The following is a 124028-nucleotide window of genomic DNA, read 5'->3' on the forward strand; positions in this document are numbered from 1 at the left end:
CTTAACAAAGCCCTGTGATTGATTTGGGTAGTGCAGTCTTAGCAGTGCATGAGATCAGAGAGCCAGCCAAGCAGACACATCGATATAAGATCCCTCACTCCTGTTCTGGTAGACATATTGCACACTGCTACTGCAAACTAATGGTTTTGCACCAGAATAACAAAGAGTTTTATGTATATCAGTGGACTGTTATACAGCACTTTATTTGAACACCCAAAGTGCTTTCTTACTGCACTCATTTACTCAGTCACACAAGCGCTTTTATCAAATTTAGCATTCACACTCCAATAGATGCATCTGGGACAATTTGCATCTTGGCCAAAGATACTTTGATGTGCAAGCCAGGTATCAAATCACCAGACAACCTGCTCTATCTCCTGAACAACAGCCAGCCCAATATCAATAGTTCCAAAGTACATCATAATGGCTTTCACACGTGCACTTTAGCTCTTAACTGTTCTAGGTGCTTAAAAAGGGTATATGAGGGGCACATTTCTGACACATATTCTCAATATTAGCCGATCTTTAACTTGCCAGGTCCCTGGAATAAAGCCTGTCTGATGCCTAACTGTATGAGAACAGAGTCACTCTATAAAGGCAGTTATTCACTGAAACCCCACTGAGGATTTCTGGTACTGTTTTCTGCATCATGCTTAATCTGCAAAAAGACAACTTTTGTCCAATTCCTCTTATTCCAAAATTACAAAAAGGAAAGGGACAGAGCACCGATGCTAGTGATAGTAATAGAAGTAATAGAAGTCTCCTTAAACCTAGAAAGTTATTGGTTCGAACTCACCAGCTACCTGGGGCCTTTATGTATTTTGCAATATGAATGGTAGTTAGTAAGTGCATAGAAGATAGTGAATGTGGCGTGTTGTGTAGAGTACTCCAGGAGAGTAGAACATTGCTATATAACAATCAGTCCATTTACCATGTAATTTTGATAGCTGACACTGGCTAGTCATTGTGTATAATTAACCTACTTTAGATGGCCTTGATATGCATCACTTTTTAAAAGACAAAGTAGTTTATTTGGAACTTTTGGTAGGAAATACTGACAATACTGATCAAGTCTGACATAAATATAAATAAATTATAAATATTATAATCTAATGCATCTTAGATTATAAGATGCATTAGATTATAAACAAAAAATCAGAGAAACACAGTGTAAACAAGACAAAGGGCCTGTTTGAGCTGCATTTTCTGATGACCCTCCTATGTTAGCCAGTTGCCTAGGACCATAGGACCATAAAAACAGAGACGAGATTGGAAGCATTAGCCTTTTATCTGTGTGTCTCTTTGTTTACTGTTGAAATTGAAACCCATGCCACTCTATTGCAGAATAATGGGGATGTTAATTTTCTATAGGACTGGAATGAGGAGTTGGCTACACTTGCAAAGGAGAGAGCCACATTGTGTCACAAAGAGCCTTTCCTTCAACACTCCTCGTCTTTCAGCCATATTGGCTGGAACACACATCTTTCTGTTGTTGGTGCTGCTTCATTTTCTGACATCATTGACTTCTGGTTCGAGGAAGGAAAAGATTTTCTCTACTCCAGCGGCCGATGTAAGGAAAATGCCACCTGTCAACACTATACCCAGGTATTCACCAGCATATACAAACCTTACACATGTTTATATGAAGTCCCACAGCTGCATACAGTTTCTGTTGCCTATAAAAATGCTGTTTTGTGTGTCCAAATCCTCTCTTGTCTTGTAGCTGGTCTGGGCTACTTCAAGCCAGGTGGGCTGTGCCAACCAACAGTGCTGGAGAAATGGAGAACTCTGGGAGATATTTGTCTGTGCATACTATCCTGGGTAACAGTTTGCTTTCCCAAAAAGCTAAATATTAAAAGTATTATTAGAAAACACAATTTTTTTGCTGCATATATTTTCATGTTTCAGGGGTAACTGGGAGGTAAATGGTCAACTGGTGATGCCGTATAAATCAGGGCTGTACTGCTCTCTCTGCACCTCCTCAATGTCTGGCTGTTTGAGACTGTGGGACCATGTAGGCGGACTATGTGGTAAGACAAACACACACACAAAATGTATTTATAGTTGTATTTTTTCAGTGACAGCAAACTTTCTTTAATATTTAATATGATCAGTTCCCAGTTGTTCATTTTGCGGCCTACATGTTTTTGTGTTTCTAATCAGAGATTCCAAAGAACCCATGTCGTATGAACTGTGGCGAACACGGCCATCTTAATATCTCCTCTTGCAAATGCAAGTGTGACCTCGGGTTCACTGGACGCTTCTGCCAGGGTACCAATTATCAACAGCTGATGTCATAAATATCATTCTCAGTGTGCTGTCCTTGTTTATCTTAATGTACAAAGAGAAAGCAAAGGCAAAAATGCTGCTGTTTTATTGTGTGTTTTTCAGTTCGGTGCAATGTGCAATGTGTGCACGGACATTTCAAAGAAGAGGGATGCTCTTGCTTGTGTGCTGTTGGCTATGGGGGTGCTGAGTGTGCAGGTAAGTGAAGTGTGCTTTAGTATGCAACAGTCTGCCACAAGAGTAAGGCCTCCTGCTTGATATTGTGCAGGTCTCAGTTGAACTGACTGATAATCTCTAAGCTGTCAAGTGATGGATTTCACTGGATGTCAGATGCTGACTTGTGGTATCAGTCAGCAAGATGTTAGCAACACATCTTTTAAGTCTTGTGAATTGTGAGTTGTGGTCTCCGTAGTTAAAATTAGTTTGTCCAGCTCACATGTGCCTGATCAAAATGAGATCTGGAGAATTTGGGGATCGAGTCTACACCTCAGATTCCTGTAAAGTTTCTCCATCTGTTCCTGAACATGTTTGTTACAGTGTTGCAAGGTTACTGTACTAAAAGTGATCGCTGGCACAAAGGGCTGTCTAAGGTGTGATAAAAAATATATATATATATAGGAACAGCACCATAAAAATAAAACAAAGGCAAAACTAATAATAATAACAACAATAATAATAATAATAATGATAATGAAAATTAAATTTGATCTACTAGTTTAATTTCCTCTTCTTGGATCTTTTTAAGACAGCTTCCAAAGATGCTGCTATTCTTTGATCACTTCCTGGAAGTCCCATTCTGAGCATGTGCACTGTCCACTTTGCAGTTTCATCACAGACCTCAGACTTGTAAAGTCAGCAAAAATTAGCTTCTGTTTACGACTGATTTCATTTTATCTGATTTTATGTGGACAATCATTGGTGTTAATGAGAGCTTGATTGGATTTGCAAGGAGTTTTCAGTTTACGAGTCCACATGCAGCATCTCAAGTGATGAGCAAGGTTAGAAACACGTTAGTGGGTTAAAGGCTAATAGCGTTGGTAGGTTTAATAGGTTGTGCACCATGAATTTGTCCCCCAGGGTGAGACTGTCGTCACGGAGTTCCACTTTATTGTTGTGAGGTGTCTGACAGAGTACACTCAGTTAAGACCTGAAGTACAGAGTGTGCTTTATGGCCACACAAACACAGTATGCCCTCAGTGCCCTCCCTAGTTACAAGATTTGGTTCCTTGCACTTCCTGACAAGGAAAGGATAACCTATCTGACACATCAGATGAGTTAGAGCACAAAGACCCGTGTTAAAGGAGGCTTTCACTGAGAGATCTCATAATAGCAACTACACTGAAAGCAGCCGAGAGAAAAGTCGACCAAACCACAGGGTTTTTTTTAATCACACCTCGACATAATGTGCAACAAAGTTTAGGCTGGTTGTATGTGTTAATGAACATCCAGAGGACAATTAATGCCTGCAGTACACACACACACACACACACACACACACACACACACACACACACACACACACACACTGTTCACTGATATAAATGAAAGTGCAATTAATCATTTTTATCAAAAGCAACAGCTTTTTTAAAAATGTGACTTACATTTACATTTTAGGTGCTTTTAGATGGTGGACAGTCAGCGTGTACTACAGCCTGAAAGCCATGAATGTTTTACCCTTGTCAAAGTTCCTGAGATGCTCAATCTTTTTTCCAATTGTCCTGCTGCATTATAGAGCCAACAATTTGACATTTGCCAGTGGAATCAGACAAGAAAATCTTACTTCACCAGTTAGTGGTTTTAATATTGTCACTGACCAACGGTTCTTTATGTTTTTATATATCTAATCAAGTTTTGCTCTGAAACCAAGAAATGCTTTAATTCGTCCACATAGTCCACACACATAATGAGAAATGCCATCTGCTAATGACATGGTAAAGGATACTATAGTAGTTTATTGATGGTTTCATCATTGACCTTTAGAGGAGATATGAGGGGATTTTCTGTGATCTCATCAGGTAGACCGGTAGACACTTTAATACCTTAGTGTACATCTGTCACGGTCCTGGGTCCCCTGACCCAGCGTTTTTAGTTCTTTGTGATTTTTGTATTATTGTACTTGTGTGTGATTTATTCTATGGCTTCTAGTTTTGATCCCTTGCCCTTCATGTCTCTCTGTGTCCCCTCTGTTCTGTTTAATTGTGTGTCTTTGCATGTTTGAGTTTCTTGTTTTCTGTTACTCTGCATTGTGCATTATGTTCTCATGGTTGGTCTTTTGTTACTCCCAGTCTAGTCTCTTGTGTTCCAAGCTGAGTATTTCCCTCTGTGTATTTTGGTTCTTAGACCTCTGCCTTATGGTTTGTCTCTGTGTTTCTTAGTTGCTGTCTCCACTGTGTCAAGTTCGCGTCTCTGTGTGATACTTCCTGTTTTACTTTGATGGTCCGTGTCTTATGTGAATGCGTCCTGCTTTGCTTGTCTCGTCAGTCCTGATTTCTCCCAGCTGTGCCCTCCTTCTGTGTCTCATTCCCCTCGTTACTTCCCAGTGTATTTAAGCCCTGTGTTTCTCTTTGTCAGTGTCGTAGTCTCCCTCATGGCTGTGTTTCCCTGTGTGTTAGTCATCCATGTTCCAGTTTAGTTTTCCATGCCATTCTGCAATAAAGCAGCTTTTTGAGTTTAATTTCATTGTCGTGAGTTTTGCGTTTGGGTCCTTCTCCTGCCTGTACACAGCCGAAACATGACAACATCACTTTATTTCTGAGAAACTGGAAGCCACTGAGTAAGGCAAGGCAAGGCAAGTTTATTTGTATAGCACAATTCAACAACAAGGTGATTCAAAGTGCTTTACAGAGACATTAGAAACAAGAACAAATAAAAAGCATGATTTAAAATTGATTAAAACAAGCAAACAAACAAACAAACAAAACAGTATATAAAATCAAAACGATAAAATCGAGTAAGGAAATTTGTGCTTGTTCCCAAGCATGTGTAAGCCTGTTCTGTCTGATTTGAAGTTGGTGGTCAGTGTTATTACTCTTCATTTTTAGTTTATGTGCTTGTGTCCCAACAGAGAAAGTGAAATTCCCATTTCAAAGTTGTGATCTCATCATAGATGGAAATTGCTTCATGGTGTCTTCTGATGTTGAGACCTACTATGGGGCTAAAAGTCACTGTCAGGTGTGTGTGCGCCTCACTAAGGAGCCTCATCGAGTTTTCTATAAAACAACATACAGAGACCAAGTTTAAACTTTTTCTTATGTAAACCATCAGGAACAAGGAGGCATTTTGGCTCAAATCCACAATCAGAAGGTTCAGGACATTCTGGCTTTTTATCTTAGTCAGCTGGAGACGAGCAACGAGCTCACCAGGAATGACTTTGAAACTGAAAACTTCTGGATAGGTACTCTTTTGTATTATAAATTAATATAAATGAAATATATCAGTTATATCTTTAACACTGAAAAACACTGACACTTTAACTTGCTGTTTTTTTTTTATTTAGACATGCTATGGGTATGGATGTAGTTGAAATGGTGCATAGATAAAACAGCATGTTTTTACTCCACAGGCCTGACATATAAACCTCCAAAAGACTCATTTCGCTGGGACACAGGAGAGATTCCCAAATACTTCAGCTTTGCCTTTGGGCAGCCTGACAACCAAGGGTAAGAGACCCATTTAGAATGAGACATTAGCTACTGACAGACGGCCGAGGGAAATGGACCAAAACAAACAAAGCAATTCTCCTGAAAGGTGGAAAAATCTGCTTCTCTGTTTTGTTTTTTGGGGGGTGGGTTTGGACGTTTGTTTTCTTTTAATTTAGCCCCTCCCCCCTCTGTTTACTTTAGTTCTTTATTTTTATTTCAAATTAATTAATTAACCCAGTTTTTAACCAATAGAAAAAACAGTGATCTTAGTTGACATGCATCCCTCATTAATGCCACTAGATGTCTCTGTTTCCCTCTGTTTCCTTAACCTTTGTAATTATAATCACTTCTTTTGTCCATGCTCTCAGTAGCAGTGCATAATGCTAACCATTTCTGGTATCTATCACAAACCCTTCACATTAGTCCACTCACAGCTTCTCTTTTTCTTTACAGTTTTGGAAACTGTGTCGAGCTGCAGGCATCGAGTGGTTTCAACTGGAATGACCAGCGCTGTAAAACACTGAACAGATACATTTGCCAGCACGGTATGGATGAAAACCTAGATTAAATTTTTGCACAACTGGCTGCCTAAAAATATTGTAACAGAATTTCAGAAAAAATAAGACTTGACATTTTTTATTCAGAGATAAAGCTTAACCTGAGAGGAACACTTCTTTTTTTCTTAACTATGAAATCTTTGCACATTAATTTTACTCAAAAGCAACTGCTGTTTGTCCACAGATGATTTGCAAATGAGAATGTACTGTCCTCCTATGGCAGTCTTCATTTTGAAAGAGATCTGTGTGTCCTAAAACCTCAGTGCCTATAGTGCTATTATAAAAGGATTCACTACACTGACTACTTTGTAATTTGTACTCTTTTTTTTTTGACATTTTAATACATTTAAGAGAGATTACTGTAATAAGATTAATGCTACGTTGCAGTTCAAGGACAGTGTTTTATCTTCTAAGCCACATGGTATAAGTGATCCTTTGACATAACGAAAAATAAATATTATATTTTAATATTAAAAAAATCTATATAAAGAGAGCTCAATAATAGTTTGTTTGTTTAGGTAGCAGAATGGACATCCCCTCATTTTTCCATTTAAAAATGGCCTCTTCTTTACAATTTTGGTTTCTGCTTCTTGTACATGCTGTGCTGCACTGTGTCGAGGCAATTAGTTTTCCTACTTCACTGCCTCTGTCACTGATGTTCAGTGAAGTGTAAAATATTAATCCAGTGTGTCCAGTAATGATGTGAAAACACAGAAATCTCCATGTGATCCCGCTCACACCTGCCTCTCAGTCTAAATCAATGGCACTCAGTGCTCACCATCAAGAAGCTCTGAGTAATCAATATTCCTCAGCTCCACAAAAGCCTTCAGTGTCTGAAAACACACACACACATGCACTTACATTGATCATGAGAAATGAGATGGTGGCAGATGTTTAGTTTTGCCCACTTGAGTGTGTCTTTGCAAGTGTTTGCTGTGTAATCTATTGATTACTCACAGCTGAATGATGGATCTGCTCTGAATCTGGTCCTCGTTGCAGGGATGTGATTTTTTACAAACCACCTTTCTGTTTTTCCTTTGTGTACAATGTGTAAAACATGATTAGTAAATTGTGATCAAAGGAGAGCTTGCTGCTGAACTGTGTCTGTAGCAGATAGTCCTACATGGTTTTAACAAAGCTAAATTTATGGAAATATTCTTCCTCAATCAATAACGTTGTCACACTTCCTCTCAAAATAAAAGCAAAATTTCACTAAAGCAACAAAGAACTACAAGCATAAATTAAGCTGATTATAAGTGCACAGAGCCCTGCAGCCCATCAGACTAATTTCCAGACATTATTGCTGTGTTGTTTTAATTGGTAATAAAATGATAAGTGGATATCACACAGCCTGGAGCAGACACTAAGTTGTGTGTCTCCACAGTACCGCTTGTACTTGTGTCTATGTGTTTTTTTTATGTATGAAAACGTATCCACAGTTTGAAACTCTTTCATGACTTAAACATTTATGACTTTACAATCATTTCTGAAGAGAACCGAAGGATAACTTGAGAATTATAACACAAATGCGACATTTTTTGTGTGAACAACAAGCAGAATCTCTTTTATATTTCATGTTTTTCTTTTAACAGATGCAGAGCATATTGCTCAGTGGGAGGACAGCAGGTGACCTGGATTTTTCAAAGGGGTGAAATACTGCAGGTGTGATTATTTTAAGATGCTGGGACAATAGCCACCAGTGTTGGTGAATGTTTTGCTTTTGTTGTAGTACTTTACTGTGCAAATCTCTTTAACTACCATTTTTACTGGGAGAGCAGGAAATACGTGTGATGCAGTGACTGTTTGACATATGTGTAAACATGCATGAAAATAGAGTATGTGAGGCAGAATTTGTTAATGAAAGTCAACATTTGCTGTGAACACCTTAATTCTTCAACACAGCCTGAACTCTCTTGGGTAGGCTTCCTTGTAATTTCTTTATGTAGTGTTCAGGAATAGTTCTCCAGGCTCTTAAAGGACATTTAAAGTTCTTTTTTGGACCTTGGCTGCCTTTTGTTCAGTTCTCTGTCAAGATGATCCCACACTGCTTCAATAATGTTGAGGTCCAGGGGAGGTCCTGGAGAGGATAATACATGATCGGACAGGACTGAAAATGACTGAAAAAGGCACCAGTGTTCATGCACTTTCAGACCTTCAAAAAAACAACAAAAACAACAACAACAACAAAAAACAACTGGAGAGCTTATGCTCAAAACCACTGGCTCCTTTGAAGCAAAATAAAAGAAATAAGGGGGTGCTTAAGACTTTTGCACAATACTGTACATGGATTCGGTTAGGTTTAGATGTGCTTTAAATAATTTACAAGTATTTTACAATGAAATGGCTTTATGCCACAGCTGGAATGAAAAGTCTCACATGCATCAGTGCACTTTTTAAAATATCTTCTTCCTCACCTGTCCTGGAAACTCATGTGTTCAGCCAACATTAAAGCAAATTTGAGTTTGAGTTCTGTTCATCTCGCTTACAGAAATCAGGCATATTTATTTAGGTGGTCACTTTGATCCAAGCTACGGCATCTCGGTACGTTTTGGATCTGCATGGATTGTTTTTAAGCAAACATCAATGATTCACTATCTCCCGAGGAAGACCTTCACAGCTTTGGTCATCCCCTAAATTCTAAACATAACCATGAGGTTGACATTTCTTGCCATAGTTTGATTTAATTTAGAGTTTAATTCTTGGTTACTCTTTGTTTCTTTGTTACCTTTGTTGAATTTTGAAAGGATTTCTTTACTTGTTTGTTTTTGTTGCTCTTACCTCTGTTTGCTGTGTCTTAATTCTTCCCACCTGTGATTAATTGGTCGTGTGTGTGTGTGTGTGTGTGGTCTTTTCCCCTGCCTGCTTCTGTGAGTCTCTTCTAATTATTTCTCTGGGTGTGTTTTTTAAATTATTTTTATTCTTCATGTTTTTTTCCTTGTTTTGTTGGATTTTAATGTGACTCCACGCTGTCTGTATCTTGGGCCACTTGGGTGCTAAATGTTAAAAAAGCAAATAATAATTTTAAAATGTTGTCACTTTTAGAAAAAATATATATAGATAGACACAGTTATAATGGTTTCAGATAGTGAATTCAAATGGTCTCTTCTAGAGCACCAACATGGGGTACTTATATCCTCATATACGTGGCCAGCTGTGTATGTAAGCACCTGTCAAACTCATCACCATCAGAATGAAGATGTTTAGGAAATATGAGGACCTTTTCGTCATTCAAATACTTGTTTGAAGTTGAGACTTGCTTTTTACGGTTCAGGTTAAACATGCTCTACCTCAACTTTAGCTTAAAGTACGATGGAAGTTTAGAGACTCGAAGGAAAGACAAAGGTTTGGGAGAAAGATTGCATTTGGGAAATGAACGGCCTCACAGGCATAACCATGCAAATGAGTGTGTGTGATTTAAATGTGGATCGGGTCAGTGAGCTTTTAATGGGGACTCTAAGGTCTGACATCACGATGGCTTTTGAATTAGCAGAGGAAGATACTGCTGGTTGGTAAATAATACACTCAGATGGAAGAATGGGATCAGTGCTGCAATATAACTGGGTCAAATCAGCCTGCAGTGAATTAATGCGAATAAGCACACAGGGTTAAATAGTTACAAATGTCCTTAAGCTTTCAATTTCTACTTTATATATTTTATATATTCTCTCTGCAAGTATGCAGCACATCCAGTTTTACATACACATGATACAGACAATCACAGCCCTAATCCTGCTAGTATACCTGTACCTATAGCTAATGCTCCAACACAGACATTTAAGGGTTAAAGAAGTGTTTAGCTGTAGCGGTTAAAGTTGGTATTTAAAGAGTCATTGTTTCAGGGATGACATGAAAAAAGTCGTTGCCTCTGAAAAGATAACATGAGTGCAGAGAAATATTCAGCCACACTGTGTGCCATCAGTGAGACGTGCTGTCCAATAAACTTTTTTTTTTTTTTTTGCTGATGTGTTGGTTTACATCTCTGACAGTCTTTCTAAGCAGAGTGTGAGTCCTGAATGTGCCTGCGTCTGTCTGAGAGCGTGCTCAGTATGTGTGAATCTTTGCCTCATGCTCGTTGCTCGCGCAGCTTCCTGCTGGTCTCATGGTGCCCCCTGATAAGCTGGTGCTGCAGAGGGTTTCAGAATGGTGCTAGTGGCAGTGGAATTAGCTTCCATTGTTATGATAATGACAGTGATACTCGTGCCCCTTCCAACTCAGACCAGCCATTGTATGGAAACAGGAATGCAATTTCTCCGGCAGCGGCAACCGACAATCCTCTATGAGAGTGAAAGGTCCCTAAATGACTCTCTATTCAGGCGAGGCTAAGGGGCCAGCAGCCAATTAAAGTGGGAGCAGAAGAACAGTGCCATCCCGAAGACCTGAGGCTCTCTAAACACACACATTAAGCAATACTGAGACACACACATTAGATTCTGTATTTTCTTTTTGACAAAGAACATCTAATCCTCATTTTTTCCTCACAAACCTGATTCTTTCTGGGGTACAGACAGTTTGCACTATATAACTCAAGAGGTTTATTGAGCACAGTGTGTACACAGACTCAGGAACACGCGTTACTGATTTGAAAGTGCCTCAATATTGAAGTTGGGAAATTGTGGGACAGAGTTCCAGAGCAAAGTGGAGACACTCTCCCAACACTACCCATCACCGTTAAATTGTTCGGCAGTGCTTACGGTATCAGACAGTCTCCTCTGGCAGCTCAGGCTGAGTCACGATGGAGTACGAAGAGTTTCGAAAGTGTGAGCGGTGAGTTAAGTGCATGTGTGCTGTTGGGATCTATGAGCCTTAAGCTCATCAAAAGCCCGCTGGGCCAGATACATTTCTTTTAATACAATACAACTAATACTGCCCATCACTCCTCTGACAATTACTCAAAGAGTCTCCCAGAGAAAACAATGAACTTGAAAGTTTCATTTATTCTACGGCCACCTTTAGCCCCAAACTGTTTCTCTGCTCATTTGAACTGCCACTGCATAAACATCTTGTCCCCATCTAAAGTTATACGTGTTTAGCCATCTGAAAACTTTTTGTAATAACTGTTAATATGAAATCAATCCTCATATACTGCTTATAGCTACTCCAGCCTTATTAATTATTAGGTTTTAAATGCACAGTGCGGTGTCCATATTTTGCAGTCCATTGCTTTTGTTGTTAGCGGAGCCCCTGCCAACTTAAACCTTGTGTGACTCATATATTGCCAGTTCTCATATAAAACCTGTGTCTGATCAGACTAGTCAGTCCATAAATATAAGCTCAAGTCTAAAATATCAAACAAGCAGCCTTTGTTTTTGTTTTTTTTTGTTTTGTTTTTTGCAGTATCTGACCTCATAACCAGCTTTAGCTTTACCAAGATTAGTTCAAATGATTTTTATTTGCAGCTGAAAATATTAGCCAATGAAAGGCACTTTCACTGTTGGTGTAAAAAGTGAATAATTGCAAAAAGCAGCAAATCCCAGGTGTTCAAGAAAACAGCATTTGTCATACAGGATGAGCTTGTAATATGAACTGAATCAGAATTTAAGTCATAACTATTCTTTGTAATGTGCTGGTTCTCATTTATGTTGAGGTAGAAAACATCATTTCATTCATTCCTGGATGATAATGTATCCTGACTTTATTAGAGTGTCTCGGGGGAGCTGGAGGCCACTAAGATAAAACAACAGTCTTTAGCGGGAACTTTATTAAGATGCAGCAATTTCATGAAATGTTGGCTCTTTTGCAGCAGAGCAGTAGGCATAATCTGCATTTCAAGGTACGTGGTACAAAATGTCTTTCCACCACACAATATTTCAAGACCAGGACTTAGATGAAAGCTCTCATACAGCTGCAATCAGTCTGCAATTATCGCTCTTTACATCTCATTGAGGAAATCCAGCTGCACTTTAGTCGATGATGATACAGGCGGAGGAGTAACCATGTATTTTTTTGTGAAGAGGCTGATGATACTTAGAGAGAGAATTACGAAGGGGGTTTCTAATCATCTGAACAAATCATAAGAGCTGCACTAAACACTCCCTTCTCGTCTTCACCTGATGAGGGTCTCTGTTTACCAGAAGTAGGACAATGTTTTCTTTCCTTTTTTTAATGTCCCTTGCATCAGTTTTTGAATCCTGACATCAGCGTTTCTCATATGATACTAAACTGAGAACAAATGCCACGAGAGCATTCGAATTCTATTTAATTATTTGTGCCAGCCATTTGTTCTTCCCTAACTTCTTTCCTAGCTCTGTAAAAATCAAGTGTTAGGTCTGTTTTTAATATAAACTATCAGAGTTTCAGATATGAACAGAGTTTAATTTTACATCAAACCAATATTCAGTCCACACCGTAAAAAAAAAATCCTACAAAAACAGTAATATTCCGGCAGCTGGGGCGCCAAAATAATACCAGAAAATAACAGAAAATAACTTTCTCATAAAAGTACGGTTATTTTCAGTAGTGACAATACAGTTTGTTGCCCTAATTTTACATGGGATTTTGCCTCTTTCAAGTGCTTTTAAACATTAAATTAGGAACATTTTAATGTGATTAAACAATGAAATGACCTATAAACAAGGTCAATGAATGCGGCAATATGAATAATAATACTTAAATGTACAGAAATATACAGTTAACAGTTGGTTTAAATAATAATAATAATGGATTACATTTATTTAGTGCCTTTCGAGACCTTCAAATCACTGTACAATTCCAATATTCATTCACTCTCACACACTGGTGGAGGCAAGCTACAGTCATAGCCAGAGCTGCCCTGGGACAGACTGACAGAGGAGAGGCTGCCATATCGCACCATCGGCCCCTCTGGCCATCACCAGTAGATTAAGTGTCTTGCCCAAGGACACAACGACCAAGACTGTCCGAGCCAGGGCTCAAACCGGCAACCTTCTGATTACAAGGCGAACTGCCAACTCTTGAGCCACAATCGCCCTAAATAACAATGATAATAATAATTATTTGATGTAAAGAAAGTTTATAAGAACCATTATATATATTTTTCCATAGCATTACATTTGAATTTAACAGTTCAATCTTTCAAATAACGGACAAATATTTGTGAAATTATGATACATTTGTGAATGTATTTTAGCAATCTAAATATGCATATGTACAGACAAATACATTTAAAAAAAACAAGAAAATTATGTTTTATTACATTTACAATGATTTTACGTTAATTTACATTTGAAATGTAAAATCACAGTCTATTTATGTGAATTTAATGATATTTTAGAAAAACAGTACAAAACTGTAAAATACACAGTAAAATACTTTTATATTACAATTTTTTTACTGTGCAGTCAGACGACTGCCATGATTATTCCACCCATCTCCAATCACCATTAAACTATTATTTCTCTGTCCTTTATCTACACACTGCTCTCTCCCTCTCGTTCTCGGCTGCTTGCTTTGTCTTTTTCATTTTCTCCTTTCAGTGCAGTCGGTATTGAGCAGCGCACAGCATTTGGATGCAAGATGAACTTTGATAAGAGTTAATGTGAATACAGCATTGTGCAGGCAAAGAATGGCTCGGGCTGCACTCAAGAGCCTCCTCACTAGGAAATGGACTGCAAAGAGCTGTAGCCACCCACCCCTCCAGTTTGGAAGAGGTGAGGACAAGAAGAACCGAAGGAAGAAGCAGGAAAAAAAAGAATGGAGGAAAACTAAATATATGACCGAGAAGCAGAAATGTAGAACAGCACAAGAAGTCCAGGGTACAAACATAATTACACATAATTGCCACATTTATATAACCAACATAATTGTACTCAGCCCCAAAACTTATTGTTACCTTTTTTTCATTAATCAAAGAAAAAGAAAAGAAAAGCACGGCCTCCATTGGCTGGCACCTGTTCCAGCACTCTATCAGACATGATGTTCTTTTAGGAATGAACAAGCTCTTCTTGCAATTGGCAAAAAATAACCAGTACAAAAGAAAACAATGTTCAACAACTGCAACTTCTGCCTTAAAATTCTGAGCATCCTTGTCTGTGCAGCCTAACCGTCCACAACAGAATTCCTGTATGTATTTGTTTGGGAGCAGTGCTGTGCGTGCACTTTTTTAGTTGTGTGTGAATAGTCCTTTGTTAAAAATGCAATAACTACGGAGTCGTGCACATTTGCATTTCTGTCCATGTAGAGTTCTCCTAATCTGTTATTATAAAGGTCATGTTCTTTAGCTAGTCGAATAAGATAAAAGAATTGTGGTTCATATTTCAGGGAAAATTACAGAATCCACAAAGACAGAAGTCAAGCTTTTTAAAACAAGCTCACACTGTCTGCAAATATCAGTGCTGTGATCAACCACAAAAAATTATGGTCAACAAAGAATCATACCCGTTTTTACCTGCTAGCCTTCTGAGCCTCAGTGAATAATTAATAAATGAGTGTTTGCATTTAGTTAAATAGTCATTTATACACCCATACATTTTCTTCTCCTTATCCAATTCAGGGTCACATGGGGTCCGGAGCCCATCACAGATGTCACAGGACGAGAGCTGGGGTACACCTCTCGTCCTGCCAGCCTGTCACAAAATTTTAAATGATTTAAATTCCTCTATAAAAGAGAGAAACACAGTCATTTACACTTAACTTTCTGACCAGCTGTTTTAACAAAATGCAGTTACACAAGCATCGTCTTTAGCACAGTGTCCCTGGAAATATCTAAGTACAGTGAGTGTTTTTTTAAAGGTAGTTTATTTTTTCCTTAGGCAAAACTAATAATCAGTCCATGGACAAATGGATGAAGTCGCCTCATAAAACATACACGCAAAGACGTTTTGACCAAACTATTGGCGAGTTGACCGGCAGATTATATCACTGTTTGAAATCCAGTCATCTATAACATTCTCTTTTTCAAGATCAAAGAGTCCTGGCTTGAACACACAGTATTTTGTGTTTTCATAATCTTAAACAACAAAGCCATCATCAGAAATCAGAAACATCTCTCACCAACATTTATATTTCATGTGCTAGCTGAATCTTGAAAACTGTAAACTCTATCACAAAAGAATCTGAGGGAATATTTAAAATGCCATCTAAAATTCAGTGGCTGTCTTTCTTCTTTATCTGTGAAACTTGTTCTTGCTGGAAGAGAAAACTCCCTCCTAAAGCTTCAGCTTTTGAGGAAATAGCCTCCGGGTAAAAAATATAAACAACTTTGGTTCAGAATTTACAGGTTTTAGATTAACGCACACTGTGCTCTGTACCCCGACTCTTTTAGCTTTGTCATACATCGAGCCCTGAATCTCACTTAAAGTGTTTTTTTAACACATTAATCTCCTTATAACTGACCCACGTGAGGCGGCGTTATCAACATCCAAGAGATGTGATGCATTATTGTAATTTGTGTTAATTGTGGAAGTTACCAAACACATTTTTTAACATATTTTGTAAAGCAAATAAATGAGATCCATTCACATTTCTTTACTCATTTTAAAGAAGAGGGATGTTGACAGACGAATATAAAATGTGATGCAGTGGAGTAAAAAGACACTTAGACGAGAAGCTTTTCTGTAAGGGACTGAGTAGGAATAGTGATTAAGAATAATGGCCATAGTAGAGTGTAAGATGAGGGTAAAAATAAGACATTAAACAGACATTAAGACATAAGTGGTGGCATGATGAGAGTCCCAAACAGGAAAAGAGGAGGAGAAGAAGAGAAATGAGATCTGGAGTGAAACATCTCCAGGAGGCTCTTGATAAATGAATAAATAAAGGGCTGTGAGACGAGAGGGCTTCTCAAGGATGTCATATCTTAATTGAAAATGACAACTTCAATTAAAATTGTAATCATTCTGTCCGTTTTCTAATTAAAAGCGAAACGACTGATAGTTTTGACTCATTAACTTCAAAGAGTGATGCAGCCTGACAAACTGGGAAAAGTATATTATTTTCTGAATGCTACAGAGGGGAGCCGATGATGAGGAGTGGTGCAAAGGATGAAGGAGACTGATGCATAGGGTAAAGGATAATCTGCTGCAATGACTTTCTATTACAGAGACACGGGTCTTGGTCAAAGAATGAAGGCTTAAATGATAATAACCAGGAAGCATAGAGATGTTATTCTGTCAAAGAGGCAGTTAGTCCTGACAAAAAGTAACAGCAGTAAGTGGCAATTATTCTGTTTTAAAACGAGTAGCTGCTTCCTCATTACTGCTTTTCTGACATGGATACAAAGTTTTTTAATATAACAAGACAAGACGACACACACATGCACACACACCTATTACTGGAATCACATATAGTTCTTGCTCCATGAGTACGCCATTTAAGGTCTTTTGTTGGCCTGGTCGCTGCCTATGAGAATGACTGACATTTGAAGAACAAAATATTCTGACATTGCCACTGGATAAAAACAACAGCGCACCAAATACAACATGGCAGCTTTGACTGCCCGAACCAGTAGTTAGACTCAATAATAGCCAGTGCAAAGTCAACATGAACATTTTGTCACTTTCTCAGTCTGATTAGGCAAATATGAAGCTATGTAGTTACCTACAACACGTTTGGGGCAATAACAGTATTCATTCTGATTGTGTGCTTCTCTATAACTGGCTAAGGAGAGAAGTACAACCATGAATGTCTACAGCCATCAGTAAAACACGGTGGAGGCTCTGTCATAGTTTGGGCTGCAATTTAGCTTTGTCAAAATTGGTTGTATTAAGAATGCCACAAAAGTATTTTGATCTACCATGCGATGCAATTTGGAAAGTGTTAGACTGGCTTCATTTTTCAGCCTGACAAAGATCCTAAACACAGAGCCAATGCAGTAAAAGCATACCTAGATAGAGAAACAGAGGAATCCTGTCAGCTGCCCCAAGTCTCAACTTCAATATTTTTGAAGCAGTGTCGGGTTAAAATCCCAAAATGAATGAATGAAATGAATAAAATATACGCTGACTTTGAATTCGATTCCTGCAACATGTTTCAAAATGTCGGTCAAATGAAATACATGATTGGTTATGTACTGTTTAAAAACCACCTGGCTGAACATTTCACAACTAATGGCCTTAATTAGTAACATGATTACATACAGATTACAAAAGAACATCAGAGACTGAGTCTTTCTGAAGTTAAATAAAGGATTTTACCGCCTTGTGAGAGAGACTACACAGACAGATAGTCCAACTGGACTGTTAGTGTAACGTAACATTTTATCCTAAAATTATGGGGGAAAGAAGAAGTTTCATCATCTAGTGTATATCACTTCATTGAATTATTTAGAGGTCTTAGACAAAAGTCTGTACACAGGGTCAAGGCCAAAAACCAAGAATGAACAGTGCACACTAACCACACTATGGCCCTCTTTAGTGCAACCTAATTTTTAGTTTACTTTTTCAACAAACTGACATGCAAAATTGGATTAGCGCTAGATCATTTAAACTATTTAGACATCAGTACAAATGTTTCTTCACACATGGCTTGGTAACTCTAGTACTGGACAACAAGCTGTTCTATTTGACACCCAGAGGAGAGAAGTTGGCTGAATAAACAATCTTGCAATAATGATAGCATTCTTCTTCACCCAGGTTTTGTGATGATATTTTCTGCAGCACATTGATTCTTATGGAACTATTTTGACAAATCAGACAAAATAAGTCTTAAAATCATGAATAAATGAGTTCTAATATACACAAGCAATATACCAGAGTGCACTGACATAATATTCTCTCCATATGTCTTATTACTCCTTCCTAAGAAGAAAAACTAAAATTCTATAAATAACTATGCATTTACTTGTACAATGTACATACACACACATATATATAAATATATGTTACGATATATGTATGTATACACATATAGCTCTTTGATTAAGTACTTTCAAGAACTTAATCCTTCATTCAGCATCATTCCTTTTTGTTTACATAAAGTTGATACATGGAGTACTATGCTGAACCAGCTCAAAAATAGTTACTGTTACAAAACCCCCACAAACTGTTACAACGGACAAACACAATCAAATTCAACCCAGAGTTTATTTGTAACCACCAAAACAGGAACAGTATATTTACACAGCTATCTTATTTTGTTGTTACATGAGGAAAATGGAAAATAAATATATTTAGAGAAAATTGTATTTCGAGAGCCTTTTGCTAGATAAAAATCAGTAGAAACAAAATATTTAAACAGGTAATTTCTGGCATGTATATAAGTTTAAAGTCAGCTGTTTACCTTCAGTTTTTGTCTCCTTCTCAACCCTAACATGTTATAGCATAATACTGCCCCTCCCTAAGTCTGGTTCTGCTGGAGGTCTTGTCTTGTTAAATGAGTTTTTCCTTCCTACTGTCACAGAGTGCTTGCTCGTTACTCTGATTGTGAAAGGGTTTTTTTTTGTATTATTGTAGGGTATTTACCTTAAAAAAAATAAAGGCAACTGTTGTTGTGATTTGTTGATACATAAATATAAAACTCCATTGAATTGAAAATCTACAGCGCTTGAGTAGATCTGTACTGTGTACTTAAACGAGTTAGTTTATCCTTTATATCTGAAAGGCCTACTAAAGATAAATGAATCCAGAAAAATGCATAAAGTTTGTGCAGTAAACAGGCAACATGTCATATTGGTGAAAAAAAATGATATCCTCACTATGCCACCCTCAAGTTTTTTTTAAAAAAAGTTTTGTCCTCTACAACACAATAATTTGTGTCCAGTTGAAGCAAAGAAGACCAAAACAGAAGGATACTTAGAGAGTACTCTTACATCATAACTACAATACCCAAACTTCATAACTGCTTATTAGAAAAACAATTAATATGACGACATGTACACATGCCCGAGTACTTAAATGCCAAAGGAGCAATATCAAATATCAATTCACTATAATGTTTATTAAACTACTCTGAAATATTCTAGCATTTTAGAACAGCTGGCATGCTGTGCACACCTCCCTTTATAGCAAGAGATCAATGCAAATTGTTTGAGGGGACACCTGGTCACAAGGTGCTGGTCTGATGGAAATATTCAATTCAGTTTCAATTGAAATTTATTTTTAAAGCACCAAATCAGAAAAACAGTTGCCTCAGGGCATTTTACATTGTAAGCTGAAGACCATACAGCAAAACAGAAAAAACATAGAAAACACCAACAATCGTATGAATCCCTTTGAGCAAATATGAAACAAACTTCCAGTACCCTCATATTTATCCAAATCAGCACCAAATTGAATTGGCTCTTTTTTTGCTGGTGCTCAAGCTCTACATAAAAATTCCCTTAATTCTTAAGGTCGTTTTTGCTTGTTTCTTTGTATATGATTATATTTGTTTTTATTAAGTGTGTTTAATAGTTTTAGTCTCTTTCATATTTTCCTTGTTGAGTTGTTTTTGTTTTTCTGTCTTTTCTAATTTCTGTCAGGCTCTCAAGATGACACAGAAGTTTCTGGTTAGTTAAGAAATTTTTTTTTCTTTCGTCACAGCTGGGCAGTCCAAGTGAACAAGACTATCCCTGACAGAAAAAGATAGGGCTCTGGAGGATGATGAATGGGGTTGTTTGAGAATGCGACTCAGTTCAGCCACACTCTCCGCTCTCTCACGGTAGGAGGCAGGGAAGGAGGCAGTAATGCAAAGTTAACTGAGTTTCAGGTTCTCACTATCTCTGAACATAATTGAATCCTCCTACTAATTACTCATCAGAGAATGCCTAATATAGGTTGGCTCATCCTCTGAGGAACCTACTGTGCTCTTTGTCAAGCCAATTTTTCTTTGTTCACTACATCACAAGTCTGGAAACAGCATACAGTTTTGTGTGTGGTCTCTGTCCGAGAGATGCTCCAGGGAGAAACGGCCTCATCCAAAACTGAGATCAAACTGCACAGAGGACACTGTTATCTCACATTCAAGCTCCTCACAATAAAGACAAAGTCCAAATTCAGGTTTTACAACCTCACAACACTGGGCTATATTTTCAGGAAAAGATTACAATCCAAGGTTGTCGATTTTTGTATACCATCTTTTACACTTTAACATCTTAAAGTATAACTCATAATAATTTATAGGTATTCTGGAAGCATTGGTCAGTGTTTGGTCATAAATAAAATGTTTGTACTGCACAAAAGAATATGTTTAGCCCGATCGCTCAAGGTTAGCATTAAAGCTAATTGAATAGTGCCAGTATAAAGCTGTCTTGAAATGCATAGCCATTATCATCAGCCAAATTACACGGCTGCCACAGTTATTAAATGCTTAAAAAAACTGCCCCACCTGAGGACTGTCACAGTGATGGAGCCCTTTTGATTCATTCACCACAGATCACATACAGGTGCATGCACACACACAAAACAGAGATGAATGCATGCGCATCCACACTCAAACAGAAACACAATAGCAGACACACTGGCTCAGACATGAACTATAACTTGCTGTCCAATTGAGTTTGCAGGTCCAGTAGCAAAACATAATGAGGTTTTCACACTGAGACACTCAAGCTGGAGAGAGTGGCAAGGGGAAGGTGGGGGATTCAGTGGGTGTGACATGGAGAAGGAGGGGGTAAGGAAAGAGAAAAGGCACTCAATGATAATGTATGAGCTGTCTGCAGTGCTCCATGGTGGAGGAAAGAGTGCAGTGGTGCATTTAAAAAGAAGATTATCATGTCAAGATACAGTAATACCTCGCTGAACACTGATTTTCATTGGGCATTGGTCGCTGCTGTCTGTCTGGGTGTGAACACAAAAAGAGGCTAATCAGGAGAGGAGAGTGTGTGTAGGACATGCTGCCGAGTCATCCCATAACAGAACAAAGTAAATTAAAATGAGAACATTTTAATTCATCCTGTATTTATTACAGATGGACCAGCTCATATAATCCTCTTTTACAGGCACGTTCAGTCAAATAGAGGTACTTCTATAATCTTTCTAATCTAAAGTTTCAGGACATCATAAAAATAATGTGGTCCATAGTAAGTACTTAAACTTTGTAAAGATGAATATAAATGACAAGAGTGATTATTTAACAAAAATTAAGCCAAAGCGCAGAAGCAGTGTGAAAAAGTAAATAATTGGATAATTCAGTTGCTTGAAGAATCTCACAATAATTTAAAGTAATTTGAAGCATTCGTTTTCTATATGACTTTATTAATCTCTCACATTGTTGTAGAGGAAAGGTGGACCACTATTCTTTACAACGTTGCTTTAATTCATTTGGGCATTTGTTTATGCACAGCTGTCTTAAGGTTCACTTGGGTTAAGTTCTGGACTTTGAGCCATGTGGAACACCTCGACTCTTTTCTTTTTCGATTTCTATATTAGATCTGTTGCTGTGTTTGGGACCACTGTCTTGTTGCATCACACAATTTGTGTCAAGCTTCAGCTTTTGGACAGATGGCCTCACATTTGATATACAAAGGCGTTCATGGTCGACTCTAGGACTGCAAGATATCTAGATCCCAATATGGTCTTATGGCCTAAATCAGCGGTCCCCAACCTTTTTTGCGCCACGGACCGGTTTATGCCCGACAATATTTTCACGGACCGGCCTTTAAATACAACAAAATAAAACTAGTACCGATACCGAAAAAAAGAAGATTTATTCATAACACACGTGAAAAGACCCAGGAAAACAGAGTTAACGATAAAAACGATAACAAAATAACGCTGAAAACCGATAAAAACCTTGAAAAACATACATTTCACACCTGAGCCTCAACTCTCGCGGCCCGGTACCAAACAACTCACGGACCGGTACCGGTCCGAGGCCCGGGGGTTGGGGACCACTGGCCTAAATCATCAACCCTCCACCTCCGTACTTGACAGCTGGTACAAGGTTTTTGTGCTGATACGATATGTCTGATTTTCAATAAACTTGGTGCTGTCCAGCCAAACATTTCCATTTGGTTCTTGTCCTGTCTAAACAGGACAGGGTGGTTTGCTCAGATGCACTTTTTCAAACTTGAGCTCTGCTGCCATTATTTTGTTTTTTACAGAGAAGAGACTTTTTTTCCTGGCAATCCTTCCAAGCGAGACATAGTTGTTCAACCTTTCCAGTGTCATGAACTTTAATATTTAACATGCTAACTGAGGCCTGTGGCTCTTGTATTGTTTTGCAGTTTCTCTGAGTGTTGCACAGTCTGACCTTGCCATTTGTTGCTACTTCCTCTAGGAAGATTGGAAACTCTTGCTTTCCACTTGTCAGTCCACATGTTGGTTCTTTGTAAATGTCCATGTACCTTCCAGTACTGATAGGCAATTGTTGATTCTTTACATTTACCACTGATGTTCTCCTTGACTCTATGCTAACACACATGTGATTCCTCCAAGCCAGCAAACGTCTGCTGTTACAGAGATGCTCACACTTGGTTATGATGAATTAATTAAATGCATTCGATTATCAGCACCTAGCTGCTTCTACGCCTCTTAATTCGTATGGAAGCTAAACTTACTTAGTTTTCACAGGACTGCTTCTGCATTCTGACTTAATTCTTGTTGCATAAATAAACTGATTTGGTGTAAGATGCTATGTTTTTTTATCCAACTGAGGTAAGACTTGCAAAGGACCAGATTATTATTATTGTTCCCATTTTTTAAACAGTGCAAAGTATTTGCTAGTATTGTTGCATGTATATGTTTTCTGAAACAGCTAACAAAGTAGGTTCTATGTATTTTTCTATCCAATAGAAAAAAATGAAGAAAAGGAATGAAGCTTTAGCTGAAATAAATGAAGACCTGTTTCATTTGAAAGCAAGCAGGTGATTGCCAGCTTTAGACTTTGAGACCTTAAGAGGGAGATGGAGAATGCACTATGCGTTCACTTATGCTCTTTTGTTATCCACATCAGCTGTAACGTACTGATATTGAAAGGTTCAATTCTGTTCTTTTAATTGCTTCATAACTGTGCTGGAGTACATGGTATGACTTGTTGATATCCAGGTGTCAGTACAAAAAATAACTCTTTTCATATATTCTTAGGCTCTGCGTTTGAATGCAGAGAATTGAAAGAAAACTGAGACTCCAGCTGTAAATTCATGTTTTAAACACAAAAGAGTTTTGTGTTTTATGTATGTGTCACAGTTTGTGCAAAAGACTCGATGGCAGGACGCAGTGCAATGGTGTTAATGAACACTTTCAGACAGTGACTAAGTACTGACAATAGTTCAAGCAATGAGTTTCAGGGTTTTTTTTGTTTTGTTTTTTGCTGAGTTAAGTCCAATTACAACCAGGCGATTTGGCAGGTAAGAGTGTTTTGTTCACACAGGTTGCCAGTTCAGGATAGTAGTAACTGTCTTTACAAGGAAGGCTTTAGATTAATCTTCTTTGGCATTCAGAGGCATGGATGTAGGATTTTGCAGTTTCTCCACAAGGGTGTGTACAGACAAGTATTCTCAAAATCCACAAATTTGCACTCAGGTAAGTATGCTTTAGTGGACAATAGTTGAACAGGTAGGTTTCTCCAAAAGGCGGATACACCAGCAAAAGATCTGTGATGGCTAAATCAGGTAAGTATGGATTAACAGGTAACCAGGAAACAGAGCATCAAAACTAGGCAGTCTAAGATACACAACCAATCATCTATATCAGATGTGTGAGTATCTACTTCAGATGTAGACGAGAAAGCAGGTCTAAGACCAAGAGGGCAGAGGGACCATGACAGTATGAATGTGAATAAGGATTTAAGAATCTTGAGTCTATTACAAATTTTTCAAGATGCATCACTAACCAACAAAAATACAGTATTTTTAGAAGTTTTCATGTAGGAAAAGTTTATTTTATTTTATTTCTTGACCTCAGTCACTACTTCATGCTAAACCTCAGCATGGGTGCCTGCCTCCTCATGAGAGTTTATCAAGAGTATATAGCCCACAGCATATGCTTTGCTATGTGGTCAATTTTTCAGATGGCTAAGCACAGCTTGAGTATGTCAGCTAAAACAAATTTCTTTCTGCAGGCCTATAGCTGAGTTTCGACTTAACTGTGTAGGTGTATCACCGTAACACTATTATTCACACACTACTTTTTTTAAATTACCACTACACAAATAAAGTTCAACTTCCACCATAAGTACCTTCAACCTGAAAAAAAAAAACCCAGCAGTATCCCATCCCTAACAGGCTTCCTGTATATCATCTCTACCTCTTTTTCCGTATTGTAATTGCGCTGGATTTTGAGTAGTGGTCAGTATTCTGAACTGTACTTGTGATATTGACTCTCACACAAAAGAAAGAGCTGCGAAATGCTAACTAAACCAGGCACATGTAAAAATAAATGCATTTTATAATTATGACAAATCCATGGAGTAGCTCGCTTGGCAGGGCTGAATCACAGTACTGTGTAGTACTTTTTTCTGTATATTTTGGCTGATTTTGTTCTGTTCAACACAACCCCACACTACTTCAAAAATGATGAAATCCTGGCTTTCAGACCAGGTATGCTTTTACTGCATTAGCAGGGTGTTCGGGATCACTGTCATGCTGAAAAAGGAAGGTGTTTCAAGTCAGATGCTTTCCAGATGATGTTACATGATGGATCCAAATTCACCATCATGGTACTACGATCATAATTCCATCAGTTTTGACAAGATCCCAAACACCACTAACTGAACTGGAGACCTAAACCATAACAGAACCTCCACTGTGTTTTACAGACATCTGCTGACACCCACGGTTCCAGCTTTCTCCTGACCTCTTACATATGTATATATGTCAGGATTTGAACCAACACTCATAATCAGTGCCAACAGGTTTTATGGAATGATGATTGTTCCCTTCCTTAAGAATGGCATTGTTAAGGAAGGGAAACGGCATTGACAGCCATCCTTCCACTAAAACCATTTCTGATGAGGCTTCAGTGAACAGTAGCCAGATCAGCTGAAAGGCCAGATTCATCTCAGGTCCAGTGTCAGGTTTTTGCTGGATTTTTTTCCTATTTTTCAGGGACATGATTTTCTCATACTGTTCACCTGTTGTAAATCCCTTTTCTTAGGTTTGCTACTTCTTCTTTTCCACTTTCCATTTTCCTAAACCTTTCAGGTTTTCAAATAAAAGCTCTTTTAGAATCACCCTGTTATGTGTTTTTGTACTGGGCAGCTAATAAAAAAGTGTCTAAAGATACAAGATACACTGTGCTGTTCTACCTTACTGAGTGATAAGTTATAGGGTTTCAGCTCCTTGTCACTTAACAACACAGTTATCCAAGAGTTAACAGTTTAATAAAGCAATTTTGTCTGGGTTAAGTGTAGTGTGAAAAGAGCTAATAATCATTTTAGAGTTGCCTAAGATTAAAGTTTGGCTTGCAGCCAGTCTCACTCTGTGTTGGTAGTTAAAGGAGCTAATTAAACAAACCCCACATGAAAGCCCCCTCCTCGGGAGCTAGAAAGATTAAACGCCCTCAGGTGTATTCGCTCTCTAACTACCGCGCAACAAAAGTGAAACAGCGATTAGACAGCATGCACAGTTTTCACCACGCAAAACAGGATTCTGCTGGGTGTGTTTTGCGATACAGTATTAATTATAATCAAGATCCCAGAGATGGAAATAATGCTGAGAAATGGGACATTACTAGGATTGCAATGAAATCTTCGGTTACTTTCTCAGCTGTTTTACATGTAACTTGCCTCCAGTGCAGTATAGGTTTTGTGTAGAGATAAAGTCACTACTTATATGATCGTTTCCTGTTTTATTTTCTGTTTACTCACATAATGTGTGTGTACTATAAACTGTATATAAAAGATGGGCATGACTGCAGTGATTAAATTTATTGGTTGAGGGAGCCCTGTTTTGAAGCTGTATTAGCATGTTAGCTACAGATGATTTTGTTTTTCTTTAAGACAAAGTGGCAACATTTTAATAAGAGGCTGGCATGCTAAGTTACTCTGGTTAGCAAGCTGCTCCATGGACTTCAAACATATCATATTTGCCAATCACCACACTAATAGCATACAATAAAATACTGGAATTTCACTTTCCTGGAACACTGGACCAGCTTATAATCTCGATGATATTCAAGGCTGCACTTGTCCAACCAGTCTACATGTGTTTTGTGGATTTGATTCAACATTGTTCACGAGTGAAGGGAGAACATTAGATTGACAGATGGACTGGGGCGAGATCCAAAGTGAATCATATTCTTTTTTATTATTATTTTTTACATTTATTTTCCTTTGAAGACTAGCTGGGTTCTCCCTTAGAGATAGAGTGAGGAGCTCGGTCATTTGAGAGGGACTCGGAATAGAGCCGCTGCTCCTCCACATCGAAAGTAGCCAGTTGAGGTGGTACAGGCAACTGACTAGGATGCCTCCTCCTAGGTGAGCTACTCTGGGCATGTCCTTCAGGGAGGAGGCCCTGGGGCAGACCCAGGACTCCATGAAGAGATTACGGATAAGAAGGATGAGCCTGAATAGGTGGCTGTGGTGAAGGAAGTCTGGGATTCTCAACTCAGACTGCTGTCTCCTCGGCCTGAATCTGGATAAGCAGCAGAAAATTAATGGAAAATAAATGGAATTTCACTTGCCAAAACCAGGAGGCCAGACTTCTTGAGTGAGCCAGTAATAGAATTGATGGCAACACAAAGCATATTATTTGACAGATAATTGTATTAAAATGCACCAAAATTGACCTGAAAAACAGTTGAAAGCATGAAAAATCATAAAAGAGGTGAAACCTAGCAGACAGCTGCATGTTAATGACACGGGAAACTATGGGAAATAGGTCACTTTTGTCCTTTGATTGTGGAAAATTTATTTCCCTATTGCATTACTTTTAGTCGTGCTAATTATATACAGTAGAGACTACAGTTCTGTATAGTGCACATGTGAAGTGAAACAAACACACACCTGTGCCTTCAGGCTTCTGCTCTTCTTTGACACATGCATTAAAGTGCAAACACAAACACACACACGCACTACATGCACTATAGCAGCTTCCTTTTCGCCTGGTTTGAATTTGTAAGCCCGAAGCTCCTGCCAAAGCTCCTGTTGCTGTGGGGAGAAGCAGCTGCGCACTCATCCTACCCTCCTTCCAGTTTTCCAGCTAATGGAACATTCCAGTGCTCCCGTACGCCCCTGCCACAATAACAAATTTGGTACATCCCATTGGTGCTTCTCTAGCTGGTTTGTCACTGACTCAGTAGTATCACAGCAATCAGCCAAACAGTATTTTGAGCACACGCTTACCGGCGCGCGTACACGCAAACAACACCGCGCACATAGTCTGAGAGTGAGGACATAAGACGAGAGAGTTATAAAACAGAAGGAAAGAAATCCTCGGCTAGTCCTTCCACTCAACAGTCTTCTGGTTGTTCTGCATCCCTGATATGACCCTGTTCAGTCCAAGATGTGAGTATACCGAAGTGTTTCCTTGTGTATGTGTGATGATGCCTGTTTTAGTGGATGTTTGCATGCACCACGGTGTTTCTGAAAGACAGTATTTGCCATTGTTCCTCTCATTCCTTTTCTCTCCACTGCCATTTTCCCCCTTCATCCTGGAAGCTTTTCAGCTTTTGTGTGCTCATCTGTGCACTTCAGCCTGAAGCTCCGGTTTCTCTACATTTGTACCTCAGAGCTGTTTTTCTCGCTTTTCCCTGTCCGTAAACATTAGTCCAATCAGAAGGTGCTGTGGTAATATAGGAGACACTGGACTTGAGGATGTTAAACACTGTGATGCATTAAGAGGTGTTTCAGGCAAATTTACCTTTAAGCAAAAGCCAAGTGTGTTTCTCATATTGGCAAGGTCAGCACATGGTCTAGTCAGGATACAAAGGCTTTTGCTAGTGAAATGACTTATAGCTTAATTATGTTGTAATACCCATCTCTCCATATGGATTGAGATTTCTTTAGTTTTCTTCTTCATCTGCAAAGTGAACAGTGCATCCATGAACAGTTTCTAATAAGACTACATTACCATGCAGGCACAGTGCCAATATCTTCTCACAACTTCCACACTAGTTTGGAAACCTCAGTCTGTTCTCAAAGCTACTTGTCTGGTGGGGAAGCAGAGGCTTCAGACAAGGTCAGTATAGACTAAAAGACTCCACAGTGAAAGTAAAACGCATCTTAAACTGTTGAATACTTCCACAGTGCAAAAATAAAGTCAAGTCACTGTTGTCGTCTCCCTCACTATAATGCTGCAATCTGCTTCACTGTTGAGACGTGGTTTTTAGCACACTAGCATCTCTCTCAACTTACCATGTATCCATGCCAACAAACAGTATATTTCCTGTTTTTTATTTGTTCCTTAGAGCTGTAAGTAATAATTTATGTTACACAGTTTCGTGTTTTTATCTGTGAGTGGAAACTAAGTGTTCATGGTTGCAGAGACTCGGCATATCGACAAGACCTGCACACGCTGCACTTATACCTAGACATCGTCAACACTACCAGGATGTGAATTAATTAATAAGCTTTATGACAAGTGAGGGGGATTTATGTGATCCTACAGTCACAATGATATCATCAACTGTAAGTCTAAATCAAATTTAGGTTAATAAAATGTTAATTTCTGCTATTCTGGTTGTGCTGCTTGATAGTACTGTATACTGTGCCTTGACAAATTTGTTCTGGTCCAGAATAAGTAGTAGGCTTAAGTAAAGCCAATAACCAGTGATCAAAAGAAAAGGCACTAAGGACAGACAAAGAACAATACAAGAGCAGAAAATATCTTACTGTAGTTTAATCTTTTATCAAGGTTCTTTTGTAATTTAACCAATCTGCTAAATTGAAATCAGCTTTGCAGTCCTGGTTTAAATGATTGTTGCAAAAGCGTTCAGCCATACGCGCTCTCTTTTCTTTTACTTTTAGGATGCAGCGCTTCAGAAAAGCAAAGTGAGTGTGCGAACGGTATTACCAAATATTCCATTTGAATTAAATGCCTCTGAAAATTTCAGTGTCAGTCTGCAGCTCAAGCGTTTGCGTTCTGCTCTGAAGTTAGTTACTCGATTAAGATGTTGAATCAAATTACACTGAAAAATACATCAAACATTTAGGGATGCGGTTCAGCCCAACGCGTGATAAATTGAAGAATTGGGATGAAAATAAAAATGATGATAGAAGACGGCAGATTTAGCTGTTTTTATCTGATCACATTATCCAATCTCCCACACATCCGTGACTTCAAGTGTGTGTGTGTGTGTGTGTGTGTGTGTGTGTGCATTCAGACTGTTTGCTAAAAAAGAATCTGTGAAAATAAAGTAAGTGCTGTGCACAGACTCCCCTTAATGCATGTGTTGCAGACTCTTAAAGCAACTTTCAGTGTTTTCCAATGAGGTGAATACACAGATTCCTATTTCCTAACTTTGATCCAGGTTCAAGGTTTCATTAGAGCAGGGTGGGTGCTGATTGACTGGGATCTTCAGGGGAAATCTAGGCTCCTTCTAGCTTTGAAAACTCAGAATAAGAAAAGCTTTTCCACATTGTGTCTATGTAATTTTGTTTCCAGGTAGTGTGATTAAGCTGGCTCTAACTTTGGCTGGGTATGAAGCGGCACTCTGGCAGTCAGCCTGACATCCGCTGATACAAAGCATAGTGATGGACTGTGGCGGAGGCTGAGGCTTTATAACCCATTACAGCTGATCGCATGTGACCTTGCTGTGTCCTCTGATGCTCTTTGAGCCAGTTTTACGAAATAACTGTCTATCAGATTATACTGCCGTTTGAGTTCTATATCTCCCTGCCAGTTTGCACCTGGAATCTCTCAGGCTGGTCATGGATTTGTAAATGAGTCCTGAATCACTACACAATCTTGTTATGGCTGAAATATTAGTATTCGTTGAAAATAATCCAATTTTGCACGTATTGCAGAATTGCTGTCTGTACGGTTTCTAACCACACGGTGATGATGTAGTAATGTTTCAATTATGTGTTTATATTTAAACCATATATTTTCTTAAATCTGTCATCTAAACTAGAAGCAAAAATAGAAATAAAACTAAAATAATAGTCTACTTGTGATTGCCCTCCAATAAAATGGATGGTATAAATGGATAATAAATGACAGTAGTGAAACATAGTGGTTGTAATCTGCAACATGTTTTCATGATAAAAGCTACAATTTTGACATATGATCCACAATACTATATGTATGTCCTCAAAACTCTTTAGTCTGCATTATATTCATTTAGCAGATGATTTTATCCAAAGGCCTACAATAGTAGTGTCTTTCAAACAAGTTATTATTTTTTTATAGCTCTAATAAATGCACAATGTAGCTGCTTAAAGTGAGACTGTTTGGTATTTGCAAGGGGAAAAAATGCATATTGCATCACAACAACCATGAATCACTTTTTCCTTTGCGTTCACCGTGGTTAGAGCAGGGTGGAGTATTTTATAACACTGTGAGGTCACTTCTTTTTCATGGGCCTCTATGTTTCTGTAGCCAACTATAGGGCAGAATCTGTGTGTGGCTCACCAAAAAAAGTTGTCATTTATGTGAAGTCACTTTAATTCAAAACGCAGTTTGCCTTGTTTTTTGAAACTATACCTCTGAACAGAAAACCCCCAAAACAAAACAAAGTATAATACACATATATATATACGTGCATACATGCATGGGCATAGATGTGAAGTCTGCAAAGGAGGAGCTAACTGTGGTGTATATAGGATTTTGTTTACTCTGATAGCACTCTGATTACCTCCTGAGGTTTTGCTCCTGTTGAGCGACACAACTGTGCTCAGCAGCATCCTCCCCTCTCTTCCTGTGTAATGGCTTCATCACGCAGTCAATCATACAGTCATCCTGTTGCTCAGCAAACTCATTATAAAACTCAGTTTTGTTTTCCTGGCACACAATGCCGAGCCATTATATTTAAAAGATAATGTGTAGGCCTTTTGTCCTTTTAGTGTAAGGAGATGTAGTCACTTTTTCATGAAAATACTATGTCTACTTTGGGAGGTAAAGGCGCATACGTATGTCTAAATTTCTTTTCACACTTTCAAACCCATACTTAATTAATTGTCGCTTCCAGCCATTTGACAATCATGCTGTGCGAGTGTATGTGCAGCTGGCCCAGTCACACTCCATTCACCACCCATCTGTCCATGTCAGACTGGACTTCTCTCCTCTCCCCGTCTCTTTGCTGCTTACCTCCTGCCTGTTTTTGTTTTGTCTTTTACTCACCTTTGGTAAATTGACAAGAGAGCAAGCACAGTGAGAGCAGTGAGCTGCTGGTGTGTCCTGTAATCAAGATGGTTTATGGTTAAATGGCTAACATGTATATAAAAGTGTTTGCAGGAGAGAAAGAGTGAGATCAGAGCTCAGTTGAGCTTTTTAGAGGTTGTGCCAAGTTTCCAATGTATCCTTGCAGACAGGAAATAAAAATGGAGGTTCCTGTGTGTGTGTGTGTGTGTGTGTGTGTGTGTGTGTGTGTGTGTGTGTGTGTGTGTGTGTGTGTGTGTGTGTGTGTGTGTGTGTGTGTGTTGTACTCTCTCTTTGTTGTGTTGCAGTATGTCGCTCTTTACTGTATCAGTACAAAGTTAATTGGTTGCTCTTTCATGCAGACATGAGCATGAGTGGAGAGTTGAAGTCAAGCCGCTCTAGGGCAGCCAGTAAGAGGGCCAGCAACACCACTTATGGGTGAGTATGACACCGCCCACCTCCCCACACCCACAAAGCCCACAAAGCCCACAAAGCTCACACACCCACAAAGCACACACACACACACACACACACACACACACACACACACACACACACACACACACACACACACACACACACACACACACACAGGAACACTCTCCTATCCCCCACACACTCAGAGATAATCATGCGCTCTATTATTTGCTGCAGCCCTTTATCTGTAACTCAATGGTTGCACCTCAGCTTTCCAATCAATGCAGCATTATTTGTTATTAGCTTCATACCAGTGTATGTAAGCTGCTATTGATTTTGGCCAGAGGTGCTGTCTCCATCAGTCAATGTTTGAATCCATCTGTTGATGTAGTGCACACATATGATTGGAGCTGATTACTGTTTATTGCTGACAGTTCAATACTGCGGTGTGCAGCTACACTAACGTAAACTCTGTGCTCAGATGGCTGGGGAAGGGAGTTGGAGGGGTAGTGGAAGAGATGACAGTGTGTGGGCTTGTTTGAATTCGTTCATGGCTTCATTACTCAACTCGAACTCTCTCTTTGAACTGCAGATTTTTCTCTGGCTGCGGCTCTGTAGGCCAAAGCTCCTTTTATTAGCACAAACCACAGAGAGTACTGTCTTTTTGTTAAGTTTGAGTCGATCCTCATTTTGTAGCACTCACTGGTAATGGCTCATTGTATGTACTCTGTAAATCCATGTATGTCCTTCAAAATTAATTTAAAACAAAGGGGAACAAAATAGAAAAGTCCAAGAAATTTAGAAAAAGTCACCAAATTCCCAAATTAAATGATAGTTTCTGAAAGCATACAAAAGTGTTTTTTTAACATTTAAGAAGCTAAGATGAGAAAAACATTAATTTTTAAAATATGTTGCCGGACGTCCACTCTAGGATAAAAAAAATACTGCAAAGTAGGTTAGGAATGCAAACAAGAATAGAAAATGAATATTAACAGATGTACTGATATTGAGGCCAACTTGTTTGTCTCGGTCTCAATCAGAAAATCTCATTAATATTCTATCTTCTGTGCAACAGGGCCTCCACATGTGTTTCCAGCTCCACAATACACACTGATGATTTTCAATTCAAGGCAGCTGTATTGATGTCCTTCTGTTGGTTTCATCATATATTAGAGTGGTGTATAGATGTAAAAATAGTGCAATATGGGTCATTATGTATTATGTAGACAGCATGTCCTTGAAAACAGTTAATCCAGCTCTCTACTTGTGCTCCCTGCTCCAATCCCTCTAACCAGCCCTGCCTAAACCTTGAACCCCCAAACATTATTCAGCCATTCCACCATGCAGTTATTCAACAGCACTGCATGCATTAATGAGGTTAGTCATACAACACACATACTCACGATGACTAACACCCAGTGGAAAACACCTGAGGTAGCAACCCCAATGTAGCCTGATATAGCCTCCGTGATATTTTGCAGAAATGACATAGACTTAAAGCAGAGGACGTTGGATTTCTGTGGTCGTTTGAGGCTTATAGACACATCCAGCAGGCTAAACTAAGCACGGGACACATCCAGCCTGTTAATACATGCAAAAAACATGATTACAGTCATGCGGGTCGCTCTGTGACGCATGTGCAGTGGTGCTTTAAGCCTGATGCTAATCTTCACGTCAGCGTATTTATGGACAATGCTGTTCTAATGATAAGCAGGTATTGTTTTGATAAACAATTTAGATTACTATACTGACATATATCACTTACAGCACAGACTTGTGGATGTAATTATTTTTGCAGAGTTTTGATCATCACTCAAACTAGTGTGGAACTCAAACTATTTTGAGTCTGTTCACATTTAAGGGTACATGAATGCATGATGGTGTACTAACTAACTGTCACAAAACATGAGGATGAAAAACTGCCTTTTTCTCACCCTTAGTGGTCATGTGGTCATTTTTCTAGCCACATAGCACAAACCACCAAACAATTTTCACCCAGCGTGAAGAAGATTAATTGCGTGTAGTGGCTCAGTCACACTAAAGGAAAAATAGGACAGCAGTGTCCTTGCGAGTAGGAAAAATCAGTGGCTGCCCATTACTGCATTTATTTATTTATTTTTCTATTTGTATTTGGCAACTAGTTACAAGTAGTTTTGGTGAGCAACTGGTTTCTTGATGGTTAAATGTCCAACATCCTGAGCGTCTGAGTGACCAGAATGTAAGGAAGTTGCCCTGCAACTCAAACCAAACATCACACGTGTTGTGTCATCTTGGTTTTATTAAACACAACTGTTCTCTTCCCTGGAAATGAATTTAGCATTATGGTCAGACACGCATCAAATTGCTGATGTTCACAAAATGCACTGCATGAGTGCAGCCTGCTAACAGAAGTACCTGAGTTGAGACACGCTGGGATAGTCAGAGGATTACATTATTACAGTTCATCCTGAAAGGGACACAATTTAATAAAACTGACAAATCACAAACTCGTAGTGACACTAGAGGAAGATTCAACAAAGTTTATGCCATGAGGATTTGTGTATATGGACAATTTTCTCCATACATTTTAAAAGGTAATCCATCAACAGTTATCAAGACAAACCAAAATTACCAACCGTTAGACTGATGGCAAAATCAAATGCATGACAGTAAGTTACAAAATAAAAAGGAATAAAATGCTTTCTTTTGGCCTTACTGGAAGGCAGTGTTTACAATTCCTCTGCATAACATATATATTTTGATTTCTAAAGAAAATGTGAGCAGTACAGCTACAGTTACACATGAAAATGTTGTGAGGCAGCTACCAAAAAATCTCTCTGTCCAGGCTCCAGTAATCTTGCTTTGTGCTGCTAGCAGCAGCGTGCCCTGACTACTCCCTCCCACTATTCTCACAGCGCTGGCCAGCAAACGTTCGCCTGTGGCCTAGATTACTTTGCAAACAAACTTTCTAAGTCATGTCTAAGATGCTAAAGCAGTGTAATCTACTCATCCAAAACCATGTAGCCTACCACTCTTTCTAAACTGTTATTATGGCTTGAAAGCTGGATTATGAAGCTCACAATAAAAATTCTATTGATAGTAAAACCCAATAAAGGTTTTCATTTGATGTCTTAATGCACTGCAAGTCATTTCTTGCCTCATGATATCAAGCACGTTTGTTTTTTTTCTTCTGTCTCTTCCTGCTGCCATTCTCTCATGCACTATATCTACCCCCAGGCTATTTCCTCTACAGCGACCCTGGCAACATATGGGTGTTGTCATCATTTATCGTTCATGCTTTCTGACTGTCACAGGTCCTCTCTATTAGTGAGCCACAGCTGTGGAAGCAGTGATGGGGTGTAGCGAGTGGCAAATGTTCCACAACCCAGATGCTGTTGATGCTGCAGCCGTGGCCCTTGTGTGCTCCAGTGCATTACTACAAAGCTCACTGCACTGTACTGTGTGGCCCATATAGGAAGGCTCAGGTGCCATATGAGGGGTCTCAGAGGAGCGTGTGTGCTTGAATGTGTGTGTGCGGTCAATGTATAGTTAACCCATGGCTTGGGATAGAAGACTGGGTTGGGTGATGGAGGGAGGCTTGCTGTTTAGTCTTTGTCTCTCAAAGCACTTGCTGTTATAATTAAGATGGAACAATAACACACAGGCATAGTCATGTTAACTAATATTTTCTTCTCCCCTTGTTATGTGTGATAAGACTTTTGTGGCTGTAGTTGTAATTTTTTTTCTCCCCGAAGTATGTCCAGTCTATCTTAAGGTTACTACAGTATTCATTTTACTAGCTGCTCCATTGGTTTTCTCAGTGGTAAGGGGAAGGAGAGAGGCACAGAGGAGGGGGATAGGAGGGTAGCCTTGAAACCGAGTGGCAATGTGCTGAGCATCTGGTCACTGGTATTTTCGTCTGATTTCTTCTTTAATTATGAGAGGGGCTACTCATAGAGGAGTCGGTGTTAGGATGGAAACAGTGCGAGCCATCTGTTAGATCAGCTCAAAGACGCTGAAGGGGGCAGAAGGGGCAAATATGAACTCTGAAGTGGCCAGAAACAGTAGATGATGAAGTCCTACGTTATACACAGTGAACCAGAACTTAAAAGCTAATTTGACAGCACGGCGATGGATAAGAGAGTGACAGGAAATATTTTAGGTCATATTATTAACTTCATTTAATGTTGCTCTTTTTTTTATTGGTTATGGTAACACTATAAAATCACCAGCCACATCATTAGGTACACTTTTGCCTTCAGAGATCCCTAATTTATCAATACATAAATTCAAGGGTTTTTTTTCATATTGACATGATAGCGTCACACAGTTGCTGCAGATATGTCGACATCAACGGACATCAGTGATGTAAATCTCCCAGTCCACCACATGCCAGAGGTGCTCTGTTGGATTGAGGTGACTGTAGGCTATGAGTACAGTGAACTCATTGTGATGTTCAAGAAACCAGTTTGAGATGACCTGTGCTTTGTGACATGGTGTGCTACCGTGCTGGAAGCAGCCATTAGAAGATGGTACATTTAAACAATATTCATTTGGTACTAAGGAGCCCAAAGTTTTCTTCTTCTTCCTTTGGCTGGTCCCTTTAAACAGGTTTTATGCTTTCCACATCCACAAGTCCACTAGGGACCGCTAGGTACCTGTGACTTAATTTTGGGTCCCTGTCCGTGTACACAACAGAGTATAATAGCTTTAGTGGTCACGTAAGTAGATCATCTGCCTCCATCTCACTTTAACCCTAGCATCCTCTTCTGTCACACCAACCCTCTGGATGTCCTCCTTTACTACATCCATGAATCTTCTCTGTGGACCCTTTTTTTCCTGTTGCCTGGCAGCTCCATATTCAAAATCCTTTCACTGTTTCTCTTTTGCACATGTAAAAACCATCTCAGCCTTTCTTATTCTGTCTACAAATTAAAGGGCCCAAACTGTGTCATAAAATAATATATGTTCTCTTTAGAGAAGACTGTGTAGGAAAATCCCAGTAGATCAGCAATTTCTGAAATACTCAGACCAGCCGTTTTTTGTGTCAACAACTGCCATTTTCAAAGTCACCTAAATCACCTTTAATCCCCATTATGATGCTCAATTTGAACTTCAGCACGCTGTCTTGACCATGTTTACATGCCTAAATGCATTGAGTTGCTGCTATGTAATTGGCTGATTAGATTTTTGAGTTAAGAAGCTGTTGAACAGATGTATCAAAGTGGCTCTTGAGTGTACTCTCCAAGCTTGGCACTGTGAATGGGAATGTGTTGTCACACATGGGGAGAGCTGGCGAGTAACCAAGTACAAATACTTTGTAACTATACACGATTTTCAGGTATCTTTACTTGAGTACTTATTTTTCTTTTTACTGTTACGTCCTACATTTTAACACAAATATCTATATTTCCTACCACTTACATTTTCAAAACAGACGTGTTACCTTTGGTTTAAGACATTTGAGGGGAGTTATTATTTCAAGTCTCTGCACCCTTTAACAGTAACACATAAAAAGCAATCCTAATGGTTATCAATTACAAAGAGATATAAGTTGTATCTGATATAGCACCTCATTTGTTAAACCAGATTTTGGATCTGTATTTGATGTAAAGTTGTGTTGTGAAACATCCTGGAAAACATACTAAGTTATACTAACTGTGTGGTATTTAAAGGTTGCAGTTTAATGTTCTGTGATGGCTGTAAAGCAAAGAACAGTGTGTGACTGGTGCACAGCGGCTTTGGTGTTCATGGTCAGAGTTAGGCTAGATTAAGTGTTGCAGAGATGAATTTGAATTTAAGCTGATGATGCTTAGATTCATTCACTGAACGAAGGACAGTGTAAACATTGTACTGTCAGTGTAGAGGATGGAAATCAGCAAAGACCATTCATGAAACATCTGCTGACATCTTGTTGAATTCAGTTGTGTAGATCCACAAAGAGTAAACAGTAAACCTCAGGTCAGCTGATCACAGCCTGTACATCTAAAATCGAATGGATCTTACAATAGAAGTTATTCTGGGATGTGATTCTTTTCCCTACGTGGAACCACTGCAGTCGATCTTAAGGTTCCTCCACCCACTGAATCCCCCTTTAACCCTGACTGTGCTCATTTCACAGGCAACAGAAAATATATATATTTTTAATTCTCCTTTTCTTCTAGCCTCATGTTCTACATAACTGATTCAAGCTGGGTACATTCATTAGAATTTAAATTTGGACTAAAATAAAGTTTGTCTTCTCATGTGCTTTTAGAATTTTGTGAAATTATTATAGTACGAGGTTCAGATGGCATCGCACAAAAATAGCTTGTAAAAGTGTCCTCAAAAGAGCTTTCTTACTTTGAGTACATTTCAGAGCCTTTTAAATAAGTTGTACTCGATTTGAAGTAAATATAAGTACTTCTAATTGAGTATTTTTTAACAGAAGTATTTGTACTTCTACTTAAATACTGAATGTCTGTACTTTTGTCACCTCTGATGATGGGGAAAGAAGAACCAGCAGACAGGTTTAAACCAAGTTATTTTAAAGAAAACAAACAAAGATGAATATTAAATTCCAAACATTCGGTAGGATATATACACTACACAGCCACATCCTATTACAGCTTTCAATTAAACATACTTGTCTTGACTGTGCATGGCGTGCACTATTAGTTTTACAGCATGAAAGACCAATAAAAACTCTTAAAAAAGACAGATGACATAAAGCTTAAGCTGTCATTCAAGACGGCAGTGTTGGGAATAACCCATAAACCTACATTTGAATCTTAAAAAACAATATCCTCCTCCTCCTCATTTGTTTCCATGCAGCACTTGTTTTGACAGTTTGTATATGAGGGTCTCGCCTTAGGCTCGGTTGGCTGACATCTGTAAATCCACCAGCAGTGCAAAAGCAAAGGGCAAACTGAGGCACTGTCAATGTTCGCCGATTTTAAGAATGACCTCTTTCTGCTGGATACAGTTCTGTGTCTCTCAATTGTCACAACGCAGCTGACTACCAGCTGTTATGATCCCTACCCAGAGCCAAATGTGCGCACAACACATTGTAATCAATTTTTAAAATGACATTTGTAAACATTATTTATAGAGAGAGGAGTGCAGTTTGCACAGAATGAGAAACTAAAAAAAGGCCTCACATTTATTAGAAATGCAAAAAACTGACTTCTGTCACTTCTAACATATAAAGAGAAATAAATATGTAAAATAGATGCAAAACCTGATTACACCGCCTCCTGTGTTCTTCCCAGCGTGGGCTTTGGGTTTAGAATTGACATGATATCATTGTTCCTGATCTATGCCCAAGACTAGTGTGAGCTCATATCTGAGATTGTGTGACTTATGCATGGTAGGAGTAAAATAACATTTATTTCCTTTCATAAACTCGAAGTAGTTGCCCTGTCCTTGCTAACTTTGCAAAAAGTAACTGAGCAAGGGATATGATATTGGATGTTTTTCATCTGCATTCAAAAAGTATCTAACAAATAAAATAGCTCACCTATTGCTTTGGTGTCCATTTGTTTAAAAAGTACTTTGCTGTGTATTCCAGTTTACAGTGATGGATTTCTCGCTATGTAATTTATCCTTACAAATAGGACAAATATTCTGCTTATGTCTGCACCTTGGAAAAATTAAGTTAAATCAAGTGTGGAGGAAGTTCTTTGTCTGTGTGACTAATGCATCCGTGTTTTCTTTGTGAGCAGCGTTGTTGTTGTTCTGCCAGACGATGTGTCTCCATGTTTTGATATCACGGCTCATTCCCAGATCGAGAAGATTTGAGTATTAATTGTGTCAAATCCTGAACACTGCATTATTTAAAGTGTTGAAGACTTGTGTGCAACTCATTTACGCTCGTGTGAAAAAGTGGAAATCTGTTATATTGAAAACATTACACAAAATGCTGACAGAAATGAACCCAGATTAGTCACTTTAGACGTTAGTAGATTTTGAACAAAGCACTTGTTGCATTTTTTCATAACCTCTGACATGTGTCCAGCAGCGACTAACCAGGACAAGTAAAAGTAGCGCGAACTTCTCTGTGAAGCTTTTTATTCTCATCACAACCACGTTTCTTTTAGTGTGTACGACAAAGTGACAAGGGAGGAGAGTCTGACTGTCTGAGAGAGTGAGTGAGAGACCATGGTGGCAGCCTTGACTTGTGCCTCGGCCAAAAACAGCCCACTAACTATTCATCAAAGCCTACTGTTCCCTCCCCTTTCCACGTGAACATCAATTTTACAACATAACTGTCATTTTCATTTTTGTGTCCAGCTTTTCTCTCTGTCCTTTGTCAGCTTGCTCGCCGCATGAATGCACCTGTGTGATGTGCCGTTTTCAGTGCATTCCTGAGAGATGACTAGGGCTGGACTGTGGGTAAAGGTCAGTGCAGTCAGAGGTGGATGTACTGTTGGGGAAAAGGTCGCTTTCCATGGAGACAGAAGGAAAGTGCATCTGCTGGTTTCAGGGCCACTGACAAAGCCTTTGAGAGAGTAGAGAACAACAGAGATGATAGAAGATAGGGTTCGAGCGGTTCGAAGGAAGGAGCAAGGGAGCGGCAGGCTGGCTGCAGACACAATGTTCTTTGGAAATAAGGTCATGAGCCAGCAATGGTGACACCGGTGGCTCAGGGCATAATGGCACGAAGGGCCATATTCACCAGGAAGAAAAATCTATCTCTTTCTGTGTGTGTGTTTCTGTTGGTTTATATCCATATACTGTGTGGCTGTGAGCATTACCAGGCCAGATGAGTTATCTTTCCTGTCCTACAGGCTTATCACTCTACCGTGGCTGGCCCCTTTGCTAATGAAGTCATCTCTATCCCCACAGCATTCTCCACACTGGGAGGAGAATGTAAGGCAAGCAGGTGGAAAAAAGGAGGCATGAATAAAGATTGATGCAGAAACTTGAAAGACAGGCAGGGTGTAATACCGTAACAAGACAAGTGTGAAACAATTGGGAGACGGGTACGTAAGAGAGAAAAATGCAGAGAGAGGAAGAAATAACAGCATTCAGGGAGAGCGAGGGGTGAAGAAAGCAAAGGAGAGAAAGCAAGTGAGCACTGCACTGCGTGTCATTGGCCCCCTGGCATGAACAATCCATCTCAAATTGATCTTCCAGTTCGGCCCAGCAGGGCATTCTGAATCAATCTCAAATTGATCTCTGTGCCAGAGGTCGGGAAAACTAGCAGTGGAGCTTATCAGAAATATAGTGGTGCTGGGAGGATCTGACAGGGAAACTTATCACGCTGCACAACAGGAAATGGGCTCTGAGCCCCCGGGGCAGCGAGAGGACGAGTCGGCTCCCTATACACACGCAAACCACAAGCACAATCACGCACAGATTCAATGTCTCTGCATGTACCCAACACACCCATACACTGACACATGCTCCCCAATGTTCAGCACAGTACAGAAAGGGTATACTGTGCATTCACACGGGCTTATATACCATCACACTCACACAAGCTCTCACACACGTGCGATCCAGGTGTCAGCACACACACCTACAGGCTGCCTCACAAAATACAAAGTTTGTCAGCGCACACTGCGTCAATATATTTTAACCTAGACATGTGAGATTTGAGACCTGGAGCTCTTAATGACTTATAACACATTTAATGTGTCCTCAGCAAGGCTGTGTGAATGGCCCGAGGAAGGACGATCAATACTGGATTGCATTTAGACGGTCAGTCAGCTTAGGGGAGCAAGCTGCCTCTCCAGGCTTGGTAAAAAAGTAAAACGATATAAACAATTGTTCAAAGGTGACTTTCGTCAATATCACTGGGAACACTTAGAAAATCCAGTCCAGGAGCACAGGAGCATGTCCAGCTTCTTAAGAGCACAGAATAATGTTTTTATACTCAACTGCGCGTGTCCAGTGACCAATATCCACATGTCAACATCAATATTAAAACCATTTGCCTAGTGTTTTGTAGGTCCCGCTCATTAACCCTCATGTGGGCTTCTGCACATCCTACAGATATTCCTTCATTTCGGGCCTTGGGTCAGTGCTTGGGCTCTTGGTAGTATCGACCCATTCCTGAGCAGTTTCATGTGGTGGGGCAGGGTGTGGGAGGCTGCTGCTGTCAGAGTGTGGTGTACCGACTGGGTGGGGATCCTTTATCTATAAAGATTGCTAGTTAGGTGGTACATGCCAGGCTACCATCGACATAAACAACAGAATCCAAGATTACCAAGCAGAATATTACGTTGTAATGAGAACATAAGTGTCAGTAGTTTTAATGTTGTGACTGATCAGTGTACATTTCACAGCCCTTGTATTGCTGCGTCTCACTTCCTATTACTTCTTGGATCGCAGGACTGTAGCTACCAGGGACCAGAAGACACAGAAAACTTACTCAAGGTTTATTCTGATGAGAGCTGCAGAATGGCACACAGATAGGGAAAGGTGAGCAATACAAACAATGAGTGGCTCAGGGAGTACAGTGGAAAGGGTGATGATGGGAGGGGTGTGTTTGAGCATGTCAGCGTTTGGGAGGCAGGAGCCCCTTTTCTGTCGCCTGGACCTGAAAAGCTCACTGTCAGCACAGAGAGGTAATGGGGGTTAGCGGGGTGAACAGAGGAGGTGAATAGTGAGTGTGTGTGAGTATATAAACAAGTGTGAGTTTTTACAAAGAGCACTTCGGTATTTTAGTAACCCCACTGACCCCCATGATTGCAGATGAACAACAATGGAAATGTACGTAATGCATACGAAACTGTTTGTCAGTTTGTTGCAGGATTTTGCACAAAATAATTTATTTTCAGTCTGTAAAATGCCGTAAGAGGTGGAAACCGAAAAGCCAGCTTAATCGCATCTTTAAGTGGACATCTTGTTGCTTCCTGTCCTTTGCCAAAATTCCCAAATAACATCCTTTTTTCATGAGAACCAAAAACAGACAAAACCTTTTTTTTGACCTTGGGGTCCCATGAGGAACAAATTCATGCACATGCACACACTTCAAAGTTTCCTCCTTTCAACTTTACACTCCATTTATTCTTGCAATCTCACCTGCAGATGAAAGTCCCTCAAATGTCAGTCTCGTACACCTTCCCCCACATCGATGTTTCCATCAAAAGAGTTTAAAAGGGTCATTCGTCAACTAAATACATTCCTTTATTCATAACACGCACCTAACATCATGGTTATCTGTAGACAGATGAAACACTAAAACTCAAAAGTACCACACTGTGTGCCATGTATGTATTAAGTACAACAGTACAGACAAGTTTCTACATGCGTTTTTGTTCATCTCAGATTCACCATAAGCTCCAGGTGCAAGATTCAAAAGACTAGATCATAGACTGTATATAAGAAATGGGCATAGTTATCATGATTTCACTTTGTGGTTTATTGATTTGGACTTCTGAAGCCTTTTTGTTATGGGGTGGGGGGTGGGGGGGGGATTAGTTACAGAAATGAAAAATGTTTTTTAAAAATAGCCATTTGATGAACTCTAGTTTCTTCTTTGGGATTTTTGAGACCAGTGGGCTACCACACGTTTCTGAACAGACTTCACATGAATTTTCACCTTTAAAATTTACCTTGTGTTTTGTTTGAGTACATTAAAATTTATTGGAATACCCTGTTTAAAAATTCTTGACTGTGCATATGTTAATTTGCATCATAATAACAATATGCTATTAAAATTACTTGATGACTGCACAGTGCAGAAAATAAATTGGAAGGCAAATCCATTTCTTCCATAAGTCAGTCCTGTTCATTATTTTGCAACATTTTCTGCAATGACTCACTGCAAAAACAGATATTAAAGGGAAAGCTAACATGAAAGAAAATGCTATAGAAAATCTCTTATGTCACATAAATTTATTTCCCTTATTTTTTTAAATGTATGTGTAATTGTTTTTCACAAATGCAAAGCCACATAAATCACACAGCATGCAGTAATCATTAGTTGTGCATTAGTTAAAAACTTTCGACAGTGTCTGTTTGACCATTTAGTTCTGCTGCATTACTCTTAGATTTCCTTAAAATTCTGCTAACGACTCGGTTTCCACAGCACCATACTGCGTACTTTGTCTCTGAGCTGTGCAAACACAATGTCTTGAAGTATTACACTTGTCTCCCTCCTTTTAGACACATGTGCCACTTGATTCATCTGCCGCTTTTAGTTTTTGTGTTAGCAAAAGTCAGACAGATACAGGGAGGTTGTTGACAGAGCACTGCTCATGTTAGCCGAGGTTAAAATTTTGTCCAGTGAGGTTCTTGGACTGCAGTCTGAAGTTGACTCAGCAAATGTCAGTCCTGTCGATCACAGTTAAAACTGCAGACGGCTCTCGTGAGGGGCTTTCTGAATGGCAGCTTATCGTTTGCCCTAGATATCCTCTAAATGTTCATGTCCTCTCTTGCTAGGTGATGTGGAAGATGACTGCGTTTTCTCCATGGCTAAATGTGAAAAGTCTGACTAGACACAGCTGCTCACACACGCTGAAAGCCGTTGTATTTTTGTTGCATTTTTATGACAGCGCCTTGTCTTTATTGCTTTTCTTTTGATAGACAGCAAAGATGTTAATTTTAGCTCGGTGTAACCATGCTGCTTTGCCCTTTATGCAGTTGAGCCAAACTGACTTTTAGCTTTTAATTCTTCAGTAATATCAGGACAGCAGCATAGTTCAGAACATGGAAACGATGCAGGGGCTTGACAGAGTTGAAAGGGCTGGAAGGATTAATTACTCCAGGCAGCTTTGGTTAACCTTTTAAGTTAGCACTTTAAGTCAGTTCTGATGGGGGACCTTGTTAGTGGAAGTGTCTTGATATTTCTGTTCCTTTCACCCCTGTGGGTAATGGCTGGATTGGAGGGGTGCCGTGCATGTCACTTGTCACCTTCCCGTGTAATGCTGCTAATTAGCACTAAATAGCCTGATCTCTGAAATTTCCAATTACTGCTCCCAGTGAGACCCTGAGCTTTTGATAAATAACACCATACTAAAGCAGTTGGCCCTCCTGGAGAGAAGCCACACATATAAGTCTTCAAAGAGGTACATGCACCACATTACTTCCAGTCAGATGACATGTTAACAAGGACCTGTCCCCATTTCCTTCACACTCCTTTATGAGCCATTATCCAAAAGCTCCTTTCAGAGTTATTTTTTGTTGTTGTTGTTGTTTTTTTTAAGAAGAAGCTTCATTCTCTTATTTTATTGTATGTCGAGCTGTGTGCAGATGGTCTTAAGTCATGCAGAAGAATTGGACTTATCCCTCTCCCAACACCCTGCCTCCAATAGGATCAGGCCACGCTGTCGACACTGCTGAGGAGAGACTGTTTCTAGCTCTCATACACGTGGAACTAAAGCCACATTTATCTGCATATGCACATATTTATGAAGTGCATACATACCTACACCCACATAAGGTGCATACGCGCTCGCGCTACAGCCACTGTAGAATTCACCCAGTCACAGGGTACGCTGCATGTCTTCTCCTCATTTAAAAAAATGAAGCTTTTGTCTCTGATCTTTTGTTCTTCAACTTGTTTTGTATTTCTGTGTCAAACAGAGGCCAGCCAAATCTAGCACCTGATCAGAGTGAATATGAATATGAAGTGTTTTGTCTGGAAGAACAAAACATGTACAGTATTATTTATTCATGTGCTGTCCTACTACTGAATGCTAAATGAGCAATTAGTATAAAAGCTGTTTGGGCATCTAATCACAATAAACACCTGCACTGTAAAACCATCTGATTTAAAAGGCAGATTATGTTTTTTGTTTTTTGTTTAGGCGTATTCACAGGCCTGCTAGTTCTCTTGTTCCAGTCTACTGTATCCGCTCTATAGTGTTTTATAGCTTTCAGACATTTTAATTTCAGTGTCTTCAACTGTGCGATCAAAGCCTATCTGCAGTTGTGTATGTATATATGCATTTTCCTTTGTGGGAAAACACAAAATGTAAGAATCTGATTGTCAGCTTTCCGTCGCTGTTCACTGGTAATATGTCTAAAGTCCCAAAATGGATGAGAATAACTTCCAGCTCATATTCTGTAGCTGGATGACCGATCAAACAATAACCATACCAGGCCCTACCCCTGCCGTGGCTGATCCTATAAGCCCAGCCAGGAATGTCCACACCCTGACAGCTGTGGGAGAATCGGACTCATTCTGCCCAATGTCCGCATCCTCCTGTCTTTAACAAATGCTCCACTCACCCTTTCTCACTGTCTCTGTATCCTTCATTCTATCCACTCTGGTTTAAGTGCTCTGGAACGGTGGCATTGCTCCGTTCTGTGATGTGAGTGTTAATTTACCGCTGATGATCACTCTTATAAGAGGACATAAGAGATTACTTCTGATGGACATTTGGGCTGGAAGACCAAATAGGGAAAGCGCCTTTCTCCTGTACGACACTCTTCATTGAGTCTCCTCTTCAGTGATGCGTGCCAGTCGTCTATATGAACTGCCTGTTATGCTCCACCTCTGCTCCTGCCTTATTGATACAGCATCACTCCCCAGCTCCTATCTATTAATTTACTACTCTTCTGCACCTCCTTTTGATGGTGATACTGCCAATCAAACCTAAGGAACTGCTAATCATACAGGGCTATTAAAAAGAAGGGCAAGAAGGATGAGTGCAATCTGACACATAACCCTTGCCTGTTTACCTGTACTTCTAAGACTGAATGAAATACACTCAGGCCATAATTTAACCTTGATGCATGCAATTAATCAGTCAATCAGTCAATCAATCAAGGCTTTATTCGCCACGTGCAGGTTGCCGTGCAGTGAAATAGGACCCCCCTGACCTTACACACACACAACACAGACATCACATGGGGATACAGGTCAGAGATCGATAGTGTTACAGAAAAAAACCCACTGAAATATACACTACAATGGGAAAGTACAAGAGGAAAAAAGAGACCTCTACTCATGCTGCGCTCCTGGGAGGACAGCATGAGAACAGGAAACAAAAAAACTCTTCTGCTCAAAAAAGCACATAAATGTCCACAGCACAACATTATGGAACACGTGACAAGCCACAGGGTCGGGTGGGGGTGAGGAATAATCCGAAGCAAACACAGCAGCCATCCTGCTCAGCACTACCATTCCAGCGCGGGCTCAGACCCGCCGTGTTCCCAGAAGGGAACAAGCATCAAAGGCGTTTGGAAAGGGAGGGGGGATGAGTGTGCGCATATCAGTGTATATGTATGTGTGTGCGTGTCCAGAGTTCAGCTGAGACAGTGTCCTTCGCCCTGCTAGGCTAAGTAAAAAGTCTTCCAGCCAACCCAGGTGGTGGGATGTTGTCATTCTTTTGCTCAAAGAGCCGATTCTGAGAACTCACGACCACAGTGAGCCTCCCCAAGATGTAATCCAATTTGCGCTCAGAGATGTTATTCCAAGCGAGCCCTTCCAAGATGTAATCCAGTCTGCACTCAGAGATCTTATTCTGAGTATTCACGGCAGCCGTAAGCTTCTCCAAGATCTTATCCGTGCTGCACTCAATGAGCCCATTTTGAGAAACTCACGCCTCTTCCCATCGTTTCAATCCCAGCGGGCAGCCTTGTGGGGGTCTGAACAGCCAGTTCCGCTTTCTTAATTCTTCGATAAGTCAGGGCCAAGCCAGCTCCGATCAGCAAGAACCCTGTTATCATGGTTCCGAATAGGTAGATATCTTCAGCACTCAAGCTCACCCAAGCCCAAACTTCTCGTTGAGAAAGGGGTGTCAATTGCATTTAGGGACCAGTTGATCAAATCCATAATTCCTCTTTTAGGTTTTAGAGAACAGACTGTGAGAGAGTGTTCCAGGGTAAAAGTAATTAAAAAAAAACACGAGACTAGACAAGGACATAAGAGGCTAAGCAGGGAAGCTAAGGGAGAGGAGGAGAGGAGAAAAGTGTGACCGCCTTCGTCAAGAGCAAGAGCAGAAAGCCTGAAAAAAATTTATGAGCTCAATGAGTTACCATTGGGTTGTAGCTGTATAAAACCATCCTGGAGTATGGGCAGTATATTCAAGTAATGCAGACCAGTGGGCCAAGCAGTAAGGGATGTCCATAAGTAGATTGCACAGTGATGTGCTATTGATTAGCTACTGTCGAATGCATGTCATTGATTGAACCAGCAAGGTGTGTGATTGCTGCATGTTGAAATAGGTTCTCTGGAAATGTATGCTTAGTAAAACGTTAGAATACAAAACAAAAACTAGTATTTAATGGCTGTGTGAGACCATCAGGTAGCAAGGCATTAATTCTAGTCTCAAGCACATTTAAGAAATATGTGCTTACAAAGGTGATAGATGAGGAAAATTGAAAAACTGTCCTGCAGTCTGACAACGCAAAATTCCAAATAATTTTTAAATTATATTCCCCAGGCTAACAAGGAGAGGAACCATGCAGTTGTACTTTAGTTAATGCTGACGCTATATGCAGGTTTTGTAACTGCCTTGTCTATTTCATCAAGACACTGCCAAACTACTTTCAGCAAATGTGACAACAACTTTGCTCAGTAATAAAAAGAGCTTGAGTGCTATTTTATAGAGATGCACCAATGGCAATTTTCTTGGCAGTTATTCATTTTTTTCCCAAGTGCAAAAGCCACAACACTGATAACAGTTTGAAGCATAATTAACTGTGCATGCTGCATCTATCAAATAGGCACACATTTGTAGTTTATGCAGAACAGTTGGCAATGATTGTCATCTCTGCACAGGCTTAAACTGACCACATTATATAAATCCATCAGAAATCAAATAAAATTGCTCTATAGTTCGTGTATATATACAGTATAAGTAGATGTGGCTCTGTATGTTGAAAGCAAGCCATTATATTGAAGTATCTTAGATGCATTTTACAAACTAAAAAGGACTTAGAGAAATAAATTAAAAATGTGAGTGGAATGGAGAGAATACAAGTGACAGTGATTAAATGAAAGCGAAAGAGGGAGTAGATTAGCTCAGAGTCCATCCTTAGAGAGTGCCTGATAGGGTGAACAAGCTGCCAGCACTCCCTTCATCTTCCCCTCCTCCCCCGTCAAAGCTTCTCTGCTCTTATCTTCATCACGCTCACCCTTAATATATCATGGTTTCTCTTTCTTTTCTTTCTCTCTTTGTGTCTCCTCTCATTGTCAGTCCATGAGCATGATTGTAGTGCCCCCCCCCCCCCCTTTTTTTTTTGTGGCAGGGCATAATGAAAACTCCTATGTGATAGTTTTTACACAGAGTAATCTCATTTCTTCCTCACTGCTTGCTGTTTCCAGTCTCCCTGAGTTGGTGTGGGCTGTGCAATGTGTTCCCTCTTGATTATTCAGCTGTGTTTTGTTTTCCATATTTTTCACTGTAACTGAGTAGGGGGGCATGGTGACTACTGAACTAGCAATTCTTATTATGCAAAATGTCAACAAGACAAATAAATAAGACTTAGTTTTTCCATATTCTACATGTTTTGTAATTGTAATGTTAACTGGACTCCTGTACTAACAAAAAATTGCAATTACACTGAAAAAAAGTATTCTTAAGAATTGTTATTTACATTAACGTGAGCTTGTCTGGGATGTTTACCACCCTACAGTTTAGCAGTCTGTCCTCGGGTTCCTTGAGCTACGTTTTTGTCATGTTTCACTGCGCTACACATTGACATACCCAGTGTACAATAATAACCTAGCTGACCTTTGCCTTTCCATCAGAAATGATATGGAGCTCTGGGAGTCAGTGCTGAGCCATTAGGGGGAAACGACACCTACAAGCATCAGAGACAGGCTCATAAAAAGATTCTTGTCTTCCATCCATTTAAATCCTCACTTGAAAGAAGTTTTTTCATCATTATTTAAACTTTTCGACACACCAGAATTAGAGGTTTCCTTTCTTTTCCTAAATTGATTCCAGTTTTCTTTCTAACTATAACTGAACACATGCAAGGAAAGACAAAATATTGTTTTCATGGCAAAATGAACAATTATACTTGACAGTTTCTTTCAAACTGCAGTAAGTTGCTTGATCTCTCACTGAAACAAGTAAAAATAAAGAGGTAGAAACAATTAACTGAAACTGAGTTGCTGTACACCCACCTTTACCTGACATATTTTACTATACCAAACAAAAGATGATGCAGTAGATTTATATAACAAAACAAAAGTTATGTACATAATTTTCTAGTATAATTTAATAACTTCACCAGATAACAGGACATTGACCTTTGCTCATACTGAGGCTCTTACGATGGCTACTGGCTTATGGCTGATTCTGAGCTCAGGATGGTATTACATTTAATTAGATTTAGCCAACTTGTGGCTTCTTTCACTGCCCATGTTCAGCTGGGTAATGATTTAAGTGTGATAAAGGTTTGTTGCTATGGACATTTTTGTGGTGCTCCTCCTGTGGTTTGCTTTGGAGAACTTTGTGTCGTCATTGACAGTGAAGAGCTTCCATGCTAACAACATGTTAGTGTGTCAGTATGAGTGTGACTGTTTGCCTGTGCCACTGTGTGCGTGGTGTGCATGCATAAAATGGACTTGCTTCTAGTCAGACATGCACGAGGCTGATTGACCCATCTAAGGTCAAAATGTTGGAATCAACCAATTCCAGTCCCTGGCTGGTCAGTCTGTGCATCTCTAATCAGGATGTCTTATTTCTCCATCACATACTAATAAAGATTACAAGTAAGAAGTTTGTAAATGGAAAAGACAGGATGGTTTGAGTATTTCAAAAACGAATGATCTTGAATAACCAGACTGGTCCAGAATAAATGGCCAGAGTTACTCTGATAATGATTTCTACAGGGAGAAAAGCGTACGATGAAGTCAATACTAACTATTTTAGCAGATGGGCCAGAACAACAGAGGACCACCTGGGATGATGCTTCTGTCCACTAAGAACAGAAAACTGAGGCTTTAGTAACAACGGTGCATCAAAACTTGATAAATGTTGTCTGATTTAATGAGTCTTCATGACTTTAAAAGCTTTGATTCATCCACTCTTGTATCAACAACTCGCACTAATGGTGGTCATGTAATTGTGTTGGGGGTGTTTGAGCCCTTTAGTACCAGCTGAGCATCATTTAAATCCCACAGTCTACCTGAGTATTGTTGCTGAACATGTCCAGCCCTTTATGATTGCAAATTGCTAATCAGCAGAACGTGGCACCGTGTCTCAAAGCTCATTTTGTCTTGTTTCTTGAGCACGAGAATGCATTCACTGTAGTAAAATGGCCTCCACAGTCACCAGATCAGGAGCTTTGCACCATTAAAGTGTTATCCACAAATCTGCAGCAACTAAATGATGTCAATATGAGAGATGTCTCCTAAATCTGCGTCATGGAAAATTAAGGAGGTTCTGATGGGGAATCCAGTGCAGTCATTAATTAATTAGTATACATGCAAGTAAGTACAAAGGCGTTTTTAGGGGGGGGGACATTAAACTGTATTAAATAAACAAAATGGAAAACACATTAGTTTGAAGCAAAATGAAACTTAAGCATTCAAATATGCATTTTTTATTCATTCTAAACATATAGACATGTTTTAACACCTAGATCGTGATCAAAACTGTTAATATGAAGCATAAAATTTCATGTAAAATAGATGTTTGACTTATTTTTAAGGCTTAGACAAAGTTGTTGTAGTTTTTCTTTTCACTGTCACTGTCACTCACCACTGTCAAGAACTGATTGTCAGTAAAATGTAAAAACTGCCTAATTTGGTTCTAAATTAATTGAACTACATAACTAGTAATTAAACACAGTACACACAAACAATATACACAAAAATATACTCACATACAATTTCCATTGAATCTGTTAAGTTGTGATGGTGTTTTGCCTTTGGTGGGAGTTTATGTTGGCGGAAATCCCTGGGATGCTTTGTTTACAGAAACAGATTACAGATGCCTGATCTCCACATTCACACACGCGCGCACACACGTACACGCACGCGTGCAGCCAGGCAGGCTTGTTGAGGCTAAAATGATTTATAGCCAGCCATGTCTAATGGATTGCTTTGGCACTTGAGAAATTATGAAAAAGAATTAATTAGCCTTCAGTGACCCTGCTGTCCATCTGCCTCTCTCTCTCCTGGCAGAGGCGCTTGGCTGATCACTTTGCATGTAATTACAGGTTAAATGGGCTGTGCTTACCTGTCACAGATTCATCTTCGCTAAATCACATAAAAAATACCTAGGTGTATCATTACTGCAGTATGGTGAGATTTTAATGGGCCAAACACTATTACAAGATAAATAAAGAGTTTATTATCCAACATTTATGGGTTAGGTGACAGCTAATCACTCTGTATGACTCGTACTGTTTACGTTGTAAGGTTGTTACTGTCTAATACAAAAGCTAACACCCAACAAAAGGATAATTTTTATTGATCAAAATAAAGTGACCAAGTGGAAATAAAACACTATAAAAGCTTTAATCAACAAAAACAAATTCAAAATCATTTTGAATTAGGCCTTCACTATTTGCAATTTACATGATTTAACAAATAAGAAATACTTGCCATAAAGCCTTGCAAACAGCCAAAGGTAAACCAGAGAATCTCACAGCAAAAGAAACGAACAGAACGTGAACAGCAGCTTAGTTCCCCCTCAGTGGGGATTATGGTGAATAGCTGTTATTTTCTCTCGTCTAGTTGAATTCACTTGGAGAACAGAAAGCCCTGTTCGGGTAAGAAGCTGTGGAGTTGCTGCTTCCCTTTGTCCTCCTCTGTCCTCAGTGTGTCCTTAACTGCTACAAGGATAAAAGGCAAATTCACTAGAATTGCTTTCTTAATTTTATACCTTCAAATGTCAGAGAATTACATATTACCTAAGAAAATGAACTAAAACAACTTGTAGACCTTGTTCATATCAAATAGGCTAACAGAAGGCCATCTTTAAATTAGATTGAAATTGCGCTTTGCATTTTTGGCAAGTGTATAGCTCAGGCATGATTACATGTTATGAATTATTTTGTGGTTTCCTGTCTCCTGAGCTCAGAAAACCAGCTGGTATGAGACAGAAAAGCGTCCGTGAGAGCGATACTGGAGGAGATGTGATTATGGTTCCCTCCAAAATAAGCCTACACTTCAGATCCACACAAACACACAGTACTAAGGCTGAGACGTTATTATGTTTGTCTTGCTTTGTATGTAATTCTGACTGTGTGGCACTCACTTTAGTCCCCTGATGTTTCTCCTTATACACAAAAACACCTCCTCTTTGAGATTAGCTGCATAACAAGAGAACCACAGCTGCCCGTCAGCGACAGATAGGCAGATGGCAGGGACTTTGGTTTTGGTGACGACTACATAAATGGCACAAGCCAACAACACAAATGAATGAATTAATACAATTTCATACCCCATCTTCATATGCACCACGTTTTCTTGCACCCATTTCAATAAATTTCAATATTCTTATATTAACAATGGACCACAAAACTCCTGCTACATAAGAGAAACCCATCTTGATGTCAAACCCATGCGGAAGTATAAATCAGCTAAGCTCTAAAGAACTTTTTACACTTGGTTTATTCTCTCTCAGCTCATTGTTTTGGGTTTCTGGCTAGCAGCATCACAGCCTTGGTTTTCATACAGTGTAGGTTCTGGCTGCAACAGCATGTTATTTCTAGCAAAAGGGCTCTGATCTACCGCACACACTGTAGTCATCACAGTGGAGTAATTAGTCATTAGTAATTAGTTAGTCATATTCAGATGCATGTGTTGTAGATTTATATTGCATAACCAACAGCAGGATGCAAGACACAGGTGTAGAACATAAGGTGAGCTTTTTATGCTGATTAGTTTAGAGAATTTGAAAGTCCAAGATCCAAAGAACACAACGTATGAAACGTTGGGAATTCTGGTTTTACAGATATAAGGAATACACAATTACACAGACGACACAACAAAGAACAAGGGAAGACTGAAACAATGTATACAACAGATAATGAGGATGGAGAAAAGAGGTGGAAACCCACACACAGCTAAATCAAGCAATCAAGAAAGCAATCAAGACGACAAGCAGGAGAAACAAAATTAGACAAGATACAGAAGATCAAACTACTACCAAAATAAAACGGGAAGTAAATGAGTCAGATAAGCAGGAAAACAAGATTAACTTGACTCGGAAGACAGAAGAAGGCAGGAGAACATTCAAAGAGATAAGACAAACACAGAGACAAGACTAAAGGAACAGATTGGAAACACAAAATGGAACTAACTAAATACAAACTTCAAAGTTACCTCTAACTAAAAACAGGAGTTTAAAAAAAATAAAATATAAATGGAGATCATTATGAATCCATACAACTCATGAAAAATAACACTTGAAAACTGTATGAATAGAACGGTAAATATTAAAGAGAAACATAACTCACAGAAATCCAATGCAAGGACAACTTAAAATGCAAGTCTTACATAATTGGTTAAATATATAGGAGTTATTTTTTGTTTCAAAAGAAACAAAGAATAGAAATCAAACACAAATCTCATCTCCAAACAAAAATGGATCGTGAAGTCAAAAATTAAAAAATCTACGACCATGACATTAGTTGCTAAGAGACTATATTTATAGATGTGATATTGGGAATAAATCTTGCAGAGCAAAATAAAATAAAATAAATTAGTTAATAATACTAATAATATTCTTGTAGGGCATTCCAACTTTTGTCATTTGGCACTAAATGAATTGAATTGAATTGATTTGAATTGAATCGAACCATAAGGCTGACTAAGAGACAAATAGAGAGACTGGGGTCATTTTAAACAGAGAGAAAACATGACAAATAAATAAACAAATGACAGACAGACATAGCAGAGTGAGTCAGCGAGAGACACAATGAGACAGAGGGAGGATGAGCAACATGGAGGGATTATTAGTGACTCTGTGAAGGGATTAGGGAGGAATGCTGAGGTCTGACACACTAGAATGTGAAATTGCAGTGGCTTAGTGTCACTTCCCCCCTCCACTTCCTCTGCTCTTTTCCGCAGGTACGGACCATTCACTCCAGTCACATCACTCACCTGCCTCTGATTCTCCCTCCTCTCTCTCTCTCATTCTGACACATATGCATCACTGCTTACCTCACCAAGCTTACACATAGAGGTGTTCAGTGGGTGGTACAGTTGGAGCACGATCCAATTTCTATGGATTATCCACCTTGGATGATGCAGCAGAGCAAATTTGATGTTTTTTTTCTGGCTGGCTGGAGATCATGAACATTGTATTCTTTCCAGATGAAGTGTTTGTACTGTATAACTCTGTTAAGACTTACATTTACAGACTGACACACCAACCAAGCATGCTGTCAGTTATGTGAAAAATGTGATAGCTTTGGTAAAAGCCCATCATGTAGTTTTGACAAATTCTTGACCATTCACCTCATCTCTCCTCTGACTTTTTCTCCACCTCTCCTGCAGATCTGAGTTCGACCTGGAGTATGACAGCTATCATGAGGACTACTATGACAGGTACTGCCAGAAAGCTATGCATGGCAGCCTATACACCTTACTGCTTGTCTGTGTGTCACAGGCGCCTAAAGGCAGAGGCTAAAGTGGATTCGTCATCCTGACAGCCGCTGGTAGTGTCTGCTCCCTGCTGCTGTCTCCCACACAGCTGTCAGTCATTCTGTCTTTGCTTACAGTTTACAGTGTACCCATTTACTACACAACCTACACAACCTCACTAGTTGCACACACACACACACACACACACACACACACACACACACACACACACACACACACACACACACACACACACACACACACACATCCAATACTATTTACAGACACTAAAACGGTGGGTTTTGATGTGCATTCTAAATCAAGGGTGATTTATTCTAACATGCAAACATAAACTGCAATGTTTGTACGTTCCAGTATTCTTCAACACAGCCTGAACACTCTAAGTCAAACTTTAGTTTAATTTCTTTAAGTAGTGTTCATGAATAGTTCTCCAGGCTTCTTTGAAGCAGTGGCGGAGCAGGGTGGTGGCTTACTGGGCTTAAGCCCGGGTTGTTTTTTCAGAAGCCCGGGGTCTTTTGAAGTGTAATTTTTTCATAGTTAGATGCCTGGCTGACAACTGTATAAAACAAAAACTACACACAATATTCAAAGCACATAGTGCACACTGTGGGAATTTACGACTGTGCGTAAATCCCCCCTAATATTGGTATGATCCGAGCTCAGGCACTAAGCGACTGAGCGAGGGGGCGGGGGAGAGCTGCTGCCTGCGAGTGCGCGGTTGGAGAAGCGCAGACTGAGGAGAACTGAAGTTTGACCAGGTACCAAAGAAAATCATTCGTACTGTAGAAATAATGTAAATATAACGGTGTATCACGAAAGATTGAGGTCAAACTGATCACTTAACATATATTACGTGAATTATTACGTTGATTATGAATCAACAAATGGCGAAATGAAAAACCAAACAACAACAATGCTGTTTTTTCAGTCCTAGCTTACATGTGTGTTTATTTCATATTTTCAGTTTTTCCCTCCACGGCTAAATAAATCAGTTTCAGTAATGCACTGATATACAAGAATGGACATAAGGAGGTTCTTTCAAAGAAAAAACTCTGGTAGATGTTATTTTATATATTATGCTTGTTGTTCAGTATATTTCTATGCAACACAAGAGTAATTTAAATACACAGCAGTATATTCACAGATATTTACTGTCATGAATCGCTGTGTGGCAGGCAAGCAGGAGTGGTGGACCCAAAATGCAGAACTCAGACACGGGAGTGAAACTTAAGGCGCAGCTTTATTGCTGGGAAAAACCTCGTACAAACTAAACTCACCAAAAGAAAACCAAAAGTCAGAACAGAGGAACCAAGGACTGAAACACTGGAAAGAAACACTAAACTGGAGCAGGAGACCAAACACTAGGGACATAGAAGCAGAACACACAGCTAGTTGAGGGTACGACGCGACACTGACACAGAGAAACACAGGGCTTAAATACACAGACGGCAGTAATCAAGGGATGAGAGACAGAAGGGGAACACACCTGGGAGAAATCACAGCTGACGAGACAGGGGAAACGTAACTGAGCACACTCACATATGACAAAAACCTTCACAATAAAACAGGAAACTCAGACACATGGAACCAGGCAAGACATTGAACTAAACAGACAGATTCACAAACAGATGGGGTGACACCATAGACAGAGACAGACTCAAAGGCAGACCAAATATAACACAAACAATAATAATCATCATCATCATAAACTAGAAAATGATAACTAAAAGCGCTGGGTCACCGACCCAGGACCATGACATTTACATACACTTTAATGAAAACACAAGAACATTTTTGTTACTGTACAACATCAATTTAGAGTAAACTTGTTTTGTTTTGGATAAATAAATATTGAAATATCTTTTGAATCAGTTAAATGTCAGAATAAAGAGAGAGCTGTCTATTTTTTTTATCACTTTAATCAAATTTAGGAGCACATATACACTAAGTTTATTGTTAATTAATAAGAAAACTCCAGAGGATTCCATTCTGAGCTGAAGAAGCTTCTGATAGGTTAGTAGAGTCCATGTGAGTAAATTGGTGGCACAGCTGTGGATGCATATAAGGCAAAACACAGAGCCTGTTTCTTTGAAATGGGAAAATCAAGAGATATCAACCAAAACACCAGGAAAAGAACTGTGGAGCTCCATAAGTGTGGCTTAATTTTGAATACAATTTGGTGCCATTTACAATCAAGAAATACAGATAGTTTCTCTCTTTACTCTTAAAGTTAACAAATATGTTTTTTATATTTATCAACCTAAAAAAATAAACATTTAGTCTGATTTTTATGTTACAATTTAAAAAGTGTATCAGTTTTTATCTGAAGAGTGTGTAAATATCTGGTTTCAACTGTATATTTGATACAGCCCTGATTTTGTTCTGCCTTGCTGCTTAATTAAAAAGCTAGTTTAAGGTGTCCTGCATATGTGATATATTTTTTTCCCTATATGAAGTCGTTCTTTTTTAAACAAAACTCAAAACAGAGCCTATTAATCTTTCAGTCATTTCTTTCAAAATCTGATGATACCCACAACACTGCCCAACACCACAGACTGAAATGCAACCCCAAACCGTGATGAAGCCTCCGCCGTGTTTAACAGATGGTTGTAGACAGTCACTGACCTTTTCTCAAATACATATTGATAATGATTTGAATATTGAGTGATGAATGGCTTCTTGACAGCAACCTATCTATTGAGGCCATTTCTGATGAAGCTTCAGCAAACAGAAGATGGATTCACTGAAGGACTAGATGCATCTCTTGTGCCAGGTCTTTGCGGGATTTTTTGTTATTTCTTAAGAACACGACCCCAGATACTGTTCATCTACTTTAGACCTTGTTGCAAAAAACTGTTTAATGACATCAAACTGTGTTATCTTTGGAATATTTCATATATTAACCTGAGGAAAGTGAAACAAATTATTTGTTTTTGCAACAGGCTGTTAGTAACAAAAATACTCAGGCCACTGAAAATGCAAGAAAATCCCTCTCCTAGGAAGAAAAATATAATATAATATAAAAACAAGTAATAAGAAATGCCACATGCTTTAATACTTTTACTCAGTACCGTATATTGTATGTTAATCTTTTCTTGAATATCCCAGTGAGATTATAAACTCCTTGTCTGTTGTGTCTTTGTAAAGTGTTTGGCCAAAACCAGTTTAACAGAACTGCTGAGCTCAATTTTTTAAAGTTTTAGATCTCTTTTACAGGAATGAAAACCATTCCTCGAAAAACAAGTGAAGTGACTGTGACAGTTCTAGCATAATATTGATATCCTTTTTATACTCAAAAAAGTCTTTTAGTGGCCCCTTGTGCCCATTATTAAAATATGTTTTTGTTTCTCCTCTTATTTATTCAAGTTTCTGCTTTCAAGTTGCTGATTTCAAATCTCCAGGCCTTATTAAGCAGGAAAACTAATAACTGATTTGATTTCGCTCACGCCTTCACTTTCAAATAAAGTGAGGTCTTAAGAAACAACTTGTACTGGGAGATGACTGAAAAACTAAAAGTGCCATAACGCTTCACTTTAAATTGGTTGTAGAAAAAAGTGTCAAACATCACAGCTCTTTTTGTGGAAATGTGACAGGTTTTATTTAAGTTTTCTCTTTTAAATTTGCACTTCATACTAGTTTCTGAAAAAGGTTGACAACAGCCATACTCTTAAATTAAGTGACATCTCATAAACACCAAAATCTGTCCTTTGGACAGCGTGCATTTGTAGCGTGAGCGCAGCTTTTAGGTAGATGGTGTAGTTAGCTGAGCTTCATATCTGAATAAAAGAAGGCAGTCAACTTACTGAAACACACACATGCACAGGAGAATAACACCTCATCCTGTAGCTTCTCTCGCACCTAGTTGAGTATTATTGCTGAGTTGAGTGTTACCTGTCATTTTTTTTCATTGTTTCATATTTTCATGTGGTTTTCCTCGCGTCGCATTTTTTCGTCTTTGTTCAGGGGGGAACACTCACTGCTGATTTTCAATTTGTTTTTAACACAGTGCGTGATTATTCCCCACACTGTTGGCTTGCGCTTTTGACAGCTGTGCGTGTTTGAGTGCATGTGCGTGTATTCCTCTGGGTTTGAGTGAGCGGGAGCTATGCGTGTGTACACGTGCACGCACGTTTGCATCTGTGTTTGTTGTTTGTGTACGTCAATATGTGGGAAAGGGAGAAATGACTGTTTTTGCCCGCTGTCCTCTTGAGCAAACACAACAGTAAAGTGTCTTTCAACACAGATAACAGCTCAGGCTGACAAAGCTGCTTTCCATGTGGGGTCTAATCCATGGAGACAAACACTCTCACACACACTCACACACTTTTCTGTAATCCTCACTCCTCTACCGTCTCTCATTGTCTGAGCTTCTATTCTCTGAGATGACACTTCAAAGCCGGTGTAACAACACATTGTCTATCTGCCCCTGCACACAGCTCTAAAAGACTTTAAACTCCCCTAAGTCTTTGGTTTCAATGTCTCCCCGCACGGACAATGCTCAAAGCCTCTAATCTCACACACTTACGGTGGCCTAATACACTTCATACTTATGTGACATTGTGATGCATATGTGTCTGAGTGTGTATTGTGGATGTGCTAAGAACACAGTCTGTTCAGAAATCACTATATCAAGTAGACGGGCTTCACATAATATCATAGATCAGGAAACAATATAGAAAACTCTTCAGGAAGCCAGGCTGTGTCTGACTGACTGGCTAACGGCTCAATCAGTAAATCTAAATTGCCATCCAAAATCAAAGTCCATGCAGATGACAGCTTCACTTCCTGTTGTTGGCTCGTTATATACAACAGAGGAACACTTCACTCGCAGGCTTTGCAGAAATATTTTCATTTGTTTTCAGACTGTCTTTTATCCTGAAATATCTAACACGTTATTTTTTTAAGTCACTGACACTATTATAGTAGTGTCATGGTACCGGATCGTTGAGCCAGTGTTCTCTGTTTTGTGACTTTTTGCATCATGTTGAATTCATTTTTTTGATTTTGAGAAGTGAACCTTTTTTCTGGATTTTATTAGGCCGGGTTTTCTTGTTTAGTTCGTGTGACTAGAAATGGTAGCGTTTGGTAATCCCTGTTAATTTTCCTGCTATATTATTAGAGGTCTCTAGTTTAGTTTTAAGTTAATTTAGGGTTATCAGTTTATGTTCCCGCTTCTTTGGTCTGGTATTTCTGTTTTGTTGTTTGGCTTCCCCTCCTGTCAGTCATGTCTCTTGCCCTGTCTCTCCCTCTCATCCGTGTCATATCTCTGTGCTGTCTCCATGTTCTTCTCCCTGTGTTTTCTCCTTTGTCTCCCCCGTCTGTCATGTGTTTCTATGTTTGTTTACCCCCATCTTCGTGTCAAGCCTGTGTGTCCTTGTCTGAATCTTGGTTTGCGTGCTACTTCCTGTTTTATCTTTGACAGTCCCTCGTTTTGCTTCCCCTGTCTCGTTATGCCTGATTTGGAAAAAAAATGAACATAATAACAAAGTGATTGAAATTCTTGCAAATGTATTTTAAAAAGAAACAATTTTACAGCATGTGCGTGTATTCATCATTTGCCATAACACTCAAAAATGAGCTCAGGTACATCCTGTTTTCACTGATGATCTATCAGATTTTTCTACAACTTGATTGGAGTCCACCTGTGGTAAATTCAGTTGACTGGACATGATTTGGAAAGGCACATGTTTGTATGGATAAAGTCCCATAGTTGAGGATTGTATCAAGTCACAGATATGGGGAATGGTACAGTAACATTTCTCCAGCACTGAAGGTCCTGTAATCCGGTAATCTGTAAATGGAAGAAGTTTAAAACACCAGGGCGCTTCCTAGATTTGGTTCCCCGACCAGTATAAGTGATTGTGGAAGGTCCTTTGTGAGGCAGGTGACCAAAAACCTGATGGACACTCTGACAGAGTTTGAACATTGCTCTGTGGAGAGAGGAGAAGAAGGAGAACCATTTCTGTAGCACTCCATCATCAGACCTGTATGGTAGAGTGGCCAATCAGTTTAGGCCCCGGATGACTTGGGGATAGAAGCTCCTCTTGAGTCTCTCTGTCCTTACCCGGATAGTGCGGAACCTTCTGCCGGATTGCAGAAGTTGGAACAGTTTGTTGCCAGGTTGGGATGGGTCCTTCAGTACCTGCGCTGCTCTAGTCCGGCATCTCCTGGTGTAGGTGTCCTGAAGGGGGTGGGGGGGAGCAATCCTGCAGCAGCGTTCTGCTGTACAGATCACTCTCTGAAGAACTATTTGGTCATTAACACAGCTGTTCCCAAACCAGGATGTGATGTTCTGTGTGAGGATGCTCTCCACAGCACCTACATAGAAAGTCCAGAGGATCGCTAGCGAGACCCTGAACTTCCTCAGTTGTCGGAGGTGATACAGGCGCTGCCTAGCCTTTTGGTCTGGACCTGAATGTGGGCAGACCATGTCAGGTCTGAGGAGATGTGGACACCAAGATACTTGAAGGACTGCACCCTCTCCACTGGAGCTCCATTGATGATAGTGGGCTTGTAGTCTCTGTGCTGACTCCTTCTGAAGTCCACCACCAGCTCCTTGGTCTTGCCAACGTTCAGCTGGAGGTGGTTATCCTGGCACCATGATGCCAGATTCTTCACTTCGTCAATGTAGCCCGCCTCATCGTTGTTGGAGATGGCGCCCAACACCACTGTGTCGTCAGCAAACTCCACAATGGTGTTGGAGCCATGGGTGGCTCCGGATCTGTGGTGTCTGGAATGGAGGAGGAGATGATGTTCTTCAAGGCACATGACACATGACAGGCAAATGACAACCCACCTGGTGTTTGCTAAAATGCACCTGAAGGAGCCTCAGACCAGATTGAACTTTTTGGGCTGAATGCTAAGAGTCATGTCTGACCTGCCCAATACCAGTGCTACACCGTGCTACAGTGAAGCATGGTGGTGGCAGCATCATATTATTCTAGGGATGTTTTTTGGCAGCAGGAACTGTGAGGCTAGTCAGGATTAAGGGAAAGATAAATGGAGCCATGTACAGAGAGAACCTTGATGATAACATCCTCCAGAGCGCTATGAACGTTGGACTGGAGCAAAGTTTCAGGTTAGAAAAGGACAACGACTGTGAATTCCTTGACCCAGCCATAGTCCAGCCATAAACCTGACTGAACATCCCTAGGCTGTGCAGGGTGTTCCCTATCCAACCTGAGGGATCTTGAGAAGTTCTGCAAAGAAAAAGGGAAGAAACTGTTCAAAAGTAGGTATGCCATGCTTGTAGCATCATTCTCAAAAAGACTTGAGGCTGTAATTGCTAGCATAGGTGCTTCAATAAAGAATAATAACAATGTCATTGTGTAGAAGTATGGAACAAGTGAAGTAGTATGAATACTTTCTGCATGCACTGTACCATTCAAAACATTAGCTTCCCACACTTTCTACAGGTTTGCCAAGTGATGATTGGTTGGTTTGGATCCTGTAGCTCTGTAGCTTCACCTGGTCACTGGGTCAGTGAGTGTCGAGGCCATTACATTCTTCAGTCACATCATTATTTCTATTTTTGAAACACCCATGCACAAACACACAGTGTCATTTTTTGTAACCACTATAGAGGTTGACAGTGATACACCCCCTGTCACCGGCACTACTAGCCTGCCGGGGAGCTATTGATTGGCCCTGACAGAACCAATTACATTCAGTGACAGATAGAGACATGGAGCTGTCCACAGGGAGGAGGCAACAGTGAGAGTGAGACAGTTTCACTCTCTTGCATTTGATAAATAGAAAATACAAGTCAAAGGAACATAGAATAGACCCCCCCCCCCCCCCCCCCCCCCATATTTATTTATGACGGCTGGATAACTGCTTTAATTTGCATCTCTTTTCACTTCGTTTGAATATGATTACATTTTTTTGTAGTCTAAGTTTAGGTATGAATGCTGATTTGAATTTGATACTTAAAGAACTTTGAAAACATACAATATACGTTCAGCTGAGCAAGAGAATATTTCAAAATAAAATACAAGCAAACTAGTCCCAGTTTTGAGCATTGCAGTGTGCCCTGCATCAATCTGCCATCTGAGTGAAAGTTAAAGTGGCCTCATGAGCATGAAACGTCATCACCACCTGTTGCCTGAAACGGTGGATCTAAAAGCTGTGTACTCTGTACGGAGGCTGTGAACAGCTCAAATGATCTGCGGAACAATAATCTGCATACAGCTTCTAATTTGAGTCATTTTCACCTATGTGTGACAAAATGCATTGTTTCCAGGCTCTGATTATCATTTCAGACACAAGCACAAAATCACACAGACACAGCTACAGCACAAAAACACAAGTTGCAGCATGAAAACAGTCATTTAACAATATTTTTTGTTAAAAATGTGTCTACCTAATCTACAGGGTGTATGACTACCAGCGTGTGCCAGCTTCCTTTTCTCCCCTACCCCTGGGACCCAGTCTTGCCAAGCGATCCCGTTCCTCCTCCTACTCCTCTGGGCACAGACGCAGCCGAGACAGAACCCACTCCAAAAGCTCCAGAGCCCACTCTACTTGTTCAGCCACAGCCAAGTGTGAGCAATATGAATGGGATGTCACTGAGATTTGATTGTTGTGGAAAAAACCTAACAAACAAATTTGAAAAAAATAAATGGCTTTATTTTACATCTTAAATTAGACAAGTTGGATAATGTAGGTTCCCATTGTTTGCCTAAAATGGTAGTAAAGTTCTATGCATTTAAACTTACATGCTTAATAAATATATTTTATAAAAAAGAACTCATGCATTTTACACTGGCAGTTTTGTAGTTTTGTCTCTCTATACACCATCACAGTGAACTCTAAAATCAACCAATTAATTGAAGTGCAGACTTTCAGCTTTAATTCAAGAGTTGAAAAAAATCATTGCATTAATTGTTTAGAAATTGCAGAAATTTCTAGTCCTCCATTTTCCCAGAGTTAATTAGACAGTTGACTGACAAGCAGTTTCACGGCCCGTTCCCTCGTTTTTCCATGACAAGCAGATCAAAGATATGGAGTTGTTTCCAAGTATTGAACTTGAATTTGGTAGTTGTTCACAGGGACTCTTAGTATGAGGTCAAAACAGATGTTGATAGAAGTGAACCAAACAGTAGATTCAGAGGCAGAATAAAAGTCTTTATCATCAGTCCAGAAATTCTTTGGGCAGAATAAACCATGATTAACTTGTACCGGAATGATGGGAATAGAAAAGTACAGAGGAGAAAGGGAACATTTCATGATCTGAAGCATACTGCATGTATGTCCAATACGACTTTACGGCATGGCATACAGCATGTATGGCTGTGGAACCGGATCACTATTGTTTTTTGATGATGTGACTGCTGATAGAAGGAGGAAATGCAGCATTTGATGATGTCTGCATCTCAATCACATCTTAATTCATTTAAAATTTACTGTGGTGATGTACAGGGACAAAATTACATGTATATATGCATCTAAATATTTATGGACCTAACTGTATATTGCTCCAGTGTCCTCAAAGAGGTCTCACACTAGCTGAAGTACATTCAGAATTCTTTCCAAAGGTGTTTCCAGGTCGTGCAATTTCCTAATGCCGCTTACATTTTCTCGCTCTCTCTGTCCTTGCAGTGGGGATGGAGGAGTTGCAGGTGATTAAAAAGGAGCTGACTCTGATAAAGACACAGATCGATGGGCTGCTTGACAGTCTTGACAGGATGGACACACAGAGGAATGACCACAAAGGTGAGACACTCATTCAGAAAGACAGTGGAGTCGGGTGGCTGTAAGATCGAATGATAGATAATCCATTTGCACATCAGAATCATTTTAAGGAGGACTCCGGCAATATGCCACGTTCAGATTCCTGCTTGATTAGCTCCTCCAGTCACAACCCCAATCAAAACGATTCAGGATCTGTACTGCAGGGAAACTGGGGGATGGGAATGCACTGCATGGATGGAGCCACTCTTATTTTACCTGACAAATCAATTATTTTCCCCCAGTCAGGATCTTTTAAAAAGTTGAATCCAGGCTGTCGGGGGAGAGGTGTATAGATTTATGGTTGGGATCAAATTATGGAACATGCTGAACAAACAGCGTGGTTGAAGTAACTGACTGATGAGACTTCTGCAAACGCAAATAATCAAGTACTGTGAACGGCAGCCGATCGCTACACACAGAAGGAAGTGCTGTTGCTGCCCTCATGTGGACATCTCCAGGTCACTGCAGCTGGCTACGAAAAAACGTCTCAGGGAATAAAGGACAAAGCTCTATTGTCCTCCTTAAGGAAATTATTTTAGCCTCTGCCTTAATTAAACCGACCATAACTGAAACACTGAGTTTACACCACTCCCTCTCACTTGATGCAGTTCAACCTCCTCTGAGCTCCCAACCCCTCAGTCACTGCTACACTTAAATGTTGTTGAGTGAAGACAGTACTTTAACCTTGAAACCATTATCACAACATTCGACTAAAAAAACAGTCCTGGACAACCTTCATTTTACTATCTGTGGATTTGCACCTGCAAAAGTCTGTGTTAAAACTCTCCTGTCTACTTTGATTGACCTTGGCTGATAGATAGCTCTCATCTTTATATTAATTTATCTCCAGCTTTGCTTCATTCCCCTGTCCCTCACTGTCTAGCCTTGCCGTCTCTCATCTCCCTCTCGCTATCATCACATCTGTCCTTCATCTTGTCACTCCCACTCATTTTTCTACCTGTCATCTAGTATAAAATCAGAGAACACGAATTTTCTTCAATACGCTGTGCGAACAGCAATTAATCTCAAATAAAACTGCGAATGTCGTGTGTACATATGTTTATTCTTTTTCTTTTTTTTTTTCAGGGTCTCCACTGAGAGAGGATAGTCCAGTTGGCTCACCATATGCTGCATCACCCAGCAGCCCAGAGCACTCCCTTTCCTCCCTCTCGCCTCCTAGTTCCCGCCATCGAATTCACAAGGAGAGCCCTGACCTGAGAGAGCCTGACGATGACCACCACACGGTAAATGATGTTTATGAAGCATATGCTAGTTTAAGGGGATACAGATGCTATGACCAAAAAAAGTTTAATATTTTGCCTGGAACATTATTTGGGTCTCTGTTAGGGCTACATTTTGTGAATATGGATGGGGAGTAATGTTGTATAATTGTTTTGTTTTTTTTTAGAAAACATTATTTTTACTTGAAAGTCATACAGGCAAGAAGCCCACATATTTCAGTCTTATGAGTGGCTTGGACATTAAGCAAGACTTTGCTTCTTGAAATCAGCGTATACTGGCATAACAAAATTTTCCTGAGTCATTCTGAGCTGGCAGTTAATGAAACGCCTTCTTTGTTTCCCTCCCACTGTCTGTCTGCCTGTTTGTCTGTCACAGATGAGCAACCACAGCTCTGACCCTGAGGAGGAAATATGAAGGAGGAATGTGAGAAAACGTAAAAGACATGGATAAGGTGCCAAACATGGAGGAAGAGAACCTGAGCCATCAGGCTAACACCCACATCAGAAGCTCAACATAGGGTGTACATATCAAATAACGTAATGCATTTAATTGAATCACAGCAACTCGTTTAACGTGACCATGATCCAGATACAGATCAATTTTGAGAAGCAAGTACACATACATCCAACTGACCAGAACTTGACAGGCTTACCTAAGAGAGTGACAGATAGACCGTGACCTTGCTGTAACAAATAAACAAAACAGAACGATGACTTTATAAATTTTACACGTCTACCTGAAATGAACCAGTTCTACTGTATGAGTGAGTTTGCACCAACAGCAACACTCCAGCATGAATCTCAATGTTTCAGCAAAATAGATATGAATCATTAAATCATAATGACACAAACCTGCCAGTTTATTTTGCTCACGTCACAGGCGGTATAAAAGATGGACGTAGCTACCGTGATGTCTCACACTGGTTTCTGAAGTCCTGTTTTGAAGCCTGGAGATGAGCATTTGGCAAACTGGAGAGTGACGTCTCACTTGCTAATGAGCGTGCGATTTCGTACCACAGATAAGCCTCTATTTTGAAACACAGTATTACCCAGGTTTATAAAACAAACAAATTTCTTTTTTTTAATTCAGTGTGACCAAAAATGAGTGACAGAACCCATAAACTGAGCAGGAATGTGTTTACAGGGGTCAAGTCAGAAAGTCATTTTCCCATGGACTTCTAAAGGACCTGAAGTCTTTGTGCAACCACACTGGTGTCTATCAGATAGTATGCAGGTTTTCAAGCACGTCCTCATTAGTTTAATTTTTCAGTTCAGATTGTACTTTTTTACCATGCATGGGTCACTCTGGGTTTTTATTTCTTTGTTTTTACGAAAACAGATGACATAGAGTAATGTCAGACTTTACACACATTAATCATTTATAGATACTGTTAATATGAGTGTTTCTACAGCTGGTTCATCATTTTTTTGGGGTTTTTTCCTTTCCGCTGGAAACAGCAAAATCATTCAGTGTTACAAAATGTCTAAAGGCCTTAAGGACCTTGAAGTAAATCATGCACAAAACACATAGGACTAGATATTAATTAAGCATGGGTTTTTCTCAACCATGTAAACATGCCGCTATTTCCAAATTAACACTAGAACTGGAATATTGTGTGGACAGTATAATGAAAATGAACTCGGTGTTACTTCAAGTATTCTAAACTCTGCACACAGCTCTTTCATTTTTAAACCTTAACTCATATTTTCCAGATATCAGAATTTAGCTGGATAATCACTCAGGAGATAAATGGTTTGTTTTCCACCTGTAGGTATGAGTATGAATGATATACTATACCCATTAAGTATTTTCAGAAGGAAAGAGTATTTTATCTCCTTTAAGTGTATTAGAGTAATGTTATAACTCTCTTCCTCTATGTATTAGACACTTTAAGATGTGCGAAGACCCAGGTCAGTGTAATAATGTGTATTATTGTATACTTTACTGTAATTGTTTAGCCGTACAATTTTAATCTTGCTTTAGGACTTCTGTGTGTTTTTTAAAGAAAATAATGATATTATTATAATTCCTATGGTGTTACATGTTTTTGTTTGCATTCTTAAGATATTGCCAAGTGGAAATACTCATTGTCATTGTAGTAAAAGTATTTTCATATTGAGTATAAACATTATTTGTGGTGTTGTGTTTTTATTCTGAAAGACCGAGGCAAAAGCAGACATTTGATAAGACTTTCCAGCAGCCTGTGAATTTCTGCTGAGTCAGAAAACACTGAAACAAAATATGACTCATTTTTTTTATATATGTCAGAGTTTGAAAAACAAAAATCCACATGCAGCCTTTCCATCAGCAGCTGTCTCTTTAGAAAGCTGGATTAGCCTGTGAGAGATAATTAAGAGAGAAAGGGAAAGCTTTACTAAGCTGAGATACGGAGGCCACGTGGGGAAAATGGCCAGGTTTCAGTTTAATTTAGGCCATAGGTCACAAGGACCTGATAGGGTACTAAAAACTAAGACATGTAAAAATCTTTTGCTCTCTTTTTCTCATCAGTAATAATATGAATGATTAATAAACAAACATGAGATGAAGACATGAAGTGAAATGTAGCCAAATAGGACAGCCTGGTGATTTTTAGTGATTGATGATGCACATTAACCACATTGCCATCTTGCGCTCTAATGTCAGCATGTACCTGATGATATAGTTTGATATGGAAGCATCAGAAAAAAAGAACAGCACTGCTAAAAAGTCACCATTATGAACTGTGAAGCAGAGCTCTGCTGTCAACAATAAAATCAACAAGCCTTTATATTTAACAACTCTGATGCTGAACTCCGGGAGCTGAATTTGAAGCTGGAGGTTAAGGTTGAGTGGTTCATATAAAATTATGTTGTGAATATTCTTTTGTGAAATTCAAGCAGGGGGAAGATGTGAGAATGCAACTTTGTTACTTTTAATGCCATTTACTGTGCTAATCTGCTCGGCCCCAGAGGAAGCAACTTTAATCATCCAAGTTCAAAGTGCTGAAAACGAAGTGTGACAAAAGGAGCTCTTGCATAACTAGCGTGCTGTTGACAAAAAGATAAGCACATGTGAACTGAATGTCATACTGAAGAGGACAGTGTTCAGAACTTTGTGGGGGTTTTGTAATAAAGATCTGAAGCTGTTACATATACACCATAAAATTACATTACTCAGTAAAAAGCTGCAAACCCAGAATTTTTATTCCTCAGTGCTCATGAGCGCTTCCAGGCTGCAGCAACTGAAGAGTCAGATTTTGCCTGATAATAAGGTAAGTGTAACATTTTAAGAAATACATGATAAAACTGAAGATTTGTGATTTTAAAATAAAGTGAAACAGCATTATATAGTCGATAGGTTGTTATGTACTATAACTTATGGCTGAGGTGACATTAGTTTTAGCTAACAGTTCAATATCAAATATAACAAAATATGCTATTTTTAATTATTGAACACAGTCTTGTGGCAAATTTAAACCAAGGGTTCTGCTGTGGTTGCTGTCTAAAATCTTTAAAGTGCCAAAGATAGTTTAACATTGCAAGAACTCACTGGTGCTTTAAGAAAACTACACCAGCACCAGTATCTCATTTGTAAGATGCAAATGTGTGGATATAGTTTCATCTTAATATTACTATTTTAATGTGATTCCTCCATATTAAGCTGCTCTGTTTAAAGTCCTATGTCTTCGGTCTGTAGCTCACAGCAATGTCAGAATCACCTAGTCCTCTGACCACACATGTGCTGAACACTGCAATGGGTGTCCCCGGGTCAAATATGGCCCTCAGCCTTTATCAACAAGACCCCTCCACAAACACCTGGAATTTAATCACCACCGGGTAAGAACCTGGAAAAAAAAAGCATCACCAAGAAACCTATAATTAGTTGAAAATCTCAAAGACTGCTGTAAAAGTTGATGTCTTTGTGCAAAGCTCTTCGATCTTATGCTTTTTGAACAGGACCACTAATGATGATGGACGTTGCCCTGGACTTATCGCAAAACAATCATTTAAATCTGGTGTGTACAAAATGCATTTTGAGACGGCTCAGTATTGGGCGAGTATGGGAGAGACCTGCTTTTACCCGTATGTTGAGGTGAGGAAATGCTAAAACTGTTGATATCTCACGATTTACTTGTGGTGTCATCACGATTTTTGAGACTAAATCGGTAAATTTGTGTCCAATTTAAACCATTTGTATGGGCTTGAATATTAATCTTATCTCTGTAATCTTTCTGTTTTTCTTCTTGAAGATTGTCTTCACCATAAATGACCCTGGGCAAAAGTACCATATCCCTCTGCTTCTGAGTCGTTTCTCTTACAGTACATACAGAGGGAGCTAGATATCAAGCAAGAGGAACCTCCTGAGATTACTCCACCTGTCAGCTGTTTGACACATCACATGATGGCACTGAATGAACTGTCACACATATTGGACATATTGACAAGGCACAATACTCCATTTCAATTATTCTTTTTGTTGTAATAGTGCCACAATACCATATTTTCTTTCTTTAAAAAAACAAATTAAAAAACTTATTAATATATGCTGTACTTTAGTCTACCATATCAATTATTGTAAGCTGTTATTTTAAGATGTGTAAGGTCTAAACGATCAAATAATACATCTGTCTAAATCACCAGTTTCTGTATGTGATACAAATTGAAACATATTGATTGATCAATTGTGTTACATGTGCACTGCCTTTAAAAAGACAGTAACCTTCAAGAAACCCCTCCAGGTCCTGTGAAACCTGAGAGTATATCATCACAAGAACCATACAAATCGCTGTAGGATAAAGTTAAGATTTTTCATATTTCCAGTTAGAGATCCTTCTTTCAGTATTACCCCTATGAGGTATAAGTAATTATTGGTGGTAACTTTGGCCACAGCGCTACCCTAACCTTATATTTTGGAGAAAAATCAAACGGACTTCCTGGGAAAAAATGTTATAATGATTGCCAAGACACTTTACCCTACCGCCTACTGGTGTTGGCCAGAGGGGCCGATGGCGCGATATGGCAGCCTCGCTCCTGTCAGTCTGCCCCAGGGCAGCTGTGGCTACAACCGTAGCTGCTTCCACCAGTGTGTGAATGTGAATGAATAGTGGCATTGTAAAGCGCTTTGGGTGCCTTGAAAAGCGCTATATAAATCCAATCCATTATTATTATTATTATTAAGACTTGGGAGAATAAAATATATAACTTCAGAGGCATAATGATACAGTGCACGACTGAGTGAGCCTGACTCTCTCATTGATTGATCGAGCCTGTCGGATCTGTTTTTCTGACGTCGATTATCCTTCCTTCAGTTAGGCTGGGCCTAGCCTGTGATAGCAGTTTAGTGGGAATTTTATTGCGATACACCATCCCAGTTTTGACTTTTAGGTCAATATTACGGTTATAAAAAATGGCAGACGAAGAATTAGAGGCGATTAGGCGGCAAAGAATGGCGGAGCTACAGGCAAAGCAAGGGGTAAGAACCGAATAGGCACCGGAAAGCATGGTTTCACCCGCCTTATATGGAGATGCTGAGTTCAGTATACTGCTAGCTAGTGTAGCTAAAACAAAAACAAACCACCACTTAACTCTAACTTAAGGGATATACACAGCTAACTTAATGAGCCTCATGTTTGGTGCAGATGATATTTGCTTCCTCATCTAGATGTGTTAACATCACCATAGTGCTAGCTTTGTATCAGTCAGCGCTTACCCCTCTGAAAATCAAAGCGCTAGCTTGTTGGAACAAAATTGAACAAATTTTTAGACTTGCTACTGATGGAGTGGTCGTTATGCTTCCTCCTTTCTACAGATAATTTGTGTGTGTGTGTTTATCTAAACTTTGACATTAGCACAGCATGTGAGTAAGCGGCAGCAATTTCTGACGTGTTTGGTGAACTGTCAATAGTCTAATACATTACCATATGTCAGAAATAAGTATTTATACTAATTCACATGCAGTGCAGTGATTAGAGAGTCCTCACGTGTCTGGGTTTCTGTCATTGTTTTTGAAAATATTTGACACTCATAAATTTCTATTTTATGTCTTTTTGTGACCTCAAAAAATACAGTGATCAGTGGGTTTTAAATCTCATTGATGATATCCAACTTACCTCAAGAAGACTGTAATTGGAACTTTTCACTGAATGTGCCTATATATAAATCTGTCATATGAGTTTTGTTTGTTTGTTGACAGTAGTCTAACTTTATTTGTTACAAAATAGAGAACATACTGGACTTTAATTCATTTTCTAGAGTACCTACCATTAAAAAAATATCCAAAGCAACAAATTTACAAACTCGATTAAAGATAAGCCATTATGGTATACTTTGCTATACTGGTTTAAGTAAAATATAGAATTTTTAAAAACAAAACGAAGAAACTTGAAAACATAACCGAAGAGATTGCTCTCATGGTCCTTCTTGTATCGTCAGACCTGAAAATAACAGCGAATAAGTTACTTTATCAAATTTTCACCATTACCAACATTAAAGTACTGTTTGATTGGTGGATGGAATAAAATAAAATGTCTACCAGTTAGCTGAATGTATAAATAAAATCTGTATTTAATGGTGCTGTCCTGTATACTTCCAGGAAGGTAATAATCAGCAAGCAGAGGAGGCCAAACAAAGGTACGATGTGTAATTGATCAAAAAAGAAACTACTTTAGCTGAATTTTTCCTGTTTATAGTACTTGTACTTGCATAAAGGACTGTTTTTTTTAAAGACTAACTGTTATATGCCTTAAGTATTGCACTTTTTTTGTAACTGAACTAAAATATTTCCATACAGCAGAAATGTGTATATATACCTTCAGTTGAATATATTTTTTCCTATTTAACTCAGTCTTATTTATATAGTGCCAAATTACAACAACAGTCACCTCAAGGTGCTTATTATTGTAAGGTATAGACCCATTACATTAATACGGAGAAACCCCAACAATTAGATGAGCCGCTGTGAGCCAGCACTGAAAGTTTTTGACATATATGTAATATCTAAACTCTCAGTGTAGCTGACCAACCTGGTATTCTTACTGCTTAACTTCTATATAAATGCAGTATCTTTTTGTTTTCTTTTAGTTGGTCTCAGTTGACCAATGTAATTGTTTTCTAATTACAGAGAAACAGATATGAGGAACTCCATATTGGCTCAAGTTCTAGACCAGTCTGCCCGTGCGAGATGTAAGTGTGGTTTCATATACTGTATATCCTTCATCCTAATAAAACTCCTCTTTGGAAATTAATAGTGCTGTCTCATTGTATTTTATTTTTTAGTGAGCAATCTTGCCTTGGTGAAGCCAGAAAAGGCAAATGCAGTTGAAAACTATCTCATTCAAATGGCTCGTTTTGGAAAGCTGGGAGGAAAGGTAAGAAAGTACAGACATGGGGAAAAAGTTTTCACAGCACTCTCTGCGATCCTATGAAAAACTAAATACACCCCGCATTCAGTATCTTGTAAAACCACCTTCAGCCAAGCTATAGTTGCCAGGCAGATTTAGCACTATAATATTTCCGTGTACAGTGGAGTTTGCAGTTAACTCAACTGCAAGGTGCCTGCATGGTGCCAGCAAAGTGCCAAACTTCTGCTTTCAGAGGTGGTCACACGACTGACGATCATTTAAGTTCATTTAAGCAGCAAGAGTGTATGTAGTTTTTCACTATGCATTCCTCTCAAAACTCTTTTTTTCCTCAAATGACTTTAACTTTGAATGCTTCTAGCAAAACATATTGAATAAACTCATTTCCACTTTTGTCAGATTACAGAATCAGGCTTGATCGAGATCCTAGAAAAAGTCAGTCAACAAACAGAAAAAAAGACAACCGTTACAGTAAGTTTCTCTGAAATGTCACATACATTTGATTTTTTTTCCTGTAATTTATATGTATTACATTTCTAATACACTCTACTTGACAGTTCAACAGACGGAGGGTGATGGACTCGGATGATGAGGACGACTATTAACTTTCAACAGGAGCTCTGGAATGAGCAACCAAATCAGAGCAGTTGACATGCTTTGCTGGGACTCTGACAGGATCGCTGACTAGTGTGTTCCTGTTAGCTGAACCCTGAGATGCCACACTAGCTTCTGTGTGTCTTTGGAAACTACCAACCAAGATGGAAAACAAGGACTTTGATATTGCAGCATTTGGTGGGATTGTTGAACACAATGTCAATTAACATTTTATTTTGTAAACTCTTCAATCTAGATGCTACAAATTTTTACTGCTTATCTGACAGCTCATGGCACTGTTTGACTCTCCTAGTCCATCTCAGTAGTTTCCTTTATTTTCACCACGGTTCATGCATTTTCTTCAAACATTAGAAACTAGTTAAAATGCAGATGATACTGATGTTAATGCATTTTATGTGGGTCTACTCTTTAATTGCCATCTAGGCTACTATCCCATTAGCTGTTATTCTAGGATTCTTGTTGCTGATGTGTACCTTGAGGGTTCACATATAATTAAATGAGCCTTAAATTGAAATGTTTTTCCTTATTAGTGGACTGTTTCTAAAATTGTCCTTCACCATTTAAATGAGTGTTAAATCTTTCTTCTTTTTTTTAAGTTTCCATTTAGAATTAAACACAAATTGTATTCCACTGACTTGAACATCAAATATCACAACATCAATACACAGTAACGTCCCCACCATACAAAGGTAGACTGTCAGTCTATGGAGGTGGATAATTGACTCTGGACTTTTTGCTTTATAAATAAGTTCACATTTTGACATTCAGTTCAGAAGCAGGAGTTAACAGACTGCCAAATGTATCCAACAACTTTTGAAATAAAATGCAAAATGAGGAAATTTGTTTTATATTAATATACTTTATTATCTCTATAAAAGTCTGTCCGAAATCACTGTAGTCACCATACTGACAGAACTGTTTTTATCGGGGTCAGTACCAATAATGATGTACAGTATAAGAAAGCATTTAATGTACCTCAGTTGTTCATTACATGTCAAATACAATAACCGAGTACCTTTTCAGCACTAAATCCTGCAGCTTATCTCTAATTCACAATAGTCATTTCCTGCCTGAGCACTTATTAAGATTTTTAATTCATATTGCGTTTATAATTCAAAATTGCGTTGACTTGAATAAACCCTAACACCGACGACAGGGGTCTGGGTTGGTCTTACGCTTGCCTCATTTTCACACGACCGTGGTCAGATGATTTCTTATTGGCTATTTAGAGTTCAGTACACTCAGCCCGACTCTGATTGGTGCTCGGGTTAGTCACATGTTCATCACTAACCAATCCGGTGAGTCTGCTAGGAAACGCTACAGTAAGGTGCAGGCAGCCACGCTGAGAGTGCTAAACTCGGGGAGAGGGTTGTACAGTGTGTTTTAAAAAACATTCAGGTAGTCTTTTTATTAGTGTATATGCAGAGCCATGCCGGAGGACAGAACTGAGCAGCCACATATAGTTACATGTACCGCTCCAGTGAATATAGCTGTCATTAAATACTGTAAGTATCACCTGGACTTGTGTTTGAGTTAGCATTGTTTTGTTACGGTTGTATCATTTGGACTCAAGTAAAACTGAATCGACAGTGCCTGTGTGTTAATGTCTGACTGAATATTGGCTATTAAAGGTCTGAATTACTCTCGAGTCTATTTATATTTTATCCTAATATCAGGCTGATGACACCTCGGTTGAGGACTCCGTGTTAAAGCCTTCTTACTTTTCAGGGGGCAAGAGAAATGAAGACATAATTCTACCCATTAACTCATCGTTGAGCGTCACATTGCATCAAGACCAGGTATGTTAATTAAAACGAAATCCTCACGAAGCCTGTGTCTGTAAAAAAAACCAACTCTTTCTCTATGTTTTCTCATTTCGTCGTGTTTCCCTGTCGAGAGCTGCAGAATAAACTGCTGCTGTGGCAGTAAGAGTTCACTGAATGGAGCCAAAGTCTCTATAAAATAGACTGTTAAGAGAATATTATGTCATAACATTACTGTTAGTCTCAATTAGGATTGCTAGACAAACTTTAAATATTTATCTGCTGTTTTAGTATTTGCAGTGTGAACACAGTTATATTAAACTTTACCTGTTCACGTCTATTAGATATTCTACTAAATGAATATTGGGGGGAAAAGTATTGTGACAATCTGGAAGAAATTCTCTGTTACTCAGATTACAGACGATTGGCATCACTTTTGCACTGTCCCTTGAAACTGGGATACACAGACATACACTGTGTTTTGTGCTTTTCACATGTCTCCGGGCTTCAAGTTGGATATTATGTTATATTAGTAATAACATACACTACTACATACAGCACCATTATTTCTCTAGTTTCTCTTTTGCTCTTCTTTGCATGTTTGCTGCTTTTTTGTTCTGTTCTCTGTAAAGATCTGTCAGTTCTTTGGTCCTTTTTGAAGAACACACTGCACACCCATGATGAGACATGCTTTTGGCAAATAACGCTTTGGGAATCATCTTATTGGTGCAAAAATACATTTTTATATTTTATGTAGCTTTACCTAAAGAAATCACGAAATGTTTTGGAATGGCTGAAGTAACAAAGTTCTTAAAGATACAATTTAAAATTGGTTTGGCTAATTGGTCTGTTATGTATGGACATAACACTGGTTCATCCCTTGAGTCAGGTGCCTTTTTATGCTTGAGTGATTGATAAATCAGTTTTAAGTGGCTTAATAAACAAAAACAGATCCCTCTATAAGTGGTTAGGTACAAGGACTGGACTAAAAATGTGTATAAAAGCATCCAATGTCCAAAGTAAAACTTTGAAAGAACTTCAGAATGCCTGGAGAACTATTGCTCTCGAGCACTCTTAAAAAACTACAAAAAGGTCTGGTTCTTGGAAACATAATAGAAAAAAATGAGGGATGGTTCAAGATTTTTGCACACCACTGTAAATGCAGCTTGATACCGACGTACCTTCCTTTCTTCTTCTGCTTAGCTGAAAACAACCACTACAGTTGCAACCAGCAGATCATTTCAGGAGGATCGAATATGGCTCAACGGTAAAGAGGAGGACATAACCCATCCCAGACTGCAGTCCTGTCTGAGAGAGAGTGAGTGTTGTGCATTATATTTGTAAAATCATAGAGCAGACAGAAAGGAGTGCATACTACAATGTAGTTTTCTTTCTTTTTTCTTTATGTTTAGTTCGACGATTGGCACGGAAGAGGCGTAATGATGGAGACTCTGGCGTGGATTCAGCTAGTTTGTCACACAAAGTCCACATTTGCTCAGTTAACAACTTCCCCACTGCTGCTGGACTCGCCTCTTCAGCAGCTGGATTTGCTTGCCTGGGTGAGCTTGTCTGTGCTATAATTCACTTTTGCTAACATCTCCTTCTCCATCTTTCTTATAGTTGATATTGCTTCACTTAGTCCCAGTGTCTTTGTTTTTTTTGACTGTTCTGTGGCACAGTTTACTCTCTGGCTCGGGTGTTTGGAGTAGAAGGAGAGTTGTCTGGGATTGCTCGTCAAGGCTCTGGCAGCGCATGCCGGAGCATGTATGGAGGTTTCGTCCAGTGGATTATGGGAAACAAAGAGGATGGGAAGGACAGTTTAGCCCAGCAGGTGGAGCCAGAGACTCACTGGCCTGAGCTCAGAATCCTCGTACTAGTGGTAGGTCTGATTGTGGGTATAGAAGAGTGACACTAAATAAGTGAAAATAATACTGATGAATTTGCGCTTTTACAAATGCAGGAATGCAAAAGTTACATCAATTTGATGCACTTCTGTCACAGGCCAGTGCAGAGCGGAAGCCAGTTGGCAGCACCTCTGGAATGCAAACCAGTGTAAAAACAAGCTGCCTATTAAAGGTGTGTTCACCTTATACTGCAAATGTCAGAATTTTAATGTATATTGATTGGCACTTTATTTAAACCCAGCTCACTAATACAACACATGTCTGACTGTCATACCTGTGCCTGTGTTAGCACCGCGCTGAATCTGTTGTCCCAGGCCGGATGGTAGAGATGACTGAAGCAATACGAAAAAAGGACTTTGCAGCATTTGCTGAACTAACCATGAAGGATAGTAACCAGTTTCATGCCACCTGCCTCGACACGTACCCCCCTATCTTCTACCTCAATCATGTTTCGCAGCAGATCATCAGTTTGGTCCATCGTTACAACAAGCATTACGGGGAGACGAGGGTGAGCAGCTTTTACAGTGACATTATGGGAGAAATATCTGGGCACTGGACTTTATTTATTTATACATATTTGTATTTCCATTCCCTTATTTACATTTTATTTTATTGTTTTTCCATGAAATTGATTTTTCTTAACCACTCATCCAACTTGGGGTCACAGGTGCCTGTCCCAGCTGATATAGGGCGAGAGTTTAGTTTAACAGTGGACATGTTGCCAGTCCATCACTCAACACCATGCCATGCTTTCAATGAAATAAAGAAAACTTAATTTCCTCATGTGTTAAAATAATGCATTTTTTTATGATGCCGTAAAGAAGATGTGAAAGATGTGTGATGGTTTTAAACTAGAGACAGGAAAATCTCATTTTTTCTGCAATAGTCACATTCTGTTTATTATCTTTATAGGTAGCCTACACTTTTGATGCAGGGCCCAATGCTGTGATCTTCACTTTACAGCAGCACGTTCCTGAGTTTGTGCACATGGTTCAATATTTCTTTCCCCCAGAAACCAACGGAGCAGAGTAAGTTGAAGGATGTTAAGCTCATTCCCTTTAAAATCCGTCTATAGCAATTAATTAATCCTGAAAAATCAACATTTAAATGCATATATATAGATATATACAGTGGAAAGTATTAGGTCTTTTCGTGTAATCTAAAGCTGATAAAGCAGGCCTTTTGCCCATTAACCTACTCTGAAATTTGTGAAAGTGAAACTTGTTTTGGTTTGTTAAAAATCAAGAACTGAAATCAGTTCTTACCAAGGTGTTTAAACCCTTTGCTGTTGCATTCAACATTTTGATCAGGTGCATCCTGTTTGCTTTAATTATTTTTGACACGTGTCTAACATAACTGTGGAAACCTAAATGATTTTAGCACAGCTTACCAAGGCATGTGCCTGTAAAGAAAGTCTAACAAATCATATTGTATTAAGGCCCAAAGTCCAGGAAACTCTGTAAAAACTGCCCACAAAACTGGTCAAGAACACCATTTCTGAGGTTTTGAGTGTTCCCAAAAGTGCATTGTACTCAGTAGATTAACATCTCTAGAAGATATTTACCAGAAGTTACCTTGCCATCCAACCAAAATAAGTGATCAAGCAAGAAAGGTCTGCTCTGACTGAACCTCAGAGGTCCTCAAGTTGTTGTGAAAACCTGTTGGAAAGACAGCCAACTTACTGGTCAAATGATCCACACACTTAACTCCCTGAGCAGACCACTATTTCTGACTAATACCAGGCACTGCTTATTATCTTGCTGAAGGCAAGTGAATCAGGATGCTTGCATACTATTGGGGTCTTTCTCCACAGAAGGGACATGAAGACGCAGGGATGTAAAGATTTCAGAAAGGGAACATGAAGATAACCTGCTTCAAATTGCACACAACCTGAAAACACAGAAATAGCCTGAGCTAGAAAAAACCTGCCTAGAAGAATAAATCTGAAATGTCTATGAAGACCTGAACCTGCAAATGCTGCTAAATGGACTTCCACAGAGGACTTAATGTTGCATCTTAATGTTGAATAATGTTTTAGAACAAATGGTAGACTTGTATTTTTGCTTATTAAGGTGTATTGGCCTTCAGTCCTTTTTAAAATGTGTCACTGAGTGCTTCTTTCCTCTCTGCAGCTTTATTAAGGGTCTTCCAGTCAACTGTGCTTCTCTTTCTGAGGAGCTGAAGCAAGGTATTGGTCTGGAACCCATGCCAAAGGGAATAAACTACATAATTAGTACTAAGGTATTCACTCATATTTATCCACACAAGCAATTACTCCAACATTGTATTATAGGCTTACTTTAAACAGCAGCTGAAAGATACAGAGGTTTTAGATTTAAATGATCCATCTATGCTGCACAAAACTGCAGTGATGTGTCTGCTGTAGGATTGCAAGAAGGTTCAGATGTGTCTATGCAATACCTTTCAACATGCTGTTATGAAACATAGTCTTGCATTGGTCCATTTAACTAGGGCACTGAAAGACCATGACAGTTATCTGAACCTTTGACCAGTGAGTGCTTCATTTGAAAAGCTAACGTTTCCAAGTGGAAAGAATAATTGTATAATTTTGAAGCTGTGAACACTCAGACACACATAATTAATCTGTTGTTTCATCTTCTTGTATTGTCTTCAAGGCTGGACCAGGCCCGCGTGTTGTAGAGGATCCTACTCAGCACCTGCTTTTATCTGATGGTTTTCCCAAGAAAACAATGTGATTTCCTCCTGCAGCTCTAAAGGAGCGAGTTCTACTGAGCAACAGGAAAGCCGATGTGACTTAGTTGCATACAACTTTTATCGCAGCAATACCAGACACCTTCCTCACAAGAGCGGAAGATGATACGTCTCCCTTTAAATATTAAACTGTCCTGTTTGGTCTCTTTTCATATCATCATTACTCCTTTGTGTTCTTTCATAGCTTTAATCATTTCTGTGTGTCTGTAGGTAGATAAACACTGATACTGCCTTGACTCTCTGGTAGTAAATAAGTGGAAACTCTTGCAGTGAGCAATGCACTGAGTCATAAATACAGATCGGACCGGAGACTGGAGCTGACCCATTGTTCTCTGACCTGTCTGATCAAATCATTGTCTGTACAGTTTTTTGTTTCTTCTTGTTAATCACCATTTCCGATCAACAGTGCATATTTAATTCATGTCAATTCAATGTCAATGGCACACAATAAAATATATTTTGGTCAAGATTTCATTTGTTGTTTGTGATTTTTGTCATCATCCGATTCTCATCCAGATGAAAAAATAATTCTCTATTCAATCTCAGAACTTTAAAAGATTGACTCATAATTCTGGTACAGAAGCAGCAAAAAGGACAGCAAATAATAGATAAGGAAAAAAACAAAACTTTTACAAATTCCGGTAACCTAACAATCACCGCCACAGTCAACAATCACAGTGTGAATATCTTGGGATAAAGCCGGTCTTTCTTTTCCTTGTGTTACCTGCCAGGAGTTTTCGGTTCTTCCTCTTCCGCTGTAGCGCTGCATTTTTTTCGGACATGACGCTTGAAACGGAGATTGGCTAAGGCAGAACAAGCCTCGCCCTCTGACCTGCCCTCCTGCACCCCTCAAATCTCGTAAATACATTTTCTTCCTTGTAGAAACTATTATCACCGTCGGTAATCCACGCCGGAGGAGCTCCAGGAGGTTGCAGAGGTGCTGTTAGGTTAACATAATGGGGAAGATTGAGTGGGCGATGTGGGCTAATGAGCAGGCTTTGGCGTCGGGTCTAAGTGAGTATGAAAACTTTATTATTATGGAGGGAAAGGAGGGGGGGGGGGGGGGTATTTAGCGTGTTTCTTGTCTTATTCGGTTACATGAGCGGTTTAATTCAAACAGAATATTTTCAAAGGGAATTATACTTTTAGCCTCTTGTCTAGCTCATTTACAGAGTGTTTCTGACAACATAATAAAGCAGTTTACCATCTCTTTGTTTGTGCAGTCTGCTGGAGTGTATAATTTTAATCTTATCTTCCTGTTTTCTTCTTTCAGTTCTCCTCACAGGAGGAATCGTAGGCGTTGCTGGACAGTTCAGAGGGTGGCAGTTTGCTGCTTATGCAGTGTATCCTTTATTTTCAGTTGTATTTTTTAATTGTGTCTGGATTTTTGGATTATTAAGCTTTTTCTGTGTTGTAGAAATAATAATATGCTAAATAACTTAAAATAAAGTACAGATGTTATTTACGTCACAAAAATCTCGATTAGAACTGATATAAAGTATGTATTCAGGCTACAGTTTGCATACAGGAAGCTGACATACTTATAACAAGTAAATACATTATAGGCTACACAGCTAATACTAGAGCCTTTAGCTTTCTGGTCTGTATTGACGTGATAGAACAGATGATGTGATTCATCTGTCCTCCACTACATCTTAAACAGGCTCTGTTGGATTGAGGTGTGGTGATTGTGGAGGCCATTTTAAGTTCAAGAAACCAGTCTGAGACTGCGTAGTGCACTGCCCAAGTGAAATGAGCAATTACACTGTAGCCATGCAGGGACACATATGCTCATCAACAATACTCTGCTGTTACATTCAAATTATACTAAAACAGTAACGATTCGTTAAATGATGTGCCAAATTTTGACCCCACCATCTAAATGCTGCAGAAAGAGAGTCATCGCCAATCAACCAGGCAATATGTTTTTTCCAGCCATGCATGTCCACTCATGGGCCCACTTGTGTGCTCTGTTTACTTTTCTTAGCTGCACAAATTGAAGCCCGTGTGGTCTAAAGCTGCTGACGACCATTTGCTTTTTCTTTGACAGATTTTGTGCTCAGAGATCCTTCTCTGCACAACATGTCATTTTAGTTTCTATTGCATTGTTGCTCAATCAGTGCAGCCATTCCTCTCCTATCTTTTCCATCAGGAAGTGTTTTCGCAGCTCAGTGGGTGAATTTTCTTTCTCTCTAAGGCTTATTTAAAGTTATTAATATATGTCAAAAGGCATTTTGTTCCGGCCTCATTAGTGACTGAATTGGTGTTTTTATTGACAAGCAGTTGAATGAGTGTTATTAATACAATAACTGTCAAATGTATATGATGCATCACACAGTATGTTAAGCACAATTATGCAGCAAGTTAACATCAAACCTGACCAAATGTTCTAGTATTATGCTTAACAATGTTCACACTGACATGCAAGAACATTATTTCTTTTTATTCATTAATGGCAAAAATACAACATGGGAAAGTACTTTCTTTTCCCCCCAGTAGCTATTCTTATGAAATAATGGACATATTCTCTTTTGTATTAGAAACAATGCTCTCATTCATTATTGTCTTTGCCTGCTGAACCGCTCAGCGTCACCAGTGTTTATCTCAATTTCACTTCTCAGACTTATCTCAGTGAGCATTCTTATCTGACTTCTTTTGGTCCTGTTGACTTAGTGCACTGTGTTTACTGATGATGATGATGATATATTGTTTCTGTTTTTATGTCTGTGTGACACTTTGCATGTAAATAAAGAACATTATTTTAAAGAAAACACCTTGACAGATAACTAGTGCTGCTGGGGTGTTTGTGTGTCTACTTGAGTATCCCAGAAGCAAGAGGGCCAAGGGCACGAGTGTGGAGAGAACGTAAGCAAACACTATTCATTTGGATGTGTGATGGACTTTAATGGACAAGTTCTAAGTTGCTCATGGTTGTGTCTTAATTTCTCTCAGAGGCCAGTACTGCTTCACTGTGTGCGTAAAAGCCTTTGGACCACTGACCAGGAACTACTATGTCAGGGCATTCTTACATGCTGCGTGAGTTCCTTATCTCAGCTGCTATCTTTGCCAAACAGCTTTCTATCACTGTCGATTAGTCAAGAATTATGACTTGGTTTATTTTGTCTTTTGTCATCAAATTCCTTTGTTTTTGTTTTTTTCCCTCAGCATCTGTGTACCTGGAGGTTTTATGCTTGCCACTGTTCTCGGATGTGTCTGCCTTGGCATTGCCAGCCTCATCTACCTTGCAGTAAGTTTGCAGCTTTTAACGCATTTATTTTTCTTTTGTCCAGCAAGTTAAATAACTTTTTGATAAAGTTGTTAACTGAAGCAGGAACTGGCCAGTTAGTGGAAACAAGGAAATAGCAACAAGGAAGAGGTTGTTTCGTTACTGGCACCTCTGTTGAAAGATGTAGTTATGAAATCTGAACAGTTAGGGGTGTGACTGAATTCCTCAACACCTCTGTGGATCTCTGTGGAAGCTTTCGAGGTTGCACTGTTTATTTTTATATTTTCTAAACTACTGTGAGTGTCAAAGAAAAGGACCAGTAATAATAATCTTCCTAATTTTCAGACTTGAACAGTAACGTTCAGTCATGCTTAACTTAATCATCCACAAGCCAGTTATTGTTGATTTGTCATCTTCTTGCTTTGTAGGCCGCTATACGAGGCGAGCATTGGGAGCCCATTCTTCCACGGAAGGAGACCCGAAAACCAGTTGCACAGAGCATCAAGAATCCTCCTCAGAATCCACCACCAAGACCTCCTCCAGAGATGCGCAGGAAACAAGCAGGCGACCTTGAAAAATCAGCCTATGACAACCCCATGTCTGTTACTGATGATGAATAAGCAGTATAGCTTCAGTCCATAACCAGTTACAGTTGGAGTTTACTGGATTGTGTAACTCTGGATGAACAACGTTTTTCTGAAGTTTAGTGTTTCTGTTGACCGGGCAACAAGTTAGACACACACCTCCTTAACTCAACTCAACTAAGAAAAATGGGAGGAGAAAATGAAGGAAATAATTTGTTCAATGAAGAAAGAAAAATCAGACAACAGAATATAAATGTAAACACTGTAGCTGCTAAGTGTCATCCGCTAACAAATATTGTCAATTTGTTTTAAGTTGTTCTGCATCCAAAATAATTACACTGTGTTTTAACCCTTTACGTATTTCTTAAAAAGCAGCTCATCCCAATGCTGTTTAACAGGAATAAATTGACCTGCTGTTTTTGACTGTATCTGGCTGACATTAAGCCATTTATTAAACTTTTTGCTAGCATTTTCACTGTGTTGTAAATAAACTCATTTTATCCTTTGACTCATTATGTGTTGTAGGCGTATTCTTTAAATCTCTATTCTACAAGGTTTCTGTGGTAAATTATTTTAAGCAATGCAACTTCCCCATTTTGCAAATGTACACAATTTCAATATGTCAGAATTTCCCTTTCTTGTCTCAGCTGTTTCTTTCTTCTTCTGCATTTTTGTCATATTGCCATCAATTGTTGGCTTACAAAGGGAAAAAAATCTTAGGATCATTCATTTGGTTTAGGTGCTGGTTGTCAGACAAGTTCTGCATGTTTATGTATTGTATTATATCTTTTGTTACCCCTCATGTTTTTGTGTGTGTGTGTGTGTGTGTGTGTGTGTGTGTGTGTGTGTGTCACAGCTGACCTGTCAGGCAGCTGGCTATCCCTATAAATAGGCATCTACTTATGAATAATGCATACTGTCAGATGATAATCCATGGGTACAGTTGTTCTTCATTTTAGTTTGGGGCCTAGCACTAATGTACAGTGTTTGATCTATTTAAAAGCATTTTTAATGTATATGTTGTATTTTTAAAATAATCATCAAGACAATATGATTCATATTCAATTTAATGTCCTTAAATCGGCGTATTTTCACGGGTTCTTTATGCTGCTAGAAAAGTTGTTTGTCTTGTTTATAAAGTAGGTTAATTCTGCCACCTCCTGTTCAACGAGAGAACTACAAACGAAGTTGTGCTGCATTAGATGTTGATCCAAAGGCAAAGTAAGACTAGTTATGAAATCAGTTTCGTTGATTCATTTGTTATTTTTCAAATCATTCAAAAGAAATTATAAAACAACTGATCTTAATTGTAATGCTCATGATTTTTCTTTAAATAATGAAATAAGTGTGGAAAATCTATAGAAACACATAACTTAACAAATGTCAAAATAAGTTCAACTCGTATGAAATTCAGATGTAGGTCATATAAACACATTTTACAAGTTCTGATAATTTATCGATAAATCCAGCGTCATTAATTGCGCAAGTTATTTAAATTGCATGGCTTTTAATGGCTTGGGTTGTGTATTCCCTAGTAGACATATCTTGCTCTCCCATCCTCTGTCTTGCTAGTTTGACAATTTATTGCGTGCCTGTTCCTGTTCTTACGTACTTTGCGTAGTGACAGTTTTATATTTATTGTTGCAATTCCTCATCTATCCTATGGATGGCAGTAACACACGGAGAAGCGCAGAAACATTTCGATGAAGAAGAAAAGGAACCCAATGGAATTCGTCCTCAGTTCATTAGTCTGCTGTGTCTGTCTGCTAGCAAAACAACAGTTTTAGTCGTTAATATTCAAGTGTATGTACCTCATGAGTATCAGAGAATGTCTACCCGGGCTCTTCGAAGGCTTAAAGGGAAACAGCGAGGCCAGGAGGCGTTAGACTTGGGGGATCTAACTTTGGGTGACACCTCGGAGGAGCAGGCTGAGGCTGAAGAGGAGCAGTTGGACACGGCTAACGTTTCTCCTTCCAACAAGAAAAGTGACGGCCGAAAGGCAAAGAAAAGCAAGGCTCAGAAAAATTTCAGCAACATTTACGAGTTGGTAAGGTGACGGTGTAACCCACCAACTCATGCTTATCATGAAGTTAGCATAAAGTTAGTGTCTTAATGGCAGCTGTTTACGGCTAGCTCTCTCTGGACTAGCCGTATGACATGATGCCCAGCTGGCTGTCGCTTTAGAAAATCGTCCAAATGTAGGCTCTGTCTATACCATCAGAACGAACACCGCCAGAAAAGGTCTGGTATTTGTTTTCAGCGCGTCACTATTCTTTTAAAACTTACCTTTAAAATGCCCTGTACGGCTGATTGCACATGGACCGACAATCGACAGCTGTCGGTGTGATTCCTCATCAACACGAACATAATCCTAGTGGGTTGGGAGTCGTACAGGCGCTGCCTTTTGTACTTACTTCTACTTATTGTGAGACCGTGTTTAAAATAACTAACTGAAACCTACAGTGCTGTGAAAAAGTATCTGATCCCTTCCTGATTCCCCCCCTATTTGTCACACTAACATGTTTTTGGAAACTTTGGTTTAATTTTACTTGACAACCAGGCTTGATTACTGCCAGACCTGTTGAATCAATAAATCACTTAGATGAAACTGAACCTGTCAGACAAAGTGTAGTAGGTAGGTTAAAAGATCTCAAAACTCAACACAGTGTGCTACCATCTAAAGAAACTAAAGAACAGATGAGAAACAAAGGTGGAAAGGTGTTACCAAGCCCTCTTAAGGCCACAGTGAGTGTCATTATTCATAGGTTAAGAAAACCTGCCACAGTGGTGAACTTGGAGTGGCTGGCCTACAAAAATCACTCCATCTGTAACTCATCCAGGAGGCCACAAAAGAGCCCAGAACATCATCTAAAGAACTGCGGGCATCACTTGCCTCAGTCTGAGATGCTTTGGCGTGACCTTAAATAGGCCAGTAATGCTTGAAAACCCTGTGAATTATAACCACAGTTGAAGAATTATTCCATGGCAATGTGAAAGACTCATTCCCACTTTGCGGTTCTTGCTGCCATGGGTGGCACAACCAGTTATTAAATTTAGGGCTAATTACTTTTTCATAGGACAATAACTTGTCTTAACTTAAGGCCATGAAGGAAAAATATTTCTGTCACAGTGTCACCAGCATTAAAGGGTTTCTTTTGTTTGTTTGTTTTTAATTTTCAGCTCATTTCATATCAATACTGTTTACATAGATCAGTTTATTTAAATTCTCCATTGATCAGAATAGAACTAAAAATATGAACTCCTCCCACAATTTAAGTCACAATTCACCCACAAGCTGTGGTTAAAATGTCATCTTAATATACCTTCTCATCATGAACACAGACTTTCGTGTATTAGGTATTGTTTTGTGTTGGAGTTGTAGCTGTGCCGTGTTGTGACGGGATGCTTTCAGTGCCAATGTCCTATTTTTACCAGATCGGTAGTACAGACATCGAAGGAGAAAAAATTTCAGCTGATGAAGAGGCAGAGAAACCAAACAGAAACAAAACAAGCGACCCAGCAAAGAATGACAATAGAGACACCGATAAACTGGATCAAAAGCACGAGGAAGAGTCAGCCAAGGTAAAATGAAAACAAAGCAACAGTGATGCACTTCTGCAGTCTTCTAGGTCCGTGGAAATCTGATCTTATTGTGCATCTTCTCTTTAACAGCCCCCTGGAGACAGAGTTAAAAAGAAGAAGAAGAAGAAAAAGACAAAAGTGACATCAGAAGATGGACAGGTAACATATTTACTATATACACTATTTATTTAATTAATGCTTCAGAATCAGAAGCTAAACTCACAGTATGCATAACTTGATCCCCTCTTTTTGAACTGACTGTGTGTATGTGCTTTACATTCAGGAGGCTGCAGCAGATGATAACATTGATTTATTGCTGGAAAACTTGGAGCAGTCTAACGGTCTGAGTTTGCAAAATGACGATTCTGGAGTGTCAGACAGAAGACCTGTGCTACATGTGGAGCACAGGTGAGGACATGTTTGATCAAGACATCAAAAATGGCACAAAATGATCCTAATAACACACATTAGGATCATTTTTCATTAACCAAACCTGACCAGCAAGGTGGCAGAAGCATTTATCTTTCTATATATATTTGTACACAAAAATCAGTTTTTTTAGCATACTGCATTAGTTAGAAAATAATAACAAAAAATTCATTCATTTTATAGCTTTAGGATTTTTTTTTAAACAGTGGACAGCTGAAATTCCTTGATTTAGTCAGTTTTAGGTTGGTTTGTTTAGTTTTTAGCCTCAAACATAATTTCTGTGATTCTGAAATGCTGCCATGTGGTGGCGCTTGGCTCACAGAAGAAAAACAAAACACAATAAGGCCATTAGTCGTTCGGATTGTACAACAGTTTATTAATACCAAAAAGTTAATACCAAAAAGTTAAAATGGTTTAGAAAATGTTGCACAAGACAAATCACCAGTGTTGGTGGCAAAGCATCATTTGTTCCTTTCTGCATTAAAAGACTGTTACAGAACAAACACTTTTTTGTACCAGTAAGTCAGCTGGGTGGTTCCAAATAAATGTGCAAATTCTGCACTGTCAAATTATAATATTAAGGTGATTAACAGCCACTGAGACATTTCCACTCAACTGTATTTTTCCTGTGGCTTTTGTGAGAACCTTATTTGCTGCTTTCAACTCACAAAAATACAGTTAATCGTGTGAAACTCGTCTGTGCCCAAAGCAGTAAACAATTACACTGATGACCTGGTTTTATTTTGGTTCTGTACTCTGACTGATATAAAGTCAGCTTTGAAATCGGGTGTGCTTCTGGTACGACCACTTCTTAATCTCAACACTTATATGGTGTGTTTCTCATGGTCCTCAGTGAAATTGTCTGCTGTATGATATTGTTTTGAAATTGAACTTGGATTTAACTGGAATGCATTTCTTCTACCAGTTCAAAGTGAATTTCATTTTCATTTTGAATTTCTGTGGTAACTCAGGAATCTCAACTCTGAGACGGAGCTGAAGAGATATTTTGGGGCTCGAGCTGTTCTAGGGGATCAAAGGTAATAGCAAAACCTTTTTTTTCTTTTTCTTTTTTTTTTTAAAAAGTAGTCAGTGCCACTTTTTTAAACAAGTAAATGAATTATATCATCTATAGTTTGTGCTGCTGTGGGCACAGCAGCACGGTGGCACGGTGGTTAGCACTGTTGCCGCACAGCAAGAAGGTCCTGAGTTCAATTCCACCTTTAGGCCGGGGTCTTTCTGTGTGGAGTTTGCATGTTCTCCCCGTGTCTGCGTGGGTTCCCTCCGGGTACTCCGGCTTCCTCCCACCGTCCAAAGACATGCAGCTTGTGGGGATAGGTTAATTGGATAACCCAAATTGTCACTAGGTATGAATGTGAGTGCGAATGGTTGTTTGTCCCTGTGTGTTAGCCTTGCGACAGACTGGCGACCTGTCCAGGGTGTACCCCGCCTCTCGCCCTATGACAGCTGGGATAGGCTCCAGCGCCCCCCGCGACCCTGAAAAGGATAAGCGGAAGTGAATGGATGGATGGATAGTTTAAAATATAATCTTGCACTTTTTTTTGTTAGGCCTCGACAGAGAAACAGACAGTTTCACCGTAGCACTTGGATGACCAGTCCAAAGGACAGCTGGCCTCGCTTCAGCCGCCCAGGTATACTTTTATATATTAATTAATCATAAGGAATTTTATGTGGCGTGATTTGCTGATAATTTCAGTAATACTTTTAATGATGCTGATCAAAGGTTGACTTTGTGTGTCGCATGCTGCTGTTTGAAACTAAAACATGAAAAGTTTCGTGATTACCTAATGGTTATTTTGGGATATGATTCAAATGCCAAAACACCCACAAGAACACTACTGATGACACTCAGTGTATAGGCAGCTTTCTGTGTAAATAAATGTTTAGTTAGATTGGTGCACATGTGTTTTTCAGTTGTCCCAGGATGAGGACAGTTTTGCCTGTTAAGCTCTTATATGACACAGCAAAAGCAGAAGACACACAAAAGCACACATAGCTGTGATAAATTAGTTTCTACAGCAATTTATATCAATCAAAAGCTCCTGATCTATTCTCTTTTAACTATACATAATTCAAGCTGACAGGCACATAATGGTGTTAAGACCTTTTCATGCTACTTTATCTTGTAGTTTGAAGGAATTACATTTAGGGTAAAAGTTCTAAACTGTGCTAGTTATAATAGATATTTAGGTGTAACATGTAGTGAATGTTATTTGATACTCCCATCGTAAGACCACCTCATTGTAAACATATTGAAAGTTATCGTTGATGGGTTATTTAATTGTTCAATTTCGATTCTTACACTTTGTTTGAATCACATTTTTCTCATCTAACGTAAAAATCTTTTTTAATATATTAAAAACATTTTTTTTCAATATTTATCAGTTGTTTATCAGAGTGACTTTAAATGTAACATGAGTTGTGCTTTTCTTTACGTGATGCTTTGTTCCTTCCTGCCTGACCTCTCCGCAGGAATCTCAATGACCTTACTGGAGACAAAGGACGGCGTTCATTACTTCACGTTTGAGCACAGTCGGGAATACCAACAAGTGCAGTTCAAGTTCCTGGATGCCGTGGAGTCCATGGACCCCAACAACATTGTGGTAAATGAAATTCTTCAGTTGTGTGTGTAGACACCGACGACTGTGTCAACCTAAATGTTGGCAACTAATTTTTACTTTAAAACATTTAAATCTACACTGAAAAACTCCAAATATTTTAATCATTTAATGAATAACGTGAAGCAAATGCAATGTAAAGATAAACTAGGTTCATGATGGATTTGAGTGTGGAAAACAAGAAGACTAAAGACGCCAATAAGGGGTGTGTGTGTGTGTGTGTGTGTGTGTGTGTGTGTGTGTGTGTGTGTGTGTGTGTGTGTGTGTCCTTTCTGATCCAGGCCCTGCTTCAGCTTAACCCCTACCACATCGATTCCTTGCTGCAACTTTCTGATGTCTGTCGCATACAAGAAGACCAGGAGATGGCTAGGGACCTTATTGGTGAGGATCATTGGATGCTCTGTGTCATGAAATACATTGGTTTTTTTTTTTTTTTTTTTTAAATGATGATAGCTGGGGATCCACTCTGTTCAACCACAATCTGTTAAGAGCAAATGACGCATCTAGCTTCAAGGCAAACTAATGATCTGCAAGTACGATGGTGATTTATTCAGATATCTTTAGACTGTAATGAAATTTTGAATCTTAACTGGGTTGTGCTTCATTCACTTGTTTGACCTGCACCCACTCTGGCGTTCTGATCTCAGTGACTTAATACACAAACTCTTTCTGTTCTTGCTGTAGACACGAGGTTTTGGTACAGACATGAAATGCAGCCTGTCTTAAGGCATTATTCTGCCTTAAGACAAGCTTAAGTGCATGTCTGTTGTTCATCATCACTAAGAGGACCGAGCATATACTGTACTTTTTTTCAGTATTAACTGATTACTTAATTTGTTTTGGTATATGAATACCTTTAGAATTCAAGCTTTTAATGTTCCATTTCTTTCAGTATAATTACAATTTAAAAAATGTATTTTATCATCATTTGTAAAATGGAAAAAAAAAAATCTGAACTCTCGATCAATTAAAACCATTTAAAGCAAAAATGCTGGGCTTTCTAAACTATAGGTGATGATGATGTAACATGGTGCCAATTGAGGTTTTGTCATTTTCTTTTTTCTTTTTTTTTTAAACCGTGTTGCTGGTATTAAGTTGACTTTTTTTCCCTGTTTTTTGTCTGTTCTAATCAACTAAATGTATTCACTTCCAATATCTGATGTTTTGTCTTTGTAATAATTTCAAGTAAAAATGCATTTTACCTCATTTCTAAACTGTCTTTCTCCACATTGATTTATATTTGTAGTTATTTCAGAGGTTAGGTAGTTCCTTGATATACTGTGAGTAAACAAACTAGCCACTGTTAACAAGTCAAAATTCATGCAAAGGACAATGATGGGTTTAATTTCACAGGCGCCATCCTATTTATGTCTCTGAAATAGTTTGTGTAGAAGACCACAGGGATACTTTGTCCTCTGCAGGGATAATTTGTCTGATTTACGTAGTAACACGGCGCCAGCCAAATGCAAGCTGAAGGCGTAAGAGACGTTGTTTTCACTGCTGGTACATGTTCGTGTACCAAAACTTTAAAGGTGGAATGATGCAGCCTTGTATACTTATTAATAGTCATTTCCTAAGTAAAACATGTATTTTTGTTTTTTCCAGAGCGAGCTTTGTATAGCTTTGAGTGTGCTTTTCATCCTTTATTCAGTCTGACGTCGGGCACCAGCAGACTGGATTATCTGAGACCAGAAAACAGGTTGGTTGTTCCCTTTTGTACTTTTTAAAAATGTTGTTACACATTGTACTTTTGTTAAACATCTTGTAGACTCTACAGTATAGTTTTCAACTTAAATTATATATTTATGAAGTGATTGAACTCAGCAATTCAGTAATTCAATCTCCCCTGTTTGCAGAGCATTTTATCTGGCTCTGTATAAGCACATGATGTTCCTGGAGAAGAGAGGATGCCCAAGGACAGCTTTGGAGTACTGCAAACTTATCCTGAGGTATAAAAAGAAAAGCTTAAAACGTGGGAAAGGATAAGCTACATAATTAGATATGAGGCATTTATGATAGCAATAATAATAAATCCTCACTCTTCCCCATTCAGACTCTTCCCCCTTCAAACAAACTTTAACTGATGTATAAAACATTATGTTCCAGATTTTTTTTTTTTAACAGCTAATTTACAGTGCTGTGAAAAGTCTTTGACCTTTCCATAACATTATGGACTCTTGTGAAAAACCGAGTGCACCCAATGATTCTATGACTTTGTTTAGTTGCATGTTTTCTGTGACTTTATCGCCTTTCACATTTTGGCCTCTTGTCTGTATAAAATTGCTTTAGTTCAGTGATATTTGTGAGGAATTATTTATGCACACCTCTCTTAAAGACCCGCTATAGCATTTCAAGTCTGGGTGAGGTCCGGCTGGGCCATCTCAACATGTTGATTCTTTTCTTTTCAGCATTTAGTTATAGATTTGCTGCTGGGTATGGGATGATTGTCCTGTTGTGGATGACCACATTTCAGTCACACTTAAATTTTCAAACAGATGGCCTCACATTTGACTCTAAAATACTTTTCTGTAGAGGTTTTTTGTGACATCATAAACACAGTGATTGAGAACTCTCAATCACATGGTACACATGGTCATATTGGACATGGTACAACCACTGCTCACGGGGCAAAAATGTGTTTTGTCCAACTGATTTGTGAGAGGTTTGCAGAGGTTCTTTGCAAGATGCCAACTTCTGTACAAACACTCACCACGCAGTAGTCGGTGTGCTCCATGCAAACTACTGACAATCAAGTCAATCTGCTAGTGACCTGTTGCTAAGAGGTTTTTGCTGCAGGATTAAATAACTTTTGTTACCAATTTCATCCGGTAACTGCCAGCAACCACTTGGAAAACAGTTAGGGAATACATTTCCTTTGCAACCAGTGGTTGCCAGATGGATGTTGTCCAGTGTCTGAGGTCTTATTCACTTTGAACATCACAGTAACTGTAAGGTGGCCAGATTCTGTGACTGCAAAACTAAGCCTAAATCATCACCTCCAGCTGTGCTTTACAGTTGGTATGAGATGTTTGTGCTCATATGCTATTTGGTTTTCACCAAATGTGGTGCTGTGCATTCGAGTCAAACATCTCCACTTTGGTCTCATCTGTCCAAAGGACATTGCACTAGACTTTTGAAACATTGTTCAGATGCAACTGTGCAAACCTAAGGCATACTGGCATGTTCTTTTCAGAGAGAAAAAGCCTTGTCTTAACAACGCTTCCAAATAAACCATCTTTGTTCAGGCTTTCTTTTCACTGTCATTAGCTTTGACATTTAATATTTTTTGCAGTTTCCCTGAGCATTGCACAGTCTAACCTTGGGGTGTATTTACTGGGACGTCTAGTCCTAGGAAGATCGTGGCATTTTGTAACGCACTTGACTGGTCCAAACGTTTAAACGGTCAAAACTGCTTTTCTCGAGGTGCTCGTGATGATCAGTTAATCAGCTGCATTTGATTAGCAACACCTGGCTGCTAGTTACCTTCTTAATTGCTGAGGAATTAATGGGCTGATTGGACATGTGAGCAATAACGATGAAAGAACACGATCTGTTTCTACTCAAAGAGAGAGGATGCACATTAAGACACTTTCACTGTCCCATTACATGAAAAGTATTACATAAATGACTTTCTAGATAAACAAGAGGAACCTTTATTCTCTTTATAAAGTAAACACTAAACAGGCAAATTTGTTGAGGCACCTTTTTTATGTGCACTAATGTGGTGAGACTGTCTGCTGATAACGATCCGAGATGGACTCGGAATTATTTATAAGGTAAAAAAACAACTGAACATGTGTTTCAGACCATTCATTCAGGTCATGTATTGAGATTCGGGCTAATATCATGACCCGTCTTTTACAAATAATAGAATTAAACTTTTATGGAGACATAATTTAAAAACAGTCCATGTGTTTAAATCATTATCTCTTATGTTAAGAAATCACTTACCAAAAAGCTTTTCACGAAGTGTTCCTGTGGGGACACTGCTGCCATAAGCTTCAGCTTTGCAGACTATTCATCAAATTCTGGCTTCCTGATTTAATGTTCCGGCCTGAAGAGCAGCAGTGTGGTAATAAAAAGCACTGGCCCTTTATCACCGGCAGATATTAAGTCACTGTTTGCTTTAACAGAATCTTTAGCACGTTCAGCTACACATACATTATATGAGATGATTAAAGAAGATAAGTAATAATCTCATCTGCTATGATGTTTAACACACAAACTTTATTTGTCGTTATAATTACAGTTGTTGTTAAAGAATTTATTTTTTTGCCCTTAGGTTGATTTTAAGCTATTGTAAAAAGAGACTTGTGTGCATAGATTAATACCTCCCTCCTGGTTACTTCAGTTGGTTTTCTGCCTGAGGGTCAAAATTTACTGAGGAAACAAACAGCAAAGCAGTGGTGTTTTGGAGCTGTCTGGTTTCGACCCTCTTCATTAATGCCGTCTTTACTAAATATCCCTAAATGCCATAACCAACAGTGGCTGTAATGTCTGAAACACCGTAAGCAGCCCAGATCATCGTGGTGTGATAGTTTTATTTGTACTTAGTCTAAGACACATCTTTGTCATGGTTGTTTTATATTCATTTTTTTTCTTCCCCATTTGAATTAGTTTGGACCCGGACTCTGACCCTCTTTGCATGCTGCTGCTCATTGATTTCTTGGCACTTCGATCCAGAGAGTACCAATCCGTCCTTCAGTTATATCAGGACTGGGAGGTAAAGTGTGCACTTACGTTCTGTGTGCGTGCCGGAGTTAGTGTGCCACTGTTAAATTTTCAGTCTGTGACCGGAATTGTTTGTTTTTGCTTTTCAGGAGCACAGAAATCTGTCTCAGCTGCCAAACTTTGCATTCTCCACTGCCCTTTGTCATTTTCATCTAAGTCAGCAGGAAAATATGGACCCTGAAGAAAGTCACAAACAAAGGCACAAAGCCGACCAGCTGCTGCAGATTGCCCTCATCATGTTCCCTGCAGGTTAGACCCTCAGCAATGAACTGAATCAAATGGTTGCCCTTTATTTAGCTCTTCATATTCTAAGGCATACTCTAAAGAATTTTAATAACTTCCAGGACTGTTACCATTCACCTTTTGAAAAGTGTAACTTTGTAATTCCCTGCCCTTTAACGTGTTCCCTTCTCCCCACTATAGTCTTGATGCCTTTACTGGATCTGTGTACTGTGCAGCCAGATGCCGCAGTCACCTCCCATAGCTTCTTTGGTCCAAATAGTCAGATAAGGTAACGTATACTCTCTTTATTTTCCAAACTATTGCACAATGCAGGATTTTAAAAACAATTGAAACATTTTTTTCTTCCATCTTTGTACCCTCATGTTAAAGCTCTTTGCACTTGTTCCATCTTTAGGCAGCTGCCAGCTCTGGCTGAACTGACAGGTCTGTATGTGGGGAGAACTTGCACTCTGTGGAGGGAGGCTGCAGTAATGCTTTGGCTGGAAGAGACGGTGAAAGAAGTGCTGCGACGAGTTGATGCCAAAGACCCTGTAGTGGAGGACTGCCAAAACAAGTCAGCTTTTTTTTTTCTTTTTTTTTCCTTGTTCTTTTGTTTTTTTTAAACATTGGAGGCATTTGTTGATGACAAAGAGAGGCAAAATTAACTGTGGGCTGGGTCTTACCTCTGCACTTAGTATTCCTTTAATTAAAAGTACATGCCTCTCAAAACCTTCCCCTTCATGTCTTTCTAATAGGAGAAAGCAGAGGTACCAAAGTGCACCAAGGAACATCCATCGCCATGTCCTACTCTCTGAGATCAAAGAAGCCACCTCAACTCTGCCTCTGGTAAGAAACAATCACCATCTGCACCTCAGCGTCTTCTATTCTGAGAACTGCACACAGCAAATTGCAAGTGAAGTGTAAATGTTTTGTATTTTATTTTTTTGTTTTTTTCCTCAAATGTTCTTGGTTACGTTATCTTGATTAGGGTGCTGAACAGTCTGAGGCACCACCCTGATAGCAGAAAGCATACTCCAACCATTGCTAGTGACACATCTCAGTGTCTTCAGTTCACTCTCCAAATCTCTAACTGTAAATCACAGAATAATTGATCTCAGTGTCATTGTGGGGAAATGATTCCCTGTGAACAAGCACACAGTCACAGTGCAAAGAAAACATAATCTCTGGCAGATTATGGTGTGTGGTTAGTGGAAAGCAGTTAGAGCAAAGAAGACCTGTGAGAAGCAATAGCTGTTTTACAAACTATTAAATTGTCTAATAAATTTTAATTTAAAGGTTTGTACCAAATGTAGTTTCTTCAAAATCACATGATTACAGCTGTATTTCATACTCTAACAGAAGTCTGCTGTTCTCCAGCTCGCCCAGGTCATCGCCTGTAGATTTAAAACTATAAAAAGACAAACTACACTGCTCAAAAAAAAGTTTTATTTCTGAGCAGTGGACTTTGTGGACAACTTAAGTTTTTTTTGTTTCTTTTTTTCTCAAATTACTGAAGAAAGAGGCCAGACTGCTTAAAATCCATCCATCATTTTGCACACAGGCATTTGATAACTAGCTTTTCTGTTCTATATTCATGTATTTTTGGGGGGATTTGTTTCACCACCAGGAGGTGACCACTCAGCCTGTGATGGGGTTTGATCCTTTGCCTCCACTCGACTCAGTGATATCATATACACGACCAGAAAGGTAATTGTGGATCCTTATACTTTTTTTTTTTTTTTTTTTTTTGTCTAAATTTTCATTTTAACTTCATGACTTGTTTATTTTTGGGTCTGCATATAGGCCGCGTGTTGGTGCATCCAATGAGAGTGCACTCTCACTGTTTTTCCGGTCATTGCTGCCAAACTTTAACATTCAGGTGAGTCAGTCAACATCAGTATTTTTCTAGGGTCAATGTCTATTTTAGATTTTATATTGATTAACGCTTGTCAGGAAGCTTTTAAATGCACTCATAACAATTTGTTTTTAACTTGAGTTTTGCTTCCCCTCTGTTTTGTGCTGCGTTTGCCACACAGACATGCAGCAGAGTCTTTTTCACAAGCACACAGACACATGCACATAGCAAAACAGGAGGAAGAGAGAGTAACTAGTTTCTTTGCAAACTGTTAAATTAAGCTATCTTACAATAAAACAACAGACAGATATATCAATTGTAGGTCTGTATTATCTCATTTTCTGATGCACTTTCATTTTTAAGGTGTGCAGTGGTATAGCATTGATTGTGCATGTTGGTTGTGTCAGAAATGAGGGGTAAATGCTGACGTGAAGCTATTGACGATGAAGTTGGGGGAACATTTTGAAAACTAGCCAGTGGAAAAGGATGGATGGATGGATGACATTCAGTTATACTGTAGATGTCCCTCCTCACTCTCAAGAGCATACGCTACTGCTATAGCTTCTCTAAACAGCTGCATAGGCTTAGAATACCATGAAATACAAATAAAGAACCCATAGTGTGTGCATGTGGTAACACCATGTGACTAAGCTATAAGCCCCTGACACAAAACTCACACAAGTTTAAAAGAAACAAATAAGCGCAGTTAGTGAATGAATCATTATGAACTGGTGAACTCAGAGGGCTGTAAAGTGATTTAATTATGTTCTCCTTGGTTCTCTGATTTCTTGCAACGATGTCTGTTGAGTTTACATAAAACATCACTAAAGGAGCTACAAAGCTTTGAATGAGAGTTTACCTGGTAGCTGTTGAAAGGATACAGTTGTGGTATACCAGTGGTCAGAAATACCATTATTACTTTAGTATTACTTTAACACAAAATCAGTGTTGAACCAGGACCACTGCTATGAGTCACACTATGCAGCATAAAGGCCGTTTCACATCGGACACGGCATGCTCTGTGCTCACCGCTAACTTAAGAGCGAAGGATCCAGAATTTGTTGCACTGGCTGCTGAGCTCTGCTTGTATATTGTTTTTTAGCGGCCGCTCTAGGTGTGCTAGATGCACCTGATCTTTGTCGTTTCAAAACGTGTATCTCTCTGACTTTATCTCCTCTACGAGAATTTGGGTTGTATTAAGTTCAAATGTTTAATAAAAACGTATCTCTCGTTCATAACAAGGAAAGCTTTGTAACTGTCCCAACTAGTGAAGAGTGTGTCATTTCCACAACACTGCTTTTCCTCCGAGGTCAACAGCGCCTTTGAAAACGCCCTGCTTGTCCCTGTGTAAGCACGTCAACCTGTAAGAAAAGGTTTACTTGGACACACACCAATGTTTTCTTTCATGGTGTGGCAATAAGAGACATGAAAGGGCATTTATCCTTCAAGGACCTGCAGTTCAAAAAAAGCACCCCTCCGACAGCCAAACCCATCTGTTCTCTGATTGGATAGTTAAATTTGTGATTGACATGACATTGACCAATCAGCTGAAAGGAAGAAAAATAGGGTCAAAATCCATACTTGTAAGTTGAAACCTGAGTGCAGAGTTTCAACTTACAAATTCTCCTTACACATAAAAATCTTTTTTACGCACACAAATTCTTTTTACGCATACAAAACTGAAGTACAAAATATTTATGACCACAATTTGAGCCCATATTTTTGCCTGAGAGATGGGACTTGAAGAACTGAAAAATCGGGATTAAAAATGAAATACAATAAACAATTATTTTCAAAGTTATGATAAATTAATTTGGTGTCAGATAACAGAATTTAAAAAATGTCTGGCTCTCACCTCCTGACAAGAGCAAATGTTGTTAACCTCTACTCTGTGCAGGTACTTTGTAATTATGCAAAAGAAATTAAAATTAGACACATAATAAATCAAGATTTTTATTCTTCCATAATAAAGTTTAATAAAGTGACTCTCTCTTTCACCTTCCTAAACGGTCCGTGGGTCTGACACGTTCTGATGACAGTCATACCTCCTCCAAAGCAAACTCCAGTCTAGTGTTCGCCCTCAACACCCTGAATGATGCATTTCAAGTAAAGTTGTGTTTTGGGGGGTTCGGTTTGGTTTGGTTTGGTTTTATGATTAAAGCAGACACGCACAGATACACCCATTTAATAGCAGCACCCTGCAGGGCTGAGCTGGTAAACGATCTGGGAAAACATTTTAACACACATCCGTGACTGATGGAAGATTTCCTCTTAAGACTCATGGTCACCCTAAGGCAGACCTTCCCAAAGTGTGGGGCCCGCCCCCTAAGGGGGGCGCAGATCCATGGCAGAGGAGGCGCGGTATGAAAAGGGGGGAAAAAAAACAAAAGGCTTAGACACTGCTAGCACGGGCGCCTGAAACGCAGAGCAGGAGATGAAGCATCGCTGAATATGTTTCCAAACCAACTTCATTCTAAGCCAAAGACTAGAAAATATGGTGAAGAATATCTTCCCTTTGGTTTCACCTGCACAAGTGCTGAGGTAGGTCTCCCCTGCTTAATTGGTTTTCCCTTTGTCGGGAGCAGCGCTGGGCTCTTCAAATCAGGGACAAACAGTATCCCACATTTTTGATTTTTAGTTCACAAACACTTGTTATAATGACTCACTACTCCTGACATTTTGGAGATTCTAGCTCTTTATACAGTAAAGTTACAGCGGGATACAAATAATATCAGGCTGATCCTGCCACAATTTGTCCCCCGGTTCAAATCACGGACAAACAGTATCCCACAGTTGTTTATGTTTTTAAACCCATTTTGCACAGAGGCATTTTTTGATTTGATTGCAATGTTGAATATTATTACAAGGGGAAAAAAAACAACTACAAGTAAAATAATTACAGTGATGCCTCTGCTTTTCTAAATAGAGGGACAGTAACTGCGTATATATGTAAGCTGTAAAACCTGAAGATGGTCAGATTAACAGTATTTTGTCTATCTGCTATTCTGCAATTCATCTCATGTAAACAATAACGTGGCGCACAGCCTGACGTGAAAAGGGGCACATACCTTTGGCGTTGCGTGACGAACTCTGTATTCCTCGTCCACACGTAAACGCCAAAAAGGAGTTTTAAAAAAATCTCAGTTTTCGAACATTTTTCTTGTAAAACAAAGGGGGGTCTAGCAAAACTGAAAAATATCAAAGAAAGCATATGACCTTATTACAGTTAATTCTGTCGACCATTTCCAAGTTCAAGAAAACGAAATTCATGAAGTGCAAAGTTGACTCGATGTCTCTGCTTTCTCTTTGCTAATAAGGAAGTTCAGTGCTTGGATTTCTTCATTAATTTACATTTTGTTCATCTTGAATGACACCCGTATTTGTAAAATCAGGGTTCTTCTGTTCATCTGTTAATGTGTGAACACTAAACCATTTTCATCCCGTCTCACACAAACCAGCTTAAAGCTCGCTGAGTTTATGTTTATGTAGTTTGTATAGTGTAGTGTGGCTCACAATGCTCATGCAGATATTACAGATTTTTAGTTAACCATGTTTGAGAAATTTGAGGATGTGGATCTATTTTTTTATTTTTTTTTAAGATATATTTGATTAATAGGAAGTTGTTTAGTTAATTGGATTAATTTAAATGTCAAAACGTGGAAGCTTCATTACATAAACTGTTCAGTTTCATCATGATTTACTAACTATCTTTCGTTCTAATTGATGTCAGCAGCCCATTCTTCAGAAACAAGATGTAAGCAAATAGTGAGGTGAATGAGCAGGGAGGCTGATTTTTGTCTCGATATTTTCTTACGTCTTGTTTTGTCAGAATGATCTGCATTTCAGCTCAGAGACTGTGTGAAAGAGAACCAATGTATAAAGATTACACAGTCCATACATTTTTATGCTGGGGTAGACAGTGAGACGTGGAACAATGTTTTGTTTTGTTTTTTTACTAGTTGCATTCAGACCAGCAAAAGTATCAACTGTCGTTCTCCCTGCAGTAACTCTCTAGGTCTCCTTTTTTTTTTTTTTTTTTTTTTTTTTTACACAGTGTTGCAGCATTTCAACCTAGCATCTTACCTTTAATACCTTTTAACTAGAAAAGGCTTTACAAGCGTTGATCATTGCAGTCGGACAGCTAAAACAACATTGCTAAAATACAGCTTTTCACTGATCTGTGCTGGCCATAATTAACATGGACCAACACTGATTTCTTAGCAGAATTTTACAAGATGCCGTTGTTGAAGGGATAAAAAATGAAGAGCGGTTTATATAGCAGTAAATATACATTCTCACAGCATCAGTTTCTGTGATGTTTCTGACAAGGAAAATGTGCTGAAGAGAGGATGATTTCATCTACTTGGCACAAGCGATATAAAAAGAATGTACTGCTTTTCACAAAACCTGCTGATAATAAAAAAAAAAACTCGCTTGTATGATTCTGCATAAAAGAGGCATTCAAAGGCTTTTTGGTAAACAAGTTCATAACATGTGGCAGTTTAAATGGTGTACTTTTACTCTGCAAATATATCAGAGTGTGGATTTTAAGTAAAGCCCTTGCATTTAAAGTTGTTTTTTTTGTTTGTTTGTTTTTTTACTTTATATGCCGTTAAGAGGAAGGGAAAAAATTGCAAACATGCTTTCTGTGTGAAAATGGTATATGAATGCATGGAAAGCAGGACCTATACTGAACCCATTTTGACCTTGTTTGGTTGTTTTCTGCAAATAAGACTAAATTGAAAGATTCCTTTAACTGTTAATTTATCTAATGTGTGAAAGTGATTATTGCAAAGACACCACATCCACTTCATGGCTTAAAGCACTTCTCTCGTGCTACACTGAGCATGACATGTGTCTGGTTTATGTCCAGTTTTCCAATGACTGGCCTGCTGAGCATGAATGTCTTCATTGGTCTTACAGGCTCCTGCCAGCATGCAGCACACACCAATCTCTGCCACTTTAAGATACAGTAAATGTATGGCAAACACTCACACAGTCAACTGTACATGCTTACTGTTAACGGATATGCCCGAGGCATGTTTCCATCAGGACAGTTCCAACTCTGTTATCCACTTATGGAGAGGAAGAGATACAATATGGATAAAGGAAATATAGTTAAGAGTTTAATATTTAAAGAACAACGTGGCCGTAAATTAGAATTACATTTCTGAAAACAACCTAAAGTTGTGTTTGATAACATGAACCCTAGATTATTCTGCTATATCCAACATAGATGCCGTATATTTATTTGGACACCATCAGTACAGTTAAAGTAATGTCTTGCAATGGTTAACCATTTCCGAGAACAAGTTAAATTATTAGGACATTGTAGCGGAGCACTTTGGGTAACTCAGGAGATGGATCAGGTCATCTACTAATTGGGATGTTGATGGTTCAATTCCTGGCTGTTCCAGCCAAATATCCTTGGGAAAGATAACCTGATGCATCCACTGGAGTATGAATGTGTTTGAATGTTAGATAGAAAGAACTTGAATAGAAAAAAGCACTTGAGTGAATGGGCGTGATCGAGGTACTTTGTATAAAGGGCTTTGAGTCCTCTGGTAGAGTAGAAAAGCACTATATAAGAACCTCACTAGAAGTTTGTAGACTGAATAATCTCTCCTTCATTCTCAAGGATCCACCGAGGCAGGAAGATGACATGGAAGTGGCTCGAGCTGGTCAGGAGCTGAACCAGGAAGTAAATCGCCTAATGGTGGCAATGAGGGACATGCTGGCAAATATCCGGTTTCAGGAGCCACCAAGAGAGGACAACCCCTACAGAGATGATGATGAATGGGACTGAAAGAGGAGATAGAGGTGGACTAAGTGATGGATGAAGAGGAATAAAACTGAAAAAAAAAAGCGATGTTAATAATTACAAGGAAAATAAGTTGGACAGCTGGATATTATTTTGTTGTCATAATTTCAGAATATTAGGCTGATTTTAAAAAACAAACACAAATACTACTGGGGTAATGTAGATGGATGTGAACCTGGCACACTTTGTTCCAAGCTCAGAAAGCAGATTGTTAGTTGGACCTGTCGTGTTGCCAAGGTTAAGTGTATTATTTATAATTATTAGTTCCATAATCAGTTTCCAAGCATTGTCAGTTCAGCAGCACTAACGGATAAGAAGTCCTGCTTTTCTTCCTCTGGTTTCTGGCTTTCTGAGAGTTTTTCATTTTCTCTCATAAACACCTGCAGTGGAAGCTTTACGAAGCTAGAGTGAGATTCATGTAGTCTCATTCTGAGTGCAAGTTCTAAAGCAAACTGCTGCTTATCTGCACTTTAATACATATACACAGAATCATAAAATTTTTATTCTCATTGATTTGATCACTCCCAATAAAAACAAACTGAAAAATCCTTTGAAGTTTTCTTGAAGGCTAAAATGATTACTTTTTTTTTTTAACTTGAATATTTTAATGCGTAGCTAGTAAAGCATTTTAAATTGATCAATTCTGTTTTTCTAAAAAGGAAACTGCCTTTTCAGGCAGTTAGTCATGCCATCCATTTAGGTCTTATTTATAATTTGAACTGAATTATAGTTGATGCACATCCAGGCATTCGTATGTGCAATTCTTTTATTTTTGCAGGGATTCTGTAGCCATAATAATCTTACTGTGAGACTTCTATGATTTTTTGGCTGAATAATTAAGAAGTTCCAAAATATAACGGGGGCCACATGAAAAAATGTAAAGTGTTTTGACTCTTGGTAATAAATTTAATCAAACTGAGTCATTTCTGATGACAAACAGTACCACACAAACCTCAGCAAGATGCTGCTCGGCCTGATGACACACTTCTGTTGTGACCTGTTGCAAAAAGCATGAAAAGGTCTTCCACGTACACACCTGACATCATTTTAAGCATCCTTAAACATGATAAACTAGATTTGTTTTGTCTTTCTGGTCTTCGTGGTATTTTCTACTCACTGTCTTAATCATCTTGGCTACTGTTTTTGGTTTGTTTAAATTCTGCTGCTTTCTTTCTCTAATATTCTTATTACCTCTCAGACTTCGGCACAGATTCTCACATTTCAGTTTCAGTTTACTTGCACTTATTGACAACGCAGCTATGGCAGATGTTTTCATTTTTATCTCTTAAACTGGTAATTAAATGAACTCTTTTCTGTGTACACTCAGATTCTCATGGCCTCACTTGATTATGCTCATTCCATGCACACTAAATCTGAAGCAGTAACTATGCTTCTGTTATCATCAGTGATATTTATCGTTTTTAACTTGTGCTTATTTATTTTTTTTAACACTCTCCAACTGTTGCCCTTTCTTCTCAGTGTCCTTTCATGTTATCCATGGGAGACGATTCACCCCATTTATGCTTTACAGTCACTGTTCAAACATTTTTTTTTCAATACAAACACAAATGACGAGCTAGCCTGAGGTCTGTTACTCTCAGTCAAAGGACAAAATCATTGCGAGATGCTGTACACGCTTGAAACATACCTGCTTACTTTGTGTTCCAATGAGCCGCAAGGATGTGGGTGACTGTGCTAGATGGTCAAATGAGGTCATTGTTCCTAATTCACTTGGAGCTATGGGTGTTGTTGTGAAAACTTTTCATGTGATCATTCTGCTGTATTGAAAGCGCTTTCAGATTAGCGGCTCAGAGGCTGCTTGATGGGACTGCAGTATTACCACTGGTGCTGTGGGTTAAACGTAACCAGTTGCCATAACATAATTTAACAAAAACACCTAGAGCAAATTGAAATTCCTGAAAAAAAATCAATGCAGAGTTGCAACAAATTTTTCTTTTCTTCGATAAAATATTTGTGCAACTTACTTGATTTCAGAATTGTTTTTTCGTAGTCACACGACTACGTGTGACCCCTGATATTTTTGTCATTGTATAAATTAAATGACACGGCAAATCCTCAAATTTCAGAAGCTGGACAGAAGCCGGTCTGCTACTTTTTTTTGTGACGTGTTTGCCTGCATGACTTGTCACTTTTGATAATACAAAAGAATTTGAAACCACATAAACATGCTCAAGAAGTTGAAGTTGAAATTATTAAATTTGATTTAACAAATTGTGTGGATATGTATCAAAGTTACTGTGCCGTTAGCTTGAGAAGCAAGTTTAACCACAAACAGCACGTTTGGCTCTATGAACACAAAGATTTTCACTTGCACATTTGTCTTAAAGCTATTTAAGACTTATTTTTAATGGAAATCATTTTTAAGCACAGGTAGATGTGTGGATTTTGTCCTGGATTACTTAAGCCTTAGATTTCATATTTAATGTTTTCACAATATGTACCTGGTCAGACTGACCCAGGCCAAGAATTGCCTCACAGTGTCTACACCAAATCTAGAATTATGCATCTGTTTAGATTTTTTTTAATAGCATAATTGTCATTTGTAGATTATTGTCCTAAATTAATGTTTAGGTTGAAGTTTTCCAACCGTTTTTTGTTTCAGAGAAAGATCTTTACTATCACACAATTTCCTTTGTTGTTAAGACATCATTAAAGAGTTTTCATAACTTACCATCCATAATTATTTAAAGATGATTTAACAAAAATAAAATTTAAAAAAATATTGCAAAGCAGTGAAGGGGAGCCTTGCATGTGTGGCAGTTGCACATGTGTTTCCCACACTCACTGAATTAGCAGCTCAGGTGAATTTTATGACACCCCAAGCCCTCATTTGGTCACAGTTAAATCAGAACAAATGGATTCTGACTGTTTTTAGATTATTTAGTTACATTGCAGGTGCTTGTGCTTGCAGGAGCAGATGCTGTGTCTATGTTAAGGGACCAACTTTGTTCCCTACTTGCACCTACTTCCTCCGTCTGCAGGAACCTGGGCAAATATGATTTGAGCACAGTGTTAAGATCCGTCTTGACCCCTCTCTTTATTACTGTCTCAAAAAAAATACACAGACATGGCGTGTGCATCTTTATATGTGCAGTTGTTTTTAAAATGAGAATATCTAAGAACAAAACAGGAGGCTAACTACGAGTAAAGATTTAAATCTGCTTTCCAGAAAGTATAATGCAAGTTTTCAGAGCTTTTTCTTTTTTAGTTTTCAGAAATTATATTTTGGACACCAAGACTCTGATTAGAATAATATTAGCGTAAGTGAAGCATTTTCTTAAAGCAGAAAGGAAAGTGTTAAAAAAAAAAACAGATCGAACTATTACTGAATTCAATCCATCACCGTTCAGCTCTCTCCCAAGAAAACTTGGCACAACTTTCGCAGACAGGACCGCAGCGCAGCTGACGCTTGTGAGGAGGAGCCGCTTGAAGTCATTCAGGACGCAGCATCACTGTGAGAAATAATCCGGCATCTCTCTCTCTCTCTCTCTCTCTCTCTCTCTCTCGTTTCCAGTATACTATAGACAGTGTTCATTGCCACTGTGCTGGTCAGAACAATGTGAACTAATGGAAGGATTCTGGTGGATCGGCTGCTCTGTTTGAGGAAAAAACGTGAACTCGGAGTGCAAGATTGCAGCGGAGAAGGAAAGATTACAGATGCCCATCTCGGAGCAGCTGGTTGGATGGGGCGAAAAATAATAAAAACTCAATAGGCTATAATAAAAATAAAAGGATTACTCGAGTCAAGAAACTCACTTTTCACCGGGACCAACGCGGTAGCTCGCCGATGATTTTTCAGGTTGAAATAAATATAAATACATATACTTGAACTTTTTGCGTGGAGTTTGATGATCCTGGACGGTTGAGGCTTCCATGGGTTTAACAAACAGTTCGGATGAGTTGCTTGAATCCCCAACCTGCTCAGAAGCAAGCTGTAACTGCGACAGCTGATGTAGAAGCATCCTCTAAGCTCCAGAGACAGCTGATGAAGGTTCCTTACCCAGTTTAAATCTGTGCTGCAGCAGCCTAAAACCCACACGGAGCACCTGAAAAGCTAAAAGCTTGCAGTTACCTAATAGAAGGCAGACATGGAAATGACCAACGGGTCCCTGCAGTATCCCTCCATACTTCACACGGACTTCGGACCGCTAAATGACCTTCTGGAGGAGAACGAAACGAACTCAACCGCAGGAGAGCGAAACTGGCTGAACTGCGTTCAGATCCGGGTCCCTCAGGAGCTCTTCTTGGCACTGGGACTCATCAGTCTGGTGGAAAACATCTTGGTCATCATGGCGATTATTAAAAATCGAAACCTCCACTCCCCCATGTACTACTTTATCTGCTGCCTGGCCGTGTCTGACATGCTTGTCAGCGTCAGCAACGTGGTGGAGACCATATTCATGCTTCTCAATGACCACGGCCTCCTGGATGTGAACCCCGGCATGCTTCGCCACCTGGACAACGTCATCGACGTGATGATCTGCAGCTCCGTGGTGTCCTCTCTCTCCTTTCTGTGCACCATCGCTGCCGATCGCTATATCACCATCTTTTACGCGCTGAGGTATCACAGCATCATGACCCCTCATCGCGCCATCATCATCATCGTGGTGGTGTGGCTGGCCAGCATCACCTCCAGCATCCTCTTCATCGTATATCACACCGACAACGCCGTCATCGTGTGCCTCGTCACTTTCTTCTGCACTACTCTGGTATTCAACGCCGTGTTATACCTGCACATGTTTGTCCTGGCGCACGTGCATTCTCGGCGCATCGTGGCTTTCCACAAAAACAGGCGCCAGTCCACAAGTATGAAAGGAGCCATAACCCTCACTATCCTGCTCGGGGTCTTTATTTTATGCTGGGGCCCTTTCTTTCTACACCTTATCCTCATCCTCGCCTGTCCCACCAGCCCCTTCTGCAACTGTTTCTTTCGAAACTTTAACCTTTTCCTCATCCTCATCATCTGTAACTCCCTCATCGACCCGCTTATATACGCGTACCGGAGCCAGGAGCTGCGTAAAACCTTGCAGGAGATGGTCCTGTGTTCGTTTTGCTTCGGCGTGTGATATCATGGACATTCCTGAACAAAACCGAGCGCAACACAACATTCTTCCTCTGTCTTCAACATGTCCGAAGATAGAATTAGACACAACTGATATATGTTTAAACATGCAAATGTTGCCCGTGCGCGAGTGCACATGGCAGCTGAAGACTGTCACACTGCAAAAATTTGATAAATAGAACTGGCTTCCGTTTTAGCTGTAAATTTATTTATTATTGCGTTACGCTTTTTTTTTGTTCTTCACTGGGAAGCTTGTGGATAATCTCGTAAATCAGTCAACAGTTTCACAACACTACTTATTGGATCTGGTCTTAGTGGTTTTTTTCTTTCTTCTGTAAACATGTTTGATTTTTTTTTGTCTAAAAATGCCTCTTATGGTGGTCAAAATATGCTGCCTTAATTCTTTTTTAAAAAGGCGTTCAATTATTATAATTTCTTGAAAATAAAAAAGGAAGTTTACTTTCATTTTTAAAATGGCCAACAACAAAAGGTCGCTACCTTACATCTCTATCCCTTTTAAGATTATTTATTATTATTTCTGAATCAATATCTTAATTACATTTTTCTTTTAATGAATGATGTGCGTTGCAAGAATTAAAAAAATAGAAGCAGCGAATAATCTCTTAGTTACTGCAGCTCAAATGCAGATTATTTTATATATAGACTGTCTTTGGGAAAATGTTCAAGCATGGTGCAAACGGAGCAGGGGACGGATGAAACACAGCTTAATTGGAGGGGCGATCAGACTAAACCTTAAAATGACACTGTGTGACAAACTCCAAAATTACTGTTGCAAAAATAAACGCCAAATATCCCAGTGACTTAAAAAAAAAGAAAAGAAAAAAAGGGGACAAAAATCACATGAACATGCTTGGTGGTAGGCCCGAGGCTCATGGCATGAGAGGGTTTATGAAAGAAGAAAGAAGCCATGTCAAAGCTATATTTCTGGAAGTTTGTGGGTTCTCTGAAATGCGCAAATAAGGGACAGTTTGGGCTGAAGTTTTTGTTATGTAGGACAGTCTAGGAAGGAACGGACTAAAGATCCATGATTAAAAAGACAGCATACAGGTTACACCAAGTCCAGCTAATGTAATTAATTAACTTCATTGCATAAATTAATTATTAACATTAATAGTTTTAGTTGATGCATATATTCCATGGTGTTCTTTATTTATCCCACATAAGTGCTGGTAACAGGCCTGCATTTTGCACTCTTATCATTTTCTGTGGAAAAGATGAAATTCATCCATCTTAATTTAAACTCTGAAAAGTTTTAAATCCCCACATGATGGTGGGAAGAAAGGTTTCTGGGTTATCAAGCTGTCTGCCAACAGATAAATAAAGAAACCATGATAGCAACAATGCAATGTGTAATGTGAAGTTGTGCTCTGTTTAATGTTTTTGTTGTTGTTGTTTTTTAAAGATTAATTTTAGAACCCATTTTTTTCTTTTTTTTGTACACTTTGTTTTTTGTATACTTGATTTATTAGACTAGCTTTATTAGGATTGTTTTCAGAGTGCTGGCTCGATATAGAACTGATAATATACAACATTGTCATGTATAAGTCTTTAAGAAAACCTCTGTTAAAGATAATGACAGTCAGAGCTTCAGTATACAGCCACAAATAAACACGATTCCATACATAGTATAAAATGAAAATGTATAAATGTGGGTGTTTAACAAAAAAGAAAAAAAGAACAACTGTGTGCATCCAGGTCAACTTAAAATTGAGTAAAACAGGACTATGTTGTTCTGCATGTCATATGTATATGTATGTTAGTGGAATTGTTTACCTGTTTTCCCAAATAAAGGGGTCAAAACATACAAAATAGTTTGTATTGAATCCAGAACAACAGTGGTATTGCTTAGTTATCATCTGTCCATCATAAAGTCAAGTATTTTTCATCTCATTATTATCTTCAGATTTTTGCACATTGCTTGTAAGCATTATTTGAAGTCTTTATTCATGTGCAATCAAGCAAAAAAAGACTGCAGCTTCTCTAGGAAATGCCTCTGCAGTCAAATAAAGAACACGATATCCAGATTTTCAAATTATGGACAAATTATGGTTGCTGTATTGCATTAAATGGTAAATGGTCTGTACTTGTATAGCGCTTTACTAGTCCCAAAGGACCCCAAAGCGCTTTACACATCCAGTCATCCACCCATTCACACACACATTCACACACTGGTGATTAAGGTAGAAATTGTCAGTGTATTGTATCTGTAGGTATCTCTGCAGCATCTGCAGATGACATTCTAACTTTAATTGCAGAGCTTTTAAAGTTTGCCTATTTATTTGCAACATGAACATTTTCTGGTTCACATTAACAAAAATATGCAAGGCAACGTTTGCTCTGGGCAGACAGTAGAGCCATTGATATACAACACAACAGAGGCGTTTTTTGAAATGCTCCATTTTTAAACTCATGATCAAGTTCATTTGCTGTGCCTTAAATAACAGCAATGAGCACAGGGGATTTCCAGTTTGAAAGAAAAAGAAAAATCCCTCATCCTGTCCTCAAGGAAAAAATTAAAAAATCCTAATTGTTTAAGATGATTTAAAAAAAATTCTTGGCTTTTTTTGTATGTCACCCACACACACATTATTAGAGGGAAATGGCTCATTTTTCCATTTTATGAAAGAAATGGAGGGAATGCGTACAAGTGAAAATGTACATATGTCAGTTCGTTAAGTGGACATTCTTATATACTGGTTTTCTACTTGAGCACTGAAAGTATCTATACAACATGTCTCATTCACCTGTTCACAAATTCATTCATACAAGCACCGTTTTCTGCTTCTAAGTGCTTTCTATCTAACATTCACACTCCTGAACATATCAGGAGTAACTTGAGGTTTGATATCTTGCTCAAGGGCGTTTTGGCATGCAGACCCGAGCAACCAAGACTCAAACCACAAAGCGACTAATAGATGACCTGCCCTACCTTCAGAATCACAGCCACCCCAGTATTATATTTGCAGTATAATTGTTTTTTTTGTTTTTGTTTTTTTTTTAAACTTTTGCTAAAATCTTTTCTTTCCAGTTAGATTTTCATGTTGTAACAGTCCATAATTGTATTACATGCATTGGCACAGCCTAAATTTCAAAGAAACTTCAAGATGATGAAAGATAATCCCAAAATGAATGAATGCTATTCATTGTGATGGTTTGTGTCTAAAAATAATTTATTACCCTCATTAAATAGTAATTTGTGAATGGTAGTTGCTTTGGAAGATTGTCTCACGGCTTTGAAACATTTGTCTCTCCTGCCAATCCCGTCTCAGATATTAAATAAATATTAGGGTTGATCACGACACGTGCTTCTCAGAGGGAAACTGACATGGACCAGAACACACTGACATCACTGTCAGTGACCTGTAATGATAACGTTGACCATGAACCCCAGATTCGTGACCATGAAAATAAATGAAAAATGAACCATATGTTATCTGTAGTGTCTCACTTAATTAGAATTACTGCTGATTAAAGGAAGGAAGAGACGTGTGACTACATAATTTCCAGGGAACAGCATGTTATTATTGGTGCTATGACTTCTGCCTTCATTTAGCCACACAACACAGCTCTGTTTGCAGTAAAGGAAAATCTCCACAGCTGCTTCCCCCAACAACAAACACACTCAAGCTATATCCATATGACCAGACCACAAAATGCCTACCCTCAGGGATGAATGCCAATAAAATATATTTTTAAAAGGTTTTTAATCAAATGATTTTGATTAGAAAATCTTTACAAACAAAACCTCCCATAACTGAAAATAGTGGATACTGAAAACTGAAACAATTATAAAATAGCATAAAGTAATGCAATAGTTCTCCAAAAGTTGATTCTGTTCATCTGGACGTAGCGTTTTTGGGAGAAACGTTTCGTCACTCATCAGAGTGACTTCTTCAGTCTCAGCTGACTGCAGGTTTCCCCAAATCTTATAAACAGTACATCTGCACAATCATCTGCACTGAAACCAGCCCACTGAGGGGACAATGGGCTGGGAGGTCAGTTCCTTAATCATAATTATGCAAATTCTCATTTGCCCAATTAGAGAGACTGGACATTCATCCATCTGTCTTCTGTGTATCCAATTCAGGGCCAGCAGGCTGGAGCCTATCCCTGCTGTCATAGAGGCAGGGCAGGTAGCCAGTCTACCACAGGGCTACCACAAACAGGCAGACAACCAGCCACACTCACATTCGCACCTGTTGCCCATTGACAATAACCAATTAACCTAGCCCTCAAATCAGATTGAGATGCTTTGGCATGACCTGAGTTAAAATAAAGAGCGGGCCAATATTCCTCCACAGCAGTGTGAAAGATTCAATGCACCATACTGTTTGACAGCAGTTCTTGCTGCTGAGGGTTGCTCAAGCAGTTAATAGGTTTAAGGAATATAACCTGTCCACCTAACCACAGGGCTAAGCAGGTTTGGATAACTTTTTTCCCTTAATAAATTAAATCATTATTTAAAGAGTGCATTTTGTATTTATTTGGGTTGTCATTATCTAATATTGAAATGTGATTATCTGAAGCACGTAAATGTGACTGAAGGAAATTGCCTTCCCGGGTTTCCTCCGTGGCGCGAGCGATAAGCAGAGTTTGTCCTTTCCTTATAAGACTCCTAATTATTCAAAGTAACACTCAGGTATGCCATTCAGCGTGTTAGTACGAGCTCGGGAGCAGCTTGGGAGAACAAGAAAACAGAGACTGCTTTAGGTTGCCCTCCCAATCGACTCAAAGGTTTATTTGATACACAGCAGTTTATATAGATGAAAAAAGGTTCGTGTGTCAGCTTTCCCAGTTCAAACCGGTACAGACCAAATAAGGAAACGTCTTCCTGCCTTCTGAGCAAAGAAGTATCCTGTGTGTAGTTTATCAGTTCAGCTATAATTTATGATCATCCCAGCAAAATACACTCCTAGACATAAAATACAGAGTTCTTTCATCAGTGAATTCTGAAACAAACCACCTAGCCTTTAACGAGCCTTTTCCAGGAGATAAGGAAAAAGGAGGATGGGAGTAAAGAAGTGGTCTCATCTCTGTGGTGTTTTCGACCTTGAGGTACCAGCCTGTAAGTCTCACATTAATTCTTGGGTCACAGAGAAAGAGAAAAACAACTAGTAGATCGGCCTTATTGAGTAACAGTTTTCCTGTATAAAACAATATCCTGTAAATGCTTACCGTGGTATCAAAATATCATAACAGTTCCCCTCTTTTATTATTTTTTAAAAATAATAACTCAAATAGAAAGGAAAAATCACAAATGTAATAACATAATATAAAAAGCAAATCATAAAATGTAATAGTTCACAACCTAATGTTCAATATACACATCAGGAACATCATTAATGACATCTGACACATATTCTGGGTCAATTTGTGCCAATTGCAAATACATTGAAGTAGCTGTACTAGTAGCTATACGGGTTATCATTGAACGTACACAGGGTACTACACAACAGACAATAATCATCAAAAACATGCTGCAACGGTTACAAAGGCTACAATTAGTTCCTTCCATCTCCCAAACGTGTCCTGTAGCCACTTATGTAGCCACTGACCGTGACCTGTATTGGCAATTAGTTCTATCTGCAATGCTTCAAGTTTATTCATAGCTTGTGTGAATGAACCGTTAGGAGCGGTGTTATTGGGAATGAAAGTACAGCATACATCAACGGTTACTAAACCACAGGTACCGGTCCAATTAACAGGTAAAGCTAATCTAAGAGTATTATTGCACATCCAATAAGCATGTGGGATTGGTCTGGTCAGGCGCGTGACCATGTGTGATTTAACTAACTCCCCCCAGTCAGTATCATTTAAGACACCCTCTGGGGGAACAATGATCGATTCTCTGCTCGAACTTGAACTGTGTGTGTGTTCCTCCAGATATGATACAACTTCAGCCATAGAGACAGCTAGCCATGTCTCATTACAGCGTGCACCTGGGGAGTCAGAGAAGAATGTATAGTTATCCTTTGTATAATCTATGTGTGTGTCTAAGTAGGCAGTCGAGAGGGCTCAGAGTCAACTGTAAAGCGTTTTTAAAGAGAGCATTATTTCCGCTGATTTTCTCTAGTCCCTCAGTGAGGGGGAAACCGGATATGGGGTATCCTACTATTACCTGTTCTGCATCAGCCTTTGAACAGACATAACAGTTACTGTTTCCTAAATCACGAGCGGCTGTTCTGGCATTTTCATACCAGGCGTTAGCTCCTGTTCTAGAGGGTGCATAAAATGGTTTATTAGTGGCGTCTATGTTGCTATTTACTGATTTTAGGGAACGTGAGGAGTGCATTAAGTAGGTGTCTTGCAAAATGGAGCATGAGGTATAGTCAGCAAAATATGACCTGCAGAAATGTGAACATGGTTGCAGTTTACAATACAAAATAGCAAAGAGAAATCCTAAGGTTAATGCGATAGATATGATAAATAACCTAAATATATAAGAAAGTATATAAGAAAAACAGTTCTTCAGTTGTCTCCTGGCCTGGTCCCAGGTTCGAGAGACATTGAATAAGCGTCGTATGATGACAATGGGCATTTCATTTTCTCCATTATCAGGATGAAATGAGTCTGGCTTTATCAGGTTAGACATCATGTGGTACTTTTGGCTTTCTGTTCCTGCTGGATGTTTGAGTACCTTGTTGTTGTTCTTTCAGACGTTGTGTGTTAATCAGTGATTGCGTGTGTGCACTGGATCCGGGCGCTGGCTCGCCTGAGATGTCGTCTACTTGATCCGACGCCTGAGATGGTCCGATTGGGCTGGTCTTAACCCTGCTGGCATGAATCCACTGAGGTTGTCCGTCTGTGAGGATGCTGGTTCTTCGTCACTGCCAGTAAAGCCTGGGGGCTGGAAAACGCGGCCTCCCAGAGTGTCCTTGGTTTTAGTGGCTTCTCCAACATGCGTCTCCTTGTCTCCACTGGTGGAACTGTGGAGGGGAAAAGCTGAGAGAGACAAACTTTCTGATAGTTATTATTCAGTTTTTCTACCAGGTTGTGAACATCAGTGGACAATGCAATATAGATCACCTTCTACTAGCGGTGCCCCTCTGGAAGCTGACCATGGTCTTGGAAATAGTCTTATTTCAAATGGAAATAATTTGGTTACTTCAGATTGAGTCATTCTAATCTCACACAGGACTTGAGTAAGTAATTTGACACAGGTCATTAAAGTTTTAGCACACTTTTGAATTACTTCTAATGTGAATGAAGGTCCTCTATCACTGTTAATTTGGTGAGGTATTCCGAATCTGGGTATTATTTCATTGCTCAACTTTTGACAGACTACTTCTGCAGTTTCTTTTGATGTTGGATAAGCTTCTACTCATTTACTAAATTGATCCACTATTACCAGTAAGTACTTGATGCTTCCTTGTGCTGGCATATGTATAAAATCAATTTGTAATGTATGAAATGGAAAATCTGGTTGTGGTAAATGCTGATGTTTTGCTTTTGAGCTACCTACATTAGTTCGCGCACATGTTAGACAGGTTGCTAATATGCTTTTTACTGCATGCAATGTTTTCTCAATTACAAATCTTGATTTTATTGCCCCTATTACCCCTCTTTGTCCGACATGACTCACACAGTGAAAATGTCGGGCAAGGACTGGCATCAGGGAATATGAGAGGGCAATCAAACGCTTAAGATTTTGTATAAGCCATCTCTGTCATCTAAGGTACAGTCATTATTCTATGCAGAGGCTTGCTCTTGTATAAATTTTAAATCAACATTTGTGTCTAAATAGTCTGGGAGTGTAACAAGTGGCAGCTGTAGGGGCACAGATAATACTTCCTGCGGAGGTGGGAGCTGTGATGCAGCTGCAGCCTTGGCTGTCACGTCTGCTAAGGCATTACCTGTTGCTTCGTCTGTGTCAGCTGTACTGTGTCCTTTCGTTTTTACAACTGCAATGGCCGATGGCAGCTGTATAGCCTGAAAAAGTCTTTGAACAAAATCAGAATTTAGCAATTTATTTTCCATCAGCAGATCTAAATCCTCTCTGTCTCCACAATGTGCCAAAGTCATGCACAACGCCAAATGCATAGCGGCTGTCTGCGCAAATTGTCACATGCTTATCCAAATGTAGCTCACAGGCGCGTATTAAAGCCATGAGCTCTGCTTTTTGTGCTGAGTGAAATGGTAATGAGTGAGCCTCTAGTATGATGTCAGGCAATGTCACCACTGAATAGCCACAAAGAAATGAGTTGTCACTCGGCCTTGAACAGGACCCGTCCACATAAACCGTGGCTGAGTCTGGGATAGGTGTTTGCTCTAAATCTGGACGTGGTGCTGTGGATTCCTGTATACGTGTCATGCAGTCATGAACGTCAAGCCTGTCTGAGCCATCCTGTCGGTCAGAAGAACACAGAATAGTATCAATAAATGTCATGGCGAATCAGGTGTGCTGCTCGCTTTTATAGTGAGATTTGCATATGTTGTTTAGTTATGTTTGCTACAATGGTCGTGACCTGGTGATTGGTGTGTAGAATAGTGTCATGTGAGAGTGTGAGCTTCCCGCAGTCCCTTATCATGATAGAGCAAGCTGCTACTGCCCTCAGGCAGGCCGGCATTCCCGAACAATTCAGGCAGCACCTTTGAGTGGCGGAGGTCAGCACTCCCTGTAATGCATTGAAAGAGGCAGTCATTTCTGTGGACCACAGTATTCGAGGAGGCTTGTCTTTTTTTTACAACAGTCACGCAGAATGTGGTCATGAAAAGAACAGTCTGGTATGCACTGTCTGCAATAGTTCACCATGCCTAGGAAGGACAACATTTCCTTCTGTGTAGTGGGACGAGGGACAGAGGTCACAGCTTTGACCCTGTCTGCAGTCATGGAACGTTTTCCGTGAGACAGTGTGAATCCCAAATATTGAACAGAAGTCTGACAGTACTGCATTTTCTTTGCTGATGCTTTGTGGCCAGTCTTTTGAAGGTGCTGGAGAAGCATGTGTGTAGCAGTTAGACATAGTTTTTCACTTTCAGCACAGAGGAGGAGGTCATCCACATGTGGATCAGGGTGCAGCCCTCAGGAGGAGTAAAGCTGTCCAGGGTAGCACGGATCACCATTGAGAAAGCAGCAGGGCTGTCTATCATGCCTTGAGGCAAACGAGTCCAAGTGTACTGCTTATTTCTATGTGTGAATGCAAATAACGGCTGTGTGTCACAGGTACTGAGAGAAAGGAGTGGAGCATAAATCCACCACGGTAAAATGTGTATGCAATGCATGTCAATATGCTGTGAACATCTGAAACGAGAGGTGGCAGAGGAATGTTGACTGCATTAATTTGCCTTAAGTCTTGTATGAAACGCCATACGCCAGGTTTGTTAGGCTTTGGCACAGGATTGACAGGAGTGTGGGCTTTATTACTCCTGTAGTCAATAAATCTCCTATGATGACATCTAGAGCTGCGGCTTTTTCCGTGGAAAGGGGACATTGCCTGACATATACTCGCTTTTTGTTTTTTTTTTTTTTAGCTGTGCGTGATAAGGTATGCAGTCAATAAATCCTATATCATTCTCACTTTTAGACCACAATGTCATATTCTGGTATTCAGCTGGCAACGTAAGTGCAGAAATAGTACAGTGGATAGGGTAGGTTAGATCTATGTGACGACATATTTCGTAACCTATGTCTGAGTTATGTAACAAAATCACTGTTTGACCTTCACTTGTGTGAGCAGTTATCATGTTGTTGAACAGTGTGAGAGAAACAAAAGTGTGGCTCCCAGTCATGGGATTACCTGTTAGTGGCGTCTGTACACGTTTTTTTTTGGCACAGTGTGTGACATAGAGTACCGGACAAAAAGGATGTTGAGTTCATTCTCTGCTGAGGGTCCAGCTGACACAGAGGATGTTCCTTCTCCATCATGTCGGTACATAGGGCAGAGAAAACATAAGCTGTTATCAGTGTCAGCAAACATTTCACCCTTTATGTTAAATGAAATACACAAATTCATTTTTGCTTTGGGTGTCTGCGGCTGCTGGAAAACTGAGCTAAATTTGCACCTCTAGCTTGTCCAACAGTGCATAAAGCGTTTTATGAATACTAGGATAGATTCATCAGGCTTCTGTTTACACATAGTTACTGCATTTAAGTCAATTTTGTCTCTGGACATTGTTAGCAGGAATTTCTTTAGATTCTTAAAGAAATCGGCGACTTTGTCATTATTTACCCTCCTTTTGTCCATAGCGGTAACATTTGATGCATCACGACGCGGCATTCTATCATATATTTTCTACAGGACTTTTTAAGCAGACTACTTTTCTTATCACAAATGATATTCAACATTTCTACTGACCTGTTTTCTGGCGATAATCGTTCGGGATAAGGCTCCGAAAAGAAATTAGAATGCATTGAACTTCTTAAGTTGTAAACAAAGTCAGTCACATAAGCACTCCCGCATGTTCTGGATACGTGATCATGGACGTCTTCACCGATTCGCGGATGTAGGTTACACGTAACCGGAAATGGGAGTTATACTGAGCCGTTATTTGAGACTTTATTTTGTATTTTATTAATTTTTGGTTTTACAGGTACTTTAGATTTTTTATCGGACCTGTCTGTGGTCTTTGAATAATTCTGACCCATGTTCAGTGATTTCCAGAGGGGTTTACACGCTAGGAGGATTTAGGTTAGTATTTTCGCTGCGGCACAGCTGAGGTCACTTTAAATTTATTGCTAGCAATTTTTTGTTTGTGTGAGCAACTCTCACTTAGCGAGCAACTTCTCGCTTAACGAGCAACTTCTCGTAAAACAACAGGCAACTTCCTGTGTCTTTCTGCTTTTAATTTACTGCTTTTAACCCTTGTATGGTAATCGGGTCTGTGAGACCCGTTTTCAGTTTTCTTTCGTTTTTTTTTTTTTTAACAAAATTAAATTTAATTATTTACTAGCTTTCTGTGAGTGAGCAACTTCTCACTTTTTAACGTACGTTTCAAGATAACAGGCAACTCCCTGTGTCACTCTTTGATGAGCAACTTCTCACTTAACGAGAAGTATTTAAGACAACAGGCAACTTTCTGTGTCACTTTTTCTGAGTGAGCAACTTCTCACTTTTTAACGTACGTTTAATTAAACAATTAATTATTATTATTATTATTATTTTTTAAACAAAATTAAAATATTCAAGACAACAGGCAACTTCCTGTGTCCACCAACACCACACAAGGGTTAATTTACTTTATTCGGGGACTGAGGAAGTCAGTCAGTGTATCTCTCTGGATCACTAAGTGAAACTTCGTCAGCATATCCCGTTTTTTTATGGATTCGGGGACTGAGGAAGTCAGTCAGTGTATCTCTCTGGATCACTAAGTGAAACTTCGTCAGCATATCCCGTTTTTTTATGGATCGATCACTGAGAGAGGTATAATATGGTCTCTATATAAATATGAAAGACACATATTTACCTTCTGTCAGGATCCCACTTCTGACACCAAAATTGAAGGAAATTGCCTTCCCGGGTTTCCTCCGTGGCGCGAGCGATAAGCAGAGTTTGTCCTTTCCTTATAAGACTCCTAATTATTCAAAGTAACACTCAGGTATGCCATTCAGCGTGTTAGTACGAGCTCGGGAGCAGCTTGGGAGAACAAGAAAACAGAGACTGCTTTAGGTTGCCCTCCCAATCGACTCAAAGGTTTATTTGATACACAGCAGTTTATATAGATGAAAAAAGGTTCGTGTGTCAGCTTTCCCAGTTCAAACCGGTACAGACCAAATAAGGAAACGTCTTCCTGCCTTCTGAGCAAAGAAGTATCCTGTGTGTAGTTTATCAGTTCAGCTATAATTTATGATCATCCCAGCAAAATACACTCCTAGACATAAAATACAGAGTTCTTTCATCAGTGAATTCTGAAACAAACCACCTAGCCTTTAACGAGCCTTTTCCAGGAGATAAGGAAAAAGGAGGATGGGAGTAAAGAAGTGGTCTCATCTCTGTGGTGTTTTCGACCTTGAGGTACCAGCCTGTAAGTCTCACATTAATTCTTGGGTCACAGAGAAAGAGAAAAACAACTAGTAGATCGGCCTTATTGAGTAACAGTTTTCCTGTATAAAACAATATCCTGTAAATGCTTACCGTGGTATCAAAATATCATAACAGTGACCAATAGGGGAAAAAAAACCATAGAGGCATGCACACCTCTAAAACATTTCTATACACTGTGAAATTGTTTTGGTACCCCCTGAAAGTTAACACACTCGTGCACATGTGATGGTCATTGTCCACAAATCTCTTAGGACAGCCGTGAAAGACAATGAAAGACCCGTGTTTACCGAGTCTCTACAGTGAAAATTTGCTCTACAACCTCTGATACTGAACATTATCTCCATAAATCTGCTTTAAGCTGAACCAAAATGGGGTCTGAATGTAGTACTGGTGTGTGTTTTAGTTTCCATTAGATGCAACAAGTAAACCCATATGGAAAAGATCTATATAAATCTTATAAAGTTTGTATCTGTCTTGTGTGAAACTTGGATGAAAAGCATACAAGAGTGAAAACGGATATAAGATCCCTTGAAAAATTATATAAATGAAACTTGTATGTTCTGGATACTTACTAAAACAATGTATGAAAGTAATGAGAAAGTGGCCACTTTCATGAGTAAATCATGTAAGTTTTTACTATTTCTTTTCCACATGGGAAGGCAGCTCTGCTATGTATGGTGGTTATTTGTGAATCTTAATTTCAATTCAGTTCATGTGGCGGAGGTGTGGTCCCGGGCGCGTCTGCAGGGGAGGAGTGGTGCAGTGGGTTCAACGGGGCTGTGCTGGAGATGCCGGTGAGAACAGCTGATGGCGATTTGGACTGATAATGGTTTCCTTCCCTTTTTATAGTGAGACGGAGAGGAGCGGAAAAGAGGGAAATCAGCTGGGACCGACAGCTGTCAGACTGTGTTCAGTCATAACCTGAGAAAATTATAAATAAATGTGGAACCTGGTGATAAAGACCTGTGTGTGTGTGTGTGTGTGTGTGTGTGTGTGTGTGTGTGTGTGTGTGTGTGTACCTGTGTATAGTGCATTTCACAGTTCACTTTTTATATAGTTCCAGTTCACAACAACAGTCATCCTAAGAAGCTTCACATTGTAAGTTAAAAAAAACTTTGATTGCAAAGAGAACTTCAACAATCAGACAATACCTGCTGAATATCTGCTAAAACTGGTTTGGGTGGGAGACAGAAAAGAGACCACAACAAAAAGAAGAGAGTAGAGAGAGAGATAATGGTGGCATACGATGAGTGAAAATGGGGAAGAAGAAGTCCATAAGTAGCCTGATCCTATAACTTTATTAGTCTAGATAAGAGTTATCAAAAAGGTAAAGCTTTAAATCTTTAAAGCAGTGAGAGTCTCTGTCTCCCAAACCCAAACTGTGAGCTGGTTCCATGGCAGAAGGCTCTGCCTCCCATTCTACTTTCAGAAACTCTTAGAAGCACAAGTAACATGACAGTCTGAAGAAAAGCTGCTCTATAAAGTCTTTATGTAACCATGAGGCCTTATAATTCAAGACTTTGTATGTAATGGAAATAATCATCTATAGAAATAGAAATGGAAAAAAACAAAATGCTCATTGCCACACACTTGCTACATTTGTGCACAAATAAATGAAACTCAATGTAAAAAGGTTTTTAGGGCAGATTCCTAGTAGATTACAGAAGCAGCATCATTCCCAGAAGCAGTAAAAACAAGGAACAAGGAAAAGAATGAGGCACCAAAATGATCACACTGAAAAATACAGTTATGATAGGGTTATGGCCTCTTCATAGATATGGCAGACATGTAGCAACATCAGCATTCATTTTCTCTGGAAGCCAACTAAGGCAGGTTATTATTATGATTATTATTGTTGTTGTTGTTGAAGTAATGCAAAGTGACGTTTCTTATATGTGACAAGTCTAGGGATCTTTCCATGTAGATTTACTAAAGCCCATCTTTATGTATTTTAGCTTGGTGCAAAGCTTTAAATCTAATCTTCAGTGTGAATCATACATGGTAATAACTTCTAGGAACTCCCAAACTGTTGTAAATTATAATTCATAACAAGCTTGGTGGTCAAAACATTTTCTCCGAAACCAAATACTGAATACTGTTATTGGAGAAATGTTATAAAAAGACTGTCAGCTGCTAAGGGGATAATGTAAAATTTTATTTAATATGTGCAACAACCCTGAACTCCAACAGTACCCTCTCCCTCCTTTATTTGAACTGGTTTCATCATATTCCACTGAAGTGCTTTTTACATTTTTAAGCATTTTTAACCAAGGCAACAAGCCACGGTAATAAAACCACACTTAAAAAGGTTTCTCTGTAGTTGCTTGTGTATTAACAGCAAAACCACTGATATACTGGACCAGATATAAACAGACTGCTTACACTGTATTGATTATTATTTATTTATTTTCGTTTTCTTTTGTTTTTTCAGTTTTTACGCAACATGTTTGCTGCGAAGATGTTGTTTGCCATATTCAGTAAGCTCATGAACATTCTCCCTTAAAGCTAGCATCTGTGATATTTATGACCAGTCACTAACTCTAATTTTTCAGAAATCCTTTTGTGGTATTTAAAACGGACAGTTTATGAAAATGACATTAGATGAGTATAACATATGGTTTTGCAGAGTGCAGTGTTCAGGTGCTAAATCTGTAATAATTTATTTCCCCAGTAATATGTGACCTCATTTTTTGTACCCTTGAGCTAAGCAGCATGAAACGCGTTTTGTCCTTGCATGAATCCAAAAATTCCCAGTTTAAAATGAGGAGTTTGAAATGGAATTTCCTACACAAATCATTCTTGTCTTCAAGCAAACAAAAGCCACTGAAAAGCCAAAGGGAACTATAAAATCAGCGGTCAAACAAACAAATAATAATAATAATTTTAACTGCCATTTAGGAGAATAATATTGTATTTGTTGTAGAGAAAAGTATTATTTATATGACATTTCTTTCATTATCAGTACAACTAATAATTCATTTAAGGATTATATTTAGATGATGTGTATAAAAAAGAAAAAGACATGCAGTCAGCACTTTTAAAGGGATCTTACTGAGGAAATTAATTGGAAGGTACCTAAAATCACATAAAATGAGAAAAACTGAGGATGATGTTTCTTTTCAAATTAAAGG

General features: G+C 39.1%; 8 protein-coding genes and 1 long non-coding RNA gene across 10 annotated transcripts in view; 8 read left to right on the top strand and 1 right to left on the bottom strand.

Annotated features, from left to right (window-relative positions):
• Positions 1–10456, top strand: part of LOC113022092 (C-type lectin domain family 18 member A-like) — a 13783-nt gene extending 3327 nt beyond the window's left edge. The window contains exons 3-12 of the mRNA XM_026167180.2: positions 1372–1605; positions 1724–1821; positions 1909–2030; positions 2164–2271; positions 2392–2484; positions 5351–5457; positions 5551–5680; positions 5849–5945; positions 6381–6472; positions 8077–10456. Of these exons, the coding sequence (XP_026022965.1) occupies positions 1372–1605; positions 1724–1821; positions 1909–2030; positions 2164–2271; positions 2392–2484; positions 5351–5457; positions 5551–5680; positions 5849–5945; positions 6381–6472; positions 8077–8114 (1119 nt within the window). The 3' untranslated portion in view covers positions 8115–10456. The remainder of the gene's footprint in view (positions 1–1371; positions 1606–1723; positions 1822–1908; positions 2031–2163; positions 2272–2391; positions 2485–5350; positions 5458–5550; positions 5681–5848; positions 5946–6380; positions 6473–8076) is intronic.
• Positions 10457–27522: 17066 nt separating this feature from the next.
• Positions 27523–68506, top strand: LOC113023476 (uncharacterized). Of its 2 annotated transcripts, XM_026169505.2 has the most exons (7): positions 27523–27760; positions 31916–31991; positions 55294–55344; positions 63775–63944; positions 65002–65115; positions 66220–66377; positions 66751–68506. In XM_026169505.2, exons 1-7 carry the CDS (start codon positions 27739–27741, stop codon positions 66787–66789), a joined length of 630 nt encoding a protein of 209 aa, XP_026025290.1. In that variant the 5' UTR covers positions 27523–27738; the 3' UTR covers positions 66790–68506. The 2 variants fall into 2 exon arrangements, with proteins under 2 accessions (XP_026025290.1, XP_080159122.1); XM_080302996.1 differs by lacking the exon at positions 55294–55344.
• Positions 68507–69387: 881 nt separating this feature from the next.
• Positions 69388–70993, top strand: uraha (urate (5-hydroxyiso-) hydrolase a). The gene is made up of 4 exons (XM_026167305.2): positions 69388–69625; positions 70051–70190; positions 70311–70446; positions 70604–70993. Exons 1-4 carry the CDS (start codon positions 69572–69574, stop codon positions 70691–70693), a joined length of 420 nt encoding a protein of 139 aa, XP_026023090.1. The 5' UTR covers positions 69388–69571; the 3' UTR covers positions 70694–70993.
• A 596-nt stretch (positions 70994–71589) lies between these two features.
• On the top strand, positions 71590–75165 carry pdcd5 (programmed cell death 5). The gene is made up of 6 exons (XM_026169527.2): positions 71590–71826; positions 72946–72983; positions 73474–73535; positions 73629–73720; positions 74111–74182; positions 74269–75165. The coding sequence occupies exons 1-6, from the start codon at positions 71761–71763 to the stop codon at positions 74314–74316; spliced, it is 378 nt and encodes a 125-aa protein (XP_026025312.1). The 5' UTR covers positions 71590–71760; the 3' UTR covers positions 74317–75165.
• Positions 75166–75612: 447 nt separating this feature from the next.
• mvda (mevalonate (diphospho) decarboxylase a) lies at positions 75613–81195 on the top strand. The gene is made up of 10 exons (XM_026169517.2): positions 75613–75831; positions 76055–76125; positions 77293–77407; positions 77502–77648; positions 77769–77968; positions 78091–78165; positions 78283–78501; positions 78906–79021; positions 80126–80234; positions 80630–81195. The coding sequence occupies exons 1-10, from the start codon at positions 75756–75758 to the stop codon at positions 80708–80710; spliced, it is 1209 nt and encodes a 402-aa protein (XP_026025302.1). The 5' UTR covers positions 75613–75755; the 3' UTR covers positions 80711–81195.
• A 299-nt stretch (positions 81196–81494) lies between these two features.
• Positions 81495–85044, top strand: cyba (cytochrome b-245, alpha polypeptide). The gene is made up of 6 exons (XM_026167429.2): positions 81495–81740; positions 82000–82069; positions 83517–83591; positions 83679–83762; positions 83892–83973; positions 84381–85044. Exons 1-6 carry the CDS (start codon positions 81683–81685, stop codon positions 84570–84572), a joined length of 561 nt encoding a protein of 186 aa, XP_026023214.1. The 5' UTR covers positions 81495–81682; the 3' UTR covers positions 84573–85044.
• A 1143-nt stretch (positions 85045–86187) lies between these two features.
• Positions 86188–104731, top strand: tcf25 (TCF25 ribosome quality control complex subunit). The gene is made up of 18 exons (XM_026169540.2): positions 86188–86583; positions 87972–88118; positions 88209–88277; positions 88402–88526; positions 89519–89584; positions 90114–90196; positions 91038–91168; positions 91465–91564; positions 92789–92882; positions 93040–93132; positions 95801–95906; positions 96004–96163; positions 96338–96425; positions 96552–96710; positions 96892–96982; positions 97764–97843; positions 97940–98015; positions 103630–104731. Exons 1-18 carry the CDS (start codon positions 86203–86205, stop codon positions 103795–103797), a joined length of 2217 nt encoding a protein of 738 aa, XP_026025325.2. The 5' UTR covers positions 86188–86202; the 3' UTR covers positions 103798–104731.
• A 3064-nt stretch (positions 104732–107795) lies between these two features.
• Positions 107796–109046, top strand: mc1r (melanocortin 1 receptor). Its single transcript, XM_026169556.2, has one exon. The coding sequence runs from the start codon at positions 107922–107924 to the stop codon at positions 108897–108899; it is 978 nt and encodes a 325-aa protein (XP_026025341.1). The 5' UTR covers positions 107796–107921; the 3' UTR covers positions 108900–109046.
• Positions 109047–118365: 9319 nt separating this feature from the next.
• Positions 118366–119334, bottom strand: LOC145429473 (uncharacterized). Its single transcript, XR_013909717.1, has 2 exons — positions 119212–119334; positions 118366–118769 (listed from the first exon to the last, which is right to left on the bottom strand). It is a non-coding gene; the product is annotated as an uncharacterized LOC145429473 (long non-coding RNA).
• Between the last annotated feature and the right edge of the window lie 4694 nt (positions 119335–124028).

This window comes from Astatotilapia calliptera, chromosome 1, assembly GCF_964374335.1.
Source record: "Astatotilapia calliptera chromosome 1, fAstCal68.1, whole genome shotgun sequence".
NCBI classification, from domain to species: Eukaryota; Metazoa; Chordata; class Actinopteri; order Cichliformes; family Cichlidae; genus Astatotilapia; species Astatotilapia calliptera.

Bases quoted from the DNA above. Each gene is read 5' to 3' on its own strand.
- LOC113023476 (XM_026169505.2), top strand. From the start codon at position 27,739: ATGACCCTGTTCAGTCCAAGAT. The intron at 31,992-55,293 runs GTGAGTATGACA...CCTCTCCTGCAG, and splicing joins GCCAGCAACACCACTTATGG to ATCTGAGTTCGACCTGGAGT. The intron at 55,345-63,774 runs GTACTGCCAGAA...CCTAATCTACAG, and splicing joins CATGAGGACTACTATGACAG to GGTGTATGACTACCAGCGTG.
- mvda (XM_026169517.2), top strand. From the start codon at position 75,756: ATGCCGGAGGACAGAACTGAGCAGCCACATATAGTTACATGTACCGCT. The intron at 75,832-76,054 runs GTAAGTATCACC...CTTACTTTTCAG, and splicing joins TATAGCTGTCATTAAATACT to GGGGCAAGAGAAATGAAGAC. The intron at 77,649-77,768 runs GTGAGCTTGTCT...TCTGTGGCACAG, and splicing joins AGCTGGATTTGCTTGCCTGG to TTTACTCTCTGGCTCGGGTG.
- tcf25 (XM_026169540.2), top strand. From the start codon at position 86,203: ATGGCAGTAACACACGGAGAAGCGCAGAAACATTTCGATGAAGAAGAA. The intron at 88,278-88,401 runs GTAACATATTTA...CTTTACATTCAG, and splicing joins TGACATCAGAAGATGGACAG to GAGGCTGCAGCAGATGATAA. The intron at 91,565-92,788 runs GTGAGGATCATT...TGTTTTTTCCAG, and splicing joins GATGGCTAGGGACCTTATTG to AGCGAGCTTTGTATAGCTTT.
- mc1r (XM_026169556.2), top strand. From the start codon at position 107,922: ATGGAAATGACCAACGGGTCCCTGCAGTATCCCTCCATACTTCACACG.
- uraha (XM_026167305.2), top strand. From the start codon at position 69,572: ATGAGCGCTTCCAGGCTGCAGCAACTGAAGAGTCAGATTTTGCCTGAT. The intron at 69,626-70,050 runs GTAAGTGTAACA...TTCGGTCTGTAG, and splicing joins AGATTTTGCCTGATAATAAG to CTCACAGCAATGTCAGAATC. The intron at 70,191-70,310 runs GTAAGAACCTGG...CTTTTTGAACAG, and splicing joins TGGAATTTAATCACCACCGG to GACCACTAATGATGATGGAC.
- pdcd5 (XM_026169527.2), top strand. From the start codon at position 71,761: ATGGCAGACGAAGAATTAGAGGCGATTAGGCGGCAAAGAATGGCGGAG. The intron at 72,984-73,473 runs GTACGATGTGTA...TTCTAATTACAG, and splicing joins GCAGAGGAGGCCAAACAAAG to AGAAACAGATATGAGGAACT. The intron at 73,536-73,628 runs GTAAGTGTGGTT...TTTATTTTTTAG, and splicing joins CCAGTCTGCCCGTGCGAGAT to TGAGCAATCTTGCCTTGGTG.
- cyba (XM_026167429.2), top strand. From the start codon at position 81,683: ATGGGGAAGATTGAGTGGGCGATGTGGGCTAATGAGCAGGCTTTGGCG. The intron at 83,763-83,891 runs GTGAGTTCCTTA...TTTTTCCCTCAG, and splicing joins AGGGCATTCTTACATGCTGC to CATCTGTGTACCTGGAGGTT. The intron at 83,974-84,380 runs GTAAGTTTGCAG...CTTGCTTTGTAG, and splicing joins CCAGCCTCATCTACCTTGCA to GCCGCTATACGAGGCGAGCA.